The sequence below is a fragment of the Triturus cristatus genome, chromosome 5_2, assembly GCF_964204655.1.
Source record: "Triturus cristatus chromosome 5_2, aTriCri1.1, whole genome shotgun sequence".
Lineage (NCBI taxonomy): Eukaryota > Metazoa > Chordata > Amphibia > Caudata > Salamandridae > Triturus > Triturus cristatus.
Window position 1 is genome coordinate 49,074,319 of NC_140588.1, and position 144,179 is coordinate 49,218,497.

Sequence of the window (144,179 nt, forward strand, 5' to 3'; positions counted from 1 at the left end):
GGGCTGCCGGCCCCGGACCATCCTGCTGCTGTGGGCGCTGGGCGGGAACAGCCGCTGGTCGTGACGCGGTGCTGCGGATCCTGCACCGGCTGGAAATCTCAAGTGAGCGGATGCTCTCTTATGCGCCCTATGGGCCGGCACACCCTTATACCTGTAGGCGGTGTGGAGGACAAGGAGGCAGCCTAGAGCCTCGGGAGACACCACGGCGACAGCCTAAACCACTGAGCGCGGCCTGGGGGAACATGGCCGGCCGCTGACATCCATGTAGCACAATTCGCTCTGCGCACCACAAGGAGGACCTGGGCTGTGCTGTTGGCCCCCCCCCCTTGAAAAACACCTGTGGGGCTCTGCGGGTGTCCGCCATTAACGCGGGAGGCACAATCAGGGGTTGACACCGCCTGTGGGGGAGGGGCTGCGGGTCTCGGGACTCCCGACAAGAATCTCCTACTACTGTGGACGCTGAGCAGGGGCGGCCACTGGTGGCGGCGCTGTGTTTCCACTATTACATTGGACTATCCAAGTGAACAGAGGCCCTCACATACCGCCCCGGGCCTGGTACGCCCCCGTACCCGGGGAAAGATAGATCGCGGAGAGGGGGACTGACTGGGGTCTGTGGCACCCGCGGAGCAGGTGGATAGAGGGCTATATTCCCCTCCCGAGGTGGGGACAGCAGAGCCAGCGATAAGAACTGTGAAAATTATTGGGGCGTGCTGCGGTGACTATACGGACCGTGCCTGAGGTGGTCGTAGATAGAAAGGGTCACTCCCTCCACTGGATTGAGGAGCAAAGGGCTAACGGCTTACTACCTGCCGCGGTGGGTCTTAATCGGTGCCCGCAGGCATGTCAAGCGCTGTGAGGGGTACTTGTTTCCAGAGACTCCTAACCATTTAACCAGACAAAAACATCACCTAGCAAGTAAGCGAGGATACCCCTGGAGACCGCGGGGAGGGTTACTCTTCCTGCCACACATTCTAGTGCGGAGGCCGCGGACGGCGGTCGCAAAAGGACACAGCCCAAGTGGCCTACAGTTTTTTGAGAGGGGGACAGAACCTCGCGAGGAAAGGTGCCATTCTATTGAGGTGTGAACCTGGTCAGTGGAACTACACAATGAAGCCCAAGAGTGCCACAGCAGTGCAATCTAATAAACTAGACAAATACGCTATCCCGAAGTCAACGCCGCAGGATGAAGGGACACAGGGGGACCAGCCTGGTGATAGTGAACCGTCTCTCCAATCCATAATGGCGGCTATCAAGGGCTTGGGGACTACCCTCGAAACAAAAATTGATAAAATGTCCATTGAAATGAACTTGATGAGAGACGATATGAACAAAACAGCGGACAAAGTTAAAACTAATGAAGCTAATGTCTTGGAACTTCAGACCTCTACGAAAAAGCTCGAGGAACGGCTCGACACCCTGATTCACCAACACCGTCAAATGGCCCTGAAACTCGAAGACCAGGAAGGGCGGGCCCGCCAAAGTAACATTAGAGTGGTTGGGGTCCCAGAGGGCTTGGAAGGGCTGAGCATGGACCTCTTCCTTGAAAATCTAATCCTAAATCACCTAAAACCGAAGCGGCTCTCCTCGCTCTTCACTATTGAGAGGGCGCACCGGGCGCCGATCCCCAAGCCCAAACCGGGTGCGGCCCCCAGGACTATTATGGCAAAAATCCTCAACTATAGAGACCGCGACGCGATATTGCAGGCAGCTCGAGTCCAGGGAGACCTACACTACGAAAATTCGGTTATCCGATTCTTCCCGGATTTTACACTCAAAGTCCAGCAGGAAGGGCGCTCCTTCGAGGGGGTGAAGGCAGTTCTCCGGCAACGTGGAATCAAGTATATGATATTCTTCCCAGCGAAGCTTAAAGTAATAGCGGACGGAAAATCGCTCTTTTTCGCCACCCCGCTGGAGGTACAGGACTGGCTGGATGGGAAGGCAGTACAGAAGAAGACATCGGGAACGAGGGACGGCTGGAGGGAGCCTCATGCCCGCTCGTCGGAATCGATGGGAGAACGATCAGACACAGAAAGGCGCAGCTTGCGTTCCTGGAGATCGAGGTAACTCAGAGAGACTGACTAAATCTAGTTTCCTGACCTGGAGTTGAAGGGACTATATCTACAAACCATAATGTATAATTTGACTTGTTGATAAAATGTGGGGTGGGTGGCCCGTGGGACTCGGACTAGTGGAAAAGTGACACCTCCAAATCTTTAACAAATCCTGGCGGCGCTGGGGGTATACCAGACTAATAAACTGACTCTGCATCGCTAATAGTAATGCAGGATCCTGGCAGTAAAAGGGGTGGAAACAGTGTTGTTTACAATGGGGCAGCCACTGTCTTGGGATCTCAAAACCTGGTAAAACTTCGTACAGTAAGGGGGGGGCCTCTGGCGACCGGAGTTGGTTCTAGCTCACTTCCCCACGTCATTGTTGACTAGTTTCTAGGGCGATAGGCACTCTGCTAGTTGGGGATGTGGGTAGTTTCAAACCTACGTGGCAGGGTAGCAGGGAGAGGGGGTGGGAGTAGGGGAGGATTAAGGGTTAAATGTATTGTACATTATTCTTGTTGGTTTTGGAGGGGAGGGAACGGGGGGGTTACACACTGGTCATGCAAGTTACAATATATAGCGAGTCGGTGGTACTGCATGTGTAGCAGGTTGTGCAGAAATGTCCATTGTCACAATCGGTATGCATTGGGATAAAAGTCTGAAACTATTGAGTTGGAACGTCAATGGGTTGGGAGACAAAATAAAAAGGAGTATAGTGCTCCAGCATATTAAGCGCACACCCCCGGATGCCGCACTACTCCAGGAGACACACCTAATCGGAAATACTTGTAAGGCACTTAACAGATGGGGATACACAATGGTGGCACACGCCGGCTTCACATCGGGATCTCGAGGGGTATGTATCTTACTCAGACATACCCTCCCATTAAGTATCCAACACACTTGTGCTGACCCACTGAGGAGCTTTGCAGCGATCTCAGGACAATGGGAGGGACGCACACTTACACTGTTAACAGTTTACATCCCACCAGGTCTCCAAACGCAGTCTTAAAAGGACCTTGGTACGCTCCTGCTCTCCCTACCGGAGGGGCAACTTATAATCGGGGGAGATTTCAATTTGGTTGTCTCAGGACTGATGGACCGGCACCCGCCACCAGACATAAGCGCTGGGCAAACCTGGCTCCCTAATTTTATCGAGGCATTTGGCTTCACAGACCTCTGGAGACGGCGTCACCCGACCCTTCAGGAATACACATTCTTTTCCGGATCGCACCATACCCTCCCGAGGATAGACTACATCCTCATGCCTCTCCACTATAACGTGACCACGCAGGAAATCAAACACCTGGCGCGGGGCATTTTAGATCACTCCCCTCTGTGGGTCCACCTCACCGTTGGGGAGAAAAGGGTGGGCTGTACTGCGCCTATAAATCCCTGGTTTCTTCATAACCGGGAAACCAAAGCTACTCTCATTTGGGCCATTGACCAATACTTCTTAGAAAACAAAGGTACAGTGGAGTCCCCCATCACTCTGCGGAAGCGTTTAAAACGGTAATCAGGGGCATGCCCTCTCAACTATAGCAGGGGTGCGCAAGGAAAAAGAAAAACAAATGGTCGCTATTGAACACGACCTCCTTCGACTTGAAGAGATAGCGATAGATGGTACGGACCAAGCTGCCCTTCACCAATTGCAAATTAAAGCGGCCGAATACAAAGCAATAGCAACTGACGCCGCGAAAACCCTTGCGAGAGATAGGGATGGACGTCTATACGACCAGGGTGACAAAGCGGGCAAAATGATAGCCTGGCTGGACAAAAAAGAGAGGGCGCAGAGAATAGTATTGGAGCTAAAAAGCAGCGCGGGCGCGGTTCTTACTGAATCTCACGACATAGTTCGAGAGTTCGCTGCGCACTTCGAGCGGGTGTACCAGAGGGGCTCGGAACTCTCAGAAGATGACTCTTCTAATTTGCTGGCAGACATCCGACTACCTATCCTCTCTGACCCGGACCGAGAAGCATTAGAGAGCACACTTACCAACGACGAATTGGCTAAGGCGATAAGGGACCTCCGACCGGGCAAGGCATTGGGCCCCAATGGTCTACCTATTGAGCTATACAAACTCAAACCAGACAGAATGGCGCCCTACTTAAAAAGTATGCATGAGGACAGTAGAGAGGTAGGGCTACTACCAAGAGACCAACGTATCGCCACGCTGGTGGCCATTCCTAAAGAAGGGAAACCAAAAGACAACTGTGCTTCATATAGACCGATTTCCCTGTTAAACGCAGAACCCAAAATACTTGCCAAGCTCTTAGCAAATAGACTCCCGACAATAATAGCTAAACTGGTACACCCAGATCAATCGGGTTTCATGCCACACCGCAATACTGCCCTCAACCTGCGACGTCTTCACGGAGTGTTGGGGCGCTGCTCCACTATTCAAGAAGATGCAATAGTAGTTTCTTTGGACGCAACAATGGCATTCAACACACTGGAATGGGCATACCTCATGGCAGTACTAAAAAAGATGGGTTTTGGTCCTAATTTTATCGGATGGGTGCAGCTCCTCTATACGGAACCCTTAGCCCAAGTAGTCGTAAACAACAAAATCTCGGAAGTATTCACACTCAGTAGGGGGACAAGACAAGATTGTCCACTCTCGCCACTGATCTTCGCGCTATCCCTTGAGCCGCTTGCGGCCTGGATACGAAGGTATTCTTCTATCTGGGGACTTAAATAGGCAGAAGGGTGGGAAGACCAGATCTCCTTATACGCAGACGACATCCTTCTTTACCTGGCTTCCCCTCAAAAGTCACTAAGGGTGGATCTGGACATATTCACCAGTTTTGGGAGGAAATCTGGCTATAAAATTAACTGGAGCAAATTGTTGTTATATGTCCTCCATGGGAGTCCCCCTTCCATGCCGAAGGACTGCCCCATTCAGATAGTCATAGAAGGATTTAAATACCTTGGTATACTTATTACCACTGATACCAAGACCCGCTATGAGCGGAACCTCCTCCTGCCCTTGCAGAGGTTCAGACGTGACACTAACACCTGGAAAACACTCCCCCTATCACTCCTTGGACGGACAGCACTTTTTAAAATGATGGCATTGCCACGTTTCCTCTATGCCCTCCAGAACTACCCGGACCCAGTCCCACACGCGTTTTTTAAAGACATTGAAGCTACACAAAGGGACCTATTATGGGACGGGAAACCACGCATAGCCCTCCAAAAATTAACTCTTGGTTGGTACGATGGGGGTATTGCCCTCCCTGACATTAGAAAGTACTACTGGGCAGCACACCTATCGGCCATAAACTAGCTTGGGGTGGGCCAACAGACTCACACTTGCAACTCCACTCTGGGACTCTGAGCGTCTGGGCACATTGGGGCGGACTAAGGGATTCGACAAGTGGGACCTCATAGGTATCTCCCGTATAGGAGACCTCTGGGGACCACATGAAGTGGTGTCCTTTACTTCACTACAGCAGACACACGAGCTGGTGGACTCGGAATACTTTAGTTACGCACAAGTCAGACACTCCCTTCAGGCCAACATCCTGGCTGGGTCATCACTACCAGAATCCTCCCCTCTTGAGGATAGGCTACTTGACGGACACCTGCCTGAAAGAGACATATCCCTTACATATAAAAAACGTATACATCACACTCCAGACCCTTTACTGGCACTGAGGGAGAAATGGGGGAGGGACGGTCTAGAAATAGACGACGAGGAATGGCAATAAGCACTCTCTTCCCCTAAGGAAGTTGCCATCTCAGCGAAACTAAGATTGATCCAATTAAAGATTCTACACCGGGTTTACCTCTCTGGACGGCAACTAGAACTAATGGGCAGGAGTGAAGATGGGATGTGTAGGAGGCAATGTGGCCTGGAGGGGACCTTCCTACACATACTCTGGGAATGTCCACTAATCCAAAACTACTGGAAAAAGTACATGAGTGTATGAGCACGGTTTGGGGGGTTACTCTACGACTTGAGGCCAAAAGCTGTCTCCTAAATATCTGGGAGCACACAGACTTGAATGCAAAGGGCAAAATCTGGGTGACGCTTGGAAAGATGGTAGCCAAGCGAAATATAGCTCGACTCTGGGGAGCAACAGCGCCACCGACATTGAATGCCTGGAGAGAGGACATGGATTGGTGTATGACACAGGAGAAAACAGTGTATGTGGCCCGGGGTTGTCCCCGAAAATGGATAATGCTCTGGACTAAATGGAATGTGTATCGTGGAAATGTGTGTGAGCCCCCGTTTGTTTCCCCCCTTGACGAACCATTAACGCCCTGAAGCCAACGAAATGTGACATCGTAGTAATGTATGCTAATATAATACATAATGCTACTGCCTGTTAAAGACACTGTGCCATGGAATTTGAAAATGATCACTTGTATAACAGGACCTTTTCTTTCTTTGATGTTCAATAAAAAGAATTATTAAAAAAATAAAGATTTCTGAATTTCTTCTAAATGCTGCAAGCTACAGCAACAATGACTCTTGGGTACTACAGACATTCAAAGAAGGATGTTGCATCAAATTCCAGGACTCTCAAGAGAATTATTTAATCCCAACTACCTCTCCTCATTGTCCGCGCTTCTGAAAGGTGGTGCAGTGCCAGAGCCAGAAGCCAAAATGGGATGCGGACATTATTCAATAATGTGCCTAGTTCACAAACACTATGGAGGCTTTCATTAATTTTTGGAGTTGAAAAGGGTACAAACCTTAATTCCATGCCAACAATTCAAGATGGTCACTGTAGGAAATGACCATCTTTTGCACGGTGTAGCCAGAGATATTAGCTCTTTCTGTTTTTGCTGGCTGTAGAACTCTGTGCACTTTACACCTGCTAACCAGTGGAAAAGTGACTATGCTCCTCCTTTCAACATGATGAAATTAGTATACCCCATAACTGACATATTTAACTTACCTGTAAGTCTCTAGTATGTGGTATCAAGTGTATCCAGGACCTGTAATTTAAATGTCACTAGTAGACTGCAGGACCCATTGTGCCATAAACTACAATGACAGTGTAAATCATGGCTTCAGGCCTATCAATGCATCCTCAGCTTTTAAACTGCAATTCATCCTGTCAAAATAAACCTTTTTGACAGGTCTAAGCCTTCCTTTTAAATGTTAATAAGTCGCCCTTAAGTAGGCCATACTGCCATAAGTGCATGTTATTTAAAAGGAGGACATGTAGAAATGTAATATTAAATATCTCCTTCTAGTGAAAAAGCTCCGTAGGCTATTTTCAATGTAGCAAGGTCGTCTGTTCCATAGGAAATCACTGATATGTCATATTACATTTATAAATGCTACCATTGGCTAGGAAACACTTGCAAAATTAATTCTTGGGCTTTTTGTAATATTTACGGAAAGCTCAATTCACTGGTGAAGTTGAATATTTGATAAATAGTAAGGAAAATATACCTTTAGAAAGGTACCTTTTCCTGCCTAAATCTTTTGGAGCCTAATTTGCAGTAGCCCCCAGCTGAAGCCCTCTGAGTGCTTAACCCTGGATGATGCGTGAAAATGAATTATCTTTAAAAGGGCCTCCCCTATCACAGGCAGATGTCAGATGATGTCAGGCACGGCGGGCTTAGGCGCCTGCCACATGAACACAAACTACTCCAAACTACAAATCCCATGATGCTCGGCTGGGCGCATGGGTATTTCTGTTGGGAATTGCACACAATCGGCGTGCGTAATTACTTCCGGTTTCTGTGTCAGTACCCGACTCGGCTGCTACGGACGAGCTGGGTTCTCTTGTTGGATGGTTGAATCCAAGTTCCACCCAGGTATCGTTGCTGTTCCTTTCATCCACGTGTGAGCAGGGCTCTGCTCGCGTGCACCGCGTGAAGACAGGTGTCTTCCCGATTCAATTCTGCCACGATTATCCTCGAGGGATCTTTATTGAGGTAATTGGGAGGCGGGTTCTCTCAGTTTTCCCCCCGGTGGAGTTCCCTACTGTTTGCTCTGGGTCATAACACTGAAAACCCCTTCTTGGTGACGTAACCTGAAGGGAAAGTTCTGATTTATCGTTTGTTGGTTGACTTGCTGACTATTCTTTGCTTTCTTTTGGATTAGCGTTCAGGTGAACGTGAAGAGTGCCTTTTGATCTGGAGTTAAGGTCAAGTGTTCGGGACATTATACTTTCATATAATTTCCTAAAACTAACCCTCTTTAGGACCTTGTTGTACATTGGCCTCCATTTCCTGAATGCGGTATGTTGAATGAAGAAATATCTTTTCCAGTTGGTTGTTGAGGTCTGGGGTATGAACGTACAAGCTATAATACCTTTGTGGTTTCTCTTTACCTTAGCAGAAACATTCAGGAAGATTGGTTATTCAAATGGATGTTGTCCATATGGAATGCAGTTGCACTTTTAAAGGTATATATTGTTTCATTACCCAGCGAGATTATGTGTTCTTTTCTTTCACAGCTTCCAATTCCCTGCAGTTCCCTTCCCTAATCCCTATCCCTCACTTGACCACTTCACTAATCTAAGTATATTTCTATAGTCATAGAGTTGGAGATGTCAGGAGGTGGACCATTTTAAGCATCATTTCCGGTTCTGAGGTGTTCCAATTCGCTGGATGCAGACAGATGATACCTGACTCTGCATAAGTGGAGAAGTGTTCTGCCAAATTTGATTTGGGCAGTGAGGGGCACTGTGGGATTGTTAGATGTAGAGCATACAGGAAATGCTGTTTACCGTGGTGACTTTTACCCTACTGGTTAGAGAACTTGGCAGGAATCACCTACATCAACAAGCTGGTGCCAGGCTTAAATATGGCATTCCCATTAACCTCCAGGGAACAATACTTGACATCTGGAATATTATAAAATGACTGAACCTGCTGTCTGAGATCTGAGAAAAGCCCAGAAGGACTGGGCCTGCTCTCCCTCTTGTACCCAGCACAAATAAGTGAACTCCAATGCTCAAAAAAAGGTTATCTCCAAACTGCAACTAATACAAAATGCCTCAGCCAGAATTCTACTGGGCATTCCCAAATACAGCTCTGTCTCTGGACATCCCGACCAACTGCACTGGCTTCCAGTCAGAAGCCGCACGAAGTTCAAGACCCTCTGTATTGTCTATAAGGCAATAAATAACACGGGACCTAGATTCCTGAGAAGTTCCTTTAAACCTTTGGCAACCCCCAGAACGTTGCGTTCCAACACGGCTCACATGCTTCAGATTCCCAGAACAAAAAAAGTGACCTGGGGAGACAGATGTTTCACCATAGCAGCGGCGAAATTGTGGAACTCCCTTCCCCTTAACATAAAGATTAGTCCATCTTTGATTGTCTTCAGAAAGCAGCTAAAGACTTGGCTGTTTTCCCAATGACATTCCTGTAGATCACTTTATCCACCGTTTCAATGTTTATTATCTGGTTAGTTAGCCTTTAGCTGCTAGCGCCGAGACACCTACGGGTAATTGCAGCGCTTTAAAAATTGCCAAAAATAAATAAATAAATAAATAAATAAGCTTGACCTCCTATTCTAGCTAAAGAATCACAACAAGCTACAAGAGGCCTTTCTTACAACTGCTCAGCTGACCATTTCCAAGTTTACCTACCCTGGACCCTGTTGTTGGGCTCTCCCGGAGCAAGTCTTGACCCCCATGTGCTGTTCCTGAGGTCCTGGAACCCTGAGTTGTGTCACAGTGCACTCATCCCATTCTGAGAAACCTTGAAAACGTTTTTGCTCCTAAGACCTCAGGAGGACCAGGACAATCCCCGCAAGGGGATCTAACAAAGGTGCGTTGCTGCTGGGTGGAAGATTCTGGATTCTCCTGCTTAAAGCTTTTCCACAGCAGCAAATCGGATTTAGCGTGAGCTACTGAAGAAGGTATCCGGCGTCATGGAACCCTCTTTAGCTAAAGCCTACAGTCTTGCCCTGCTGGAGGAATCCAAGCTCTACAAAAGTGACTAAGAGTCTAATTTATATGTTGGTGGAGAGGGAACTCCGTCGCAACGGCGATGGTGTTCCTTGCCCGCCAACTATAGTTTGGCCACAGCTGTGACTACACTGTCACTGCTGGGGCCACCAAAGTTCTCCGATGCCATGATGGAATAGGGGTCATCAGAAAATTGGCTATAAATCTGTCCTCCCAAGTAGGATTGGTGGACATACACCTATTTTATACTGTCTGTCAATGGTAGATAAACTCTGAAGGTTAGGGACAGTAAAAAAACACGAAATGTCCCCTTAGCCATGTGAGGTAACTCCCATGCAGAGGGGGCATTATCTCTTTTCTATAAAAAAAAAAATCCCTCTTCGGGATTTGGTTTTTTCTCTCTATAAATTCAAGTTTAGTTTTCATTTGCAAACAGGAAGAGATATGGGTTGATCCTGCCTTTATGGGAATAGGATGAAGGATGAGGAAGTTCAGCCATATTGCGAGAGGTTTTAAGATATATTTGTTATTTTAGGAATGTGGCAGTATTCGTTTGCAGTAAAGTATTTCTCTTGGCTGCATTGAAGCATGAGAACTAAAATTCTAGCGTGCTTCATCCTCATTATCGAAGGACTGGATGTGCACTCATGTGACTGTAACAGCAAGTGACATGGGCAGCAGGGAGTTATGGGATATTTGATAACAAAAGAATAAAGACTATGGCTTTTGATAAACACAAAGTGATTAGCATTTCTATGTAAACAAAAAATTATGCAATGTGTCTCTCAATGGGAAACACTCATTATGTAAGGGCTGGGACGAGGAAGACTTAAGCTTGAAGTAATGAGCATGGCCAAGTAACATGGCTGACAGGACGCAAGTTCCCGGCCGGACTACGCTGAAATCTTGCATAATCCTCTATGATACTAGCCCAAACTGGCATGAACAGCACACCCCAGGACCGGAGGTCACACCCGGGAGCCAAAACTGTCATTGATCCTTGGCCCCTGCGGTGATTTGGGGCAGATTGGTCTGAGGCAGCATTCGGGGCCCGCAAGGAGGCTGGCCCGCACTGGAGAGGGCCAAAGCTTTTCAACCTCATTGAGCCTTTGTGGGGCATCCTTTTGCCTGCAGTGGCCATGCAGGGCTGCCCACCTGTGCCAGGCCCCTGGAGTGTCCAGAGAGACCCTGGAGCTCCAGAGGCCACCTGGCATTGAGAAGTGGCGGGCCACGGCTGTTGGGCAGCAACAGGGGAGTCCATCACTGAAGGCAGGCCGGGCCACTATCAGAGGCCCTTACCGGGGACCTTATCTGGGACAGGGGGCCCTCAGAGTGAAATTGTTCCTGAGGCTCGCCAGCCCACTGGATGAGTGCGCTGGCTTACAATGCTGCTGCAGATGAAACTGGCTGCCTGAGCCGACACCCAGCTTGGGACTGCAGCCTGACGGGGGATCCTCGCCGGACCACTCTGCCGAGAGGTGGCTAGAAGATCCTGTATGGGCAGCGGCCGGGCATGCAGGGCAAGTGCTGGGGCCAGCGCTGCTTGTTTCTTTCGGATGATTGGGAAGGCCCCCGTGAGCTGACCCCAGGCATTCTGTAGCCAGCAGGACAAACAGCAGCAGTGCACTCCTGGGCCTCTCACTGCTCCTGCCAGATGCTGACCCCATACAGCAGGCCACAACAGATGGGTCTTCTTGAGAGACCCAGACCGTGCCATCTGTGGCGACTGGGACACTGGTGAGGCCGTTTCTAATTAATTGGTCGGGGTCTAGGCACTCACCTTCCTATCCAACAGGCGGCAAACGCAGGCTCCTGCACAGATCGTCTAAGGTATGGGGGTGGCCATGTGAGGCATACATGACAAATTGACCCTTCCAGGGAGCTATAGGATGAGGATAGCCCCCTCTTGGTGCAAGAGAGACCCTCATGTCTAATTTTTTTGGGTGACTGCAAGTGGCCCTTTGGAGGACCTTGGAGAAGGATCCATAGGACCTGAATAGAGGCTGCGTGTGGATGTGGGAGTGGTTGCCAACGAGGACTGTGACTGGAGAAAAAGGTTGGTATGCTTGACACAGATGGGGGTCCAGAAGGACACCGCGGTCAGAAAATAATCCCCGACACATGGATGGCATAGAGGGGGCAACCTATGGTCACTGGATCTGGGTGGTAGGAGCGGGGGCACCCAGTGGCTTGACTGGTGAACCGGGGAGGTCGGTCTATGGGGATCAGTAGATTGAAGCAGCACTGGGAGCTCTGCATGACGACTGGTAGATGTGAGCCTGACAATAAGCAGCCTGTGACCAGATAGGCATAGAGATTCTGGTGGACCTTGCTAGCGCAGACCTGAGCAGGTGAGCACAGGGGTGCATTCACACAACACAAACTTGGGTAAGGACAGTCTGGTGCGTTCACACCCCACTAATACCATCACTAATACCAATACCTCATGACAGCAGCCCCAGCAACTCACAAGGCAGGGTGGGGCAGACACTGTGGCGGGTTCCACCAGAGTGGAACTGCTGGCATCCATACAGGGGTCTCACACTGTTCTCGAACACAAAATAAAAACTGTTTCCATTGACATTAACCTCTTTCGAGCTGACCTACGGAAAGAAGCGGACAAAGTCACAACAGCTGAAGGTAACATCGAGGTGTGGCAGGGGAATGTTGCAGCTCTTAAATGTCAAATGGCCCAGATGTCTATAGTCTCTGGTGAACTTCAACATGGAGTTGAGGACGCTGAAGGGGGCTCCTGATGCTGTAACATCTGTTTGCTGGGGTTCCCTGAGACAGTGGAGGGGACCTCAGCGGAACACTTCCTCAAGATCTGGTTGAAGAGAGAGCTCCTGTCTTAGGGACTGTTGGACTTCTTCGTGGTGGAGCAAGACCATAGAGCCCTGGTGCCCCATGTCACTGGCAGCCCCGTGGAGGACATTTATTGCCAAGATCCTAAATTACTGCAACAGAGACTGCATCCTTAGCGCCTACCGAGAGCAGGTGGTCCCCCTTTACGAGAACTGCAGAATAGTCATTAGTCTGGACTACACTAAAAAGGTGCTGTAGCAACAAAATCCTTTCTGTCCATGAAGCAAAAGTTAAGGGCGCTAAAGAACATACTCCTATACCCATAAAGTATGAAGGTTATATTGCAGAGCAGGGCATACATCTTTGACCATCCCGAGGAAGCATGGGAATGGCTGGAACTATGGGACAAGTCCACGATTCTCTGTCCCAGTGGGGGCACATGGGAGAGCCCGGTGCCCCGGCCCCACGTGGGCCACACATGCAATCAGACTAGAGAAGTCGCTGGAAAGCTAGCCCCCCAAACTCCCAAAGGCGAACAATCCATGAGGATGCCACAATGGAGATACACAGCTCTGGGGCTTCAGAGGCAATGCTGGGCAATGGAACTCAGCAGGCCTAGATACTGGGCAACAGGCACTGTATTGGACTTTGTGCCTGATGTGTTAGTCGCCCCAGAGGTGGGGAATGATGATGGCTGCATTTTGCTCAAAAGACCTCCTTGACAGGTCTTTTGAGCCACATGTAGCACTTGGATCACATTTGAAAGGGAGAGAAGAGGATGCCAAGACAATTCTTGTGGATCCTCTGTCTGGTTGCTGAAGGACCTTGTTTTTATCCTACCAGACTTCTGTCTCTGAGTTTGTTGTGGTTACAGTGTCTGCTTCAAACTGGGGTTTAGTGTTAGATGTCGGAGTTCAATAGCATTACCACAGTATGCTCTCCTCTCACATATCAAGCCTCAGAGCCCAATTTTAATGTAACCTTTGCCATCTTGGATTTTCCCTGACATATTGCATTGTAGGCCTGTTTGCAGTACAGCAAACAGGACTTACTGCAAAACTAGGTAGGTCAGGACCTCTGACCTTTTTCCCACGTTGGTTAGGAAGGGGACAGAGTCACCCACATCCACTAGCTAGTGCCAGGCTTAAGTGTGTTATCCCAAGGCACCCTCTTCATAATACATTTTGGGCCTGCTGAAGATCAGAAGAGGACTGGACTTTCTGTCTGTAACCGTAGAGGAGCCTTGAAGGACTGCACCCTTTCCCTCTTGTACCCAGTACAAATAAGTGTACTCCAAGGGTCATATGATTGACCTCCTGTGTGGCTACAGTGAGGCGACAAGCTGTAAGAGGCCTTTTTTCCTGGAAGTACACAAGCAACCAGTGGCAACTGGGCCATAGGACGTGGACTGGATCCAGCTGTGGCCTCTACCTAACACATTGTGAGTCTCTAAATGCATTCACTGGGGTTCTAGGGGCCTTAGATGTTGTGTACTCCTTTGCTTGGCTGGACTTAAAAGACTACGTTTAGTGTGGCTAAAGACTTTTGCCATCTTGAAGATGCCCAAAGTGGGAATGGCTAGCCCCAGGAAGTTTTACCCCATTGGTTAGGGTGTTCATATGAGTCATTACCGTCAACAAGCTAGTTCCAGTCACAAATGTAGCACCTCCAGGTACCCACTTCAGAATACTTCCTGGACCTGCGGAAGATCAGAAAAGGACTGAACCTGCTGTCTGTAACCTGAGAGGAGCCCTGGAAGGACTGGACCTGCTCCCTCTTGTAAGCAGGAGAAAGAAGTGATCTTTAAGGGTCTTAAGACTGACCTCCTTTTCAAGCGGCATTGATACAACAAGCTACAAGAGGCCTTTTCCTGGAAGTACCCAGCTGACCAATGGCAATTGGACCTGGACTGAACCCTGCTGTTGGCCTCTGCCTGACACCATGTGAGTCTCTAGTGCCTGTCCCTGTGGGGTAATACAAGTGAACTCCTGTGGTGGACTGGAATTTAAAGAAGTAAGGGCCTGATTTAGATCTCGGCGGACGGGTTACTCCGTCCCAACAGTGACGGAAATCCGGTTCGCTAAAAAAGAATATATAATGGGATTTACATTTCGGCAAATGGGATATCCGTCACCTTTGTGATGGAGTGACCCATCTGCCAAGATCTAAATCAGCCCGAACTCAGAAAGTAAAACCTTGGACCAGGATGAATGTGGTTTGTGTATCCAACCTGAGTTCCATTGGGGTCACCCTCAAATTGAGCCTAGGTCCCGATCTACTGCAACCATTGACTATCATAACTGCTTTGTGTTTTCTCCACAACAAATGGAGGTGCACTGAACATAAAATAGAGAGTCCACAGTGTTTTTCTGTTACTTTGTTTGACTTTTATTTCATAGCTGATAAAAACACAACAACAGCCAACGCGTTTCGTTCCTTTAAGGACAAATTTTAACGGAACTTCTTCAGGGCTCAAAATGACAGCAAGTCAAGTATAGGCTTTTTATTTGATGATTGGTAAATAAGAAATAAACAGCAAATCCCACATCGGGACATCCAAAATATCAGAATTAATCTTCGTCGGTCGCAGAAGGTATAAATGTGTCTAGAGAGCCAGTGATTCAATATTAAAGATGACCGGTCGGTGAATCGGAGAGAGAGCAGGAATCACATATCAAGGTGTTTGATCGATATTTTGCTGTTCAAAAATTGAGCGTCTACTTTTGTAAATTAAGACTTTCCACCTTACACAACCATTTGAAGCTATCGTACAGATTTTTTTTTTTTTTGAAACCGTTTATTACAAAATTAAAAAAATATACAAAGATGGGCCTACAACCTTCAGGCCGGCCGCTAGCAAGCAAGAGGAGCATGTGATACAAACAATAGCGCGCATGCCGCGGCAAAGGGAAATGCACAGGAGTTAGAAGCGGTGGTAGCCACACCTTCCGGACCCCACATAACGGTTTCATTTTAATATAAATAACAACAAAAAACAAATCCACAAGGCAACCCACAATCGGAAACAGCAGAATGTGCTCCCCTAGAGGGGGGAACCTACCAATCCATAGGAGTATCAAGGGGGGGAAAAGGTCAAGACGGGGATTAGGTGGACTCAGTGCCCAGAACCGGGGAGATAAACTGGCTAAGGGGACGGGGCAGGTGACGGATCGGGCAATAACGGCGGGGTACAGATTCCCCCGCGGTAGGCGTTCCAGGGGCCCCATACGTTCACCCATGTCCCAGGCTTACCTCTCGCAACATACACCACCTTTTCCCGAAACATGCACCAGTCCATGTTATCCTTCCATGCCGAGACAGTCGGCGACCTCTGGGAACCCCACAGTTGAGCAATGTCGCGTTTGGCCACCATATATCCCAGAGTCACCCACCGCGTCTGCGGCACCGAATAGTCGGTTGGCTCCCACACATTCAGCAGGCATCTCCTCGCTTCGGGCAGCAGCGACACACGCGTAACCACCCGCAGGACCTCATGCACACCACGCCAGAATCGCTCCACCTCCGGGCATTCCCACAAAATATGGAGAAAGGTCCCCAAAGAACCACACCCACGCTTACACAACCCGTCCACAGCATAGCCCATACGCAGTAGCCTTGGCCCCGTAACATAGACCCTATGGAGTATCTTGAGCTGGACGAAGCGAAGACGGGCCGGTATGGCCACCTCTTTCGGGGAGGCCACCGCCGATACCCAGTCCTCGTCATCCAGCTCCAATCCATCGGCCACCCATGCCTCACGAAGGTTAGTCAGCAGTCCCGAGCGGTCATTGATAAGTTTTTTATAGATTAATGAAATCGTGCTGTCCGGTACATGTCCATCTAGCACTCTATCCTCCAGAGGGGAATACTCCGGGATGGAGGCAACGTCCGGGAATACGGAGCATAGCGCATGACGGATCTGCATATACCGAAAGTACTCCCTGTCCTGCAACTGGAATTTTGTCTGTAGCATCTCGAACGTTTTGAATCCCCCCCTCGTCCAGAGATCACCTACCCTGCTGATGCCTATCATGTCCCACTTCTCAAAGCCCTTCGAGGTCCACAGGGAGCCCAACTGCTCAGATGTGTATAGTGGCGACGCCCGGGTCAAACGATCTTTCCACCCCATCGCCACATTAGCCGCGTGCCACACTCGTACCATGACACGCGTGGGGCCCGTCAAACGTGCGCCAAGCGAGCTGGAGTAAAGCGCTCGGTTATAATCACCACCCGGCAGTAACATCTTATCCATTTCAAAGGCCGGGTTTAGAGCGGGCCCGTACAGGCCGTGATTAATCGCCGCCAGCTGGGAGGCCCAATAATACCGTTTGATATCCGGGAGGGCAATCCCCCCGTCATACCACGGGAGCGTCAGCTTCGCCAGGGCGATACGCGGTCTACCTTCCCAGAACAGTCGGCGCTGCAAACTCTCCACCTCGCGAAAGTAGCGCGCCGGGACGACGTCCATTGTGTTCTGCAGAGTGTACAGGAAACGCGGCAGCGACATCATCTTAAACAATGCCGCCCGGCCGAGCGGCAAGAGCGGCAAGCGCCTCCAACGCGCGACATCCTCCTTCAGGCGCTGGAGGGGGGGAAGCAAGTTCTGACTATATCGGGCCTCCGCGTCCAGGGTAATGAAGACACCCAGGTACCGAAATCCCCGCGGGGCGATCTGGATAGGACAGCCCCGCGGAAGGATAGGATCCTCCCCAGAGAGAACATAGACGCACGATTTAGCCCAGTTGATGACAAGGCCGGAGTTAAGACCAAATGAATGCAATACATCAACCAGTACTATCAGTGATTTACGTGGGGAGGCCAGGTACAGGAGAATATCGTCAGCGTATAGAGATACGCGGTCCTCATACTCGGGGGTCCAGCGGAGACCACGAATAGAAGGTTCCCACCGCAGCCACTCCGCCAGGGGCTCCAAGGCGAGCGCGAAAAGGAGCGGCGATAACGGGCGGCCCTGCCGCGTGCCCCTGCCCAGCTCGAACGGAGCCGACACTCTACCGTTCACAACCACCTGCGCCAGCGGGCCAGAGTACAACAATTTTACCCAACCGATGAATCCTGGGCCAAACCCAAACTTCGCGAGTGTCGCCCAAATATAAGGCCATTCAAGTGTGTCAAACGCCATAGTGGCGTCCAAGGACGCCAAAATGGCCGGCTCCCGTATGAACGGGACACGTGCGAGCACCCCATGCAAACGCCGCAGGTTAAGCGCTGTGTTGCGATGAGGGATAAAGCCGGACTGATCCTGGTGAATCAAGTCACACACTACGCCGACCAGCCGATTGGCCAACACCTTGGCGAGGATTTTGGGCTCCGCATTCAATAGCGAAATGGGCCGATAGGATGTGACCCGGTCCCGTGGCCTCCCCTCCTTATGGATAACTACGATAGTAGCTAGACGCTGGTCTAGCGGGAGGGAACCCGCCGAGTGGGCCGCGAGGAACATAGCACGGAGATGCGGCGCCAGCGTATCCGGCCGCAATTTATACAACTCGATGGGAAGACCATTAGGACCCATGGCCTTGCCGGAAGCGACCGAACGTATGGCGAGGGCAATTTCTTCGGAAGTCGGAGCGGCGTCCAACGACACTCTGTCCTCCTCCGAAAGGGAAGGCAGTGCAATATCCCTGAGCAGGGCATGGGAATCCTCTTCAGAGCGGGAGGACACCGGGGAATACACCCCACGGAAATAGTCTGCAAAGCAGGAGACAATTTCTTCTGGGTCAGTGACACACACACCATTCTGTTTCTCAATCAACGGGACAACTCGACTCGCTCTCTCCTTTTTATCCAGCCACGCAATCAATTTACCAGCCTTATCACCCACATCATACAGTCTCCCCTGTTGCTCTCTACTGAGGCCCCTGGCCGCCTCCGTGACGAGGGCCTTATAGGCCGCTTGCTTGAGTCGGAGAACATGTAATTTGTCATCCGTCACCCCACATTCTAGATCACCCTCCAACTCGGTTATCTCAGCTTCAACACGGGTCACCTCCTCCCGCTCGCGCCTCCGGGAATGGGAAATAAGGGACAAGGCCTCTCCCCTGAGTACCGTCTTGAACGCCTCCCACAGTGAGACCGCCGATGACACAGACCCCACATTCTCGTCAAAGTAGCGCTTAAGGGATTTAACCAGCTCTGCGCGAATGGTGGGGTCACGCAGGTACCAGGGATTAATCGGGACCACCCTACCCTCTCCCCTCGGAAGAATATCAAAGTGCAACAAGAGCGGGGAGTGGTCCGAAATACCCCGTGCCAAATGGCGCACCTCCCCTATCCTCCCCACGTGCGCCGCCGGAACCAGGACATAATCTAGCCGTGAGAGACTACCATGAGCCCCTGAATGGAAGGTGTACTGTAGCTGCGTGGGATGTTTCAAACGCCAACAATCCACCAGCCCCAAGGTATCCAAGAGGCCAGACAACCACGCCTGGGCACGGGGGAGATCCCTAGGGGGGTGACGATCCACAGTCCCGGAAACCACAGCATTAAAATCCCCCCCCACCACTAGAATCCCCTCCGGAAGGCCAAGGAGGAGGCGCCCCAGATCCGCAAAGGTGGTCGTCTGCAGCCCCGACGGGACATAAACAGACACGAAAACGATCACTCTGCCCTCCATTCTACCCACCAAAACCGTGTAACGTCCCCTGTCGTCATGGAGCACCTCATCAATCTCCAACGGGAGCGAGTTCTTAACCATAATGCCCACACCCCTTGAACCAGACGTGAAGCCCGAATGGGCCACAAGGCGGTAGCCCCGTCGATTCATAGCACAAAAGGAGTTGCCAATGAGGTGTGTCTCCTGCAGAAAAACTATATCGGGCGAAATTCGCTTCAAGAACTGCAGGACCACACCTCGTTTTATCCTGTCCCCCAATCCATTAACATTCCAGGACAACAGACTCAGTCCCCTACCCCCCATCATAAACAGAAGCCATCACTCGTCCCCCAGAGAGCACTTTAGAAATAACACAACAATACTTTTGCCTTGTGGTAGAAACAAACAACACCCCACCCCAACAAAACTCCCCCCTCCCTGCACCCCTGCATGAGCCCAGACAGCCCCCCCAACTTGCAGTGTGCCTGTCGCCCCTATATAATGAAACTAGCTAGACCCCCTAGAGGAGGAAAGAGTACCCCTTCTAGACCCCACACAACCTCCAAGGGAGGGGAAAGAACAAAGACAGAAGCTTGGTTGAAAGTGGCATCATAGTCGTCCAGAGTGAGGCCCAATATCAACCCCTCAGTCCCGATCCAGTGGGCCGTCCCCTCCCGCCGCCCCCCCCCCCACCACCTCGATCACTACCCCCAGACAGAGTGTCCAGCCAGTCCCCGGCCGCTTCGGGACGATCAAAAAAGTGCGTGCGACCATCCACCTCTACCCGCAGCTTGGCCGGGAAGAGCATGGCGTATTTTAAGTTCATGTCCCGGAGCCGGCGCTTAACACCCAGGAAACTCAGTCTCTGCTTCTGGACCGCTTGAGTAAAATCGGGATAAAAGTTCACCTCCATATTTTCCAGCTTAATCGGCCCTTGCAGTCTGGAGGCTTGCAAGATCGCGTCCCTGTCCCGAAAGTTAAAAATCCGGGCAATGAGAGGCCGCGGAGGGGCTCCGACCTTCGGCCTTCCCCCGGGAACTCTGTGGGCCCTCTCCACGGCGAAGAATTTACTCAGTCCCCGAGGCTGGAGATGGGTAGCGATCAGGTCCCCTACAAAAAGATCCGCCGCCGCCTCCTCCCGTCCCTCGGGTACTCCGATGATGCGGATGTTATTCCTCCGGGCCCGACTCTCGGAATCCTCCAGGCGCCGATCCATAAGCGCACTCGCCTGACGAAGTCGGTGCACCTCCGTTTGGAGGGCCGCCACCTCAGTCGTGAGGCCCGACGCGGTTCGGGCCAGAGAGTCAACCCGGTCGTTGGTCTTGGAGAGATCAGCCCTCACCAGGCCGACATCCACGAGGACCGCGTCGATCTTATGCGCCAAGGTGTCGAACCGCTGGCCCACCGAGGCCTTCATCTCAGCAATGGCGCCCATGACGTCTTGCAGAGTCAGATCCGTGGGCAAATCCGGGGCCTCAGAGGACTTGTGCGGTCCGCCGGGAGATCCCTTCTGGAGGGTATAGCGGTCCATGATGTTGGCCTGATGTACGGCGCCACGCCGGGTCGACTTGGTCTTCGACCGATCTCCGTCTTGTTTCGTGGCCATCACCACGGGTCACACACCCGCACCAGCTACGCCGTAGAGGGCAGGCAATCAAGGCCACGAGCTCCGGGGGGGCCACCCCAGGTCGGCGGGGTGGGTCACAGCCGGCAGGCAGGCAGGGTCTCCCAGCGAGGCCACACCAACACAAAGAGCTCCGCGATCTCACTTGCAGAGACGGCAAGGGGGTGCGAAAGTGAAAGCGAAAGTGTGGGGTACGCGACTCGCCAGGCCCATCCCGCCGTTGTTGTTCACTTTGCCACTGGGTCACCCAACAGCGCAAATCCGGGGTCCGGCGAGAAGTAGGCCGCAAACTTCAATCGGTGCTCACTCCGGTACCCGAAGTCCGATTCGAGAACGGGGAACGGGTACCACCTCGGCTCAGGCTCACCGATACAGTCCCCTCAACCGAGGCAGGATGAAGACAGGATAAACGTAGGAGGTTACGGAGGTCCTCGGGAGCCTCGCACCTACGCGGCCATCTTGGTTGCGCGCTAGGCTCCTCACCTATCGTACAGATTTTTATTAAGAAATCTGATAGCCATCATTATATTGGACCTCCTCATCTTTAATATTGAATCATATCTTTGGTTCTCATCACTGGATTTTTGTCACGTTGCTGTCATTTCATTTGTTACATTTTAATCTATTTTTCTAATTTGGTTTGGGATTTTTTTGTTTTGCATTTTGATTTTATTACTGTTTTGATACTGCATATAATTGTCCTAAGTTAAGCCTGTCTGTTCCGTGCCAAAGCTACCAGGGGGTTGAGCTCAGTTTAATTTAGTGACTTTGAAAGTTCACCCTCACAAGAATTGTGAATATTCATTGAGGTGGCTAGTCAGTCACCCTAAATAATAATCCATTTTCTTACAGAGGGGATCATTTGTTTTGTAAATGATGTATCAAGCCCCCATCCTCAACAATCTAAAAAGGACAAATGCCCATCTTTTGAAACATTGTCTGGCCACTCCTCTGATGCCCCCCTCTTTCTGTACACTTCCTCACATTCAGAATTTATGTGTGCTAAATATATGCCTGTGTTGCTTATATTATACTCATCGCAACAATGCGGAGGGGCAGATTTACTCTCTTTTGGTGCAACGCAGCACAGCAGCCACAGTCACGGCTTATGTTGCATCAAAGAGAGAGAGAAAACGCCAGCACCATATCTGCTAATCTGCTCAAATATGGCGCTGTTTTTCCCACTCTCTATATTGGTGCACTTTTGACTGACTTGCTCTAATGTACACACACTCACACCACAGAGCAAGTTTGTGTCCCTTCTGTCAAGCATAGATTTTATACTGCTAGGGTACCCTACTTTAAAAACTTTTCATAATTTGTATGTGAGATGTACAGTGCAACACAAATGCTAAGTTGGAAAAATGTGTAGAGTTTCAAAACTTACTCCATTGTTATTTCTGCCTCAAGGTGGTTACGTTCTTGGTGAAAAATCCCTGTCTACCAATATGGATATGGATTTGTGTCAAAACCCATGGGTGCTTGGATGGGACAGCCCTTCTACCACAAATAGAAGAATGTATGACGTTACAACGCATACATTTACAACGCATGCCTTTACAACTCAGTTTTTACATCGCAACATCCTTTACAACGCATCATTTTACATCGCATACCATTACAACGCATTTTTTAAAACTACACTTATAACGCTTTCCATTACATCGCATCATACCATTACAACGCATACCATTACAACGCAAGCCATTACATTGCAATTAAGATAAGTGTTGGATAGTGTAGGGGTAAAAATTACTATTCTAACTCCAGTGGGTGCAACAGTAGGGTAAGTGTTGGATAGTGTAGGGGTAAAAATTACTATTCTAACTCCAGTGGGTGCAACAGTAGGGTAAGTGTTAGATAGTGTAGGGGTACTATGCATTGCAATGGTATGCGTTGTAATGAAATGCGATGTAATGCCTGCGTTGTAGTGATATGCGTTGTAATGACATGCGTTGTAGTGACATGCAATGTAATGGCTGCATTGTAGTGACATGCGATGTAAGGATGTTGCGATGTAATGACTGTGTTGTAAATGTAATGCGATGTAATGACTGAGTTTTAAAGGTTGCTTCCCCAAATAGAATGCTCCTTTGACTCAAAATAACGCATAACTCTACTTTGCACTACTTTGGCCAACATTCCAATCCAAATTCTGATTTGCGTTGGAAAGTAAATACAACCTCATCACTTTTCCCTGGGTTTGTGCTGCCAAAGTAACGCAGACCCAGGTCAAAGTGTTAGTAATTCTGGGTTTTAGTCAGGTAAATTCTGCCCTTTAGTCAGGAGATTTAGAGTCAAGCCAAAATTAAAGTGAGATTGTAACTCCCAGTTACCAGAAGTGGCATCCAGAGAGAGGTAATATGCCCAGGGGGGAGTATGTTCGGTTATGTACCAGTCTGTGTTCGAAGAGGATATTGGAAGGGGCAGTTAACAATATTGGGTACAAGGAAGCATTGTTTTTATGCACACTGTGAGTGGCGTTTGGCTGGGGTGAGCTGCCAGTGCTGCCGAAGACGAGGAACAGGTACACTTGTTAAAGACTGGATAGACAGCATTAGCCAAGTCCACAACATGGTAGCCATTTTTTTTATCATGCTGCTGAGGTTCTGGGGTAATGTAGTGTTAGGACTACACACATTGCAGTACTCTCCCCAGTAATTCAATTATCACATTTTGAGTTGAATTAAGCACTATTTGTGTTTTAATGATTGAACTCACTTAGTGATCCTCAGAAATGCACCCCTATCTTTCATCACACAAACAGAACTCACAAATTCCTCAGAATTACTTCCAGCATGGAGAATGTCAGTACCTTTCACCTGCAGGTCATCTCCTTCCTCTTATCTCACACCTTGGAGAGTAATATCTCCAGAGTGCAGCAAGCAGAAGAACTGTGTGTATAACAGGTTCAATATCGCCAGCGGATTCCTCAGATTCTATTTGTCACAATGATAATTATTCTGAATTATGAGCAATAAATAATCTGCAGTCATTTTCTGCTTTAAATCTTACGCACTATTCCAGTCTGTTTATTTAGGGATCTGAAGGAATAGGACACACTGGAACAGAGTATACTGACTGACTATTTCTAATCCAAAACTGTTTAACCTCTTGTAATATACTGTCATTGCTAGCAACTTTAGGCTATGAGTGGTGCATACGTCCTGTAGAGGAAATGAAATGTAAAAGGGTGTTAAAGGATTCAACCCCCCAGGGACATTGTGACCTTAATAGTCATGTTAGGTAGACATTTGGAGTGCCTTTCTTAGTCATTCACTGTGAAGAAATGCATATTTTTGCTGTTAACAGCTGGTATTTGACCTCAGGAGTTGCTGAGACCTGTTAGCCAGATCCCAACTAAAACTGCCTTAAGTGACTTTTCAGTAAGCTAACTGTAATTGTGTGCAAACGTTTTGAGCAGATGCAATTCTTTTAAGCATGCAACAGTGAAGGACATTTTAGGTGGAGAGCTGCCTTTACAAAATGGGCGGGTAGCGAGAGTACGCTTCGGTTGCAGTTAGCGCTGCGAAGCAACGATGACAAGGCGTTAGCCGTGGCACATGCATGGGAGGCACTAGTGGCTGACCTCCGGGGGTGGGGCACAGATGCGGAGGAGGGTGCTGAAGCGCTGGAGCCACAGGCAGCGGCGTAGCGGTGGAGAGGCAGCTGATGGATCACGCTTGAGGGTGGGGGGGCTTCCTTCTCCGCTCTGCTTGGCACCTGACCATGGGGGTGGGGAATGGCCCACGGCCGCGCCAACGGCTAACTACGCGATCGACTTATCCCGGTACCTGTGACTCTGGTACACTGACATGTGGGTGGGGGGAGGGATTGTCTGCATTGGGGAATGTTGGGGACAGTGCGCTGATAGTTGAAAGTGGTCTCTACTGTATTATGCACTGGTGTTTATTACTGGAAGAAGACCGCGGATATGTTGATCACTACATGTGGCAACTGTACCTGTGTTATATAATACAAATTGTTTTTGCAAAAAAAAACAGTGAAGGACATTTTCTCCACTTACACCTAAAAGGATCATTGCTTTACACATCAATGTTCCCTTCAGCAGGCTGGATAGAAAACTACATTTCCTAACACCTATTCAGAAAATGCTACACATTTCAAATTAGTTGTGTATGGCTAATCCAGTGTGAGACATCAAGGCCTGGATTTACTAAGCCTTGCGTCACCCTTGAGTCACACTAGGTGATGCAGGACAACATAACGACTTAATTGGAATCTACAAAGCCAAGCGAGGCCTGATTTGCATGCCCTTGTGTGCCTTGTCAAGAAATGTAATATAATGCAGCCACTTGCGTTGTGTTACGTTACATTTCAAATTGGTAGACATTCCATGGGTGGAGAATGGTTGTTCCCTTGCATCCACCCCCAGATTTTGGCTCATTAGCAGATTTACTAAAGCTAGTAAACATGGGAATGCATCAAAATGCTACGCCTTCCCTAGAGTGGCGTAACATGTCGAAATATTTATTTATTTCTCCTACTTATTTCCTCTTTCCACGTGCGCTGTATTTGCTCACTACGGTGCAAGGGTGTCTGCATTGGTGCTGGCAGCACATAGTGCGCCAGCACAAGGAAAGAACATGTTAGGGCAGTCAATACAGGATTCTGCGACATGGACCATGTTGAAATGCATTGTAGACAAATCCTGTTTTTGAGAGTCACAAAAAGGAGCGCATGTAAATGAGATCATATTTTCTGTAAATTCACATTATCTTCCACATCCATGTGAGAATAAAGTCTGACATAGTGACTAAAACATGTTCTTCCAACAGAAGCAGTAGTCTGTCAGTCGATTCCCCTGTGCTCTACTGCAGCCTGCATAAAGCTCAAGTAACTTGTGCAACAAATAGTGATCAACTGGATAAAAAACATACTGATAGTAACTAGTTGAAAAGCCCTTTGATGCCATTTGAGAACTCCCTTATTTTGTTCATTTCTTAAGGAAATGCTTTAGGTCCATCAAGATCACTTAATGTGTGCCGCACTTTTGTCATAAATACAGAATGTTAGTGCTCTAGTTGTTCATTAGAACACGGACGAGAGGGACCAGAGGAGTTGACTTGGACAAAAGACAGCAAGGGGAGAGTGCAGGGGCAAGGACTTCAAACTGACCACACTGGACAGGTGGGAGGAGCAGTGGCAGAACAACAGACCAAGGACTACAGGGGGAAGAGACAGGGGTAGCAAGCCTGCCGTGCAGACAAGAGAGGCTGTGGCAGCACATCAAGCCATTAAGGACAGGAGAGAGGGGGCAGGGGCATGAACATGGACAATTGAAGGCAGGGGGAGAGAGGAAAAATGGTAACAAGCAGAGAATGTAGGGCAGCAGAAATGGCAGCAGCAGTGCCAGCAAAACAGACCATGGTGGGCAGGTGGGAGGTAGGGGATAGGGGCACAGACTCAGATAATGGAGGGCTGGGGGAAGGCAGGCAGGTGCAACAAGCTAACCTTGCACGGCACGCTGTAAGTGCGGTGGCAGCACAATGGACAATGCAGGGCAAGCAGGAGGGGGAGTGGCAGAGAGAGCGTACCATGCACAGTAGGAGGGAGGTTGTGGCAACGCAATAGACTATGAAGAGCACGAGGGGGGGAGTACAGGCACGGGCTCGGACAGTGAATCACAGGAGATAGGGGACAGGTGCAGCAAGCTGAACACATGTGGGAGGCAGTAGGGGCAGTGTTAGAACAACAGACCATGCAGGGTAAGTGGGAAAGGCAGTGGACAAAGGAGGGCAGTTTGAAGGAAGGCAACAGGGGCAAGCTAAGCACACAGGGTAGTCAGGAGGGGCAGAGGCAGCACAATGGACCATGGAGAGCAAAAGAGAGGGTCAGGGGTCCTCCAATGGACAAAGGAGGGCAGGTGGGAGGGAGTCAGAACCAGCAAGTTGAAAATGCAGGGTTAGCAGGAGGGGCATTGGAAGCAAAATGCATCATGGAGGGCAGGAGAGAGACAGTGGCAACAAACTAACCATTAAGGGAAGGTGGGAGAAGCAGTGGCAGCACAACTGACCACATATGGCAGGAAGGAGGGTTAATGACAGCACAACAAACCATGGTGGGAAAGAGGGAGGGGAAAGTGGTATGCACAAAGACCAAAGAGGGCATACGGGACAGGGCAGTGGCTGGACTTAAACAGCAGAGGGCATACAATAAATATAACATATTATGTGTGACATGAAATCTCATACAGCACAAAAAACCCCATCAATACTGCAAATGCACAAATTTAACGGACTGCATAGGTACTCTGGCAATAATACAAAAATCTTCAAGATTTTCCAATTTCTGCCTACCAAATTTTTAACTAATTAGCTTAATTAGTGTTAATTAGCCCACTTCCCACATTCACCACCAAAAATCTATTGAAATTCTAATTTACTAATTAAGAGGGTCTATGCACAATATTGGGACTGTCAGAGGTTTCATAAGACTCAGTGAGCCTTCGTAGTCTTAGTCCTAGGCTAATAAACAAACCGTACCGGACTCCTGGAAAGGGGCTGAAATAATCCCCGTGTATAAGAAAGGTGATAAATCTGTGCCAGGGAACTATCGTCCCATTAGTTTGATTGACTCACTACAAAAAATATTGGGGAGATTAATTCTTAATAAGATCAATGACTGGGTGGACGAGCACAGCATACTATCACCTCTGCAAGCTGGTTTTCGCGCTTATACAAGCACTATTGATCAGGTGTTTCGTTTTGTTTTATTATACTGGTAGGTGGTGGTCCTGGGCAAAGGCAGCATGTATGCTGCCTTTGTGGACCTAAAATGGGCCTTCGATCTCGTCCCCCGCTGTAGGCTATGGTCGACCCTTCAAGATTTAGGTCTATCTGCTGAACTTTTGACGCTCCTAAAGAGATTGCATGAGGGCAACTATGCAACAATACGCTGGGGCTCATAGGGCCAGGTGACTGATTCTTTCCCGGTTGAGCATGGGGTGCATCAGGGGTGCGTCATGGCCCCGACATTATTTACTGTGTTCATAAATGGGATAGTTGATTGTATGGCTAGAGTCAATACAGATGCTCTGGTTTTGGCAGGGATTAAAATCCCAATTTTAATGTTTGCTGATGACACTCTGATAATGTCGAAGACCCCGAGTGGGCTCCAAAGAGCCCTGAGAGTATTTGAGGAGTTCTGCTCCGCTCGGAGACTCGAAGTCAAAGTGTCAAAAACGAAACTCATGATATTTAATCAACATAAAGTTTTTAAAGGTGGCATTTTAATGTATAGTCGTCCCCTGGAACAAGTTAGGGACTTTACATACCTTGGGGTGAATATTCAGAATGATTTAAAGTGGAACCACCAGATTGACATGGCCACCCTGAAACATCGGCAGTTGTCAGGGACTCTACGCCTTGAGCACAATAGGTCTTTGACGAAACCCATTAAACCAGTGCTCCAAGTTTACGACACTAAAGTGGTAAGCTCTGCATTGTATGGCGTAAAACTTTGGGGGCTAGATAACTTGTCGAAACTAAGCTCATCTAAAAATAAGTTCCTGAGAGGCATTACCAATCTTCCACAAAGTACACCGCTTTGTCCGCTCTTCCATGATCTTGGGAGGAAACCTCTTCAGGATATTGCAAAGCTACGCACCGTGCTATACTGGCGAAGACTGTGGATAACACCGGAATTGAAAGATTATGCTGAAGGTTTCTTGGATATTATAAAAGCTGATACCTTTCATAAAATTAGCTGGTTGTGTGGTGTGAAAAAAATCTTAGTTAAAATTGGAATGTCAACACTCTGGGACAAATCTACTTCGGATTGCTTTCTAACTAAGAAGTTTTTAAAAGAGAAATATTGGGAGATGGTCTCATTAAGTGTCTTTAGTGCCAGTGAAGCATCCTCCTTAACAGGTAAATTCTTGGAATTCAAACCGATCTCGACCTATGAACCATATTGGGATACTGTCACTAAACCTTTAGACAGGAAGCTTTATTTTCAGCTGAGAGTGGGTTCGTTGCCACTAAGGTCTTTCACTTCGAGGTGGACTAAACTTGGTGAGAGTAAGTGTCCTTGCTGTTCGTCCCCCAACAAATCTGTTGCGCACATGTTATTTGCCTGTCCAGCCTACAAGAATCCTCGTAGAGTTTGGCTAAGGCCCATCTGTAAGCTTTTGGGGACAAGATGTAGTCTGGCAGCTGAAAGAATATTGCGTACGAACATTTCATCCCCCCATATTCGTAGCAGTTGCCAAATACTTAGGATGGATGTGGACAATTAGGGCAAAGTCCATTGCTATTTAAAATTGTGCATTGCTAAACTGTGTTAAACTGTGTGAATATATTTTTATCATCATGAGTTTTAAAAATATGTTCTGTCAAACAGTGGTTTTTTTTATATCTACTGGGTTTTAGCCAACTTGTATAATTACATTCTTTTTAACACTGTTTATTATCAATTTTATGAATTTTGTTTACAAATCATATGCTATGAAATGATTGTGTCAAGCTAGACAAACTGTGAATACAGAGTTTTGTTTAGGAAAGTATGATCCATGGGGACACAAAGTGTAATCATTGTCCAATTAGGCTTTTATAAATAATTGAATGACACTTTTATTGTAAATATCATAATTTGTATGTGCTTTTATGACGATGTGTCGAATAAAGCTGGTTTGAAATTGAATTGAATAAACAAACCAGTTCAAGACAAGATTCCAGATTATAACCTCATGGGTTTATTAAAAAATATGATCATTCCAGAAAGTAAAAAGTAATTGGTCAATTAGGAATTAGCATACACAAAATAATCATAGTATAATCCTGCACGAGGACTAACATAAGGCCTGCCTCTAAATAAAACCCAATGAAAGACTAAGTACAAATCAGTAAACAGGTTAACTAGAGTCTGCTCATTTAGAAAACCAACAAAAGTCTAAATCAAATAGATAGACTGGCATAGAGTCTTCTCAATTATAAAGGAAAACATTATCTGGCTTATCTCCGCAATAGCACAGCTATTATAATGTTTGAGGGTACAGAACCCACATGCATTTCATGGTATGATATGACATTCCAGGATTGAACTAGCACTGTAGCAAACATGTCAACCAACCAGTATTTTAGTACACAAGATACTTCCAGAGACACAAACTTCCTAATGCATTTCATTGGTTACTTTGTGCATAACTAATTAAGAAAACAAACTGTTATTTTTATGTAACACAGCAACTTAATGGTTTGTTCAGCTAATGAATGGCATACACAGGACATCAGCAGGCAACCTTGAAACCTTTCAGAAGAATGGAACATCCTGAGCTTTGCTTCCCCGAGAGAACACACATATTACATTCCATGCTCATACAAACATCACATGGACTCTTCATTTTAGATGATTTTCCTGAAATGGAGAAGAATACAAGCACAGAGAAAGAGAGGAAGGGTCACATTCTTCGAATAAACATGCACGATTATTCTACAACATGAATAGCTGTCAATGCAATCTGACTGGGGCCAAATCATGCTAGCTGAAACTTGTTTAAATTAGGAATCATTTTCTGACATATAAAACTTGTTATCAATCAATCAATAATCAATCAATTGATCTTTATTCGGTTGATAAAAACATAAAAGAATACACAGCATTAAAACATCATCTAATCATTCTCCCTTATTTATTAAAACCATAAAGTGACTTGTGCCTAAATCAAACAATCCGTTATGCAAATTGTACGACAGTAAGAGCAGAACATAGATCAAATGTCAAAATTAAAGCATATTCCTGTTATATTGGCCATTAAATACAATCTTAATAACATATTCACATAAAAACTTGTTAATAATTGCATGTACTCTGGTTGCACATGGTAGGTTAACATTTTCTCAGTTTCACTTTCTACATAGACCACAGATTTTTAATTATGGGAGAGACATTTATGACAAGTTTTGTATTTTGATAAAAATGAAGGTGCAACATACTCCTAAGACCTGCCATAAGGTCATCATGGCATTTAAAACGAAGTTCAAATTGCAGAAAAGAACACATTTATTAACGTTGGTGTTAGCTGCACACAAAATTGCCATTATATCTGCCCATGATAGAGGAATGACTTAAACACAATTACAAAAAATTGTGATTAGCCTTAGAAATTAGTTTGAACCTGTTTTCTGAGGATAAAAAAAATCACTGAAGAATTTGATGTAAGCAAAGTCCAGAAAAATTGTTGTTTCACTAAATGACAGGGCATTGTGAATGCGTGATTTTTCACTTAATTTTATTGTTCAGAACTTACTAATACTTTATCTGGCAATTAAAAATGAAAAGGCATGGACAGACTTCAGATTTAAAAGTAGACCTTACTAAGTGATATGCTGAAGGACACTTATGTTGCTGTGACTTTGACTCATGCTACTGCTCATATTGTTCACGCTGCTAGTAAATGTTTTCTGTTTCATATTTGGAGACATAGGCCCCTATTACGATGTTGGTCGGAGTAGTCTCCGACCGATACTGTCTTGGTGTGGGAACCAACCGACTGTAGGTCGGCGGTTCCGAACACTGTTTTTCGATGCCACCGCACATGGTGCGGTCGCAAAATCCCATTTCTCTATGGGAGCTTGTATGGCGGGCGGAAACTGCCCGCAGCACAAGCTCCCATAGAGAAATGGGAGTTTGTGTAAATTCCTGCACCGTGTGGCATTGGGGATTTACAGGGCGGCACCTAGTGCCCCCTCGGCCCCCACCTGGAGGCTGCAGGGAGAATAGGTCCCTGCTGGGTGTCCCCAAAGTCGCTTTCTGACAGGCTTTCCATGTCGGAAAGCCCGACATGGAAAGCCTGTTGGAAACAGACATCATAATCCCAACGGGAGAAACGCCATCTGCACAAGATTATGTTTGGTTTCCAACTGGCCGACGTGCTCCATGAGCCTGTCGGAAGCCAGCCGGAATGACCAGCAGGTTTGAATTTCGACCGCCATAATCCTAATAACAGCGGTTGGAATTCAAACCAAGGAAATCAGTCGGCTTTCCGACCGACATCCTAATGAGGGCCTTAGTTGCAAATTTAATAAAATGTTGCTCCAGGTTTGCATTTCAAAAGCGACACAAACTAGCGCAAAATGTTTACTTTGAATTTACATTTCAGCCGTCTTCAGCCAGGCTGGCTTGAATCCAGTGGCAAAGTGAGCAAGGGACTCACGTCTGAGCATACCCTGCCAACTTATGGCGAACAAAGCAGTACAAAAGGGGGTGGTGATGGACGGAGCATCAGAACCAATCAAACACTCACACCCAGTCAACAGATCCGAGTTTGATCCATCACCGTGCTTTAGCCCACTCTGCCACCCCAGTTCAGACATGGCCATATGCAAATCAGTCTGACCCTGTGCCTCATGGGAACAGTCCAGCCCGAACTGCCAAGCCATGCCTTCCCTGGACCGCAAACAAGCTTCCTAGGACCGGTTTCTGGCATTTCAGCCGTCTTCAGCCAGGCTGGCTTGAATCCAGTGGCAAAGTGAGCAAGGGACTCACGTCTGAGCATACCCTGCCAACTTATGGCGAACAAAGCAGTACAAAAGGGGGTGGTGATGGACGGAGCATCAGAACCAATCAAACACTCACACCCAGTCAACAGATCCGAGTTTGATCCATCACCGTGCTTTAGCCCACTCTGCCACCCCAGTTCAGACATGGCCATATGCAAATCAGTCTGACCCTGTGCCTCATGGGAACAGTCCAGCCCGAACTGCCAAGCCATGCCTTCCCTGGACCGCAAACAAGCTTCCTAGGACCGGTTTCTGGCATTTCAGCCGTCTTCAGCCAGGCTGGCTTGAATCCAGTGGCAAAGTGAGCAAGGGACTCACGTCTGAGCATACCCTGCCAACTTATGGTGAACAAAGCAGTACAAAAGGGGGTGGTGATGGACGGAGCATCAGAACCAATCAAACACTCACACCCAGTCAACAGATCCGAGTTTGATCCATCACCGTGCTTTAGCCCACTCTGCCACCCCAGTTCAGACATGGCCATATGCAAATCAGTCTGACCCTGTGCCTCATGGGAACAGTTCAGCCCGAACTGCCAAGCCATGCCTTCCCTGGACTGCAAACAAGCTTCCTAGGACCGGATTTGTTACATTTTAATCTATTTTTCTAATTTGGTTTGGGATTTTTTTGTTTTGCATTTTGATTTTATTACTGTTTTGATACTGCATATAATTGTCCTAAGTTAAGCCTGTCTGTTCCGTGCCAAAGCTACCAGGGGGTTGAGCTCAGTTTAATTTAGTGACTTTGAAAGTTCACCCTCACAAGAATTGTGAATATTCATTGAGGTGGCTAGTCAGTCACCCTAAATAATAATCCATTTTCTTACAGAGGGGATCATTTGTTTTGTAAATGATGTATCAAGCCCCCATCCTCAACAATCTAAAAAGGACAAATGCCCATCTTTTGAAACATTGTCTGGCCACTCCTCTGATGCCCCCCTCTTTCTGTACACTTCCTCACATTCAGAATTTATGTGTGCTAAATATATGCCTGTGTTGCTTATATTATACTCATCGCAACAATGCGGAGGGGCAGATTTACTCTCTTTTGGTGCACAGCAGCCACAGTCACGGCTTATGTTGCATCAAAGAGAGAGAGAAAACGCCAGCACCATATCTGCTAATCTGCTAAAATATGGCGCTGTTTTTCCCACTCTCTATATTGATGCACTTTTGACTGACTTGCTCTAATGTACACACACTCACACCACAGTGCAAGTGTGTGTCCCTTCTGTCAAGCATAGATTTTATACTGCTAGGGTACCCTTACAATACAAAATCCATACTTTAAAACTTTTCATAATTTGTATGTGAGATGCTAAGTTGGAAAAATGTGTAGAGTTTCAAAACTTACTCCATTGTTATTTCTGCCTCAAGGTGGTTACGTTCTTGGTGAAAAATCCCTGTCTACCAATATGGATATGGATTTGTGTCAAAACCCGTGGGTGCTTGGATGGGACAGCCCTTCTACCACAAATAGAAGAATGTATGACGTTACAACGCATACATTTACAACGCATGCCTTTACAACTCAGTTTTTACATCGCAACATCCTTTACAACGCATCATTTTAACTCGCATGCCATTACAACGCATTTTTTAAAACTACACTTATAACGCTTTCCATTACATCGCATCATACCATTACAACGCATATCATTACAACGCATGCCATTACATTGCAATTAAGGTAAGTGTTGGATAGTGTAGGGGTAAAAATTACTATTCTAACTCCAGTGGGTGCAACAGTAGGGTAAGTGTTAGATAGTGTAGGGGTACTATGCATTGTAATGGTATGCGTTGTAATGAAATGCGAAGTAATGCCTGCGTTGTAGTGATTTGCATTGTAATGACATGCATTGTAGTGACATGCAATGTAATGGCTGCATTGTAGTGACATGCGTTGTAAGGATGTTGCGATGTAATGACTGTGTTGTAAATGTAGTGCGATGTAATGACTGCGTTGTAAAGTTTGTTTCCCCAAATAGAATGCTCCTTTGACTCAAAATAACGCATAACTCTACTTTGCACTACTTTGGCCAACATTCCAATCCAAATTCTGATTTGCGTTGGAAAGTAAATACAACCTCATCACTTTTCCCTAGGTTTGTGCTGCCAAAGTAACGCAGACCCAGGTCAAAGTGTTAGTAATTCTGGGTTTTAGTCAGGTAAATTCTGCCCTTTAATCAGGAGATTTAGAGTCAAGCCAAAATTAAAGTGAGATTGTAACTCCCAGTTACCAGAAGTGGCATCCAGAGAGAGGTAATATGCCCAGGGGGGAGTATGTTCTGTTATGTACCAGTCTGTGATCGAAGAGGATATGGGAAGGGGCAGTTAACAATATTGGGTACAAGGAAGCATTGTTTTTATGCACACTGTGAGTGGCGTTTGGCTGGGGTGAGCTGCCAGTGCTGCCGAAGACGAGGAACAGGTACACTTGTTAAAGACTGGATAGACAGCATTAGCCAAGTCCACAACATGGTAGCCATTTCGTTATCATGCTACTGAGGTTCTGGGGTAATGTAGTGTTAGGACTACACACATTGCAGTACTCTCCCCAGTAATTCAATTACCACATTTTGAGTTGAATTAAGCACTATTTGTGTTTTAATGATTGAACTCACTTAGTGATCCTCAGAAATGCACCCCTATCTTTCATCACACAAACAGAACTCACAAATTCCTCAGAATTACTTCCAGCATGGAGAATATCAGTACCTTTCACCTGCAGGTCATCTCCTTCCTCTTATCTCACACCTTGGAGTGTAATATCTCTAGAGTGCAGCAAGATGAAGAACTGTGTGTATAACAGGTTCAATATCGCCAGCGGATTCCTCAGATTCTATTGGTCACAATGATAATTATTCGGAATTATGAGCAATAAATAATCTGCAGTCATTTTCTGCTTTATTCTATTCTATTCCAGTCTGTTTATTTAGGGATCTGAAGGAATAGGACTCACTGGAACAGAGTATACTGACTGATATTTCTAATCCAAAACTGTTTAACCTCTTGTAATATACTGTCATTGCTAGCAACTTTAGGCTATGAGTGGTGCATACGTCCTGTAGAGGAAATTAAATGTAAAAGGGTGTTAAAGGATTCAAACCCCCAGGGACTTTGGGACCTTAATAGTCATGTTAGGTAGACATTTGGAGTGCCTTTCTTAGTCATTCACTGTGAAGAAATGCATATTTTTGCTGTTAACAGCTGGTATTTGACCTCAGGAGTTGCTGAGACCTGTTAGCCAGATCTCAACTAAAACTGCCATTTTCAGTAAGCTAACTGTAATTGTGTGCAAACGTTTTGAGCAGATGCAATTCTTTTAAGCATGCAACAGTGAAGGACATTTTAGGTGGAGAGCTGCCTTTACAAAATGGGCGGGTAGCGAGAGTACGCTTCGGTTGCAGTTAGCGCTGCGGAGCAACGATGACAAGGCGTTAGCCGTGGCACATGCATGGGAGGCACTAGTGGCTGACCTCCGGGGGTGGGGCACAGATGCGGAGGAGGGTGCTGAAGCACTGGAGCCACAGGCAGCGGCGTAGCGGTGGAGAGGCAGCTGATGGATCACGCTTGAGGGTGGGGGGGCTTCCTTCTCCGCTCTGCTTGGCACCTGACCATGGGGGTGGGGAATGGCCCACGGCCGCGCCAACGGCTAACTACGCGGTCGACTTATCCCGGTACCTGTGACTCTGGTACACTGACATGTGGGTGGGGGGAGGGATTGTCTGCATTGGGGAATGTTGGGGACAGTGCGCTGATAGTTGAAAGTGGTCTCTACTGTAATATGCACTGGTGTTTATTACTGGAAGAAGACCGCGGATATGTTGATCACTACATTTGGCAACTGTACCTGTGTTATATAATACAAATTGTTTTTGCAAAAAAAAACAGTGAAGGACATTTTCTCCACTTACACCTAAAAGGATCATTGCTTTACACATCAATGTTCCCTGCAGCAGGCTGGATAGAAAACTACATTTCCTAACACCTATTCAGAAAATGCTACACATTTCAAATTAGTTGTGTATGGCTAATCCAGTGTGAGACATCAAGGCCTGGATTTACTAAGCCTTGCGTCACCCTTGAGTCACACTAGGTGATGCAGGACAACATAACGACTTAATTGGAATCTACAAAGCCAAGCGAGGCCTGATTTGCATGCCCTTGTGTGCCTTGTCAAGAAATGTAATATAATGCAGCCACTTGCGTTGTGTTACGTTACATTTCAAATTGGTAGACATTCCATGGGTGGAGAATGGTTGTTCCCTTGCATCCACCCCCAGATTTTGGCTCATTAGCAGATTTACTAAAGCTAGTAAACATGGGAATGCATCAAAATGCTACGCCTTCCCTAGAGTGGCGTAACATGTCGAAATATTTATTTATTTCTCCTACTTATTTCCTCTTTCCACGTGCGCTGTATTTGCTCACTACGGTGCAAGGGTGTCTGCATTGGTGCTGGCAGCACATAGTGCGCCAGCACAAGGAAAGAACATGTTAGGGCAGTCAATACAGGATTCTGCGACATGGACCATGTTGAAATGCATTGTAGACAAATCCTGTTTTTGAGAGTCACAAAAAGGAGCGCATGTAAATGAGATCATATTTTCTGTAAATTCACATTATCTTCCACATCCATGTGAGAATAAAGTCTGACATAGTGACTAAAACATGTTCTTCCAACAGAAGCAGTAGTCTGTCAGTCGATTCCCCTGTGCTCTACTGCAGCCTGCATAAAGCTCAAGTAACTTGTGCAACAAATAGTGATCAACTGGATACAAAACATACTGATAGTAACTAGTTGAAAAGCCCTTTGATGCCATTTGAGAACTCCCTTATTTTGTTCATTTCTTAAGGAAATGCTTTAGGTCCATCAAGATCACTTAATGTGTGCCGCACTTTTGTCATAAATACAGAATGTTAGTGCTCTAGTTGTTCATTAGAACACTGATGAGAGGGACCAGAGGAGTTGACTTGGACAAAAGACAGCAAGGGGAGAGTGCAGGGGCAAGGACTTCAAACTGACCACACTGGACAGGTGGGAGGAGCAGTGGCAGAACAACAGACCAAGGACTACAGGGGGAAGAGACAGGGGTAGCAAGCCTGCCGTGCAGACAAGAGAGGCTGTGGCAGCACATTGAGCCATTAAGGACAGGAGAGAGGGGGCAGGGGCATGAACATGGACAATTGAAGGCAGGGGGAGAGAGGAAAAATGGTAACAAGCAGAGAATGTAGGGCAGCAGAAATGGCAGCAGCAGTGCCAGCACAACAGACCATGGTGGGCAGGTGGGAGGTAGGGGATAGGGGCACAGACTCAGATAATGGAGGGCTGGGGGAAGGCAGGCAGGTGCAACAAGCTAACCTTGCACGGCACGCTGTAAGTGCGGTGGCAGCACAATGGACAATGCAGGGCAAGCAGGAGGGGGAGTGGCAGAGAGAGCGTACCATGCACAGTAGGAGGGAGGTTGTGGCAATGCAATAGACTATGAAGAGCACGAGGGGGGGAGTACAGGCACGGGCTCGGACAGTGAATCACAGGAGATAGGGGACAGGTGCAGCAAGCTGAACACATGTGGGAGGCAGTAGGGGCAGTGTTAGAACAACAGACCATGCAGGGTAAGTGGGAAAGGCAGTGGACAAAGGAGGGCAGTTTGAAGGAAGGCAACAGGGGCAAGCTAAGCACACAGGGCAGTCAGGAGGGGCAGAGGCAGCACAATGGACCATGGAGAGCAAAAGAGAGGGTCAGGGGTCCTCCAATGGACAAAGGAGGGCAGGTGGGAGGGAGTCAGAACCAGCAAGTTGAAAATGCAGGGTTAGCAGGAGGGGCATTGGAAGCAAAATGCATCATGGAGGGCAGGAGAGAGACAGTGGCAACAAACTAACCATTAAGGGAAGGTGGGAGAAGCAGTGGCAGCACAACTGACCACATATGGCAGGAAGGAGTGTTAATGACAGCACAACAAACCATGGTGGGAAAGAGGGAGGGGAAAGTGGTATGCACAAAGACCAAAGAGGGCATACGGGACAGGGCAGTGGCTGGACTTAAACAGCAGAGGGCATACAATAAATATAACATATTATGTGTGACATGAAATCTCATACAGCACAAAAAACCCCATCAATACTGCAAATGCACAAATTTAACGGACTGCATAGGTACTCTGGCAATAATACAAAAATCTTCAAGATTTTCCAATTTCTGCCTACCAAATTTTTAACTAATTAGCTTAATTAGTGTTAATTAGCTTAATTAGCCCACTTCCCACATTCACCACCAAAAATCTATTGAAATTCTAATTTACTAATTAAGAGGGTCTATGCACAATATTGGGACTGTCAGAGGTTTCATAAGACTCAGTGAGCCTTCGTAGTCTTAGTCCTAGGCTAATAAACAAACCGTACCGGACTCCTGGAAAGGGGCTGAAATAATCCCCGTGTATAAGAAAGGTGATAAATCTGTGCCAGGGAACTATCGTACCATTAGTTTGATTGACTCACTACAAAAAATATTGGGGAGAATAATTCTTAATAAGATCAATGACTGGGTGGACGAGCACAGCATACTATCACCTCTGCAAGCTGGTTTTCGCGCTTATACAAGCACTATTGATCAGGTGTTTCGTTTTGTTTTATTATACTGGAAGGTGGTGGTACTGGGCAAAGGCAGCATGTATGCTGCCTTTGTGGACCTAAAATCGGCCTTCGATCTCGTCCCCCGCTGTAGGCTATGGTCGACCCTTCAAGATTTAGGTCTATCTGCTGAACTTTTGACGCTCCTAAAGAGATTGCATGAGGGCAACTATGCAACAATACGCTGGGGCTCATAGGGCCAGGTGACTGATTCTTTCCCGGTTGAGCATGGGGTGCATCAGGGGTGCGTCATGGCCCCGACATTATTTACTGTGTTCATAAATGGGATAGTTGATTGTATGGCTAGAGTCAATACAGATGCTCCGGTTTTGGCAGGGATTAAAATCCCAATTTTAATGTTTGCTGATGACACTCTGATAATGTCGAAGACCCCGAGTGGGCTCCAAAGAGCCCTGAGAGTATTTGAGGAGTTCTGCTCCGCTCGGAGACTCGAAGTCAACGTGTCAAAAACGAAACTCATGATATTTAATCAACATAAAGTTTTTAAAGGTGGCATTTTAATGTATAGTCGTCCCCTGGAACAAGTTAGGGACTTTACATACCTTGGGGTGAATATTCAGAATGATTTAAAGTGGAACCACCAGATTGACATGGCCACCCTGAAACATCGGCAGTTGTCAGGGACTCTACGCCTTGAGCACAATAGGTCTTTGACGAAACCCATTAAACCAGTGCTCCAAGTTTACGACACTAAAGTGGTAAGCTCTGCATTGTATGGCGTAAAACTTTGGGGGCTAGATAACTTGTCGAAACTAAGCTCATCTAAAAATAAGTTCCTGAGAGGCATTACCAATCTTCCACAAAGTACACCGCTTTGTCCGCTCTTCCATGATCTTGGGAGGAAACCTCTTCAGGATATTGCAAAGCTACGCACCGTGCTATACTGGCGAAGACTGTGGATAACACCGGAATTGAAAGATTATGCTGAAGGTTTCTTGGATATTATAAAAGCTGATACCTTTCATAAAATTAGCTGGTTGTGTGGTGTGAAAAAAATCTTAGTTAAAATTGGAATGTCAACACTCTGGGACAAATCTACTTCGGATTGCTTTCCAACTAAGAAGTTTTTAAAAGAGAAATATTGGGAGATGGTCTCATTAAGTGTCTTTAGTGCCAGTGAAGCATCCTCCTTAACAGGTAAATTCTTGGAATTCAAACCGATCTCGACCTATGAACCATATTGGGATACTGTCACTAAACCTTTAGACAGGAAGCTATATTTTCAGCTGAGAGTGGGTTCGTTGCCACTAAGGTCTTTCACTTCGAGGTGGACTAAACTTGGTGAGAGTAAGTGTCCTTGCTGTTCGTCCCCCAACAAATCTGTTGCGCACATGTTATTTGCCTGTCCAGCCTACAAGAATCCTCGTAGAGTTTGGCTAAGGCCCATCTGTAAGCTTTTGGGGACAAGATGTAGTCTGGCAGCTGAAAGAATATTGCGTACGAACATTTCATCCCCCCATATTCGTAGCAGTTGCCAAATACTTAGGATGGATGTGGACAATTAGGGCAAAGTCCATTGCTATTTAAAATTGTGCATTGCTAAACTGTGTTAAACTGTGTGAATATATTTTTATCATCATGAGTTTTAAAAATATGTTCTGTCAAACAGTGTTTTTTTTTATATCTACTGGGTTTTAGCCAACTTGTCTAATTACATTCTTTTTAACACTGTTTATTATCAATTTTATGAATTTTGTTTACAAATCATATGCTATGAAATGATTGTGTCAAGCTAGACAAACTGTGAATACAGAGTTTTGTTTAGGAAAGTATGATCCATGGGGACACAAAGTGTAATCATTGTCCAATTAGGCTTTTATAAATAATTGAATGACACTTTTATTGTAAATATCATAATTTGTATGTGCTTTTATGACGATGTGTCGAATAAAGCTGGTTTGAAATTGAATTGAATAAACAAACCAGTTCAAGACAAGATTCCAGATTATAACCTCATGGGTTTATTCAAAAATATGATCATTCCAGAAAGTAAAAAGTAATTGGTCAATTAGGAATTAGCATACACAAAATAATCATAGTATAATCCTGCACGAGGACTAACATAAGGCCTGCCTCTAAATAAAACCCAATGAAAGACTAAGTACAAATCAGTAAACAGGTTAACTAGAGTCTGCTCATTTAGAAAACCAACAAAAGTCTAAATCAAATAGATAGACTGGCATAGAGTCTTCTCAATTATAAAGGAAAACATTATCTGGCTTATCTCCACAATAGCACAGCTATTATAATGTTTGAGGGTACAGAACCCACATGCATTTCATGGTATGATATGACATTCCAGGATTGAACTAGCACTGTAGCAAACATGTCAACCAACCAGTATTTTAGTACACAAGATACTTCCAGAGACACCAACTTCCAAATGCATTTCATTGGTTACTTTGTGCATAACTAATTAAGAAAACAAACTGTTATTTTTATGTAACACAGCAACTTAATGGTTTGTTCAGCTAATGAATGGCATACACAGGACATCAGCAGGCAACCTTGAAACCTTTCAGAAGAATGGAACATCCTGAGCTTTGCTTCCCCGAGAGAACACACATATTACATTCCATGCTCATACAAACATCACATGGACTCTTCATTTTAGATGATTTTCCTGAAATGGAGAAGAATACAAGCACAGAGAAAGAGAGGAAGGGTCACATTCTTCGAATAAACATGCACGATTATTCTACAACATGAATAGCTGTCAATGCAATCTGACTGGGGCCAAATCATGCTAGCTGAAACTTGTTTAAATTAGGAATCATTTTCTGACATATAAAACTTGTTATCAATCAATCAATAATCAATCAATTGATCTTTATTCGGTTGATAAAAACATAAAAGAATACACAGCATTAAAACATCATCTAATCATTCTCCCTTATTTATTAAAACCATAAAGTGACTTGTGCCTAAATCAAACAATCCGTTATGCAAATTGTGCGACAGTAAGAGCAGAACATAGATCAAATGTCAAAATTAAAGCATATTCCTGTTATATTGGCCATTAAATACAATCTTAATAACATATTCACATAAAAACTTGTTAATAATTGCATGTACTCTGGTTGCACATGGTAGGTTAACATTTTCTCAGTTTCACTTTCTACATAGACCACAGATTTTTAATTATGGGAGAGACGTTTATGACAAGTTTTGTATTTTGATAAAAATGAAGGTGCAACATACTCCTAAGACCTGCCATAAGGTCATCATGGCATTTAAAACGAAGTTCAAAATGCAGAAAAGAACACATTTATTAGCGTTGGTGTTAGCTGTACACAACATTGCCATTATATCTGCCCATGATAGAGGAATGACTTAAACAAAATTACAAAAAATTGTGATTAGCCTTAGAAATTTGTTTGAACCTGTTTTCTGAGGATAAAAAAATCACTGAAGAATTTGATGTAAGCAAAGTCCAGAAAAATTGTTGTTTCACTAAATGACAGGGCATTGTGAATGCGTGATTTTTCACTTTATTTTATTGTTCAGAACTTACTAATACTTTATCTGGCAATTAAAAATGCAACAGGCATGGACAGACTTCAGATTTAAAAGTACACCTTACTAAGTGATATGCTGAAGGACACTTATGTTGCTGTGACTTTGACTCATGCTACTGCTCATATTGTTCACGCTGCTAGTAAATGTTTTCTGTTTCATATTTGGAGACATAGGCCCCTATTACGATGTTAGTCGGAGTAGTCTCAGACCGACACTGTCTTAGTGTGGAAACCAACCGACTGTAGGTCGGCGGTTCCGAACACTGCTTTTCGATGCCACCGCACATGGTGCGGTCGCAAAATCCCATTTCTCTATGGGAGCTTGTATGGCGGGCGGAAACTGCCCGCAGCACAAGCTCCCATAGAGAAATGGGAGTTTGTGTAAATTCCTGCCCCGTGTGGCAGTGGGGATTTACAGGGCGGCACCTAGTGCCCCCTCGGCCCCCACCTGGAGGCCGCAGGGAGAATAGGTCCCTGCTGGGGGTCCCCAAAGTCGCTTTCTGAAAGGCTTTCCATGTCGGAAAGCCTGACATGGAAAGCCTGTTGGAAACAGACATCATAATCCCAACGGGAGAAACGCCATCTGCACAGGATTATGTTTGGTTTTCCAACTGGCCGACGTGCTCCATGAGCCTGTCGGAAGCCAGCCGGAATGACCAGCCGGTTTGAATTTCGAGCGCCATAATCCTAATACAGCGGTTGGAATTCAAACCAAGGAAGTCAGTCGGCTTTCCGACCGACATCCTAATGAGGGCCTTAGTTGCAAATTTAATAACATTTTGCTCCAGGTTTGCATTACAAAAGTGACACAAACTAGCGCAAAATGTTTACTTTGAATTTACTTTCCACTGCAAAATGTGTTTTGTGCTGGAAAGCTGCCTGAAAGTAAGCTAAAGCTGCACTTTGCGCTGCTGTGCTTTACTTTGTGTCAGAGGGCGTTCCATAGGTGCAACAGGGATGTTCTCATATAACCACCCATGCTTTTGGACACAAAACCCTATCTTCTTACATTACTAAATAGGATTTTGCACTAAAAAATACAATCTCTATGAGGCAGGTGTATAAAGAAGAAATGCTTTTATTTCTCCAAACATTTCCGATTTTGCTTGAGCTGCATTGTACAGCACACATCCAAAGTGGGAAAAGTTTCAAAGTTTGTCTGGACATGAATGCCCAGACTTTCTAATGCTTTGTGGTGGGTTTGCGTGACTTTTGTAACGCAAACCATACGCAGAGATGGGATTTACTGTCCATTGCAAATCTCAATTTGCAATGAATAGTATTTCAAAGTAACACAAACTTGCGCAAAGCCCTGCCTTGCATGACTTAGTGTCAAGGAGCTGTTTCATGGGTGGTGCCTGGGTGTTCCCCGACGGCCACCCATGGCTTTTGACACATATGCCTGTCTACAAAGAACCGTAGAGAGGGATTGGCACCAAAATCCTACAGCTTGACTAGCCAGATGCAACGAGGAGAAATGCTTTCATTTCTCCTTGTTTTTCCTACTTTGCATGTGTGCTACATTTTACAGCACATATAAAAAGTGGGAAAACCTTAAAATATACTATTTGTACTGCAAGGTGACAGAACGGCACCGTTTTGGTCTCTCCTTTTCCCTAAACATAGTGCAGCAACTTTAGTTGGGCCCACCAGAGAGCTAGTTTAACAAGCATTGGCATAGCCAATAGGTCTCGCCCGTGGGACCTTATAAGTGTTTAGCCATGCAACAGTTGCATAACTAAATACTTATAAGATCCCAAAACCGAGACCTATTGGCTATGCCGTGCGGCCGTTAAAGTGATCGCGATCAAACATCAAAACGGCAGTGCGGCCGTGAAAGTAACCTCGGTCAAGCGCGGCTCGCGTGCCCGCGCACATGCACTGTAGCTCTAGGCTGGCCTGGTAGCACTTTTTGGAGCCCTCACAAAATGTCTCGCCAGATCAGCGCATGCGCTGGGTCAGGCGAGACCTAAAAATGATATATTTGAATATAAGATTGTTTTAATTTGGCAAAACAGAGTCTGTCACAACTTACAAATATCCACCAACTGGAAAGAATCTAAATATCTTGCCCATCTAGACAAGTGAAGGAAAGGGGCACACGTTTGCTTTTTAGACGAGTTGCTTGTGTATCAGAGATAAGAACAATGAATTTATATTATCATATGTAGTTTTTATGTATTCATCTATTGTTTTATGAGCAGGTGCCCGAAATAAACAAATATAAATGTTTACATTTTATCTAACAATCGAAAATGCATTTACTTGTGTCGGTGAGCTAGAGCCACAGGTAAGCACACCCTAAAACCATATAAGTACTGAATGCAGACAGAAACACCTCTACCAGACCTCTAAAACTGTGAAGTCTAAGCATTTGGGATCAATAGTGGCGTACTCACCCTCAAATGAGTCACTGAACACAGACATGGACTTTTTGCGGGGTTATTGGAAAGTATTATTTCTGTCTAGTTATGGCCAATGCTTGCTGCTTTGCTGGTGAGATATATTGGGGAAACATTGCCAGCACATTTCCAAAAGTAATACCACCAAACTATTCTTAGGAATTGATTTGTTTTATCTCTCAATATGTATTCAAATATATTTGTTATTTAAAGTATTTACATAGTGGGACTTTCGAATCAGTAATATGTGCCCCATCAAACTCTCACCCGCACTTGGTGACACAAGTCAAAGCTTGTGAATGCAGCTGCAATATTTTAATGCCTTTTAGTATCCAAATATGTATAGCACATATTTGCTATTTATTTGGAAACCATGTAAACTGTATTCACACGATGGTTCTTCAATTTAGAAAGTTCTCTCCATTGATTGGCCTATGACTTAAAGAGCTGAAATTATAGACTGAGGTAATTACCAAAATGATGATGGACATTTGGAAAAACCCTAAACGCCCCCGTTGTTCCAAAAGCCTTGGTTACTTCTTTAATCGATTTCACTTTAATTGTATAATGGATAAAAATGGGAAGACCTCGCCCATCCACTGTGAGGTCTGCTTTTCTTTCGTGACAGAAACATTTGACTGTTATATTACTGACAGTTTCTTCTAACAACTACGTGCCATATTACAGTGAAATCTAGTTGCAGAGCTGGGTGCATTTGACCACTGTGGGTGGAGGTCATTTATGTGGGAGAAGATCAGGACACATAATCTGGAGCGGTGTGCCCTTTTCTTCATTTCAGGGGCAACTGACTTAAACAAAAAGATGCACGAGAATCTCTCCACGCGACAGGTACTTTGCATGCCTGCCTGCCTCGGAGACATTTTTTGCAGAATATGTTTGGGAACAAGCTGTTCTTTGATAGATCCATCTGTGAGTCTTAATAGACAGCAGCTCACATGCACATGGTGTTCTCTTCTGTAAGGTCTGCTAGGGCTTCCAATATATTTCCCTGCAATGAAAGGATTATGCCATAGAAAATAATGTATTCAAAGGCATAAGCAATGCGGTCTTCTTCAATCAGGCCGTGCGATGGGCATCCAGCGATGTTGCTGGGATCCGTGGACAGTCACATTAATAAACACACAGTAGACAATTGCATTTTCAGAGACATTCATGATCTATGCATTTTTTTGATAATGACATCAGGAACTATCTGTGGGTGTCTTAAACTTAGTGAGGCACACAGAACTAGAAAGTAGACACACAACAAAGGTTTTTTTAAAGCGAGGCAAAGGGACACAATATCTTCGTTAAAACCTTTATGAGCCAACTAGTTAATTTGGTGAGTTGAGGTCTGCTGCAGAGAGTTATGTGCAATAAACAGGCTATAGGATTTGTAGCATCTTCCCTAGCCTGGGTACCCACCAATAAGTACACCACGCACAGAGCTTAATATTACACGTCTTTATTCATCTGCATGCAAACTCAACATTCTTAACCAGCCTTCATTGCATTCTGTTCTACCACTTATGTCACAGCTCTACGGAGTCCTTCAGGATCCAAAAGGGTTTTGTCATTTCTAACTCTTCTAGCAAGACACTATAGGGGCAAGACAAGAAACGTGTGATAACCATCGCAAAATTAGCTTAACGCAACTCTACACATCGCAGTCTATCGAGACAAATTAACACTGTTAACGTTGTAATCCCAACCCGGCGGCACCATGCGATAGTAGCAGGATAACAGTAGCAGGATAACGCGCCAAATGAGCGCCTAAAATTTAACGGGACGGCGAAACAATGCGGAAACACGAACGTGAAAAAACCTGCGTTGCCCCAAATCGCAATACAAAAATCAGCGACAACCAGCGACAGCCCTGCAATTCCTATGCGTCATGTGGGAAAATGCACTATAAAAGCAAAAAAAACCCCACACATAAACCAAATCAAACTGCGCAGCACCATGGATGCATCAGTACCGAGTGCAGAGGACAATCCGAATCCTACAAGCCCCACGGAGGACCAGCCAGGAACCCCGTGTTCGGGGAAGGGCAAGGAGAAGAGGAAAAGGAAGACGGGGTTCAGTCCACAGGAGGACCGGATCATCGTCACGGGGGTGATAGAACACTACCAACAACTGTTCGTCACCTCCACTGCGTCATTGGCAACACAAACGGAAAAATGGCAGTCGGAGTGTCGAGGAGGTCAATGGAGGAGGTCAAGAGGCACTGGCATGAAGTGCACAGCCAAACCAAGGAGAAACTTGCTGCCAACAGGAAGGCAGCAAAGGCGACTGGGGGTGGGAGTCCTGCCCAACGGGAGGAGCTGGATGAGCTGGAGGAAATGGTGGCCACAGTCATCAGTGTGGAGACGGTGCAAGGAGTTGGGGGTCTGGACACAGCTCGATATGACCTGACCCAACAGCAACAGGGTGAGTAATGACCAGGGACTGGGGGGACGGAGGGAGATGGGCACAATGGCACAAATGCACAATCATGTGCAGCACACTGCACACCCACAATGAGTGTGGAACATGTCCCTGAAACTCTTGGCACACTGCAGCACACATAGAAACACCAAGTAGGCCCCTGTCCACAATGTACACAAATGGGCCCCCTCCATATCACCAATGCCACAACCTACCCATGCACATGTGCTGAATCCAGAAAAGCAGCGGCTCTGTGAGCCACACTGACAATGCATGTGACACTGCATGACCGATAGCATGGCTGCAGCCAAAATACAGGACATGGTGCACAACATGACACTGAGGTGGCTCACATCCTCAAAGTAGCAGGTCACACTCTGACACATCCACGTGCACATACAACCCCTAACGTCAACAACATATCTGCAGACAAACAATGCACAAGAGTACAAAATCCGTCCAAGAGCACAAATGACCCAAGTCGTCCACACCTCAGCACCCGAAAAAAGCACACAAGTCAAAGGCACACCGCCTCAAAGGGATAAGGGGCCGCTAAATCAGAGCTGCAGGAGTGACTCTCCCACAATGCAGCACACACACATAGCAAACACAGCACATCAACATTGTCGACAATGTGATACAAAGTGCAACACTTACACCACAGGACGCTTGTGTGTAGAAACTGGCCAATCACATCTGGCATTGCATGAAACTGTGAGATGATAATGTACATGTACAACCGCATATCCGTCATGTAGGTGAAATGTCCACTGTCTCCCATCAAATAGCCAGCTGCTCCAAAATAGTCACAATGTACATTGTCATGCTGTCTGTCTGTCTGGGAATATGTACAATGCGTCTACATACATGGGACACACTGTTTACCTGCATCTCCCATTTACCTTGCAGAAGGACAATCAACACCTCCTGCAGAGCAGACCACACTTCTCTTCAGTGATGATGAAGAGGACACCCTGGACATCTGCACCAACACCCTCCAACGTATCGTAGAGAGCCTCCGCACCCCACCTCCAGGAGCAGGGCAGCCCAGCTGCATCGAGGTGGCCCCACCCCCTGCACAGACCACATAGCAGGAAGCACACACCACCACGGCTGGCTCACAGGACCCCCACGACCAACACATGGCTTACCAACGCCGTGTGTTAGGGTTCCAGGAGAAGATGGCTGATCAGCTGCAGGTGGGGTTCGACCTCATGGCAGCCAAACTATATGCCATACGTGGGTGTCTAAGTACCATCAGGGACCACTTACAGTCCCTAACAGACACCCACTGTCCGCTCCACACCCCTCAACAATCCTTTGCTGACCTCGCTGGAACCATTACTAGCATACAAGAACTGTCTAGTCAGTCAGGCTCCAGCGATGACAGCACAGAGTTGGCACAGATGCAGAGGACAATGGAGACTATGGAGCCGATGCAGGCTGGAAGTATGGCTGCCATGGCTGAACACCAGCGAGATGTAGCTGGGATCTTCCATGCCCTGCAAATCCTCATCTTGCCATTTCTGCCACAGAGCCTGTCCCAGATAACTGCTGCAGGAACTTCAACACACACATCTCCGCCCCCTGATGTGTCATTGGCAAACAGTGATGCAGCCCTACCACCTTCGCCCCCTGATGTGTCAGTGGCACACAGTGATGCAGCCATAACACCACCATGCACACCGGACACAGAAGACGTATCAGAGGAGTAAGATGTGGATGGTGATGATTGTGTGAGGAAGGAGGAAGTAGCATCCATCCCCGCCATATGGCTTGTCCCTCCCTGGTTCAGCTCTCTGCATCATGCCCTGGAACAACACCTCCCACTGTCCCCCGAAACACTCTGCGACATTCACCTGGACCCCGACATGGACTGCCATATCTGCTGTGGTTACCAATGACACAGCAATCCAGCTGCGGACTGAACTCTTCCTCTTCCAATGAACATTACATTCCCCCAAGGACTCTGGTTGGCACACCACTGGGCAACCATGTAATGTGGAACTGGCATGGCCATGTACTGCTCCAGCTCAGACACCCCACAGAATGTCTGCTAATTGCCCCGTGTCAGGGGACACGACTCACAGCCCATGGTATCTGCATAGAGCTGTACCACCGGACTGCGCCCACTATGTGCTCGGCTGACAATGAGCAGGTGAAAAGGACCAACAAGGTCACATCTCGTGCTACATTGCCATGTGTGTAGTCTCCCTCCAGCAATATGTCAGATGTAGGAACGTTGCCAAACGACGCTGTGCAGCTCCGCCCATGGGGCTGCATCACCTTGCACAGGTGTGTAACAACACGTGTAGGTGCACGCACATGCATTCTGAGTCCAGCCGAATGCAGACAAGTCCACTGTTGTTCTGGAATATGTGACCGTTCCTCCACGATGCAACAAGGTGTTGGGACCTGTGCTCTGGGTGTCAATCAGTTGTGGCTGCAGGAACGTAGTTACTCGTCCATGAATGCGAGTGCAGCTTCATGGGCAATCAGTTCCAGTAGTACGTCGTTCTCAAGTTCAAGGAACACAAGGGTGAACCAATCCATTAACTGGTCCGGATAGATGTACTCTGTCCACGCAGTTTCACCAATCCGCAACACAGCCCAATAGGGGAGCGCCTCGATGTGGTCACTTTGATATAAAAATAATACAAAAGAATGAATCGTGGTTTCTTCTGAGTTCCTTTTTGAAATGATGCTCACTACGGTGACTATTTAATTGATTAATATAAATTAAATAAATCCTCAAGGTTTATTATTGTGTTGATATATTATACCCAATCCCTTGGGGTCTAGTGGGTTGCCCTATTGTTGTGTAGATCGATGTGGTCACTGCACACGATGACTTGTGCAATCTCCCATCCACTACTGCCAGCACATTTGCCACATATCAAGGCATCCCATGCACGGGTATCCCGGTTGCACTGTTCTAGGCAAACAGGGGGCACAAACACAAGTCCTAATCCAGTTCAGCTACCATTGTGTTGGATAGGGAGACCTCCATGAGCCACTTGAATGTGCATGATCGACAGTGGAACCAGGGCTGGAAGCAGGTGACGTACGCAAGACGGAAACTCAGATGGTAACTGATTCGCAACACTGCCAGTGATCCCAACAGATGCAGCATTCGAGCATGGTACAGTTCCACGTGACAGGGGTTGTGCATGTGCCCGGGATCGCCAGCCATTGCCTTTGTTGGTCTTGTAGCACCGGTACTCTTCTGACAGGCGGCAGTTATGTGGATGACATGCCACTGCTCGGAGCAATGAGTCGTATTTGTTTGCAACGTTTGGACGTATGGGTTGTTTTTTTACTTATGTGTCAAGGGCATCCCATGCAGGTGTACCTCAAGCAGGGACAAGTGTGTGTGCGGTGTGAACATGTTGGTCTTCCATTCGTGCAGTTCGTGGTGTGGGAGTCGTCAAGATTTGGTATGGTATCTCTCGCAGGGAGGGCCAGCCGCATTCAAGACCAAGGTTGGGGATTCAGATGTCCTTCCACCTTGTGTATTGAGACAAAGGAGCTCTCATCCCTAATGTTAGTGTGACTACTGCTTGCATTTTTGAAATGTGATGTGGCCTTCGTGTTGCAATTGATGCCAGGCCTTTGACTTAGTGTGCACCACTAGCGATACACATGCAACAGTTGGCATGTATGAGCCAAGACCCTGATTGGCCTTGCGCTCCTTGTACAATCTCTCTCTTTCTCTTTCTGTCTCTCTCTTGCTCTTTCTCTCTCCCACTCACTCTATCTCTATCTCTCTCTCTTTCGCTCGCTCTCTCTGTCCTTTGATGAGCGCATGTCACACGTCTTATCTAGGATTTTGTTTTGCAGGCTGTGACTTACAGATTGTCCTGACACGACCTGCCATGACTCTTCAAAATGGTTGTTTTGTGTTTATTCTGAATGAAACAAATTATTTGGAAATTCTAAGATGAATGTATGTTTCTCTTTTTTCTGACCACACATGCATGTTAGGTGTTGTAATTGTGCGACATCAGGCACATTGTTTTGTTCATGATTTCGTAACGTTGATGTGACATATCTTTGTCCGGGGTGGATGGGGGGTGCCCGGAGTCGGGCCCCGGGGGGGAGGGGGTCCTGGGGGTGGTGGCGGTGGGTGTTGTTGCCCTCTTTGGGCTGCGGGATGCATGGTCAGTGGCTCCATGGCATCTGTTGTTCGTCATGTGTGGCTCTGGGCTGGGCTCCCTTTGATGGTGCAGGTTGTCGTCCGACTTTGCACCAGGTCAAAGCAGGTGTTAGATTCCTGCTGCTAACACGCCTTATCGCATGTTTTGAGATCTTATTGCCGATCTGGCTGGTCGTTGAGAATGTTGCGGAGTGGTGTTGTCACGGCTTTTTGCTCGGGAAAGCCTACTCTGCATCTCATTAGTGATAGTTGCTAGGCTCATCTGAGTCGATGTTTTTCGCGGCTGCTATCGTAGGTAAACTGGTGATATCAGCTGTTTGCACTGGCTTGTGAATGGGACGATAAATTTATCGGAACTTTGGCTGCGATAAAGTGCAGATAACTCAGCGATAGATCCTTGAGAATATGCCCCTATATCTCCCCCGTTAAATGAAAATGTATATATATATATATATATGTATATATTACCTACTGGCGGTCGCCAGTAGGTAGTTATAGTTAGGGCCGTGTTTCCATAGGAAATCCGCAACATTCTATTTTGAATAACTTTGGCGCCGGTTGACGAATCCTCACGAAATTTTCAGAATAGGTGGGGCGCTCCGCTCCGCTCCTACCCTGAAAGTCTCGGGGGGATTCGTCAAGCGGGGGCTGAGAAAAAGGGGGTCCCAAAACGTGTTTTCCCCATGCATTTTTCCATAGGATCTTTAGTCCAAGCTACAGCCCGAACGGCTGAACAGAATTACTTGAAATTTGGCAGAGAGGTAGTCCTCAGTTCAGGGATGTGCCTTTTGTAGGTCTGGTGTAAATGTGTTCAGTATTTGCTGAGAAAATAGCATTTAAATCAATATATATATCTATAGGCGCGCTCCGAGCGCGTACGGTAAGCTTACCGTACGCGTACGCTGCCGTGCGCGAGCGCAATTCTGATTGGTGGTTACATGACTGTAAACATTCGAATCGGTCGAAATCAGGAAGTGTCGGCCTCCATTTTGTGTGTCTCACACTGATAAACAAAGGAGGAGAACGTGGAAAGGGGGCAACGAAGAGAGTTGCAGACCCCCTAGCGTTTGTCAGGGGGTCCAAGAAGGTCATAAAAGTATGAAAAATACATTTTTTTTTTTTTTTTAAAATGCGCGTACGGTAAGCTTACCGTACGCGTACGGTAGAAAAAAAACAATAAAAAAAATAGAAGAAAAAAACAAATTTAAGTGTTAAGATATTAGGGGGCTCTAAAAAGAGCCGTTGTGTTTATGAAGTGTTTTTTGGTACCTATAAGTAAGTACTGATGCAGAGTCTAAAGTTCAAGAGGAAGACTCTGTTGCCTTCATCAGTGAAATGTACACCGTCTCCTCTATAAATGTCTTGCATGTTGTAACGCAAGTTGTTGTGGTATATAGAACCCATACCATAGTCTCTGAGGAAAGCAGAAACAGATTTGTTGACGTGCTTTCTTGCTTTGTTAATCTGCGGACAAAATTGGTTGGACCAGTTCCACTTTTGCCTTTGGCATATGTTAGAATATACAAAGGCAGATTGAGGAAAAAGCGACATCAATTGCACAAAGGTGTCCTTAATAAGCATTTCCAGACCTACACCAGTTAAAGTGCCTAGGTCATTTCCACCACAGTGCACAATAATAAGGTTAGGCTGTGGGAGATGTTGAAAGGTTTTCACCAAAGGCAATAATTGGTGCCATTTTAACCCTCTCTGACCAATCCATTTAATGTCTACATTTGGCAAAGCAAGGTCTCTCACCATACCTCTGTTTTATGCATACTTTTCCCTCCAGAAGACATAGCTGTGACCTACAATCCACACTGTGAACATCTTTCAAGGAGATCTGGATGCTCTCAGAAGGTGTCTTTCAGTAGAATGGCAATATGAAATGAAAGACAGTTTGAAAATGGAGGCATACATATTTTTTTTAAATAAAAAGAACTCATTGGCTGATTCAAATCTTTTTACAGTAAAAAGTAGGCTGTATGTGTACATTTTTAGAAGCATGTTTTGTATTGGTTCAGAAAATTGTGTTCCCACAGAAGAATAGTATGGATTTGCTGTTAGGTTGGACAGGTGAAGCAATCTTGGTCTTTTGATTTGAAACATTGTGTGGTGAACTTCTGACCTCTCTCCTCACAGCCGTGTTCCATGAGCTGTTGCTATGGTAGCAGGCAGAAGTCAAGTTGGGGGAAGGGTACATTTGGAAAAGGGTTGAAGTTTTCAACCAATAGAAATGTATGATTTCATTTGAAAAAAAGTGGGAAGCACTGAGATTTGTAATTAACATGTATATGTGTGAAAAAAGAGAGGGAAACATTGCCATTAATTGGTTCTGCTCAGAGGAGAGAGGTGTACAGCTCTGATATTCTGACTCTGATAGTCTGCTGTTTGAGTGCCACATTTCTTTCTCAACTAACTAATTTTAAAGGTGAGTTATAAGTTTGAGAGGGGATGTATGTGGTGATTTTTGCATGAGTCTGTGAGCACAGAGGAATTGCTGTCAGAGATGTATTTTGTGTCTCTCTGGTTCTTTTTGGAAGTAACCATGCATATGTCTCTTGCAACTGAGAATACACAGTCTGCATAAGCAGACTGTTAGCACACACCCAGCATTTTATCCTGTAGAATCATGCTTAGTATTCACAAGTGAGTGGTGTTTCAGGTAGCAGTGAGTAACGCTAATAAATTCAACATCACTAAGGCTGATTTCTTTTGCTGGAGTGTAGTCAGTCACCAAGGTCACACATGTTCATGGTCTCAAAAAGCTGTTTGCACATGTGCTCATTTCTGTTTCTGAAAAGTATAATGAAAATGTATGCGACTGTTAGAGTACTTAACACTTGCAGGAAAAAACAGTAGTAAGTGTGCTTTGAAATTGGCAAGCAAATTTCATTTTCTGCCTAAAATCACAGAAAACAGTAGTAAGTGTGCTTTGAAATTGGCAAGCAAATTTCATTTTCTGCGTAAAATCACAGCATGAGTCTGGGAGCACAGAGGAATTGCTGTCAGAGATGTATTTCGTGTCTCTCTGGTTCTTTTTGGAAGTAACCATGCATATGTCTCTTGCAACTGAAAATACACAGTGTGCATAAGCAGACTGTTAGCACACACCCAGCAGTTTATCCTGTACAATCATGCTGAGTATTCACAAGTGAGTGGTGTTTCAGTTAGCAGCGAGTAACGCTAATACATTCAACATCACTAAGGCTGATTTCTTTTGCTGGAGTGTAATCAGTCACCAAGGTCACACATGTTCATGGTCTCAAAAAGCTGTTTGCACATGTGCTCTTTTCTGTTTCTGAAAACTGTAATGAAAATGTATGCGACTGTTAGAGTACTTAACACTTGCAGGAAAACACAGTAGTAAGTGTGCTTTGAAATTGGCAAGCAAATTTCATTTTCTGCCTAAAATCACAGAAAACTGTAGTAAGTGTGCTTTGAAATTGGCAAGCAAATTTCATTTTCTGCGTAAAATCACAGCATGAGTCTGGGAGCACAGAGGAATTGCTGTCAGAGATGTATTTCGTGTCTCTCTGGTTCTTATTGGAAGTAACCATGCATATGTCTCTTGCAACTGAAAATACACAGTCTGCATAAGCAGACTGTTAGCACACACCCAGCAGTTTATCCTGTAGAATCATGCTTAGTATTCACAAGTGAGTGGTGTTTCAGGTAGCAGTGAGTAACGCTAATACATTCAACATCACTAAGGCTGATTTCTTTTGCTGGAGTGTAGTCAGTCACCAAGGTCACACATGTTCATGGTCTCAAAAAGCTGTTTGCACATGTGCTCTTTTCTGTATCTGAAAACTGTAATGAAAATGTATGCGACTGTTAGAGTACTTAACACTTGGAGGAAAAAACAGTAGTAAGTGTGCTTTGAAATTGGCAAGCAAATTTCATTTTCTGCCTAAAATCACAGAAAACAGTAGTAAGTGTGCTTTGAAATTGGCAAGCAAATTTCATTTTCTGCGTAAAATCACAGCATGAGTCTGTGAGCACAGAGGAATTGCTGTCAGAGATGTATTTCGTGTCTCTCTGGTTCTTTTTGGAAGTAACCATGCATATGTCTCTTGCAACTGAAAATACACAGTCTGCATAAGCAGACTGTTAGCACACACCCAGCAGTTTATCCTGTAGAATCATGCTTAGTATTCACAAGTGAGTGGTGTTTCAGGTAGCAGTGAGTAATGCTAATACATTCAACATCACTAAGGCTGATTTATTTTGCTGGAGTGTAGTCAGTCACCAAGGTCACACATGTTCATGGTCTCAAAAAGCTGTTTGCACATGTGCTCTTTTCTGTATCTGAAAACTGTAATGAAAATGTATGCGACTGTTAGAGTACTTAACACTTGCAGGAAAAAACAGTAGTAAGTGTGCTTTGAAATTGGCAAGCAAATTTCATTTTCTGCGTAAAATCACAGCATGAGGCTGTGAGCACAGAGGAATTGCTGTCAGAGATGTATTTCGTGTCTCTCTGGTTCTTTTTGGAAGTAACCATGCATATGTCTCTTGCAACTGAAAATACACAGTCTGCATAAGCAGACTGTTAGCACACACCCAGCAGTTTATCCTGTACAATCATGCTGAGTATTCACAAGTCAGTGGTGTTTCAGGTAGCAGCGAGTAACGCTAATACATTCAACATCACTAAGGCTGATTTTTTTTGCTGGAGTGTAGTCAGTCACCAAGGTCACACATGTTCATGGTCTCAAAAAGCTGTTTGCACATGTGCTCTTTTCTGTTTCTGAAAACTGTAATGAAAATGTATGCGACTGTTAGAGTACTTAACACTTGCAGGAAAAAACAGTAATAAGTGTGCTTTGAAATTGGCAAGCAAATTTCATTTTCTGCCTAAAATCACAGAAAACAGTAGTAAGTGTGCTTTGAAATTGGCAAGCAAATTTCATTTTCTGCGTAAAATCACAGCATGAGTCTGGGAGTACAGAGGAATTGCTGTCAGAGATGTATTTCGTGTCTCTCTGGTTCTTTTTGGAAGTAACCATGCATATGTCTCTTGCAACTGAAAATACACAGTGTGCATAAGCAGACTGTTAGCACACACCCAGCAGTTTATCCTGTACAATCATGCTGAGTATTCACAAGTGAGTGGTGTTTCAGGTAGCAGTGAGTAACGCTAATACATTCAACATCACTAAGGCTGATTTCTTTTGCTGGAGTGTAATCAGTCACCAAGGTCACACATGTTCATGGTCTCAAAAAGCTGTTTGCACATGTGCTCTTTTCTGTTTCTGAAAACTGTAATGAAAATGTATGCGACTGTTAGAGTACTTAACACTTGCAGGAAAAAACAGTAGTAAGTGTGCTTTGAAATTGGCAAGCAAATTTCTTTTTCTGCGTAAAATCACAGCATGAGTCTGTGAGCACAGAGGAATTGCTGTCAGAGATGTATTTCGTGTCTCTCTGGTTCTTTTTGGAAGTAACCATGCATATGTCTCTTGCAACTGAAAATACACAGTGTGCATAAGCAGACTGTTAGCACACACCCAGCAGTTTATCCTGTACAATCATGCTGAGTATTCACAAGTGAGTGGTGTTTCAGGTAGCAGTGAGTAACGCTAATACATTCAACATCACTAAGGCTGATTTCTTTTGCTGGAGTGTAATCAGTCACCAAGGTCACACATGTTCATGGTCTCAAAAAGCTGTATGCACATGTGCTCTTTTCTGTTTCTGAAAACTGTAATGAAAATGTATGCGACTGTTAGAGTACTTAACACTTGCAGGAAAAAACAGTAGTAAGTGTGCTTTGAAATTGGCAAGCAAATTTCATTTTCTGCCTAAAATCACAGAAAACAGTAGTAAGTGTGCTTTGAAATTGGCAAGCAAATTTCATTTTCTGCGTAAAATCACAGCATGAGTCTGTGAGCACAGAGGAATTGCTGTCAGAGATGTATTTCGTGTGAAAGGGGAAACTTGTTTTCTGGAAATGTGGTGGTTAGCATTCAGCCCAAAACAGTTTCTCAAATAAGAGGCAAATGCTAACATATTTGAAATCAACATGGTAGATTTTTCTTCCACTCTTGCAATGGGTCATGTAGTTGCTACATGCTAAAAACTCATATTAACCCTTACCACACATGTAGTCTTACATACATGTTTACAGTGTTTATGCAGTTATGTAAGGGTCCATTCAAGTCTCTCTTGCACCTGACAGTAGACAGTCTTCAGAACCACACTCTTAGCAGAGAGGTAGCTGTTTTTCCTGTACACTCATGCTCACTAATCAGCACTGTGTGGTATTTTAGGTAGGAGTGAGGAACGCTAATGCATTGAACATCACCAAGGATCATTATCTTTGCTGGAGTGTAGTCAGTCAGCCAGGTTACACATGTACATGCTCTAAAAAAGCTGATTGGACATGTGCTCTTTTCTGCCTCTCTAAACTATAAAGAAAATGTGTCAGACTGTTAGAGTAATTAACAGTTGCAAAAAAAAAAAAAAGTGTGCTTTTGATTTGCAAATGAAATATCGTGTTCTGCCTAGAATCACACCAAGAGTCTGTGTGCACACAGGAATTGTTCTTAGAGATTAAATTCTAGTTGGTTTTCTTGTGTTTTTCACTTGTAGGAAAGGGGTAGATAGTGTTATAAGAAAAGAAAAGATCATAACAAATATAGTAATATATTAAAATTACAAAAAGGTATTTTTTTTTACTTACTTTCAGGTATTGCTGCAGAGCAGTGAAGGAAATATAAGATGCCTATAAAATCAAGAAAAAAAATGTATATTTGAAGACAACTGGAGGACCCAAGTTAGTTGAAGATGCTCATGTTGGGAAAAAGAAAAAGTCTTCTGGTAAGCAGACAAAGGAATTCTTTAAAAATATATTAAAAAAAAGGAAAAATTTAAAAAATGCCCCCATTGGAAAAACTGTTTCAAGTAGAAAACAACAGGAGAATAGTGAGAATTTACTAAATGCTAATGTACAAGCAGAAGCTATAAAAATTAACTTGAAAAGAAAATCAGCATTTAAAGAGATCCGTAGGAAAATGTTTCAGAGAAGAGTGATGTCCAATTTGCTAAAGGATGTGAAAAAATATAAGAAAAGAGCTAAATTTTACAAGAGAAAAAAAGATATTGAAGCCATTGTAGCTAAGGCTTTAGATTTAAAAAGAAAGCTATTCATTTTAATTTTGAACAGGATGCGTACATTAGAAAAAATAGTTAATGTAATGAAGTCACAAAGCAAAACGAAAAGAGTAGTAAAAAGAAATAACTTTTGTAAAGTGTTTTTAGGAGAATGGATGCATAGTTCAAGTACTGAACCATTTTTTAATGAAGAGAGTTATCTTCAAAGTAATATTTTGCTGCATGCAGTTGACACCAGTGGACGAGCATATGAAGTAAAAGATGGTTGTATAATGGAAAAGGAGAAAATGGTTCCAAGAAATGAGGAAGAAGTGATTGCGGATGAGGTTATGGGGAGACGTCGTAAAGCCCCAGTGTATACTTGGAATTGTAGTAGTATTTGTACTTTGCAACAGGAATCTATTGATAAATTACGTGAGTTTTTAAGAGAATATAGTAAAAAGAGTGTTAAACAGAAGATTAAGGTGCTTCAAGGACTAGATCCATGCAGAGTGAGAGAGAATACTGGTTTGCAAGGACACTCTCTGGCTTGTCTATCTAGGAAAGTTTGTCAAAGTGTTTTTCACCATCTTAGGATGCTGGCAGTTCATCATACTGAAATTAGAAAATTTGTGAGAAGATTGTATTTTGCTAAAAGTCCAGCACTAAAGTTAAATGAGTTGAATAAGGCTCTGTTTCGTGGATCTGTATCAGATGTTGAGAAGGTTACTGATGAGATTCAGTTTTGTTACTTTGGTCCAGAACAAGAAAGTGCAGGGAATGACACAGTTATTGAGGAAAATGTGGAAGAGAATGTAGAACCCTCCGTAAATAAGGAATTTGAAGATCAAATAACAAAATTTGCTATCATCTCTAATGAAAGACCAAATATTACTTGTATTTGTTGCCGGAGAAGCCATTATAAAATCCAAACAAGGAATGTTGATCTCTACAAAAAAAGTGAAGAAGAAGATAATTATAAGTGGAAGGATTTTGCAACATATATATTTCTTGAAAATTGTTTTGATTTGGGTGAAGATCATCGTATTTGTAAATACTGTTACAACAAGTTAGAAGAAAATAAAATGCCAGCTAGAGCTGTATATAATAATTTAGAATTGGTTGAAGTTCCTGCAGAACTTTCTGATTTAAATACGTAAGAGTCTATACTCATTCAATGTGTTCATCCGTTCCAGACCATAGTACGTATGGAGCCAAAAACAGGCAAATTACCTCCTTCAGATTTACAGAGAGGTTTAAAAGGAAGAGTTGTCTATTTGCCGTTGGATTTGAAAAAAAATATGGAAACTATTGATACAGATACTTTGGAAACTGAACCATTAGTTATTCTGGTTAATGGTGTACCTACAAAGAGTAAGACAATTTGGCAGGAGCTGGTAGATGTACGAAAAGTACAAAGAGCAAATTTGTATTTGAAAAAAAAAAATAAATGGTATGAATCAATTTATATAGATGAAGATGAAGAAGATGTACTAGGAGACACAGAAACACCAACTGGGCAAATTGAAAAAGTTGACAAGTCAAAAGAAGAAGAAATTTATGAACATTTCAGCATACATCCTCTTCATTCAAAAGAAGTAATGGCAAACACCATTGATCTGTTTCAAATGAAAAAAGCACAAGGAACTCCTGTGAGTGTATGGGAGGAGAGCTTGGAAGCTCGTTGTTTTCCCCAGCTGTTTCCTACAGGAGAAGGTGGACGATACGATGAACGTCCAGTCCAGATTCCTGCTTCTGAGTATCGGACTACAAGATTATATGCAGAAGATCCCAGATTTCGTTAAAGTATTCCTTATTTGTTCCATCTGTTATTTGAAAGTGACTTGTCTGCACTATCTTATGCAGTAAACCACATTTTAAAAAGTGGAACACATCTACATAATGTGTCTGCTAAGGATTTTATGAACAAAGTGCAGCAGCGAGATGATCATTTGGAATCACAATTGATCAATCTAATGGCTTGTCAGCGTGGGACGAATGAATATTGGTACCGACGCCATGGAGAATTGAAATGTATGTTACGGAATTTAGGAACTCCAACATGGTTCCTAACCCTAAGCTGTGGCGAGTACGCTTGGGATGATTTACTGGATTTTCTACGAGAGGCAAATTCAAACATTAAAAACATCGAATACAAGACAGCAGGAGAACTGTGCTCATTGGATCCGGTTACTGTTTGCAGATATTTCATTCATAGATTTGAGGCTATGATGTCCTTCATCTGCAATACAAAAAATCCACCACTTGGAGAAGTTGTGGATTTCTTTTGGAGAAAAGAGTACCAAGCAAGAGGTGCTCCTCACATTCATATGCTGTTGTGGATCAAGGATGCTCCAAAATTTGGAACAGATGCTGATGAAGCAGTGTTATCTTTCATTTAAGAATATGCAACATGTGCGATACCTAAAAGCACAGAAGAGAAAAAGTTAAAAGAGCAAGTTTTACGTTTCCAAAGTCATCGGTGTGGAAAATACTGTCGACGGAAGTACAAGACCAAAGATAAATTCTACACAAAATGTCGATTTGGATTTCCTAGACCTGTTCTTTCAAAAGGAAGAGTCAACAGTTTTATGTCAGCTGTGCGACATACTATTACAAGAAAATCTCCCACAAATACGTACAACCTAAGAAGAAAAGAAGAGTCAAAATATATAAATGACTACAACCCAGTCATTTTATCCATGTGGAATGCTAACATGGATATTCAGTATGTGGCAGACAATTCTATTGCTGTTGCTCGGTATGTCACATCTTACATCACTAAATCTGAGAAAACAGAATTGAAGGAAATGTGGGAAGAGATTTCTCACGAGAAGACTGTCAGTAAGAAGCTGTACAGTTTCAGTTTAAAGATGTTATCACATCGAGAAATTGGATCCTACGAATGTTCAGATAGGTTGGCATCTGCAAGTCTGTACTCGAAATCAAGAAGAATAATTTGGGTCAGTTTAGGCCTTGCAGGAATGCGAAATCGGGTACTGAAATCTGTTGAAGAAATTGAATATTTGGCCGAGAACGACCCAGAAAGTACAGATATTTTGAAAACAAACATGTTGGACACATATTACCCAAAAAGAAGTCATCATCTTGAGAACATGTGTCTCTATGAAGTGCGGCAGAACTACATTTTTTCACGGAAAGCCACAGAAGACATCAACAATGGAAAATATAAAGTCATTGGTGAGGAAGGATGTTTAGTGAAGCAAACAAAAGGAAGTTTGATTAATCACAGGAAGCTGAGTTGTGACACTCCTGACAAAAAGGAATTTTACTACTTGGCACTTTTGCAGCTGTTTAAACCATGGCGTTCAGAGGACGAACTACTTGGAGAATTTCAAAGCTATGAGGATTCATTTAATGCATGTAAAGATACCATTGAATGCAGTATTTTCAGGAATTATGTCCAAATGTTAAACGAAGAAATTGAACAGGAAGCTACAATTGCAGCTGAAGTAGCTAGAGACAGTTCTCAAGACAGCCAAAGTTCTGGAACGCTCAGTCAAGATCCACTAGGACAGCCAATCTTAGAAAATGAAGCTGCAATAGCCATGACTGAAGTGGAAACGGCTATGAATCAAGCTCAGGAAGATTCAATAGACTTACCAGATTTGGAACAACAACTGAATGAAGAACAACAACAAATTTATGAAGAAGTCAGAAAAAAAATTGATCACGGATTACTACATGAAAATAAAGAGTGCACATGCACATCATTTGAACCAATTAGGTTGTATGTGAGTGGACAAGCTGGAACTGGGAAAAGTTTCTTAATTAAAGTCATCAGAAGCTACCTACAGCAAAAAACTGATTCAACTTTATCTTGTGTTGTGACTGCTCCAACTGGGTTAGCAGCATATAATATTAAAGGAATTACTCTCCATCGCTTGCTAATGTTACCAGTGGAGCATGAGAACAAAATAGAATATCACAAGCTAACTGGCGAAGCATGTTTCGAAGTTTCAAGAGTGTTGAAGAAGATGCAAGTTCTCATTTTTTTTTTTTTTTTTTTTTTTTTAAAAAAACCTTTATTTGACACAGCAGTTATGTACAGTCACGGGCCTACAACCTCCGAGGCCGGCCGCTAGTGTGCAAAAAGGAAAATCATTACAATGAGCAAATGAGCAACCTGCACGGGGGGGCAGCTAATCGGCCCACAACTAGACTCCATACAACAAGAAGGTTTTGAATTAACATTTTATAAGAAAAAACAACCAAGCAAAACTAAAACCAGGCATGAAAACTATATAAGCAGGGACTTGCTCTCCCAGGGGGGAGGGGGGGGGGGGCAGCCGCCTCTCAGCGGCACTATAAGGAAAAGCTAGTATTAGGCGAGGCGGGAGGGGGGACAGGGGAGCACACATGCACCGATTACAGGGAGGAACAGGAATATCCGAGCTAAGGGGACAGGGCCACATCGGAGGCGATCACCAGGGGGGGCGTGCATATATCACCACGGTAAGAATTCCACAGACCCCACATCTTATTCCATTTTTTTGGTTTGCCTCTAGCAACATATACGGTTTTCTCCCGGAACATGCACCAGTCCATGTTTTCCCTCCACTTCGACACCGTAGGAGACTTACCCGAGCCCCACAGCTGCGTGATGTCTCTTTTGGCTATCATATTACCCAGAGTCACCCAGCGCTCCTGGGCCGCGTCACAATCAGTCGGTTCCCACACATTCAACACACAGCGCCGCGCCTCCGGGAGTAGGGCCACACCAGTGACCTCCTCCATCACTGCATGCACCCTAGTCCAGAACCGGACAACCACTGGGCATTCCCACAAAATATGCAGAAAAGAACCAAGCAGGCCACAGCCACGCCTACATAAACCATCACTCGAATATCCCAAGCGAAGCAAGCGGGGACCGGTAACATAGACCCTGTGTAGTATCTTTAACTGCACAAATCTGAGGCGAGCGGGTATAGCCACCTCTCTCGGCGAGGCTACAGCCGCGACCCAGTCCTCGTCATCCAGTTCTAGGCCATCAGCGACCCATGCTTCTCGCAGGCGGGTGAGGAGGTCAGCGCGAGTATTAATCATTTTTTTATAGATCAGGGAAATGGTGCTGTCCGGCAAGTAACCATCAAGTATGCGGTCTTCCAAAGGGGAGGCCTCAGGGATATCAGCCGGGTTTGGAAAGGCAGAAAGCAGGCCGTGGCGGATCTGCGCGCAACGAAAGAATTCCCTATCGCTCAGGCTATTTTCGGCCCGAAGGACATCGAACGTTTTAAAAGCGCCCTTCGCCCACAGATCCCCAACGCGGCTAATACCAATCGTGTCCCACTTCTCAAATCCCTTAGTGCGCCACAGCCCGCCCAACTCTTCAGAAGCATACAGCGGAGTCGCCCGAGTCAGGCGACCCTTCCAGCCCGTAGCAGCAGTGGCGCCATGCCACGCGCGTACAGCATTGTTCGTGGGGCCCGTGAGTTTAGCGCATCCCTTCTTGGAATAAAGCATTCGATTGAAATCCCCACCCGGCAACAGTAGCTTATCCATCTCATACGCGGGGTTTAAGGCCGGGCCATACGTCCCATGGTTCACTGCCACCAGCTGGGACGCCCAGTAATACCGTCTGATATCAGGAAGAGCTATGCCACCATCGTACGATGGAAGAGTCAGCTTAGCAAGAGCGATGCGTGGTCTCCCATCCCACACCAGCTGTCGCTGCAGGCTTTCCACCTCCCGAAAATATCGTGCAGGCACCACATCCTGCGTATTCTGTAGGGCATACAAAAAACGTGGCAGAGACATCATTTTAAATAAGGCCGCCCTGCCCAGCGGCGATAACGGAAGCCGCCGCCACCGGACCACGTCCGCCCGAAGCCGCTGAAGCGGCGGCAGCAGGTTCAGAGAGTAACGATCCGCTGAACTCAGGGAGACGTGGATGCCTAAATATTTGAATCCAGCCTGAGCGATTTGAATCGGACAGCCGCGAGGGAGAAGAGGGGGGTCGCCAACCAACACATATACACAGGACTTAGCCCAATTAATAACAAGCCCAGAATTGCGGCCGAAGGAGGTCAAAACGTCAAACATCACCAGCAATGATTTCCGCGGCGAGGTGAGGTAGAGTAAAATGTCATCAGCGTATAGTGACACACGGTCCTCAAACGTCGGAGTCCACCGGATACCCGCCATAGAGGGTTCCCACCTCAGCCATGCCGCCAGGGGTTCGAGCGCAAGAGCAAAAAGAAGCGGGGACAAGGGGCAACCCTGACGGGTGCCCCTCCCGAGCACAAAGAGGGCAGACACCCTACCATTCACCACCACCTGCGCCAGCGGCTCCACATACAACAGTTTCACCCATTTAATGAATCCGGGTCCAAAACCAAACTTAGCCAGTGTTGCCCAAAGATACGACCATTCCAGCGTATCGAACGCCATCGTGGCGTCCAAAGACGCCAAAACGGTGGGCTCCTGGATACAGTCGACTCTTGCGAGAACTCCATGTAAGCGCCGCAGGTTCAGCGCGGTGTTGCGATGCGGAATAAAACCAGACTGATCCGGATGAACCAGGTCGCCAATTACAGTAACCAGTCGATTTGCCAGGACCTTCGCAAGAATTTTGGGTTCGGCATTCAGGAGTGAGATAGGCCTATAAGACGCACAACCGTCTCGCGGCTTCCCCTCTTTGTGGAGAACCACAATCGTTGCAAGCCATTGGTCCAGCGAAAGGGAGCCCACCTTAAGCGATGCATTAAACATCTCACGGAGATGAGGCGCCAGCGTCTCAGGACGAAGCTTGTATAACTCGATCGGCAGACCATTCGGGCCCAAAGCCTTCCCGGAGCGGAGTGTGCGAATCGCCAGTGCTATCTCATCATTCGTCAATGCCGCGTTCATCAAATCTCTGTCGGAGACGGAGAGGCATGGCAACGTAATATCTCGTAACAATTGACGAGAGTCATCCTCCGGCCTATCCGAAACCGACGTATAGATGTCACGCAGATGATCTGCAAAACAAGTCACTATCTCTCCGGGATCCGTGATACTCACACCGTCAGCACGCACAATCACCGGAACCACTCGATTCACTCTTTCGCTCTTTTCCAGCCACGCAATCAATTTTCCAGCCTTGTCACCCACATCATACAAGCGCCCCTGCTGTTCCCGACTAGCAAGCTTCGCAGCATTCGTAACCAGCGCCCTATAGTCCGACTGCTTAAGGCTAAGGGCGTGAAGTTTCTCCCTCGTGACTCCCCGCCCGAGATCCCCTTCCATACTAGTTATGTCAGACTCTAGGTGCACTACCTCTTCGTTTTTGCGCTTTTTAGCAAGGGAGATCAGGGATAGCGCCTGCCCATGGATCACCACCTTAAAGGCCTCCCACAATGTCAAAGCTGACGCGACGGAACCCTGGTTTTCCGCGAAAAACCGGTCCAGGGACTTCACCAATTGGGCACGAACTGTGGGGTCACGGAGATACCAGGGGTTAATCGGTGCCACCCTCCCCCCAGCCCCCAAGGCAATATCCAAGTGGAGCAGCACCGGGGAATGATCCGAGATGCCACGAGCAAGATGTTTAACTTCCCCAATCATTGGGGCTTGGGCGGCCGGCATCAGTACATAATCCAATCTAGACAGGGAGCCGTAGGCCCCAGAGTGAAACGTAAACTGAGCCAGCCCCGGGTGCATCTTTCTCCAACAGTCAACCAGTCCCATAGTGTCAATAAAACCACCTAACCAAGAGTGCGCCCCAGGGAGGTCTCTGGGCGGGTGTCGATCCTCTCTACCAGACACAACAGAGTTAAAATCCCCACCAACCAGCAACAGGCCCTCAGGGAGCCCAAGCAATAGACCTCCCAGATCAGCGAAGGTGGTAGTCTGCAACCCAGGGGGGACGTAAACTGAAACCAAACATAAAGTTCTACCCTCCCACCGGCCAACCAGCCCTACGTAACGCCCCCGGTCATCGTGCTTCACCTCATCAATTTCCAGTGGGAGAGAGGCTCGGATCATAATGCCTACCCCTCTGGACCCAGTGGTAAAGCCGGAATGGGCCACCAAACGGTAGCCCCGTCTATTCAATGCCTGACAGGAGTTGCCCACCAAATGCGTCTCTTGCAAGAAGACGATGTCAGGAGAGAGACGCTTCAGATATTGTAGCACCACCCCTCGCTTCACACGATCCCCCAAGCCATTGACATTCCATGTTAAAATATGCAACCCCCTACCCCCCATCCCAACCACAGCAATCGTCCCACCCACTACGAGAGCAAAAAACAGAACATCGATCACCTGGTGTAAAACTAACCTGAAACAACAACAACACCCCCACCACCACCCCCCCAACTCCCATGACACACCCCCCCACCCTGCACCCCTGCACTAGAACATCTAGCCACCCCAACTCGCAGTGTGCCTGTCGCCCCGACATAAACCTAGTCTACGACAAGAAAGAAAACTCCCCCGGAGGAGGAAGAGTCTCACCAGATACCCCGGCAAGTTCTCATTATTGATGAGGTAAGCATGGTATCAAACTTAATGCTTGCCTTTGTGCATTTAAGAATGCAGCAAATTCTAAAAAGAGACTATGACGTGTTATTTGGTGGAAAACATGTTATAGTTTTTGGGGATCTACTGCAGCTCACTCCAGTTAAAGGACAACCAGTGTTTAATACTGTGACACATGAGGACACGAAGAAGTCATTAGGAAGCATTGGTAATGCGAATATTTGGTCATTCTTTGAGTACAAAGAACTCACTACCAATATGAGGCAAGCAAATGATGAAGAATATGGAAGTATTCTGAAAGATATCAGAATTGGACTACTCACAGAAGTTGGCAGAAAAGCATTACAGAGTCGGTTGCTACATAATTTATTTCCAAGTGAAGAAATAGTTGCAGAGAAAATATACAAGAACATTGCAGAAAAAAATACTGTAATCTGCTTAATGCCAACACTACGCGAATGCTCAATATTCAATGAGGAACTTTTGAAATTGGAAAAGGAAGAGATTAAGAAAATGGAAGCAGTGGACAAAATCCAACATGAAAGAATTACTATTACATTAACAGGCGAACTGAAAAATAAATTGGATTCTCTAGAGAAGAACATTTCGAAAACAGCTGGATTAGAAAAAAATCTATATCTTTGCATGAACTGTCGAGTATTTTTAAGGAGAAATTTGGATGTTGAAAAAGGTTTAGTAAATGGAGCTATGGGTAAAGTTGTGGGTTTTGTTAACTACCAGAAAAAAGAAGGAATTGAGTTTTTAAAAATAAAATTTGATCAGATTGAAGAGGTAAAAGACATTAGTCGTTGTTCAGTCCGTTTTTTGCTTGTGAAAGACTTATATGTACGTAGGAAGCAGTTTCCATTTTCTCTAGCATATGCTGTAACTATTCACAAGTGTCAAGGATTAACTGTTGATAGTGCATTTGTAAACATTGGATCTACTGTGTTCAAAGAAGGTATGGCATATGTTGCTTTGTCACGAGTGAAAACATTATCTGGTTTATTCATGATAGACTTTGATGACTCAAAAGTTAGTGCTGATGCAAATTGTGTTAAGGAGTATAATAGATTAAGAAGAACCTATGCTCCTCATTTAGGTCAGTATCCTGTGTTGGAGAAACGTGTTGTTTGTCGGAAAAGGAGAATTGAGAATATCTGTAATGAGGATGTACAGAAGAGAAAACAAAAAGAGAGTCATGTGATTGAAAGCAAAAAGAAAAAGGACAATGTTGAAGAGGTTGTTGGTTGCCATTTTGAAAATAGCTCTGGTGTCAACTGCTACGCAAATGTAGTGCTGAATGTTGTATTTTATCTTGAAAGTTTGCAAGAGCAGATAATAGAAAATCATGAAAAAAGATTCTGTTCTGTGCTAAGTCTTCTTTATGAAAGCTGAGTGTTGATAAAGCTAAAATAGAAAGTGCGACTGAAATTAGAAATCTATTAGATGTTTGTTCAGGACGAACACAGTTTTCTCAAAATGTCCAGCAAGATGCACAGGAATTCTTGATGTATATCCTTTTGGTACTTGAAGATGAAGGGATAGAAATTGAAAATTTGTTTGGTCTCTGTTATAAATGGGAACATAGTTGTGAAAACTGTTTCTACACATGCAGCTCTAATGTTGATTCAGAAAGGTTTATCTATTTAACATTGCCAGAGACTAAATCAGTGACTTTTAGTAAATGAGTTAAAGATGCCAATCACAACATGGAATGTTCTAAATGTAAATCAGCCATGTTTTCAACGTTATTTTTAAAGAAATATGGACAGTATGTAATTTTAATGATGCAATGTTGTAGAGCTGATGGAACAAAATTGGACACTTTAATAAAGAAATTTACAGGACAGCAATTATCAATTTCTGGAAAAACTTTTGTCACAGTTGCAATAATTTTCCATGATGGACCTATTGTAACTTCTGGTCATTACACAGTTTTTCTTAAATGTGAAAAAGGCTGGACACTGTGTAATGATTCTCAATTGGTTTTCAAGCAACGTTTGCCTTTTGATTTAGCAAATTCCTATTTAATTTTTCTGAAACCAAAATTTTAGACAGAAATTGCAACATCTGTACAAAACATTATTAAAATTTAATTGGATTACCATTGGAAATGTCATCAAAAAATATTTTAAAAATTACCATTTGGCCTAAAGGAAAGGTAATAATTTGCATTGTGGACTTCTTTGACACAAATTATTTTGGTGATTATGCTTATGCAACACAATTTTCAGACGATATTTACTGGAATTAGTTATTGTTCTTAGGTGAGATTTTTATTGCAAATGTTACATTTCTATTACGGTATGTTTTAGTGAGAAGAGATTCTGGGCTTTTTTAAACAATCTTTCAGATTGTTTTTTTTTTTTGCCCGCTGTTAAGTGATGAATGCAATTGCTTTTACGATTTACAGTGAAATGCAATTTATTCTGAAAACAGCAAAAAAAGGGCAAAAAAATGTTTGTTGAAATATGAAAATATGTGCACTGTATTCTAAAATGTATTGTTAAATATTAATACCTTTTTCTTTTTTTACAGATTGAGAAAGGAAAAATATGAAAAATAAACTTCTTTATATAAAGTTAAATAAATCACTTATTTTTAATTAAGTTATTTTCATTGTCAGGTAAGTGTGAAATTTCTGGAATTATCACACATTTACTTTAATGCTCACTTTTTTTCACTACTCTTCGCTATGCTTTTCTCATTTCTGTAGTAGTCTCTCAAGGACCTTGTAGGGTGTTTAAAATTTTTTTGTTTTAAAAAAAAAAAAAAAAAAAAAATGCGCGTACGGTAAAAAAATAAAAATAAAAAAAAGTCATTTAAAAAATTTAAAAAAAAGTTAAGAGGTAAGGTTGGCTCTTAAAAGAACCGTTGTGTTCATAAAGGGAAAGAGGAAAGAAAGAATGGGAATACTAACAAGGACCACAGATGTGCTGGTCTATCCTATTGTTTATGAGGAAAACACTGGTCTCCGCATGAACAATAAGGCCATGACATCTTGTGCACCTCATTGTAACCCTCCCAAAACGAGGGTTTATATCCAGAGGAGCAGAAAAGGGTGATGCTCCCACCGCAGAGGAAGGGCTCAGCTGAGCTGCCGAAGATGTACTCGGCTGAGCTTCTGCAGGTGTGCTCGGGTGACTTACTGGAGATGTTTCTCCAGTATGTCGAGCATAAGTCCTGGGATGTTTATCCTTAATGTGTCTAACCATAGAGTGATTTCCTAAGGAATACTTCTTCCTTGGATTCCCTCTAGATAAGAAACGCTCACAAAGTGAGCAGGTGACTAAAGGAGCATTTACCTTTTTCTGCCCCTCTGGATAGGTAAAATATTCCCATACAAAAGAAGTCTTTTGTTTCCCCCTTCTCTCTCTGATGATGCTGCTACCAGGCTCACTCTCAGAAGAGGACTGCTGTTCTGCCATCGTATCACAAAGACAACTCAGCTCCTTCTCCTAAGGGGTCACAAGCAGTAATGAGGGGAATGGGTGTGGTGTAGGAAGGTTCTAGAACTGAAAGTAGTTTAAACCAATCAAAAGTGTTGTTTCTTGATCACATGACCAACCGTGCGCGTACGTTACGCTTACGGAGCGCTTACGGAGCGCTTACGGTAAAAGTACGCATGCGCATACAAAAGACACGCACACGCGCGCATGTGCATAACAGGCACGCTGGAACACTTCCGCGTAACGTGCGCACGCGTGTAAAGTATGCGCTTACGCGTCGCGTAGGCAGTACGGACATCTACGCAAATTGCGTAACCATACGCAAACAGAGTAGAAATATTACGTACATAAAGCAAAACGTGCGCTTACGGTAAGCTTACCGTACGCGCACGGTAAAAAAAAATAAAAAAATAAAATAACATTTGTAAAAAAGATTCACTAAGTTATACTACTATATCTTACCTGTTTTTTAAAAAAAAGGTGAAAATTTATATATTGCAGAATGCATTACATTTTACCATAGTGTTTAAAGGGAAAAAAAGTTAAAAAAAAAAAAAGATGTAAAAAACCTTGCAAAGATAAAAAAAAAAGAAATGTTTCACACACTTTAAATATAAGAATTAGCATTTAAAAAACCATACAAATTCACTGAAAAAACCATGGGTTTCACACACGTTATAGTTAGGAATTAGCATTTAAAAAACCTTGCAAATTCAGTGAAAAAACCATAGGTTTCACAGACGTTATAGTTAGCTGGACATTTCACTCGTAAAAAACCAATGAAATTCCCCCGTTATAGTTAGTTAAGCTAACTATAACTCGCGCACTCGCGATCCACTGCTGATGACGTCACATATAACATCACTCATGACATGGTCACTGACATCACTCATGACATCACTGATGACATCTCAAATGACATCACTGATGACATCACTGATGACATCATCCTTGTGATAGAGTGGCAGTCCTCCTCTCACCCTAATATAACAATTGATAAACACATTCAAAAATAGAGACTAAAAATTAACAAAATATTGGAAATACCAATACCAGTTACAACAACCTCTTCAGTAATTCTAAGATCCACATACACATCCACTCATTCACCAACAGTCCTATACAGTCACTCATACATGTACTCACTCATATGTACTTATACACCTATACATCCTGTTACACAATGCCACTCATCCATAGAGTTACTCACACACATAGTCACTCATGCTAATAAAGAATCAAACATACATTTACTTGCATATACACTTATACACACACCACCACACTTACTTCTACGGAAACTTACACATACTTAGTCTTTTAAACAATCACTTATAGAAACACATACTTATTCATTCAGGAACAATTTCAATCTCTCACTCTCACATATACTCACTTATATACACCAATAGTCACATATACTAGTTTAAAACATAAGTAGTTACTCATAAAGACACTATTGAGAAAGTCATTCACTCACTAACACACCTTTACACATACTCATCCACCCATACAGTCCTGCACACATGCTGTCTTCAACACATACAGTGAGTCAATCATTCATGCACCTATGCACTACGTAATACCCCCCACCGAACCATGCAGACACTCAGACTGATACTCAAAAAAACAACTAATAACCTATATAGACACCCATGTACCTACTCACTGTAGGAGAGTGGAATCTGACTAATGGTTGCCCCCAACTTTTTGCCTGGTATTTAAGTGGTTTTTGACTAGTCTGGCTGGGATCCTGCTATTCAGGACCCCAGCCTATCTGCTTTCTCCCTAAAACTGTTGTGAGTACTCTAGGTACAAACATAATTGGATGCTGGGCATGCCCTACCAGTCCCTTGTAGATGGTACCCTAGGTACCCAGGGCATGGGTCCCCCAGTAGGCCTACCAGGGCTGCAGCACTTATTGTGCCACCCTGGGACAGCCACCCAAACTGACACCACCAGGCCACTACTGTAGCCTGGGTAAGGTGGTGCTAGCACCCCTTACAGGGATGTAGGTACCCTATGTCCCATACCATACAACACATATACTCTCATAGGTCACCCCTATGGCAGGCCCTGGTAATCCTACAGGGCTGGGTGCTGAGGTATGTGTGAGGGGGGACCCCTACGTGAGTAGGACCTCTCTGCAACCTTCGTAAAATCGTTACTGGGTTGTTTGTAGTGTAGCCATACCATATACTCTTAACCGAATTATAAGTTATTGCGTCATCGCTGTAACTTAGGAATGGCTACACAGAACCATATCGTGTTTGGTGTCAAACATGAAGGAATCATACCCCCAGTCCAGCCATGGGCATGGGGGCACGATTCCCCCTTGCTAGGAGGGTGATATGGGAAAAGCGGTAGAATTTGGACACCAATTTAAAAGTGCACATGTACCACAAAATGGCTACTGTTCGCCACCTACACGACTCTGGCTGGCTGTTGCTGGGGAAAACCCCAGCCTCGCCATCTGGACAATAGGGCTCCTGTGGCAGGGAGGTGCCAGCACCTCCCCAGACAGGATATGTGGATTGGAACAGGGTGGGTGCACCAAATGTCCTTTCAGAGTTGCACGTAGGCAGCTGCAGAGCCCCAATTCTGCATACACCGCCTGGAACCGGTTCAGGGGCGTCCTGCCCCTCGCCCAGGCGGGAAACACACAAAGGGGAGTGGGTGTAGCCACCCTTTCCCGCCTCTACTCTGATTGGTAGGCTCTCTTTTGGACCATCCCCTAATCTTGGGGATATATGGGAATAACTTTGCCCTAGAGCTTTAGATTCGTACAGGACTTCACAGAACTGACCTTCGACGAGCTGCTGCCCAGCTGACTGAAGAAATCTCCCTTGGGATAAAGGAGTTATCCCCCTGCTTGGCAGGCACCTAAAAGACTACAAGATACCCGGTTGGAACTTCGTTGCTCTCACGACCTTCGACGCCTTCCAGCTACCTCGAGGTGGGTCTCCAGTGCATCCCAGCGTCCTGTGAGTGTGCCCAGCAAGTCTGAGCACCCTGGACCACGTGGGTGTCGAGATCCCCGCATACCCCGAGACACCGGCCACCTCTTGTCCAGCACACGACCCCGACCAGTGGGGAAGTTGTGCTTTGGCCCATTCTTGAGCCAACCTTCAAGCAGCATTGGTGCCGACACTCAGCTCCCTGGCCTGCTCCGGTGGCCCGTGGGAGCCCTTTTACGCACTCCATTTTGCTGCCTTCCGCGGCCCCTTGTCTCTCAACTTGTGGGCCCTGACGGAGGACAATCTTCTTTTCCAAGAGTTCCCCTGGTTGCTCCAGGCCTGCTCTACGCTCCCTGCAAAGGAGAGCACCCTCAGACCTCGTGGGTCTGCACCAGCAGCTGCTTTGTTCATCTTGCGTGGGTTGCGGTTGCCAATGCTTAGTGGATCCAATCGGGACACTAACACCGCAGCGACCCTCAGCCGACATGGGACAGTCGCCCTCCAAAAGCTGGCCTTTCCTTGAAGCCTCCCGGAGCCCGTAACTGCAGAGCCCAGCTGTACCTTCCACACCTGAAGCACCCGACATCCACGAGCTCCTTCCTGTGAGCTCCCTGGTCACTGTGCTGTGACCCAGATTCTGTCCCCTCTGCTTTCAGGTTCATCTTTGTCTTCTCTTCAACTTTAATCTTCACGACTTCAACGACACTTCCAGCTAGCAGCAGTTTGGACTCCTTTTCCATAGAAAATCAGCCCGCGACCCGACACCAGAATCGACCTATGCACCCGGCTTCCCTGGGGCAGGTAACAGTGGTACTTCGGTACTTCCGTGGTGGTGGGCTCTCCAAAGCCTTAAGTCTCAAGCCTTAACTTTGTACTGTTGTTAGAAGTGTCCTTAAACCTTAATTATTCAACCGCGACATTCTCCATAGGCTAACATTGCGATCCTGATAGCAACTTCTCGCACTGCACACGCCTCCCGTGGGTCCCCTTCCTCTTAACTGTGGGTGGATTCTTAAGGGGCCAGCGATCCTGAATGCCCTAGGCATTGCCTGTAGAATTGTCGTGGTTCTTATACCACTATTTTAGTATATGGTTTGGTCCCCCCCTGGGGTCCATTGATTTCTGTGCTATTTATTGTGTTTATAAATGCTTGTTTGAAGTGTAACTTTGCCACTAGCCACATAAAGTGACTGTGGGATTCTGTCTAGAATAAATACATATATTTTATATATATACCTGTGTGGGCTACTCTTTCATTTGGTTATTCAAGAGGTTATTATGGTAAAACAATAAGCTTAACACTCCTTCAAGACTTAGCCTGAAGGCTGCTCTCCACAGCTACCACTAGGATAGCTTTCTTTAAAGGTTGTCTTAAACCTATCATCAATAGGAGTCGAATTGGACTGGTGCAAGGTGTCCCTATAACTAGGAACAGCATATGCCAGGCCAACTTCTCACATTGGTGTGCAGCGGTTGGATTCAAGCTTGCCATTGTTTTACCAGATAACAAATTGAATTTCTAAAGTGAAAGCCACAAGGTACCAAAGGTACATATAAATTCAAGCTAGAATACAATAAGTTCTACTGAACTTGGAGTTGTGTGTAGAGGGTTTAGCACACCTTGACTACAACTCAAGAGAGGGTTCAGTAGGCCACACTTAGTGTAGGTAGATACATCACTACACTAAACATGTCTTCAGGTGGCACTAAGGCTATGGAAGGACCCCAGAGGGTCCCAGTAGATAAGTATGATAATTTCACCTTTGCAGAGCTCAGGGAAAGGTGCACCCTTAGAAAACTGAAGACAAACAAAGGTGCCAACACAAAACGTCTCAGGGAAATCCTGCTCATAGCAGACTTTATGGAGTCCATAGGGTCCAGAGGGACGGACAGAGTGGGTGGGCACCCATCAGAAGAGGACACTCCCAGAGTGGACTCTGATGATGACCAGGAAGAGGATGAAAGTCCTGACCTGGAAGAAACAGACCACTCACAACATGGAGGTGATGGCTCAAGAGGCACTCCCTCCACCCTTAAAAGGAGAGTGGTGGATCCAAGAAGGGACAGATCCCCCTCAGTGGGATCCAACCATTCTAGGAGATCCAAAGGGTCCTCTGCCTCTTCTCAGAGAAGAGAATCCTCTCATGAGAGGAAATGCAGACTGATCAAATTTGAGCAGGCTAAGCTTGAGCTTAAAAGAGAACAGTTAGCATTGGACAGGGAAACCCTGGAGCTTCAGAAAGCTTCAAGAAAGTGGGGTCTAGAGATCCCTGGTGGCAGTAATGAAACCCCTAGAGTTAGAGAGAAAGTCCCTGACAATAGGAACCTCCACAAGATTGTGCCCCCCTATCAGAATGGGGATGATATCCACAAATGGATATCTGCTCTTGAAAGGGCCTGTAGAGTACAGAGGGTCCCAGTAGAGCAGTGGGCAGCAATCCTGTGGCTCTCCTTTTCAGATAAAGGTAGAGACAAGCTCCTCTCTGTAAGAGAAGAGGATGCTGATGATTATTATATCTTGAAAGCTGCTTTAATAGATGGGTTTGGCTTAACCACTGATCAATACAGACTTAAGTTCAGAGACACCCAGAAAGCACAGAATCAAGATTGAGTAGACTTTGTGGATTGTGCAACCAAGGCACTGGAAGGTTGGTTAAATGGCAGTAAAGTTAATGATTATCAAGGATTGTATAATCTCATTATGAGGAAGCAGATTCTTAATAATTGTCAGAACCAACTTTTACACCAGCACCTGGTGGACTCTGATCTGACCTCTCCCCAAGAATTGGGAAAGAAGGCAGACAAATGGGTCAGAACCAGGATTAGGCCTAAGAACCAAGTTGGTGACCAGAAGAAGGATTCCACTAAGCCCAAAGAGAAAGGTGGGGATGATAAACAAGAAAAGTCCTCTGAAGGGCCCCAACAACCCAGTGCTGGGGGTGGGTCCCAAAATACTTCCTCTAATAACAAGAAACCATATTGCCATGTGTGTAAGAAACCTGGCCACTGGAAAACTGACTCCAGCTGGCCAAAGAATGGCAATAAAGAGAATGTTCCTCCAAAACCAGCTCCAACACCTCCTGTTGCTACTAGTAGTAATCCCCCAGGTGGTGGGAGTGCACCCAAAAACTTAGTTGGGTTCTCTTTGGGGACACCAGTGGACTCTGGCCTAGCCAGGTCCCCTGCATTAGCAACTATGGTCTGTGATGGTGGCATGGGGTTTGCCAACTTTACCATGAGTCCCAGTATTCTGGGCAGGTACAGACAAGAACCAATAATCAATGGTCAGAAGGGTGTGGCCTATAAGGACACAGGGGCCAGTGTCACCATGGTGACCAAGAGGCTAGTGCCCCTAGACCAGCTTTTACCTGGGTTTAGCTACCAGGTGACCAACATAGATGGAATCAGGACAGATCATCCCATGGCAGTGATAAATCTCAGCTGGGGAGGGGTCACTGGCCCCAAGAAAGTGGCAGTGTCCCCAAACGTGCCTGTAGATTGTCTACTGGGGAATGATCTAGAAATCTCAGCCTGGGCTGAGGTTGACCACAAGGCCCATTTGAAAATGGTAGGAATCCCTGAGAGAGTGGATGAGACCCTGAGGGCCTCACCTCCACCCCAGGAGAAAATAGAAAGAGTGAAGCCTGAAACTATGGATCACTCTACCCAAACAGAGAGCATAGGGGAAGAGGAACAGTCCTCCCCCCACCAGACTACAGGTAAGGGTCAAGTTTCTCAGGGAACTGATCCTGCCCCTTGTGAAGTAACTGCCCCAGAAGTGGACAGGCCTGACCTGCCCACCTCTCTGATGGCAGGGGATCCTTCCAAGGTGGTAACCAGTCTGGAGCAGGTATCCTGCCCCTCTCTACCCTGCCTCAGTCAGCCCAGGGCTGCAGAGGTCAGGGAGGTCAGTGGACCCTTACTGGGCCCCTGTCCAGAGGAACCCCCTCATCAACAGATTAGGGACACCCAGCAGAGTAGTGTCAGCCAGGTGAATATTCCTCTACAAACTGAGGGATCCCCCTTACCCCTAGGTATAGGCACCCCTCAAATGGATGTTGTTGAGCACAGGGAAACCTGGGGCCTAGCTGCACCAAACCTTCCAGTGCCTTCCACTATTCCAGCCAAAGGGATCCAACCCCCAGCTGTAGGCAGCCAGAGGTTGACCCTTAGGGCCAGATATGACACTGTCATGGGCAGAAAGGCTTCCATAGTGGCCAGTGATCTGAGGAGGTTGAGACCAACCCAAGTAGGGTCTCACTTCCAGACTCAGACACCCCACCAGCCCACCTCTGACCCAAAAACCAATACAGGTAATTTCCCTAGACTTTGGAGAAACTCTAGAACCCCTTGGGGTAGGATTTCCCAAGTGGACCATGACACAGGGAGCAACCATGTTAGTACAGGTTCTTCCTTATATGGCCACTCAGGAAATAAAGGCTTATCTGGACAAGGTTAGCCTTATCTCCTTTCGTTTGGGGGGGGGTTATGTAGGAGAGTGGAATCTGACTAATGGTTGCCCCCAACTTTTTGCCTGGTATTTAAGTGGTTTTTGACTAGTCTGGCTGGGATCCTGCTATTCAGGACCCCAGCCTATCTGCTTTCTCCCTAAAACTGTTGTGAGTACTCTAGGTACAAACATAATTGGATGCTGGGCATGCCCTACCAGTCCCTTGTAGATGGTACCCTAGGTACCCAGGGCATGGGTCCCCCAGTAGGCCTACCAGGGCTGCAGCACTTATTGTGCCACCCTGGGACAGCCACCCAAACTGACACCACCAGGCCACTACTGTAGCCTGGGTAAGGTGGTGCTAGCACCCCTTACAGGGATGTAGGTACCCTATGTCCCATACCATACAACACATATACTCTCATAGGTCACCCCTATGGCAGGCCCTGGTAATCCTACAGGGCTGGGTGCTGAGGTATGTGTGAGGGGGGACCCCTACGTGAGTAGGACCTCTCTGCAACCTTCGTAAAATCGTTACTGGGTTGTTTGTAGTGTAGCCATACCATATACTCTTAACCGCATTATAAGTTATTGCGTCATCGCTGTAACTTAGGAATGGCTACACAGAACCATATCGTGTTTGGTGTCAAACATGAAGGAATCATACCCCCAGTCCAGCCATGGGCATGGGGGCACGATTCCCCCTTGCTAGGAGGGTGATATGGGAAAAGCGGTAGAATTTGGACACCAATTTAAAAGTGCACATGTACCACAAAATGGCTACTGTTCGCCACCTACACGACTCTGGCTGGCTGTTGCTGGGGAAAACCCCAGCCTCGCCATCTGGACAATAGGGCTCCTGTGGCAGGGAGGTGCCAGCACCTCCCCAGACAGGATATGTGGATTGGAACAGGGTGGGTGCACCAAATGTCCTTTCAGAGTTGCACGTAGGCAGCTGCAGAGCCCCAATTCTGCATACACCGCCTGGAACCGGTTCAGGGGCGTCCTGCCCCTCGCCCAGGCGGGAAACACACAAAGGGGAGTGGGTGTAGCCACCCTTTCCCGCCTCTACTCTGATTGGTAGGCTCTCTTTTGGACCATCCCCTAATCTTGGGGATATATGGGAATAACTTTGCCCTAGAGCTTTAGATTCGTACAGGACTTCACAGAACTGACCTTCGACGAGCTGCTGCCCAGCTGACTGAAGAAATCTCCCTTGGGATAAAGGAGTTATCCCCCTGCTTGGCAGGCACCTAAAAGACTACAAGATACCCGGTTGGAACTTCGTTGCTCTCACGACCTTCGACGCCTTCCAGCAACCTCGAGGTGGATCTCCAGTGCATCCCAGCGTCCTGTGAGTGTGCCCAGCAAGTCTGAGCACCCTGGACCACGTGGGTGTCGAGATCCCCTTATACCCCGAGACACCGGCCACCTCTTGTCCAGCACACGACCCCGACCAGTGGGGAAGTTGTGCTTTGGCCCATTCTTGAGCCAACCTTCAAGCAGCATTTGTGCCGACACTCAGCTCCCTGGCCCGCTCCGGTGGCCCGTGGGAGCCCTTTTACGAACTCCATTTTGCTGCCTTCCGCGGCCCCTTGTCTCTCGACTTGTGGGCCCTGACGGAGGACAATCTTCTTTTCCAAGAGTTCCCCTGGTTGCTCCAGGCCTGCTCTACGCTCCCTGCAAAGGAGAGCACCCTCAGACCTCGTGGGTCTGCACCAGCAGCTGCTTTGTTCATCTTGCGTGGGTTGCGGTTGCCAATGCTTAGTGGATCCAATGGGGACACTAACACCGCAGCGACCCTCAGCCGACGTGGGACAGTCGCCCTCCAAAAGCTGGCCTTCCTTGAAGCCTCCCAGAGCCCGTAACTGCAGAGCCCAGCTGTACCTTCCACACCTGAAGCACCCGACATCCACGAGCTCCTTCCTGTGAGCTCCCTGGTCACTGTGCTGTGACCCAGATTCTGTCCCCTCTGCTTTCAGGTTCATCTTTGTCTTCTCTTCAACTTTAATCTTCACGACTTCAACGACACTTCCAGCTAGCAGCAGTTTGGACTCCTTTTCCATAGAAAATCAGCCCGCGACCCGACACCAGAATCGACCTATGCACCCGGCTTCCCTGGGGCAGGTAACAGTGGTACTTCGGTACTTCCGTGGTGGTGGGCTCTCCAAAGCCTTAAGTCTCAAGCCTTAACTTTGTACTGTTGTTAGAAGTGTCCTTAAACCTTAATTATTCAACCGCGACATTCTCCATAGGCTAACATTGCGATCCTGATAGCAACTTCTCGCACTGCACACGCCTCCCGTGGGTCCCCTTCCTCTTAACTGTGGGTGGATTCTTAAGGGGCCAGCGATCCTGAATGCCCTAGGCATTGCCTGTAGAATTGTCGTGGTTCTTATACCACTATTTTAGTATATGGTTTGGTCCCCCCCTGGGGTCCATTGATTTCTGTGCTATTTATTGTGTTTATAAATGCTTGTTTGAAGTGTAACTTTGCCACTAGCCACATAAAGTGACTGTGGGATTCTGTCTAGAATAAATACATATATTTTATATATATACCTGTGTGGGCTACTCTTTCATTTGGTTATTCAAGAGGTTATTATGGTAAAACAATAAGCTTAACACTCCTTCAAGACTTAGCCTGAAGGCTGCTCTCCACAGCTACCACTAGGATAGCTTTCTTTAAAGGTTGTCTTAAACCTATCATCAATAGGAGTCGAATTGGACTGGTGCAAGGTGTCCCTATAACTAGGAACAGCATATGCCAGGCCAACTTCTCACACTCACCAACCCATGCAGCCACTTATACACAAAGTGAGAGACTGATACAGATATTTACATATTTAAACATTACTCACTAAGCCATGTATTCACTATGATACACTTTATCAATCAGTTACACAATACATTTTTCCAAAAAAAATCATCCATTTAGACACTTATATACCCATTTATTCTTCCATCGACCTTGAGATATACATATATAAAACCTATTTAATTTTCAGAAAAACACACATTCACTGGATGATGTCATCAGTGATGTCATCAGTGATGTCATTTGAGATGTCATGAGTGATGTCATGAGTGATGTCAGTGACCATGTCATGAGTGATGTTATATGTGACGTCATCAGCAGTGGATTGCGGGTGCGCGAGTTATAGTTAGCTTAACTAACTATAACGGGGGAATTTCATTGGTTTTTTACGAGTGAAATGTCCAGCTAACTATAACGTCTGTGAAACCTATGGTTTTTTCAGTGAATATATGTATATATATATATATATATTATACATCAAAAGTGCCCCAATTCGAAAACGCACTCCACTGTAGACGAATTCAAGGAATTCTTTTTATTCACAGCAACCGGCATTTCACTTTTGGAGTCTTTTTCTTGCCTTACACGTTTCGGAGGCTCGCTCCTTGATCACAGGCTCTTCACGAAGCTCACAGATTCACTGAAAAGACATAACGTTTTGCATTTCATTATTACCACTTTCTTTAGTAGGTTCTCACAGGTATAATACCTGCATTGTCTGCTGGGATTTGTAGTTCCTTTCAGTTTAAGTTTTCTCTTTAGTAGATTCTGTGATGCATCGTGATTAAAACATTTTGTATTACCCTCAGTGGGCCTCTTATCAGTAAAAGTCCGGTTCTCTCTCTCTTTCTCTCTCTCTCTCTCTCTCTCTCTCTCTCTCTCTATATATATATATATATATGTATATATATATATATATCCAAAGTACATGCAAATAAGCCACGCACTCTCAGTAGCAGTAACGAGTTTAATAAACACTGTTACGCGTTTCGGGAGTCGCGCTCCCTTGGTCACACAGTGAAAGTTACGAACACAATCCTCTATAAATGCATACATGATGGTAGACATAGTCATAGGACTCAGGATCTTAGTCATGTGTAAACAAAAGTGTCTTTGGCGGCCATCTTAGAGTGGGTACTTTTTGTAATGCAAAGGGAGACAATCTTGTACTTCAAATTTCTTCATCAATCAATACTCGCACCATAGTGCTGGTTTTTAATGAAAATACTGTTTTGGTAATATTTTTAATACTCTTTTTTTGTCCTTTTCTTACAGGAGGAAAGGAAGGGGCCCATTACATCTTCACGAGCACTTCACGGGCTCCTACCCTTTTCTTCATATCCACAGATAAGAAATCTGAAGATGAGTAGATAAGACATCACTTTTTTCTACACTTATCTTTTTTTCACGAATTTCTGTTCTGTATATGCACAGGTTGGGTAGGGGGACTTATTAGATGGTCTACAGTCAGAAAATTGTATTGGAGGCAAAATGCTTTTTCTTAGGGTACCACCACTATGGTGCGAGTATTGATTGATGAAGAAATTTGAAGTACATGCAATTGTGTCTATACCTCATGGCTAATTGTCACCTTGAAGCATAGAATGTTGGCTATTATTACGCTTGCTGAAATTTGGCCACCGTAAGCTTGTTCTCTGGAACACGTATCTGGTTGTTGTGTTTGTACACGTGTCACTATGACGAGTTCAAACCATAAACTGTTATCATCAAGTGTGCATATGTACTGGCTATAAGTCACTATGACGTGAATAGGATTTATTGAAAGTATAAGTAATATCTGACGTCATCAGCAGAGGATTGCGGTCGCGTGAGTTATAGTTGCCTGCACTAACTATAACGGGGGAATTTCATTGGTTTTTACGAGTGAAATGTCCAGCTAACTATAACATGTGTGAAACCTATGGTTTTTTTAAGTGAATATATATATATATATATATATATATATTTATTCCACAAAACGGAGTTCCATTCGCGCTCGTGGACCAAAAACACACCAAATTTACCAAAGTAAAGTAACCATGAGGGGGTTTATTAACTCCATAAACCCGCCGTGACGCGTTTCACCCGTAGAACGGGCTTGTTCTCCCAGCGTTTGTTAAAACATTAAAGCATTACATACTTTTTCATGCGGTCATGGACAGAGTTGACAGACTGTCAATGCAATGTTAAAGTTCAGTGTTAAGTGCCGCCATCTTGTAGTGTCAAATGCGTATTGACCAGACTGCTTGTATTTATACAAAAGCGCATCATTGATCATTCGTAGTTGAACACAAGTTGATTGTAATGAATCATATGTTAAATCAAATGACAATATAGTGCAAATAGTGCCTGTTATATATTATCAATTTGTCTGTCTGTGTGCTCTGTAAGTAGCAAATTGTGCGAAAAGATCAAATTTACTCGTAATGTTCGTCAGCGATAAGTATCACATGGTAACTCGTACTAACAGACAGAGATATCTATTGAGTCATGGTTGTTGCATTTCCGATTTAGTACATAAAATAACATATGCAATACTGTATCTATATCACAATGCTCTCTTTGTACAATGACAGGCATAGTGCCCGAGAACCCAGTATGACCAGGTTGCTTGTACTTGTACAAAAGCGCCCCATTGACCATATCTCATCATTCGTAATCGAACATAAGTTGATTCTAAAATAAATCATATCAAATGACAATGTAATGCAAAGAGTGCCATTAAGTCATGGTTATAGCTATTCAGAATTGGCACTTAAATGACATATGCAATACGGTATTTTTATCACAATACTCAATAACAGGCCTAGTGCCCCAGAAATCAGTGTGTATTAGTCATGGTTATTGCTATTCAGAATTGGCACTTGTATGACATATGCAATACTGTATTTTTATCACAATACTATCTTTGTACAATAACAGGCATAGTGCCCGAGAATTCAGTGTGTATTTGTCATGATCTGTCTAAATTGTACGTCTTGCTTTCCCCCTGTGTCTCATTGTAAACTGTGTGTCTACCATCCCCAATTAGGGATATACAATACAAATTACAAACACAAGTAAATGTGAAAATAAAAACAACAGAATTGTCGCAGTGAATCAAATAATATCTCAAATTCTTAATTGTATCTTGTAGAATGTCTGGAAGATATATGAAGAAAAGGGTAGGGATAACGTTGTCATAGGATGAGGACATGTTCCCTTCCTTTCCTCCTGTTGAAAAGACAAAAGAGATTCCATAGTCAAAAACCTGTATGTGTTTGTAGATTATACCAATGTTCATCATGCACTCAAAGTGAGGTTAAAACACAGAGTTAAAAACATATGCGATAATACTCAAAATGGGTTACCAAGGTCCTGGGGCTTAGAGGTTTATTCAGTTTGTAAATGAATAGCCATTTCTTCATCCAAATTGTGCCCATTTGGAAATCCTGTGCACATACCTATAATGTGTCTAGATTCTCGTTGTCTGAGTCTTAGGGTGCGGTTACCTCCCCTCTTTTTTGGTATGACCTGTTCTATGCCACAATAGGAGAGTTTAGTGCAGTCTGAGAAATGGTATTTTTCAAAATGTCTGGCGATAGGATATTGTTTATCCTTATTTGTAATCGCCCTCAGATGCTCTAGGATACGTTTTTTCACCATGTGTGTCGTACTGCCCACATATCTTAGTTTGCAAGGACACTCCAATACATAGATGACAAAGGTACTATTACATGTTAAAAATTGATCTATACTGATCATCGTATTGGTGCTGGTATTCCAAAATTCCTTTGTCATCTGGCTATTGGCAAAAGCCTTGCAATGGCCGCATGGAAAAAAGCCTTTTCGATTAATGCCTCTAGTGTTCGTACTGGCTGATACATCACTCTGTACCAACATGTCTCTGAGGTTGCGTCCCCTTCTGTAGGTTATACTGGGTCTGTCTGGTAGTTCCCCTCCTATTATAGGGTCATTTTTTAATATTTTCCAATTTTGTACGATGATTTTGCGTACTTGATCGGAATTGCCATTATAAGTAAGAATCATGCGTGTTGCATTGGATTCTTCCTTTTCCATTGGTTTCTCAGATGTAACTTCCAGTAGTCTACCTCTCTCGGTCATAGATATCCTTTCTGTTGCCCTTTTGAGTACCCAAGAAGGGTAACCTCTCTCTCTGAACCTTTTAATCATCACAGTTTCTTCCTTTTGATAATCATTCAGAGTGCTACAGTTTCTTTTTGCCCTGAGCAGTTCACCGTAGGGTATGCTCCATTTGAGATTGCCCGGGTGACTGCTCAGGGCATGAAGAAGGGTGTTGCCTGCAGTGATTTTGCGGTGAAGAATGGTCTGGATTCTGTTATCAACTACCAGTACTTTGGTGTCTAGATAGTCCACCTCATTTCTGCTGATGGTGCTGGTAAATGTGAGATTCTTGTCATTCTGGTTCAGGGAATCAATGAAGTGACGAAGATCATCTTCTTCTCCCTGCCAGATGACAAAAATATCGTCGATATACCTCAGCCATAACTTCACTTTCATGAGGGTATCATGAAGGTTGGCATTGTGATTGTTATCTTCTTCCCATGCTCCCATGAAAAGATTTGCGAAACTGGGCGCAAAACATGTGCCCATCGCGGTTCCCAGTTCTTGTTTATACATGTTATCATTAAATAGGAAAAAATTGTTATTCAGGCAGAATCTCATCATATCCAGAATCATGTTGGTGTGTCCCAAAAACCTGATATTTCTCCGTTTGAGGAACCGTGCACATGCCTGTATTCCCTGTTCATGATCGATTACTGTATATAGTGAATTTACATCTAAAGTCACCAATATACAGTTCTCCATCCATATGAAATTATCGATTTTACTGAGAAAATCCTTTGTGTCTCTTACATATGAAGGTAACTTGGATATATATATATATGAAAAAACCATAGGTTTCAGGGACGTTATAGTTAGTTGGACATTTGACTCAAAACCAGAGAAATTTGCCCGTTATTGTTAGTTGAGCTAACTGTAACTTGTGCGCCCGCAATGCACTGCTGATGACGTCACATATTACATCACTCATGACATGGTCAGTGTCATCACTGATGACATCACTAATGACATCACTGATGACATCAACCATTGAGTATGTGTTTCTGAACAATTTTAATATGTTTAATATATATAGGGAAAGGCCTGTTGAAGAATAAGTGGGTGTACAAGTGTGTGAATGGATGATTTTCTAGGTGCGTAACTGACTCTATAAGTGAGTCATTAAATGTATCTTACTGCAGACTAGTGACTAAACTGTGTGAATGTCTGTATGTGTCTGTGTGTTGGTGTATAAGTGGCTGCATGGTTTTGCGAATAGCTATATGAGTGTCTATATGGGTTATTGATTGGTTGTCTGAGTATCTGTATGGGTGCCTGAGTGTTTGTGTGGGTAGGGTGTGTGTGACTCTGTGACTAGATGTGTGAGTGGGTGATTCAGTGGGTGCATGGTTTAAAGAGTGCATCTGTGATGGACTGTATGGTTGGGTGACTGTATGTAAGGGTGTGTTAGTGATTGAATGTATATCTCAGTTGTACATGTGTCAGTAACTACATATGTGAAACGCAGTGTATATGTGTGTAAGAGTATATAACTATCTATATGTGAGAGTGTGTGATTTTGGGAGTGGCTGTATGCGCCATAGTGCAAGGATATCTGTGTCATGTGCTGTTTGTTTTTCTGCAGGAAGACACAGAATTTGTTAGTATTTTTATGAGTAAGTGAACGTGAGTGTGTTTAACTGTATAGGTGAGTAAATTGGAATGTGATTAATTATTTGCATGACTGACTAGATGTGTCAGTACCTCAATGGATGATTGGTGGTGTGTGAGTGTCTATATAGGTGTATAAATGCACAGAGTGACTGTAAGTATGAGTGACTGTACAGGTGAGTGATGGACATGTATGTAGACCTAAAAGTCAATGAGTGGGTGTGTAGTACTTGGTATTGGAGTATCTATGGTTGTCAAAATGGCCGTCTGAAATTTTGAGTCGGTGTATCAAGGGCTATATTAGGGTGTGAGAAGGTGCACTAATTTATCACATGGATGACGTCATCAGTGATGTCATCAGTGATGTCATTTGAGATGTCATCAGTGATGTCATCAGTGATGTCACTGACCATGTCATGAGGGATGTAATATGTGAAGTCATCAGCAGTGCATTGCGGGGGCGCGAGTTATAGTTAGCTGAACTAACTATAACAGGGGAATTTCTAGGGTTTTGTACGAGGGAAATGTCCAGCTAACTATAACATCCCTGAAACCTATGGTTTTTTCAGTGAATTTCTAAGGTTTTTTAAATGCCAATTCCTAACTATAACGTGCCTGAAACCTATGGTTTTTTCAGTGAATATATATATATATATATATTTATATATATATATATATATATATATATATATTCACTTAAAAAACCATCGGTTTCACACATGTTATAGTTAGCTGGACATTTCACTCGTAAAAAACCATTGAAATTCCCCCGTTATAGTTAGTTCAGATAACTATAACTCGCGCGCACGCAATCCACTGCTGATGACGTCACATATTACATCACTCATGACATGGTCAGTGGCATCACTCATGACATCACTGATGACATCATCCTTGTGATAGAGTGGCGGTCGCGCAAGTTATAGTTATCTGAACTAACTATAACGGGGGAATTTCAATGGTTTTTTACCAGTGAAATGTCCAGCTAACTATAACGTGTGAAACCTATGGTTTTTTAAGTGAATTTGTAAGGTTTTTTAAATGCTAAGTTATGTATGTATTATTATATTTTTTCTATATTTATTTTACAATAAACTACCTATGTATATAGTTATAGATTGACTGTATCCTGTAATATGGAATGGCTCGTTTAAAATGTTTTTTGTTTTTTTTAAGGTTTTTCACCGTGCGCGCACCGTGCGCGCACCCCGCGATTTTTGGGAAAAAAAATAAAATGTTTTTTTCACCCTTCGGGGTCCTTCAGGGACCCCCTGACAAAGGCTAGGGGGTCAGGAACTCTGTACCCTGCCCCCTTTTCACGTTCTCCACCTTTCTGTTTCACTGACACACACAAAACACACAAAATGGCGGCCGACACTTCCTGATTTCGACCGATTCGAACGCTGACTGACATGTAACCACCAATCAGAATTACGCTCGCGCACGTTAGGGTGCGCGCTTATAGATATTTATGTACATTTAACTGCAATTTTCTGAGGAACTACCGAACAGATTGACACCATATATGCAAAAGGCACATGCCTGACCTGAGGACTACCTCTTTGCCAAATTTCAAGTAATTCTGTTCAGCCGTTCGGGCTGTACCTTAGACTAAAGGTCCTATGGGAAAATGCATGGGGAAAACGCGTTTTGGGACCCCCTTTTTTCTCAGCCCCCGCTTGACGAATCACCCCAAGACTTTAAGGGTAGGAGCGCAGCGGAGCGCCCCACCTATTTTGAAAAATTCGCGAGGATTCGTCAACCAGCGCCAAAGTTATTCAAAATAGAATTTTCAGAATTCCTATGGAAACACGGTCCTAACTATAACTATCTACTGGCAACCGCCAGTTTGGTGCGGAAAATATATTTATTTCAAATTCACTTTGCCGCCATGACGCGTTTCAGCCCGACCTTGGGCCTTGATCACATGACACGGTAACGTAACATGTTATTGATTTATATAGTACAAGTAACAAGCAAGCTGATTGGCATGTGTTGAAACAAATGACACAGATAACAGACTACAAACAGCCAGTTCCTCTATACTTTCGGGTTAACATTATGAGTAAAATACGGGTAAATCCAAATCCCTAAAACCTCATAAAATTTATTTAAAAAAGGTATTGATTTAAATAACATAATTTAGGTTCCTCAAAACCGTTATTGTATGATTGGAACTGATGCTTGTGAATTTGTCTCATTGCGCTTGACTGTACATGTAAACCTAAGGTTAAAATACTAAAGTGCACAGTGCCTGATTTGAAGGGGAACACACAGTTTATTCATGTCTAACAATCCTTTAACACTGTTAAAAGTGCTAAAAGGACCGTTTTTCCATGTGTATATATATATACACATTGAATATATATATAAATATATATATATTTAAATTTCTTCAATTAATCTTTTTGGTGCTTTAACTGTGGTGCCTTAATTGTACAACCTGATGTTGTCATGGGAAACTGGAAACTGGCATTAACAATGTCCAGGATCTGCGTTGATGGTGCAGAGGCAACAGCAGTCCCTGATGCTTCAGAACCAGTCTCTCTTTCAACATGTAGATTTGATGAATGATGAGTTAAATGTCAAAAATGAGAAGAGTCTCTGGTAATAGACTTCGCAGGGTGCTTGGCAGTCACCATGTGTCCCTTGGTAGTCACCACTTGAAAAGGTTCTTCATTAAACGGAGCATCAGATTTTCTTTCCTGAATTTAGTGTGTGAGCACTCGATCTCCTTTCTTAAAGACAATGTTCTTGGCATGTTGTCTTTTGTCAGCATACACTTTCGTCTTTTGTTTATGAACCAAGTCCTTCTCACGAGTTGCATTCTCATCTTTCTCTCTCTGAATGGTCCATTAAGGCAGCTTGGTTTTCATTGCTCTCCCTAACATCAATGTCGTAGGACTGTCACCCGTGGCCATGTGAGGTACTGAATGATAAGCTCTTAAGACAGTTTTTAGATAAAGCTTCTCAGGAGTAGCATGCTGCACTGCTTTCTTTAGCGTACTCGTAAAGCGCTCAACAAGTCTGTTTGCCTGTGGCCACAGAGGTGTGTTCTTCTGATGTTTTATATTTAGATGCTCTAAGAAATCTCGAAACTCTCAACTGCTGAAAGGCGGGCCAGTGTCAGATTTCACTATGGCTGGAACATCCCATGTCGCAAAGATGCCATCTAGTGTCTCAATGACTCGGTCTTGAGTGGTAGATGAGAGATCTTCAAATAATGGAAATGGTATTTGTCCGCAATAACCATCAGGTGATGTCCATTGTCAAGTGGACCGAAAAAGTCAATGGCTACTCTCTCCCATGCATTCTTTGGGGCTTCTTACAAGTGTAAGGTGTGTTGAGTAACTTTTGTAGAAATCAATCAAACAGCATTTGTAAAGTGCAACACTGTCACCCCTAGAGGTATCTGGGCGCTGGGTCTCCATCAAGAGCCTGGTCTTGAGTCTCTTTCTGAAGTCTGCCAATGAGGGGGCTGTACAGAGCAGGAGGAAGAAGGTTGTTCCAATTCTGGTAGCAATTTAGGAGAAGGAGCGGCCATCGCTGCGACACATGCGGAGTGTGTGAGCGAGGGCAAGTGAAGAGGAGCGCAGGTGTCTTGCAGGTGGGTGAAAGTTCAGTCAGTTGGGGTAGTAAGTTCCTAGGTCATGGATGACTTTGTAGGCGTGCATGAGGATTTTGAACTGGCATCTTTTCTGGATGGGGAGTCAGTGGAGGTCTCTCAGTTGGGGGGCGATGTGAGTTTGTTTGGGAAGGTTTAGAATGAGTCTGGCTGCAGCGTTCTGTATGGTCTAGAGTCATGTGAGGAGCTGGGTGGAGATGCTGGCGTAGAGGGTATCGCAGTAGATGAGGTGGCTGGTGACAAGGGCCTCTGTGATGGTCTTTCTGGTTTTGGTTGGGATCCATATGAAGATTCTGCGAATCAGACAATCAGTTCTCTAACAAGGTCTACTGAAAGAAATTTAAATTCAGGGAATGACTGCTTCTTGAGATCACAAGGACAGTTGTTGTACCCGGAAGATAGAGTTGCAGTGATTGATGTGAACTTTTTGAAAATGACTTCCACTTTGTTCAGAAAGAAGGAGACCAGGGAGTCGCAGAAATCCTGATTAATATGTTCTGGAATCGTGGTCACTGGTGAAGAGAGTTTGGAGACAACTTGGAGGAGGGCCTTGGACGAGCAGCTAGCTGCTTCTATCGAGTTAATAAAGTACTCTGATTTTTCCTTCAGGATAAGTTAATTATAATCCACCAGCAGCAATCTATATTTTTCTTTCTCATTGATAAGTAGTTTTCCCTCTATATCTGTTCTTGTTTCCTACAGGTTTTTTTTGCAGCCCGGAGCGAATCCCCAAAACATGGAGAGGTGTTGTTTTTTTCCCATACGGTGTAATTGGAAACCATTTTATCGAGGGAGTCAGATTTTAAGGGTGGAGGATTAGCGAGGACCAAGATGCGATCCTGGGCATTAACCTAATTCTAAGCCTGGTAATAGACAAACTTCCTAAGGGCCCTCTTAGGGGCAGGATTATGATGAACAAGAATTTCCCAGCTAACTACACTGTGGTCAGACCACGTAACTGGGAGGGTGACAAAGTTTGTAAAGAAATTACGGTTGGAAAAAAGCCCATCTAGAGTGTGGCCAGCATAATGGGTAGGCCCAGCCACACATTGATCTAAGCCAAAACCAGACATTAGTTTGAGAAGAGCGGCTGTATCCTTGTCAGAGCTGTTCTCTAAATGAAAATTGAAATCCCCCAATATAGTAAAATCAGTTGTGGAGAAAGAAGATTCCAGCGACTGGTCAATTGCATCAAATAAGTGAGTTTTTTGGCCTACAGGCCCATACAGAAAGAGACCATTAAGCGACTGAGATTTGGAGAGTTCAAATTTGAAAATCAAACCTTCAAACTCAGTGTTGGGAATCGGAGAAAAGATGGCTGCATAGATACCCCGATAAATGATAGTGATGGTGAAGTGTACGATGGTGTGGTCAGTCCATGTGAGTTCTGAGGTGTGGCTTCATTTCATTCCATTGCTAGAAATGAAAGGTGTTGAGAGTGTGTAAAGCTTTTGTGAGTGGGTTCAGTGCCCAGTTGGGTGAGGCTGATGTGGTTCAGGCTCTCCAGGAGGGTGATGAAGTTGGCATAGTTGGGGTCATCGATGTGAAAGTTGAGGTCGCCAAGTAGGACGTAGTGGTTAGAGTCGATTGCTAGGGGGGCGATGAGGTTGGGGACGGCATTGCAGAATTTTGCTCAATGTCCCAAAGGTTTGTAGGGGAGAGTGCCTCTTATTTTTTTTTTTTTTTTTTTAAAACCGTTTTTATTGCAGAATCACAGGATAATCATTGTACATACATAGTGGCCCTGCACCGCTAGTGCCAGTGACGTTTCTTTTCTGTGCCAGAAGGCTTTCAAACACAGCTTGTTAGCCCACATCCCGGAGGCCGGGCAGCGACAACATATGGGCCAGTATACATAACCTATGGCAACCTATAGTATTGTTTGTATCCTCATAGGATGTCTACGTTCCGCTTTGAAGATTTTCCCCCCCCCCCTTCCTCCCCTCCCCGTCATACCCCCTCCCCAGTCCCTATTCCCCAACACCCCCCCTCCCCACCCAACAGTGCTCTCGCCTACGACTGGTCTCGGCCTAAGTATGCTGACTCAGGTACGTATCAGAAATATAGAACTATCTACTGCGTGTGTGTGGCCGGAACTGCTCGGGGGCTATCCTCAAGGTCCGACGGTCCCTCTTCCTCCCCAACCGCACTGCTGCGCAGGGCCTGCACCAACACCTCCCACGCTGTGGCCGCCTCTAGCGCCTTATCATCCTCCCTACGGCTCGCCAGCTGGTATCTAAGTGTACTTTCACTCGCCGCCCATTTCTGCAGCTCCTTAATCCATCTCCTATGCGTAGGACCCACCTTCGACTTCCAAAGTCTCGTCACTTCTCTTTTTGCTAAAAGGAGGCCCATGTCAATGAATCTACTCATGGTCTTGTTCTTGGGCGTGTATGGGAACCAGTGCAGAACGCAGACCGCTTTGCTATATTGCAAATCCCTGTCCGTTACCTCGGTCAGTGTCTCGCCCACTTCCCTCCAATAGTCGCGCAGGTGAGGGCAGTCCCACAGCATATGACCTAGCTCCGCTCCAATCGTGCCGCATCTAGGGCACGCCGCCCCCTCCACTCCGAAATATTTCCTAAGTTTACCTGGTGTGAGGTAGGCCCTGTGGAGGATATAAAAGTGTATCAGTTGGAAGCGTGCGTTGCTTGTGCTCTTTCTGGCCCTTCTAACCAAACCCGCCCACGTAGTGTCAGGTATCTCCGTTTGTAGATCCAATTCCCATTTCGCCTTTAGAGCTGCCATCGGTTGTAAGGTTTCGCTCATCATTCTGGAGTACATACAGGTCACCGCTTTGCGGGTGCCAGCCGACATCATAGCGTATTGACAAGTCGCAGATGTAGTAGGCTCGCGGAGCCCCTCACCCCAGTGCTCTTGTATCGCTCCAGTCACTGCCGCGTGCATCAGGTAATCTCCCCTCGGAAGGTCGAACCGCTCCTGCAGGGTTTGATAAGGGAGCATCGCTCCCTCCTCATACAAATCGCCCAGCATTTGGAGGCCCGCCTTCTCCCACGCCTGTAGTCCCGACCAATCTCCTCCGTGCGGGAGCGCCGTCACCATACCCAATGGTATCTCCGGCGCATATGGGCACCGCACTCCCGCTCGACGCTGCGCTCGGTTCCAGTATTGCCTGAATGTCTGTTCCTCCGTGGACAAGTCCCCGACGACCAAACGCTGCTGCAGTGTAATATACGCCAGCACATGCCGGGGGGTACCCCCTTCTCTGTCTTGCTCCGGGCCTCGATATACCCTGGCTACCTCCTGTGTAAAGATCTGTAACTACGCCGCCAGATAGTAAAACTCAAAGTCCGGGACCGCTAGGCCCCCCTCGTCCTTTGGCCGGGTCAGGGTTGCCAACGTAATCCTGCACCTTCCCGGTCCCCAGAGGAACGACACTAATAATGATCGCAGCTGCCGGAAAACAGACCTCGGTATCCACACCGGTAGTGTGCGGAAGTAGTATAAGAGGCGCGGTAAGGCTATCATTTTCAATAATGAGATGCGTCCTGTCACCGAGAGCGGGAGTGTGGCCCAGAAGGATATGCTACCCTTCAGTGCTCTTATACAGCGTTCCACGTTGCCCTCCAGCATATCTAGAGCGGAGTGGTATTTATGTACCCCTAAATATTTGAGGCAGCTAGGTTCCCAATTGAGCATTAGTCGGACGTCCGGTCTCGGTTCACCCTGGCGTAGCGGAAACAAGCAAGTCTTGGACCAGTTGACTTACAACCCCGACATCTTGCCAAATCTCGCGAGAAGCCTCTCCGCACCATTCAGCGCGTCTGCAGCGTCGTCCAAAAACATAAGCAGATCATCTGCGTATAGTGAGATAAATTGCGGGGTCCCTCTGTAGGCCAGCCCCCTGTAGTAACGACCCGTCCTGGCCTCTACCGCGAGGGGCTCTATCACCAGCGCAAACAGCAGCGGGGAAAGCGAGCACCCCTGTCTGGTGCCTCGCCCCACCGGGTACTGGTCCGAGACAAGGGAGAGTGCCTCTTATCATGGTCTTCGCGTCAGTTTGTAGTAGAGAGTTGAGGTGTTCCATTAGAGCAGTTGCATAGATAACAGGATTCCTTTTCAACCCTCTCATTGAGATAAGGAAACCAGACCTGAGCTCGTTTTGTGGCAATTATTCCACGCAGTCCTTCGTGGCCACTTCAATTATTTTCTGTCACTGACTTTCCGGAATCAGGATTCTCGACTCCTTTCTGAGTTATGGACAGTTCTTGTTTGACAGTTTTTGTATTTTTGATATTCACCATCACTGGTGAGAGATCAAGTTTGTTGGTTCCATGAGTGATGTCTAATTATATCTTTCAACATTAGCATGTCACTACCATGGCAGTAATATTCTGGGCTAATGAAATGGCAGCTGGTGTGTTTGATTTTACATTGAAATTGATATAGGCTTCAGCCGTCTTGGATGGATTACAATGACCTTGGATAGGCACTTTGAAAAAGTAGTCAGCAGGGTTCTGATCCTTCCCTGGACGACGCACAATGGTATAATTGTACTCTTGTAATCATAGTCCCGATCATTCATTGCGGGGAGGCATCTTGGCCTTTGGGTTGCCAAATTAAGTCAGTAAAGCTTGATGATTAGTTACCAGCGTAAAAGGCTTTCCATATAGGAATACATGGAAATGTTCACAAGCCCATACCACGCAAAAATCTTTTTTTTCAGGTTATGAATAAGCATATTTGGTTTGGGAAAAACTCCTACTTGCATATGCCACAATATGCCTTTGAGCATGTGGGTGTCCATTGTGCTGTGCAAGGAAAGAGCCTAACCTGATAGCGCTAGCATCAACAACAACCTCTATATGAAGCTTCAGATTGAAGTATGCCATTTCAGTAGCATTCTCAATAGCTTGTTTAATTTTCTAAAACACTTTTCACATTCATGTGGCCAATGAAATGTAACATTTTGTTTTTGTTAAGTCTCTGAATGGAGCACTTACAGTGGCAAAGTTTTGTAAATATCTAGGACAGTAACTAGCCAAGCCAAGAAGTGAACACACCAGAAAACATCTTGTGGGGGATCAGCATTTGACAGTGCTTGTACTTTAGGAGGATCGGGTGTCATACCCCCATCCGAATATATATGGCCAAAGAATTTCAGCTTTGTCTTATGAACTCACACTTGTCTGCATTCAAAGTCAAACCTGCATCAGCAAGTAAACGACATAGTTGTGTGAGAGCTATATCATGCTGTTTTTGTGTAGCTCCGAAAACCAATATGTCATTGTTATAATTGAATGCATTCATGACTTGCTGTATGATACGACGAATCATGTCTTGAAAATGTTCTGCAGCAAACACAGGCCATGCCGTTATGGAACACGAAAAGATTAGGCACCCTGCGCAACACCACAGGCTTTCGACAGTGGGACCAGATAGGAATATCACGGGTGGGAGATTTATGGAACAAAGGAGAAATGATCACATTTGCTCCATTGCAGGCCACATATGGACTAGCAAAAACAGAAATGTTTCGCTATATGCAAATAAGACGCACTCATGGCACTGATTCCACCGGGGACGCCGCTCGCTGAACATTCCCTGCTGGAAGATAGACTCCTTACAGATCACCTCAACAAGAAAGCCATCTCCCACACTTACCAGAAAATATTGAATAACCAGCCAGACCCTACCGAAGCCCTTAAAACCAAATGGGAATCAGAGGTAGGTGAATTAGATGACACTGCATTGTATGAAGCGCTGGCATCCCCTAAGGAGGAGGCAATATCGTCTAAACTGGTGCAACTAAAAATCTTACACCGCACTTATTACACACGGATGCTTTTACACAAAATTAACCGGATGGACACACCGCTCTGCCTTCGACAGTGTGGCGAAGAGGGCACATTTCTCAATACACTCTGGCTTTGTTCCGAAATTGTAAGTTACTGGAGGGCGGTTATGCGCACACTTTCGCAGGTCACGACAGTCATGCTTCTCCCAGAACCGAAAAGACGTCTCCTTAATAAATGGGAGCCTACAGATCTCAACCACACAGCGCAAGACTGGGTGGCGCTGGGCATGATGCTAGCGAAGAGCAACATTGTAAGACACTGGGGATCCCGACAGACTCCTACTCTTCGTCAATGGTGTAAAGACATGGATAACGTAATGATAGTGGAGAAATCAGTTTATGTTCACAGACGATGCCCCAAAAAATCAGCTTGAGGATTAATTGTCAGAAAGCAGTGACTAACTGGCCCCGAACGAACGCAAGTGGTGTGATAGTATTATATATTTAGGCTGCTCACAAGCTGACGCCAGTGTAGAACTCCTCGTAATGTTAGAGTCCACCACTAGAATACTGTATAACGTTGTAACCCATTATATATGTATCATGCAATCGAATCTCACTGTGATCAATGCTTGTATTATCCAAAATGTCAATAAAATTTTTTTAAAAATGTTCTGCAGCCAATGAGCCACCAAAACGTAGTCTCTTGTATCAAAACAGACCAACATGTGTAGAAAAGGTTGTAATGTACCTGCAATTTTCTTCGAGTTCCAAATGATGATAACCTTTATCCAAATCAAGTTGAAAGAAGACTTTTGCACCATTTATTTGTGTTATCATGTCATCAATTTTTTTTTTTTTAAACTATCTTTATTGGTCTTTTCTTAATTTTTTTTCTTTTCCTTTGTACACTTTGCATGACAGTACAGAATTATCAAGAGCAACATGTAAATCCGCATAAAACAACCTCATTAGATCACTATGAAGATCAACACTGTACGTTACAGAAGCATAATCAGGATGTGCCACAGCGCTCACATATAGCACCAGCAAGCAGTAAACTATGTAACACTATGATTGCCTGCCCACACTGCTGCACCATTGTTGCTAGTTCACAATTGAAATTACTAGCTCTGTACATTAGCCTGATTTATCCTAAAAAATGCGTTAATACACAGCATATATGCCGTTGATAGATGTAATGGAAGTCAATGTACAGTTGCTTCAATACCCTAACAGAGGGGTTTCACAAAAGGAAAAAGAAGAGAAGAAATGGGAATGCACCAATAAGACATATACTATCTAGTGAACGTCTACTTACAACATACTAAGAACAAAAAAAAAAGGGAGGGCTGCCATTGATAAATAAATGTGATATTATTTGCTGGACTGTGTGTGGGACGGTGTATCCTAACCTTCGCAATGGAGTGGTTCGCCAGGGTGGGGCTTGGGCTCACAGGAATGCTGAGGGGAAGTGTTGTGTCGGCAGATAGTCTGGCAGGAAGGGGCAAGGAGTCCTCCAGAACAGATCACAGCTATGCAGTGGCTCCTAACAGTTGGTAATTTCCATCCACTGATATCGTATCCCCCGGGACCACCAATATATATGTATTATGTTTCAACCGGGTGGGTATCATCTTCGTCCTCATTACCCTCGTTGTTGAAGGCTGAGAGTATGGTGTCCCAGTATTGCGCAATGGGGAATTTGCGTAGCCCTGCGGTTTTCTCCCTGTGCAGCGCTGTACTTTCCACCTGAGCCCAGATTGTAAGTGATCTTTTCCAGCTAATCATTTCAGTGGGGGTCTGCATGTTTCCATTGCTTTGTAATTAAGCGCTTTGCAACTATCAACCCTAAGTCTCTAAACCGTGATGTTACTTTGTATTTCTTGGTCCTTACATAAACCCCCAGTAAACAAACCTCCCATGTGGACGGCAGGGATGTGTCAGTGCAGAGCACCAGGGATGCGGTGACTTCGCTCCAGTAGCTTTGGAGAGAAACACAGGACCATGACATATGTAGTAGGTCCGCATCAGGCCGCCGACAGCGCAGGCACTCAGAAGTAGTAATATTGAAGTACCTGTTAATTTTGTCGGGAGAGAGATACGCCCTGTGTAAGATGTAAGTTTGTATTAATTTGAATTTGGAGCTTCTCGGTATATAAATGGGGCTGGCCAGGATGGTGTCCCATTCCCTGTCAGTCCAGGGCTGACCGCGATCCACTTCCCAGTGGGCACGGAGGGACATAATCGGTTTCAGCGTATGTGTAAGTAAGGCCGTCACCAGCCAATGTACTATATGTGACCCTGCCCCCATAACGTGTAGATACTGTATTAATAAATGCATTGGTGGCTCGGTCGTTAGATCGCCCCAAAGAGTCAATAGGGCTCTCGTTAGAGAGGTGTGCAGTAAAAATTGCCCTACAGGCAAGCCAGTGTCGTCTACCAGAGCCTCGAACGTTAATAGTACACCGTCCCTATAGAGGTCGCCCAGGGTGTCCACACCTGCCGTGCGCCAATGTGTGAGGGCCTCCTCAGAAGTGCCCGCTCTCCCTCTTGGTGTTCCCAAAAGTGGTAATATCGGGGCATACGGAAGAGCAGCGGGGGTGAGATACAAGCTCCTCTTGTAACATCTGTATGCTAATCCTAAATGTAAGTGGGACGGACGTGGGGGCTTGGCCGCTGGATGAAACAAGTGATAGATTTGAGCATGAGTCCACGGCTGCTGCGAGGTTACTGTGTCGTCCAAATTGCTACCGCTTAGCCACTTTTTTACCCATTGCAGCTGGGCAGCTATATAGTACAGTTCCATGTTGGGAACTGCTAACCCTCCCTGACTGGTAGGTGCGTGCAATTTCCATAACGCAACTCGGGCCTGCCCTTATTCCATATGAAGTCTCGGGACAAACTCTCCAAGTCGCCGAACACTTTGGTTGGGACATAGACCGGGAGATTTGAGAAGTAATATAACAGCTTGGGAAGGACTATCATTTTCAGCAGGGTAATACGGCTCATAACATTTAATGGGAGTGATTTCCAAACCTGCACCTGGGTCCACACCGCTGAAATCGCCCTCATTAAGTTGCCTTCCAGCAACTCATCAGGCGTCCGATAAATAAATAACCCGAGATATCGGAAGGTGGTGGGGTACCACGGGAGTTGTGAGCCATTGATGAGCACGTCTGTTTCCTCCATGCGTGTATTGAAGGGGTACACTCCGGACTTGGTCCAATTAACCCGGAGGCCTGACATCACTTCAAAGGTCCTCACTACGTCCGTTATGGATGTGGGGATGGCAGCGATGTCACGGACATACAACAAAAAATCATCGGCATACAGGGACACAGTATGGGTCCTTTCCCCCAGCGGTATGCCCCGTTCCTCACCACTGCCACGGAGTAACATCGCCAGCGGTTCCATGGCCAGGGATAAAAGTAGCGGGGACAACGGGCAACCCTGGCGTGTCCCCCCTCTCACTCTGATAGATTCTGATACGGACCCAGACAGTAGGGCGTTGATATGGCAACTGGACCATACTCGGGTAATGATCTCCGAGCTCATATTTATTGAGCACTGCCGCCAGGTAGGGCCATTCCAAAGAATCAAAGGCCTTTTCCAGATCTAGCACCAGGCAACCAGAATGAGGCCATCTATGCATCGCATACTGCTGTATCCGAAAAAAACGGCAGAGGTTTAGTGAGGTATTTTTAGTGGGAACGAAACCGTGCTGATTTTTATACAACACTGTGGTTTAATCATTTAGGAGGTGATATTCTGGTAAAACAAGCTGCTTTACATTCCTTCAAGATTAAGCCTGAAGGCTGCTCTTCACAGCTACCACTAGGATAGCTTTCTAAAGGTTATCTTTGACCTCATACATCATAAGGGTCATGTGGACTGGTACAGGGTGCCACCTTTAATTAGTGAAAGACACACAATTGATGGACGGAATGCAGAACAAATCAAAACATTCACCCCCAGTCAAGAGAGCTGTGTTAAATCCATCATTCTTTGCTCACCATGCCACCCCAGTTTAGACCTGGCCATATGCAAATCAGTCTTGACCCTGTGCCTCATGGGAACAGTTCAGCCCGAACTGCTAAGCCAGGTCCTCCCTGGACCGGAAACATTCTGTCCATCAACTGTTGTTTTTGCATTTGACACCCCGAGTGGGACAGGTATGCCCAGACGTGGGTCCCGTGCTCTCCATGCCACTGGAATCAAGCTATCCTGACTGAAGAGGGGTGAAACCCCGAAACTGGTCCTAGGATGCTTGTTTCCAATCCTGGGAGGACTTGGCTTGGCAGTTCAGGCTGGACTGTTCCCATGAGGCACAGGGTCAAGACTGATTTGCATATGGCTGGGTTCAAACTGGAATGACATGGTGAGCAAAAAAACGATGGATTTAGTCCCAGATCTCTGTACTGCGGTGAATGTATGACATTGTTCTGCATTCTGTCCATCAACTGTTGTTTTAGCACTTTAATTAGTGGACAGCATATACCAGGCCACCTTCTCACAGAAGGCATATATAGGAAACTGTCAACCTTTTCCCTACAGTCATGTTATACATACCAAGCAATTGATATTGTAGTTCATCCATAAAACATAATTCATCAAACAGTTACACATTCCATCTATACATCAAAATCTGTCATAATGTGAACATTATCACGATACGGCAAATATAATCTTTTCTTAGTCCCCAGAAAGTAATGCAATTCATGATTAATGTTAAGCCCCTCATCCATAGCTTTAAGTCTCGTTCTCCAAATGGCTTGCTGTCATCTCAATTGTAATTCTCTATTGCCTACTATGTTGTCTTGCTGCACCATTTCTAAACCATGGAATTGGAAGCCCCTGTGCTGATCTTGCTGTGTACATGTCAATGTGTGTAAGGCAAAAGGGTATTTAGGATCCCCTTGTTTCACTGCTGGAAAATGTTCCATCACCCTTTCTTTAGCCATTCTCACAATACTGCCCACATAAATCTTGCCGCATTTACAAAGCAACACGTAGACTATATAATATATCGTACAATTTGTTACTCTTAATATGGAATGTGGTGCTGTTATTGTATTTGAACATTTTAGTTTCTCTAGCAATTGTGCAACTTGTACATTGTCCACATTATTTAGAAACCAATTGGATGTGGTGTTAACCAGTTCTCTTGTTGTTTGTTATCTGGCTAACTGGGGTTGATAAGGCCTCCAAGTGTTTTCCCTTTCCGGAAGTCAATATTTGGATAGCTGGTGATATGTGGGTCAATCTTAGTATCTTCTTTCAGGAGGTGCTAATTTCTATTGAGTACCCTACTGACAACACATATGGTCTTGCCATATGTGAGAATTGATCTGATAATATCTGGGTAAATGTGACCTCTAGGCCTACACTCTCTTATTGTTGCTTGTCTATCTAGATTCATTGCTCTTTTATAGGCAATTCCAATGGTCTGTGTACCATAGCCTCTAATAAGAAATAGTTGCTTGATATCATCCCGATTCTCAGCATATTTCATATCTGAGCTGCAGTTCCTTCTAGCCTTTACCATTTTCCATATGGTATAGCAGATGGCTGGTGCCTGGGGTGAGCACTTGTTGCATGCAGGATTGCATTACGGGATGTTTCTTTTCTAAACATCCGGCTCATTAGCCGTGAACCACAAGTGTACAGTTCTACATCCAATAACTGTATCGTTTGACATGTTATATACATTAAAGTGAAGGTATGCTTTAAAATCATGGAGATCAGCTATGGACCCTGTCCAGACCATCAGCATGTCATCGATAATTCTGCCCTAGTAATCTATATATTCAATCCAGTCAGACCCATTAGGACCCCAGATCCACTCTTCCTCAAACCACCCCATAAAGAGGTTGGCATAGGAAGGAGCGAATCTGAAACCCATCGCAGTCCTGATCATTTGGTGGTACCATCTACCCTCAAACAGAAAAACATTATTATCCAATATCAGCCGTATCATTGTCAGAATCATTTCTCTATGTAACAGTAGTTCTATCGGTCTTTTGTTAAGAAAGTGTGTAATAGCCAGCATGCCAAACTCTGGCAATATATTGGTCTACAAAGACACCACATCCAGCGTTACTAGTATCATATTGTCCTCCCATGTAATGTTGCATAGCACATTCAGAACATGTTTAGTATCTTTGATAAAAAGATGACAAACTTGACACGAGTGCCTGTATGAATGAATCAACAAATTGGGGACAAGTATTTCTCAAGAGTCAAAAGCTCTTCATCATATCAAATTTTAATCTCCCTAGTTAAGTCGGTAGTGATCCGTGGGATCAGGTTAGTGTCCAAGGCAGTGTAACATGTAGTGTTGTTAAGTTGGGTATATATCTCATTGATGTAGTCTGCTCTATTCTTAACAACCACACTTCCCTAATAATCAGTGTAACATCTTCCTGTAGGGTTTTCATGGCCATTTTCTCTAGGGCCAGGTTGTTCATAGTTGTCCCTACCCTTCCTTGTATTGACTTGCGTGTAAGCGCATCCAAGTCTCTAAACACATTTTTTTTAAATAATGTCACGAACGTTGTCAGTAGGGAGATTTGGGGTCTATTTTGATTTTAGCCCACTATCTCTGCTGTAGCCCATGTCTATACCTAGATCTGTAATTAGACTTCTTACACTGACAACCTCCTCCTCCTCAGTTGTCAGGGAGAGGAGCGTGGTTGTATCAATCACATCCTATATTGAAAGATTACTAAATATAGATGTATTTCTATTAGGTTTCTGAGGGATGTTATGGGTCGCAAAATATTTCTTGAGTTTCAGCCTTCGCATAAATTTGTAAACATCAATTTTAGCCAAGTCAAAACTCTAATTTACAGATGGACAGAGACCAAGGCCTTTCTTCAGGACTTTATTCATTTCTGGAGTAAGTGTTTTATCTGACAAGTTTACAACTTTAACATCAAATGTCAAATTATTCTGATTCCGGGTGTCTATTACTTCCTGGACCAAGACCGTGCTTGCATCCCTGCCCTCTCTCTCTGGCCTGAACGTTTACACTTTTTTCCTCTTCTTGTCTTTCTGTATGTATTGGACGGGCGTTCGTGTTCCGATTGCCTATTCTTATACGTTGGAGTTCTTCTAAAAAATAGTTCTTACTATTGTCTGATGTACCATCTCCTGGGTCTGTGATGCTTTCTCTATCACTAGAGGGTATACTCAGGGAACTACTACTGACAGTATCAGCTGGGGTCTCTGTTCCTCCATCTGTTTTTTTATTTACTAAGTAGTCAACCCTCCTTGTAAAGGTGAACTCTTCGTCCCAGATAGTCATTCTCATCTCTCTTCAACTTTCTTGCGTTACGCATGTTAATCTCATCCTAGTGTCTCTATAATACATTCTTCAGAATATCATAATTCTTTTGTGTCGGTTCCAGTAAATTCATTAACTGAATCTCCCTTTCCATGTAATTTATTTCCTGTTTTAGTTTAGTTAACTTTCTCTCTGCATTCATAATAAGGATCTATATCAGATTAATTGTGTTACTAGTCAGCTCTCTCTCCCATCCTAAAAGGAGATTCTCATTGAGGTAATCATAAATTGGAAATGTCTGTTCCCTTAGTCCCCTCTGTATTCTATTGAGTTTAATGTATTGCTTAAGAGTGACTGCATCCCAACACTTTGATTGCTTATTCATTTTGAGATAATCTCGTTTTTTTAAATGTGTCCTTGAGGCCTTCATTCCGAACTACACTAATGGGTATAGTCATACCCAACACTAAACTCCTCCACCATTTTCTCTCAGTCCCGCAGTTCTGGCATATTTTTACAATACAGTAGTTAATTTAGTACTCAAAAGGTGGTGCTACCCCCCAAATTAGTTTACAAACTATCCAGAGGTGGTGGCAGGCGATACAGGTGCACCCACCACAGTATACAAAGTGTCTAGAATAGTAGTATCTGAATGTCCACAAGTGTCTGGTGCTCAAGGAGGAGGAAGAGCCACCAAGAGGAAGAGCCACTAAGTCTACCCCTGCTGAAAACATTCCAGAAAAGGAAAATAATATCCCAGCACTGAATGAATAAAGGTTGAGTTTGTGGTATCAAGTGTGTAATTTATTTTCAACTCCACCCTCGCCAACACGTTTCGTCTTTGCTGACAATGTTGCAGCAAACTTCACTCATGACTGATAAATTCTGGGCACCGCCAGCCTCCATTTCAGCAGCTTGTCTATCAGCAGCTCTTAATCTCTGACAGGGTTGAACAACGCAGGAAAATACATTGCATGCTTAAGCACGCATTTTTTAACCCCCATTTTTTAACAACGCATGTTTTTACGTGTGCCATTACCATGCATTGTGTGTGTGTGTGTATATATATATATATATATATATATATATATATATATATATATATATATATATATATATATATTATCTACTGGCGGTCGACAGTAGATAGTTATAGTTAGGACCGTGTTCCCATAGGAAATCTGAAAATTCTATTTTGAATAACTTTGGCGCCGGTTGACGAATCTTCGAGAAATTTTCAAAACTAATGGGGTGCTCCGCTCAGCTCCTACCCTGAAAGTCTCGGGGGATTCGTCAAGCAGGGGCCGAGAAAAAAGGGGGGTCCCAAAACGCGTTTTCCCCATGCATTTTCCCATAGGACCTTTAGTCGAAGGTACAGCCCGAACGGCTGAACAGAATTACTTGAAATTTGGCAGTGAGGTAGTCCTCAGGTCAGGGATGTGCCTTTTGCATATATGAAGTCAATCTGTTCAGTAGTTCCAGAGAAAATTGCAGTAAAAAGCACATACATATCTATAGCCGCGCACCGTGCGCGCACTCTAACGTGCGCGAGCGTAATTCTGATTGGTTGTTACATGTCAGTCAACGTTCGAATCGGTCGAAATCAGGAAGTGTCGGCCGCCATTTTGTTTGTTTTCAGTGCGAGAGTGGAAAAGGAAGGTGGCGAACGTGAAAAGGGGGCAGGGTAGAGAGTTCCTGACCCCCTAGCCTTGGTCAGGGGGTCCCTGAAGGAACCCGAAGGCAGAAAAAAATATTAAAATTGGTTTGTGTTTTTTAAATCGCGGGGGTGCACGCCCCGTGCGCTTACGGTGAAAAACCAAAAAAAAAAAAAAAAAGTTTAATACGTAGTTTCATGAAAAATAAATATATAAAACATAATTATAATACATACATAACTTAGCATTTAAAAAACCATACAAATTCACTGAAAAAACCATAGGCTTCACACACGTTATAGTTAGGAATTAGCATTTAAAAACCTTGCAAATTCACTTAAAAAACCATAGGTTTCACACATGTTATAGTTAGGTGGATATTTCACTCGTAAAAAAACCAATGAAATTCCCCCGTTATAGTTAGTTGAGATAACTATAACTCGCGCGACCGCCACTCTATCACAAGGATGATGTTATCAGTGATGCCACTGACCATGTCATGAGTGATGTAATATGTGACATCATGAGCAGAGGATTGCGGGCGCGCGAGTTATAGTTATCTCAACTAACTATAACGGGGGAATTTCATTGGTCATGTCATTTCACTGCGGGAGGATTCCTTGTTGGAACAGAGAAAACACCTCTTAAAACACGGCGCGTGGAGCCAAACAATGCAGCCTTTAACTTACTACGGCGTCCTAAGTCCTGTTATGCGAGATCCTCGATAAAAAAAACTCAACCCCCATTGATGCGATATCTTCAATTTCAGAAACCTACCTGGGATTGCGGTGGTGACTCTCCTCACGTCCTGCTGTGCTGTGCCTGGTTCCCTGCTCGTCCGGTCTCCCGCCGCCACCTTGACATCCTGAGCGGCCACGGAGCGGAGACCGGACCACATCCCCCAGTGACCCTAGCGGCCGGAAGCCGCCGCTGACGCCGTGCAGCGCGCCAGGAGGCGCATAAGAACTCGGGCAGACTCCCGCGTCGCGGGACGCGCGCGGGCGGCGCCGGGAGAAGACCGGGACAAGGGCGGGACCGTCTGTGGCCGTCCGGGGCTGGATAAGGCTGGGCTGGGCCACCCCACTAATCAGCACCACACGTTCTGTGGGATTGTTCGTTTCAACACCTGGCCAGCTTTTGAGGTTTGCCCTGTTAAGGCCTTTCATGTTGTGATAGCTGTTGTAACAATCGCATTAAGGCATCTGTTGCAGATTACGCTATGGCGAAAAACCACAACAAGGGCTCTACAGCGGGGGGGTCAGGGACCCTAGATGCTTATTTAAAAAAAGCTGAAAATGCTGTGTCAAAAGAAATGGAAATTGTGGAAAGAAGGTTGTCATTAGAGCCTTTTACACAGCTTAACTCAGTTGTTTCTACGCAGGCTACTCATTCTATCTCTTCTGGGCCTGCTTTAGAGACCTGTCTTCCCAGTGCTCAATTTTCGTTGAATGTCTCTAGTCCTTCTCTTTCCCCCCCAGCTTCACGCACTAGGCAGTTAAAGATTCCTTCTGTTGCACCTGTTAAAGTACCCAAGGGTAAGAGAAAAGCTACTCTTGCCCCCAAAGGAAACCGTCAACATGCTAAACAACCTAGGAATAAAGATCCTGGCCAAGGGTTGGTTCATCTGGAAGGTAGTTCAGTGGTTGAGGCAACTCCTTTTAAGGGAAATGGGCTTATTGAGCTTGGGGCTCAAGGGGATGTAGCTACTATGAGGGACATTTCAGCTGATTTGATTAAGCTGTTGGACGAGCGATTGAGGGCGATTATATCGCCAGTCTTGGATAGACTCAGTAAGATTGACGAAAGACTTATTCCCATTGAACGTCATATTGCGGGCCAAAGTGCACCGATGTTAAGGCCTACTCCATCTGATCTACATCCCCTAAGTGAAGTCACTTCTAGAGTGTCTGAACTGGTTGACACTATGTCAACTCCTGTTGCTGGCCCTATAATCCCCTTACCACCTGCCCGGGGAATTAATGGTGTTAGCCCAGGGCCGAGGGGTCATACTGAAAGACGAAGTACTCGGGGGGAGCCTACACATAAGGATCGTCCACTAAACTTGCCACCAGAGGCCTGCCCATATACGGTTATTTTGGCCAACGTCCCGAAAATTTGTGATGGCAAGGAAGAGCATTGGTCCTCCCTGAAAAATAAAGCCCTCCACTATTTGGCTGGAAAGACAGTCTTGGGGAGTCACCTCTTTGATTGTTTTAAAATGGTGAGAAGGGTCCCTTGGGTGGGGAAGTCCAATAAGACTCTGAAGGGTGACTGTGTCGTTGTGAATTTTAGTTCCCCCGATATAGTTGACCATATTTTAAGACAAGCAGGGTCTAATAGAATTCAACAGGACTATGTTAATGTTCTCCCATTGGGCTTTTTTTATCCACCACTCTTTTTGGGGCCCGTTAGATTGAGTGAGCCCCCCTTTCAGCACGTCCCTGCAAGTAAATCACTGCTATTAAGTAACAGATATGAAGTCCTTAGTACTTTAGATGTTAATGACTGACTCAGGGTCGATGGAGTTTATACCCTTAATGATGTATCCAGTGCAGTTTCTTCCAATTCTTTTGGGTTTTTATCTCCCAGGACACCTGCCGTGGATAATATTGTTAATTCCAGTGCTCTAATAGTAAAAACTTTACCTTTACAGACAGAGCTTGCTATAAGAGTTACGCAGAGGCGCCCTGAGGTAGTTTCTGTAGTTAGGAGCGGAATAGCTCCTATCATTAATTTCGATAATTTGGGTGTTGAGTTGCTTTCTAACGGTGTAGAAGCTGATCTACTACCTCTTTCACTTAATTTGGAAAATTGTTTAACAAAAGAGCGAGTGTGTGTAGAAGGCACTCCAGCAATAGATATAATTACTGCTTTATCATGGAATATTGCTGGTCTTCGCTCTAAACGAGGTGATCAAAACTGGAGGGCTTTTCTTTCCACTTATCATATAATTGCTTTACAAGAAACATGGGAGGCTACAGATCCTTACTACCTGGATGGGTATCAGTCGTTTACCAAATATGCTGTGCCTTCTGTCATGGGGAGACCACGAGGGGGTCTTTTGTTATTATTTAGTCTAAAGTTATTATATAGCATGGAGCTGTTAGTGACCAATTCTCCTCATATTTTAGCGGTGAAAATGGAATGTGTTAATTTGCCATCATTTTTGGTGGTTAATTTTTATAACTCATTCACTAGGCTGGATGAGTTAGAGCATCTTAAGGCACTGTTCACATTTTTGGACGAGTATGATGCAATTAATGTTAAACCTTATTTGCTTTTACTTTTTGGCGATTTTAATATTCATGTATGTCATCTTAATTGTTTTGCAAATAACCATCATGATTTTTGCCCACAAGAGGCTATCCATTTTGAACACTCTAAAGGTGGGATATATTTAGAGAATATGGTATCGACCTATCATTTATACATGCCTGTTCAAGACTTGCTGGTTCCCGTCCCTACGTTTACGGGTCAAGGCCATTGTAGTACAATTGACTACATCTTCGTATCTCGCATTTTGATGAACTTAGTGGGTACTTTTCGTGTCACGCAAAATGCTTCAAGTGATCACAATCCTCTTACTCTGGAAATCAAAGTTAAGGCATTGAGGAAAGATGTTCCCTTGCCTTTGATCTCCAACACAAATCTAGAGTCTACTAGTCAGGGAAGACGATTGAGATGGGACGTTATTACCCCGGCCGATTTCCTTGAAAACTTATATGAAAGTAAAAAAGAGGATTTTAGTCTGTGTCTCTCGGCAGAGGCACAACCGAGGTTCATTCTGGGTGCCTTTGACAGAATTACTAAACAAGTTGTGGGGAATCTTACCAGTCATGGGAGACCAAGGCCCAAGAAATTTAAAAACTGGTTTGACCATGCTTGTTCTAGTGCTCATTCTGTTCTCTTATCGGCACTGAAAGAATCCGGTAATAACCCTAGTAAGATAGCAGAGGCTAGAAGATGTTATAAAAAAGCAATAAAGGACAGGAAAAACCAGTTAAAAAATAAGGCATGGGATGATTTGTCAGACGCAAGTATCCAGAAAAATAGTAGACAGTTCTGGAAGGTGATTAATAGTCCTCTTTTTAATGAGCTGGAGAATACTAACAAAGAATGTCTCATCCCGCCAGACAGATGGGTGCCCATTTTAGTGGTCTTTACTCGGAGATTCAAGAACGTAATCCAGTAAATTATGCGGATAATACATTAGCTTCAAGAATCCTTTTTAAGGAGGAAGAAGTCCTGGAGGCCATTGAGTCAATGGCAAAAGGTAAAGCCCCAGGACCGGATGGAGTTCCCGCGGACCTTTATAGGGCTGACTCAAGGTTTTGGGCCAAACTTTTAACTCGTATTTTTAATGCTGCATCTGAGGCCGGTGCTCCTAAATCCTGGGGCAAAGCTGTTATTGTCCCCCTTTTTAAAAAAGGTTCAAGAGAAGATCCGGCTTGTTACCGGCCTATTTCTCTCTTGGATTCTGCCATGAAAGTAATGGGTAAAGTTGTCCTTGCTCGCTTAACAGTGTGGTTGGAGGAAAAATCTATAATCTCTGACCTACAATATGGGTTCAGACAAGGAAGGGGTACTGTAGGCCAATGCCTTAATTTACATCTCATTATTGGGAAATACACGGTCGCTAAGCAGGGGGACCTCCACTTAGCTTTTATGGATTTGTCCACTGCTTTCGACCTTGTAAATCGGCAAAAATTATGGGCCTTATTAGCCATTTTGGGGCTTGATCCGGTACTGATTTCCTTTTTGGCTGTTATCCACGAGGACACTACCGCAGTTGTCCGCTATAGTGAAGACGGGAGTCCTGACAGATGCTTGGCAGGTAAAGCGTGGAGTAAGACAGGGGTGCATTCTTGCCCCCCTACTTTTCTCGCTTTACATCAACAATTTGGGCGTGGTTTTAAATTCGGTCAGTAAAGATATTCCCAAAGCCGGCTCTAAAATGATCCCCGCATTACTATATGCGGATGACACTGTTCTGTTGGCTAGAACCGCGAGAGGTTTACAAGCTCTTTTAAATGGATTTTATGATTTTATGGTCTCTTTAGACTTATTAATAAATTTTAAAAAATCACATTCCATGTCAATAGGTACGGGGAGGGCGAAAAGGGTGAATTTTTTCTGTAATGGGCAGGAATTAATAAAAGTGCAGACCTTCCCATATTTAGGGGTCGTATTTGACGACAGAATATCTTGGGTCATGCAACGTGCTCAGAAAAAGAATAACCTTGCTAGAGCTACAGGTGCCCTGTTGGCCTTTGCAAAGCGCTTGGGGTGTAAACCGCTTCCTGCTCTAATAAAAATCTATAGAGCTAAGTGTATTCCCATGGCCCTATATGGTAGTGAGGTCTGGGGTTATAAGGCCTCTCCTGACATCCAAACAGTAGAAAATATTGTTCTTCGGAAACTGTTGTCTCTTCCCCCTTCTGCACCAATTTTTAACATACATGAGGACCTGGGGGTGGGATATCTCACTGAACAAATATCTGTGGCCCCGTTACTAGGTTGGCTGAGGGTTTGGGCTCAGCAGCCACCAAATCTAAACCAACAAATTATTCAAGATTGCTTGTCCCTAGATGAAGCTATGTCTATCCCATGGATCTGCTATATTAAAAACAACTTGAAGTCACTTGGCTGCCTTGAACTGTTTACCAGTCCTTGTGCGCTGAGTAAAGAGCAAATCAAGGCCCTTAAGACCCAATTTTTGACTAGAGCAATGTTGTCAAGAGAAGGTGACGAGTTGGGGAAACCTACAGTTAGGAGGTTTGTTATGTTGAGTTTAGGTGGTGAGATCCAGCCTTACTTAACCTACATTAACAAACCTTTCCATATGTTTTTGCTAATAAGGTTTAAGCATGGTATGCTCCCTTGGCTCTTGGCCTACCCCAAAGGCTTTTTCAAAGAGGGAACTTTGGGGCCTTGTCCTTGTGACAACATCTCTGAACAAAATACGTTGCACATGTTATTTTTTTGTAAATTTTACTCTTCTCAGCGTAAAAAATACATTCTTCCGATTTTCAAGAATCGTCAATTTGAGCAAGTAAGGCCTGCGTTGGCCTATCTACAAATGTTGGAGTCTCCTCTGATTTGTTTTGGGGTTGCGAGCTTCATCGTGGGTGCTTTAAGATCTAGAAATAGGGCTTAGTCTACCTAGTTATTCCCCTCATTTCCCAATGAGTATTGTGCTTAACAAACTGTTGAAGATGGAATTTTGAAGGAGAAATGATTTTATAGATTGTAATATTGCTGAATTAATTGAAAGACATACTTTTATTGTATTTAGTGCCAAATTGTATTGTATTTATTTTTTGTGTTAAAATTTTTTTTGTAATTGCATTTGCCTGTACAATGAATTACTGTTCTGTGCTTTGATGGTTTTAAAATTTTAACCGAATAAAGCAGACTTTGACTTTGACATTGGTTTTGTACGAGTGAAATATCCACCTAACTATAACATGTGTAAAACCTATGGTTTTTTAAGTGAATATATATATATATATATATATATATATATATATATATATATATATATATATATATATATATATATATATATATATATATATATATATATATATATATAACAAAGTATTGGTGAGGGGAGATCCCCCATGCCCCCAACTTACCTTAAATGCGTGTTAAAGGCATGTGTTGTAAAAACATACACTTGGGAAGAACATACGTGCTGAAAAGTGCATGGTTAAGGCACTATGTGGTAAAAACCTTGTTGTAAAGGCTGTTTCCCCTCTGACAGCCATTAGAACTGACTCCAGACTAAAAGCTTCTATCAGCATTTGTCATCTGAACGAATCTGACAAGCATCCATCAATAACTCTAAGAAGCATAGCTTCTTCATCATTAAATTAACTGAACGAATAGTGTTTGATGAGAGTGTCGAGTCTCTTCACAAATTCATCAATGGTTTCACGAACTTTCTGCCGTTCTTGACTGAAAATGTAACTTTCGTAATCAACAATGGGCATTGGATTAAACTTGAGATTCAAGGGTTCTTTAATCTGACAGTATATGATTTCTTCATCAGTTCGCACCATTTTCTTTATGACTTTTTTTTTACACCATCACCAGCAAGATTTTTGATACTTGATAGTCTTTTTGTTATCAGTCTCTTCAAGTGCATCAGTAATATCATCAAATGTCTCTATCCAAGCAGTTCATCTATCACCAATATTTTGATTTTTGGCAGTATCAAAAGGTAGTGGTGGTTTTAGGAAGGCAGTAGCATTGTAACCATTTATGGGAGTGTTAGACATTTAAGGTGGAGCTCTTTCAACTAATGTCCGGTGTCCACTAGGACCTGCATCACTGGAGCCATCTTTGACGCCCTGCAAAGGATCGACCTCCAGATCATCCTGGACAGTCTTTGGGACTGTGACCTCCTTCTTGGTCTGCATGGGAACCCTTCATTTTCTGGAGACATCTGAAGTTGTTCTGAGACGCCACCTGGCAGCTTTGGTGGTATGCTGCTTTAGGTAGTGGACAGGTCAGTAAGCACAACCCATATGTTTCTTCTTGGGTCTCCTTGCCTGGTGCTGAGGTTGTAGCGTTCTGCATATCGAGGCTCCGGTAAGTGCAATGACGGTATGCTTTCTTGCTAATTGTTCTTTCTGCTGATGCTTATATATATTTTAATTTGTATTTGATTACTGCGGTCTTCTTTTCTGTCTCTGGCAGTAACGATCTGTATAATTTATAACTTTATCTTACATAGCAGCGTGGTACCTTTATGTATGGCCACAGATGTGTAGATTTTCAGAAGTGCTTTCCTTATCCTCAACTGCTTCACAGCGGCTGGAGCTGTGCTTTGACTCCAAAAACATTGAGAGTCAATTCTGTTAGTTGACGATGGAACATGTGGCCAGCACAAGCAGTTTGCTTGGACCATGGCAAACTCTCTGGGAGAGCACTGTTGATCTTCAGGTTACTTATCCCTTATCTTGTTGCCAGCTGTAGCATCCTCCCCAGCCTGGGTACCTTCCAATAACAACACCACACACGGAGCTTAGCGTTACATGTCTTTCTTTGTCTGGGTGTAACTGCGAACTGAGCATTCTAAACCAGCCTTCATTGCATTCCCTCTAACACGTAAGTCACAGGTCTATGGAGTCCTTCAGGAGCCAAACGGATCTTGTTATTGCTAACTTGCAAGACACTACTGTTTGGATCCCACCAGGAAAAGCTAAGCTTCTTTGTTCAGGGTCTGATAAAAATGAGAACTATTATGTTTAGTAGCCATAATGCCTTTTACTGAACTATTAACGTTAAATTCTGTTTGTGACATGTGGTACATTTCTCTATTACCAGAAAATTTGGATGTGTTAAAAGGATCACAATGCTGCATTTATAAATAAGGGAAAGATACACTGGACCAATAATCAGGCAACCACATAAAAGACTTACCTTCTCAGAGGTGTAACTAGTTCCGCTGTGGCGAATATATGTCTTTACTACGGATGCTTTACATCGTATGCCATCACAACACCGTCATTACAACGACCACGTTGTTACATCGTGAACCATTACATCGCTAGTCGTTACAACAACTTGCTGTAGGGGGTGCACTGGACTTAGGAATAGTATAATTTACTATTCCTACTCCAGTTTGTGCAACAGCATGGACGGTGTTGGATTGTAAATCCAACACCTTCTCCCCCCTACAGCAAGTCGTTGTAACGACTTGCGATGTAATGGTTCGCGATGTAACAACGCGGTCATTGTAACAACTGCGTTTTAATGGCATGCGATGTAAAGCATGCGTAGTAAACGCTGTTTCCCAGTACTTAAAAGACAGAGAAGTTTTGCAGTCAAACTATGACTCTGCCTAGCCTTTACTATCAGCTCAGTGTTTGCTTGACACTCTGGCCATATCTTCAACAATTTGAAGTACCCTCATTGGTGAGCCTGGTAAGTCATATAAGAGATGAGCAATAGTCTTGACTACTTTTTTCATTCTTCATGGAACTGAAAGTTTTGTCATTAAAAAAGCAGACCAGTTTCCCTCAAAGATTTGTTCCAGTTTTTATGGTGAAGGTGAAATTTTAGAGCCCTACACATAGCAGTTTGATTTGAGCATCAATGCATGCTACTTACTCTTATCCAGAGGGGCCACATTTAATGGAAGTCTGAAACATTAGAGGAAATGAGTCTTGCTGAGAATCAAGCCTGAGACATATTGGTTGCTTGCAGTTCTCGGCATGTTTGTTTAGTCAACCATGATGCCTTACAGGCAACAAATACAGCTGGCAAGTATCTCTATATCAGTTATTAAGTCTTTAGTGTGCGGGCACGGCTTGATGGCACATGAAACTGCCGCCTTGAGCCAGAGCGCCCAGTCATGAGGTGTCTCAGTGGCTGACTAGGCAACCTTGCACAAATTTCTGCTAAACACTGGACTTTAGGAATAAAGACATAGAGACCATCTTGAGAGATGTTTGGTCTCCGGTAAGATCATATTTATTGTCTTATCCACACCTTTGCCTGGCAGTGCTTTGTTTCCTGGATCCTGCGGGCCGCGATGGCCATTTTGTATTCTCAGTTGCCGCCCATTTTTCATGCTGCAATTTCATGAGGTCACTTTTTGTTTTATGTTGTACAATCTTTTCTGCATTATTTGATGGAAAGTGCATTTCTTCTGCTTCGAGTGTCTTGTTATTTCTCTTCAAATTTTGACTATTGGCAGTGTGAGAAAGTGCCCTCATTCTTGCATGGTATGCCCCCACTTTTTGCTGAATTGCTGATGTGCTTTGACTGAGTGTGCCCTGGGCTCCTGCCAATCAGGTGTCCAGGGCCTGTGTTCCTTCCCTAAAACTGCATTGAAGCCTAAACCCAATTGGCATCTCTGGCCACAGGTCAGCCCCTGGTAAACAGGTACCCAGGGCACTGTGACCAGAGAAGGCCCCTAATGGCTGCAGCACTTACTGTGCCACCCTTAGAGGCCCTGTCCCCTGACACTCACACACTGCCATTGCAGACTGAGTGCCTTGGTGCAGAACAAAGTGAAGAGTCGACATGGCACACATCCCTGTGTGCCATGCCCACAAACCACTGCCCTGGCATACATCAGTCACCCCTCTAGCTGGGTGCCCTATGCCAGTGGTGAGTGTACAGAAGCATGAGCCCTGTACCCCTACAGTGCCCAAGCCCATTCCTGGGCACTGTAAGTGCAGTGCTGCCATCAAGAGTATATGGTGCTGGGAGTTTGTCATTACAAACTCCACAGCACCATAATGGCTACACTGAAGACTGGGATGTTTGGTATCAAACTTCTCAGCATAATAAACCTACACTGATGCAAGTGTGGGATTTAATATAAAATGCATGACCCCTGAAACTCAACCAACTTCCAGTGACCTGACCGAGTGGCTGCGCAGGCTGCCACCACCAGACATGTTTCTGGACCCTGGGTCGAGAGCTTGCTGCTCTCGGGGGCCTGAAACAATGCACATTCTGGGACGAGGTGCCAAGCCTTCTCTCCCAGGATGGCAGGGTTCCCGAAGGAGAAGCTTCAAAGGCATGCCACCTTTGTGAGCCTCTCCAGACCATTTGCTGATTTCAGCAACTGGTCCCCACTGGTTCTACCCCCCACTTTGGGTGGGAGAACCGGCGGGAAAAACAAGTGAGGAAGAGAGCTGTGCCCACCTCTGACAACTCCACCCCTAAGGTAGGGGAGGCGAGATGAAACACAACCTCGAGTTCCCGCCATCTTAAGGATGGGGGAACCCAGCCAACCAGGGACAGGCTCCTGTCCCCCCCTCCCACTGGACAGTGGCAGAATAGGAGGTGTACCCACCCCAGGGAAGGGAACCATTGGTCCCTGCCCTTTACCTACCTGTAACGCCCCTAAATTTAGTATTTAGGGGCACCCTGAACCTTCCTTCCTCGGATCCAGCAACCACAAGAAAAAGAACAGAAGAAGGACGAGAAGCCGTGCAGAGCTAACGAGGATGACGCCCACTGACTTGGCCCCAGCCCTACAGGCATGCCTCCCTTCGAACCTGCTTCCGCAAAACCCCGGCGTGTCCAGCGGACAGCAACCTCAAAACCCCCTGAGGACCTGCCTGCCTTCACTTTCCAAGCTGTTTCTCCCGTGAACACCGGACGTGTTTGAACAGCAGCTTCTGGTGCCAGCCAGGAACCGCGAATCTAGCCCACTCTGCACCCGCCGAACCCAGCCTGAGCACGAGTGGAAAAATACCACAAGGAGGTCCCCCCGGCAATCCTAACCCGAGATCTGGTAACCCCTGAGCTGCCTCAAGCCTCCAGACAACGCCTGCAGCCTCAATCCAGACGACCCCCCGTACCGCGACCAGAGCAGGTAAGAAAATCCGACGTCCCAAGGCACCCCTGCACCCGACACGCCATGGCCTTGTGTGCCCAACCCAGCGGTGCCTAACCAACCCTCAACATCCTAACTTACCCCTCAAAGTGGTGGCCACTCCTGGAAGATCCTCGTCCCCGAGCCTGCAGTGTTTCTTTGTCCCAGAGAATCTCCATTGAAATCAACAGGGCACCCGACCTCAAAACAGCACCCGGCCGGCCTAGTGCCGCTGAGGGAGCCCCCTTGGTACTAACGTGGTCTCCAACTTGCCCTGAGCTTAACACTAGGAGCTTTGCTCCCACAACCCCGTGGCCTGCTTGCCAGCAGCCACCAACCGGAGTCCCCCTATCCTCCATAGGATAACATTGGGCCTCAACACTCTGCACCCGGCCGCCCAAGTGCCGCTGAGGGTGCAACAATAGTGCATCCCTGACCCTGGGAGACCCCTGAGTCTAACCCCAGGACCCTAACTCCAAAGACCGATTACCTACCTGGAAACCGATAACCTCTTTTTGGTCATAGAATAACACTGACACTTTTTCTCCCAAAAAGTTTCTGTCGACTTTTGAAAACTGAGGATATTCCTTAAAAATCACTGAGTAACCAAAACGCATTTTCTCAACTGTTTTCAGGATATGTCCCAGTGCTGAATCTAGGTATCCAGCACTGAGTAAGAAAAGTATTGTTAAAGTAACTTACCTGCTAAGTGAATTTTCTCCCATAGAATAACATTGGTGATTCTATGTGAAAACGTTTCTGTCAACTTTTGAAATGCAATAATATTCTTTAGAAATCGTACCTCTAACTAAAATGAATTTACTCAACTGTTTTCAGGAAATGTTCCAGTGCTGAATCTAGGATCCAGCCCTGTGTTAGCAAAAGTAATCTAAAAAGTAATTAATTGCATTTAACTTAAAAAGCCCATTAATTCGAATGTACTATATCTGCTAAGTGTTGCAAACTGCTTACTTAAACTGTAACCAAAATCAGAACACGTTATACTGCAATTTTGACCTGTGTTCATACAAGTAATATACTACTGTAATGTATTTATATGCTTACCTGTACCAGGCATGCTTGGTTCTAGAAATAAAACAACAGTATACTTTTTTATACAAAAACCATTGGCCTAGAGTTCAGTTCTTGAGTGTGTGAATTGATTTGCTGATTGTGTACATCAAATGCTTAACACTGTCCTCTGATACTGCCTTACTGCTCGACCAAGCTACCACTTTAGAGAGTAAGGTTCTATCTAACTTTAACCTCTGCCAAACCTCTGGAGACCCTTGAACTCTATACACACTGTACCTCACTTTGGTACAGGATATATAGAGCCAGTTTCTTACAGGCAGCAATTGTTGTACTACTGTAGCATTATAACTCTTGCTTTTTATGTGGAAAACAAGGCATCTCAAGCTGTCAACTAAGCCATCTTTTCCATAAACTGATAATCAAGACTTCACACAATCTACTAATTTGACTGCTAACATGGAGGATAGTTCTTCTTTGAAACAAGATTCAACTTCTACGATTCCTAAACTTATTTCCTCAGCATATTCTTCAAATTCTATACCTGCAACTAATAGATTGAAACTGGAACCTCCTTCACCTTCTTTTGCCATCTCAGCGTAACTCTGCTAGAAGAAATGTGTGTTCCTCATTGCCATGTACATGAAACAAACAAAACATTAAAAGCCCAGGATGAAAATGGCCCTGTGAGAAGTTGGCCTGGTATATGCTGGTCACTAGTTAAAGTGGCCACCTTGCACTAGTACAATTCGACTCTTATGGTAGATAGGTTTAAGACAACCTTTTAAAGAAAGCTATCCTAGTGGTAGCTGTGGAGAGCAGCCTTCAGGCTAAGTCTTTAGAGGAATGTAAAGCAGCTTGTTTTACCTTATAATCTCTTGAATCACTAAATGAAAGGACACCACACAGGTATATATATAAAATATATATGTATTTATTACTAGACACACTCTACTAATCTCTTTATGAGATTAGAAGTCAAGGATATATGCACAAATCAACATTTCACAACAAGTTAAGCAGAAATATGGCTGGGGCCCTAGGGGCGTACCAGACCATATACTAAAAAAGAGACTTAGGAATATCGACTTGCGAGGGGACAAGGCCTAGGGCCTTCAGAAGCGCTGGGGCCTCACTAATCCACCCAAGGCAGGTAAGTAAAGGACACACGGGAAACGCATGCAGTGTGAGAACACAGCCGCGGATCCCAATTGATTTCAATGGAGCAAGTTGCGATTGGAATTTTAAAGTTTTAGGATACTTCCGGAGAGTCTACAAGCAAGTCACTTACAGGGTAAGTAGTTCTAGAGCCAACACACACAGGAGCACTGTAGCGCTGGAGTTACCTCACCCAGGAAAGCCGGGTGCATAGGCGTCTTTTGGTGTCGGGTTGCAGCGTCGTTTTCAATGAGAGCCAAAGAAGACTTGCTGCATGTGAAGACAGGAGAAGTGTCCGGTGGAATCCAAGGCTGGATTCAGAAGAAAGAAGACCTGAAAGCAGAAGGGACAGTGTTCAAAGTCACTTGGCAGTGACCTGGGGCAAGGAAGCTGGATGCCCACAGTCGTCGGGTGATTTCAGGTGATCACAGGTGTCTTGACTCTTCAGCCACGAGGTCCAGGAGGCGTCGACGACGGCCAGGAGCTGGATTCGGCGTGTCCCACAAAGTCTGCAGCTTACTGCGGTGTCAGCGACCAGATTGGAGCCAACAAGCCTTGGCAACAGCAAGTCTCGTGGAAAGTGTAAAAAGTCAGCGGTGCAGACCAGCAAGGTCTGAGGGACTCACCCAGCGAGGGTAAGTCAGGGCAGGCCTGGAGCAACCAGGGGAGCCCATTGGTTCTGTAGAAAAGCTTCTGGGGACCCACAAGCCTACCGGTAAGGGATCGCGAAGACACTTCGGGAGGATTCACTCACTAGGAGCCCACAGTCACTCGGGACGAGGTAGGCCTCTGATCTTCGGAGGAAATCCTGCTGGAGGCTTTGACCACACGTGGTCCAATGCACAAGTTCGTAGAACGTCGTGAAGGGGTTGCACTCAAAAATAGTGCCCGGTACCCAGGTATTGCAGTTCCTCGTCACTCGTGGGGTCCACTTGCCTCAGCGTCGCTCTGGACTCACAATGGCCTTGGAGAAGTCAGGAAATCCACTTCCGGGGCTGCCGGGACTTCGGACTCCGGCGGGAGCGGGAAAGTCTGCTACCGTTGATTCAAAGTTTTGGTGCCTGCCAAGCAGGGGAGTCACTCCTTGACTGCAAGGGAGATTCTTCAGTCTTCCAGAGGTAGTGGAACATCGAAGGTCCAGGATTCTTCTTCAGAGCGTCGTCCAGGGATATCTAGTTTGCAAGGGTTCCCTAACTTACACTACAAAGAAGGGAGGGACTAGCTCTATGACCCACCTATGGGAGGGTCAGGGGAGTGGGTGGCTACACCCACTTTCCTTTGTCCAGTTTCGCGCCAGAGCAGGGGCTGGTAGCCCCTGAACCGGTTTGAGCTGGCATATGCACAGAGGAGCCTACTGCTCCCCCAGTGCAGGACTTCAAAGCACTCTAGGAGTGCACCCACCCAGCCCCAATACACTAAACCCTGTCTGGGAGGTGACCACACCTCGCTGTGACCGGATGCCTATTGTTGGGCCTCCTCCACTGCGAGTTTCGGTCAGCAACAGGAGGGCAGCCCAGTGTCTGTGACTGGTGGCATCTATTTTGTGATGCCAGGGCTCTTCAGGATTCTACTGTGTTTCCACAGTGGGTACATGTCTATCCCTCTAGAAGGGTGGGATCATACTCCCACACCAGTTACTGGTGTGGGGGTATGATTCCAAAGTGTTTGACACCAAACACGATATGTTTTGATGCAGCCATCCCAAAGTTAGCATTTACCGCTAGGTTATAATGCACTTAAGAGTATATGGTTTAACCGCGTCCACAAACAGCCACAGAGAATAGACTCTGAGAGCTGCAGAGGCACCCCCTCACATGGAAAACAAGCACCCTGCCCTCAGGATTGTTAGGGCCTGCCTTAGGGGTGACTGATAGGTCTATATGTGTGTGCAGGTAGAGATACATTGTACCTATATCTCTGTGAGGAGTGCTAACACTACCTCACCCAGGCTGCAGTAGCAGGCCTGAGGTGTCAGATTTAGTCTGCTTCCCAGGGGTGGCATAATACATGCTTCAGCCCCTTGTAGGCCTGTGAAGTACCTATGCCCTTGGTACCTAAGGTACCATATACTAGGGGCTCATAATGTACCACAGTATCCAATCACTAGTGCATCTAATATGCAATGCACTCCAAGTTGTTTAGAGAGAACAGAGAGGCTGGGGCCCTGATTAGCAGGGTCCCAGCCAGACTATAGCCAGAAACCAGTGTAAACATCAGGAAAAAAGTGGGGCAACATAAGTGCAGATCCTACTCTCCTACACAACCCCCCCCCCCCCCAAACGCAGGGACACTAAACTAACCTTGACCAGTTGAGTCTTCGTGTTCTAAGTGGAAATTCCTTGAGAGTCCATCTGGATTGGCATGTTGGGTCCCAGGTCTATGTTCCACTGTATAGTCCATCCCCTGTAGGGAAATGGACCACCTTAAAAGTTTTGGGTTTTCACCGTTCATCTGTTTGAGCCATAGGAGGGGCTTGTGGTCAGTCTGAACTATGAAGTGAGTGCCAATCAAGTATGGCCTCAGCTTCTTCAGGGCCCACACCACAGCAAAGGCCTCCCTCTCTATAGCTGACCAACGTTTCTCTCTAATAGTCAGCCTTCTGCTTATAAAAGTTACTGGCTGGTCTTGAGCTTCATCATTCAGTTGAGACAGTACAGCTCCCACACCCAGCTCAGAAGCATCTGTTTGGACAATGAACTTGTTGGTGTAGTCTGGACTCTGTAAGATGGGGGCAGTGCACATGGCCTGCTTTAGGTCTTCAAATGCCTTCTGACAGCTAGCTGTCCACTGAACCTTTTTTGGCATTTTCTTTGAGGTAAGATCATTTAAGGGGGTCACTATAGATCCATATCCCTTAACAAACCTCCTATTGTACCCAGTCAGGCCTATAAAGGCCCTCACCTGTGTCTGGGTGGTTGGAGCAACCCATTCCATGATGGTTTGGATTTTGCTCTGTAAAGGCTGAACCTGGCCTCCACCTACAAGGTGGCCCAGGTACACAACCTGACTCTGCCCTATCTGGCACTTAGTGGCCTTGATAGTGAGGCCTGCTTTTTGCAGGGCCTCCAAAACATTTCTGAGGTGGACCAGGTGATCCTGCCAGGAGGAACTAAAGACAGCAATATCATCTAGATAAGCTGAGCAATAATTTTCCATCCCGGCCAGAACTTTGTTCACCAACCTCTGAAAAGTGACAGGTGCATTTTTCAATCCAAAGGGCATCACCACAAAGTGGTAGTGCCCACCAGGGGTTGAAAATGCTCTTTTGGCCTTGGCATCATCAGCTAACTTGATTTGCCAGTAGCCAGCTGTTAGGTCAAATGTACTCAGATATTTGGCTGAGGCCAAAGTATCAATGAGCTCATCTGCCCTGGGAATTGGATAGGCGTCAGTCCTGGTGATTGCATTGAGGCCTCTGTAGTCTACACAAAACCTCATTTCTTTATTACCATCCTGGGTATGAGGTTTAGGCACAAGGACTACTGGACTAGCCCAAGGGCTATCTGAAGGCTCAATTACTCCTAGTTCCAACATTTTCTGGACTTTAGTCCTGCTACAGTCCCTGACATGGTCAGGTTGCCTGTAGATCTTACTCTTGACAGGCAGACTGTCTCCAGTGTCCACCTCATGGGTGCACCAGGAAGTCTGACTAGGGGTCAGGCTAAACATATGTCTGAACTGCTGCAGAACTTGTCTGCATTCAGTTTGCTGAGGGTCAGTGAGGCTGCTTGCCAAAGCAACACCATCTACTGACCCATCATCAGGGTTCTGTGAGAGCAGGTCAGGGAGAGGGTCACTCTCCTCCTCCTGGTCCTCATCAGTTGCCATGAGCAATCCCATGTCAGCCCTGTCAACATATGGTTTCAATCTGTTGACATGGAGCACCCTAAGGGGGCTCCTGGGAGTTCAAAGATTCACCAGATAGGTGAATCTATCTCAACAATGGTATGGGGGCCACTCCACTTGTCTTGGAGAGCTGCTGGGGCCACAGGCTCCAACACCCACACTTTCTGTCCTGGCTGGTACACAGTCAGCACAGCCTTTTGGTCATGCCAAGTTTTTTGTAGTTCTTGGCTGGCCTCCAGGTTTTTAGTTGCCTTGTTCATGGATTCGGCCATCCTGGAGCGGAGACCAAGTACATAGTCCATCACATCCTGTTTGGGAGGTTTTAGAGGTAACTCCCAGCCCTCCTTCACCAAACATAATGGACCTCTTACAGGATGCCCAAACAGAAGTTCAAATGGGCTGTAACCAACCCCCTTCTGTGGAACCTCTCTGTATGCAAACAGAAGGCATTTTCGCCTAAGCTTTTCTGGGAGGCCTTTAATCATTCCCTTTAGGGTTTTGTTGAAGCGTTCAACTAACCCATTGCATTGTGGGTGATAGGGAGTAGTGAATTTATAAGTTACACCACACTCCTTCCACATTGCTTTTAGATACCCTGACATGAAGTTGGTACCTCTGTCAGATATAACCTCTTTTGGGAAACCCACTCTGGAGAAAACTCCAATGAGGGCTCTTGCCACCACAGGGGCTGTGGTGGTCCTCAGGGGAATTGCCTCTGGGTACCTGGTGGCATGATCCACTACCACCAGGATAAATCTGTGCCCAGATGCTGTTGGAGGGTCAAGGGGACCAACAATGTCAATCCCTACCACTTTCAAAGGGTACCCCCACCACTGGTAGTGGTATCAGGGGGGCCTTTGTTGTGCCACCTGACTTGCCACTGGCTTGGCAAGTGACACAGGAGCGACAAAACTCCTTGGTGTCCTCTGACATATGTGGCCAATGAAAATGTGGAACTAGCCTATCCCAGGTTTTGTTTTGGCCCAAGTGTCCTGCTAAAGGGTAGTCACGTGCTAGGGTCAAGAGGAACCCCCTAAACTTCTGCGGTATTACCAACCTCCTGGTGGCTCCAGGGGTTGGATCTCTAGCCTCAGAATATAAGAATCCCTCATCCCAATAAACTTTATGGGACCCACTAGCACTCCCAGCAGCCGCCTGCTGTCTGAGGGGTTCAAGAGAGGGGCAGCACTGTTGCTCCTTACTCAGATCTTCCCTAGAAGGTCCCCCTGCCCCCAAGAACTCAACCTGATCAGACTCAAGTCCCTCGGGGGCAGTTCCTTCTTCAGGATCTGCTTCTCCTCCCTCAAGAGGTGAATCTGTGATCTGAGACAGAGGGGAAGGCACTGCCTTAACCCTACTGCTCCTCTTCTTTGGTAGCACCTGGTCCATAGTTTCAGTATCCAGAGCTGGTTCAGTTTGATGCATTTTGGCCTGTGACCTGGTCACAGCAAATACCTCTGCAGGGATGCGAAACATTTCAGCATGAGTCCATAACTCTACTTCAGACCAGGCTGAAGTCTCTAGATCATTGCCCAATAGACATTCGACAGGGAGGTCTGCACTGACTACTACTATCTTGAGGCAAGTTACTCCTCCCCAGGAGAAATTCACAACTGCCAGACTATGGTTGGTCCTGACATTGCTTGCATTGGTAACCTGGTACATTTCACCCAGGATGATCTGCCCCGGGTCCACAAGATCCTCTGCCACCATGGTGACACTAGCACCTGTGTCCCTGAATGCCAAAACCTGTTTGCCATTTATTACAGGCTGCTGTTTGTATTTGCCCAGATTACTGGGGCTCACTAGGAAGGACATATCAATGTCTCCATCACAAATCAGCAATGCCTGAGTGGGTACTCTGACTAGGCCAGAGTCCACTTCAGAACCCAGGATCAACCCTACTACACCCTTATTCTGATTACCACCTCCACCAGTAGCTGTACTAGGAGGAACAGTTTCCTTAGGGGCAGGAGTGGTTGTGGTTTGGTCTTTGGACTTGGTACAATCAGATGTCCAGTGCCCTTTCTGTTTACAGAATTTGCACCAGGGCTTCTTTTGGCCTTTCCCTTTGTTAGATTGTGAACCCCCACCAGATGCAGATTTTTGGGGCCCTTGTGAAGACTTCTGGTCTTTTGACTTATCCCTACCTTTCGCAGAGCCCTTAGGATCCTGCTTCTTAGTGTCACACCCTTGGTACTGGGTTTTCTGCCTCACCCTGGTTCTGAGCCATTTGTCTGCCTTCTTTCCCAATTCTTGGGGAGAGGTCAGATCAGAGTCCACCAGGTACTGATGCAACAACTGGTTCTGGCAATTATTAAGGATCTGTTCTCTCATTATAAGATTATACAATCCCTTAAAATCAGTAACTCTACTACCAACCAGCAAACCCTCCAGAGCCTTGGTTGCACAATCTACAAAGTCAGTCCAGTCCTGAGTCTGTGCTTTCTGGGTGTCTCTGAACTTCAACCTGTACTGCTCAGTGGTTAAGCCAAACCCATCTATCAATGCACTCTTCAGGACTTCATAATCATCAGCATCCTCTTCTCTAACAGTGGGGAGCTTGTCTCTGCCTTTATCTGAAAGGGAGAGCCACAAGATTGCTGCCCACTGCTTTTGGGGGACCCGTTGTACTCTACAGGCCCTTTCCATAGCTGGTAGGGAGGAACAACCTTGGACAGATTCCTATGGTCTGGAATATATTGTCTAACTCTAGGGACACTGGTCCTGCCACCAGGGGGTTCTAACCCCTCTCTTCTAGAAGCTCTCTGGAGCTCAAAGACTTCTCTGTCTAATGCCAACTGCTTGGCCTTGAGGGCAAATCTTGCTTCCTCATACTGCAGCAGTTTGTACATTCTGTCAGAGGATGTCTCCTTTCTAGGAAGGTAGGAGTTCCTCTGCTGGACAGATTCCCTGCCAGAGTGATAGGAGTGGTCAGATTCCCTAGAAAGGGACCTAGGCCTCTTCTCCACTCTGTCAGTTCTCTTAGGGAGAATTCCTCTGTCCTTTGTGGGTCTGGCCCTTCAACTACAGAGTCCAGGTCATCTTGATTTTCATCATCTGACCCAGACACTGCAATTGACCCACCCCCTGATTCAGACCCCTTAGCTCCTAGAGCTAATCTAAGATCATCTGCTGTCAGTAGATCTATCAGGTGAAGTGTGGAGGGACTCTGTCCTATCCTCAGGTGCCTTGCAGCACACATGGCTTTCAAGTCAAAGAAAGTCATGTCCTTATACTGAGGCTGGGTGGACCCACTGGTTCCAACCCTTAAGGACATTCTATTGTTGTGCAGTGTTCTACTACCTACACTAGTTTGTGGCCTACTGATCCTAGCTTGAGCTGTTGAAAGGGTGTGCTATCCCTTGACACATAGCTCTAAGTTCAGTAGAACGTATTGATACTAAGATTGACTTTATATGTACCTTGAGTACCTATAGTGGTTTTCAGTTAGTAATTCAAATAGAGATTTTCTGGCAAAACAGTGGCAAGCTGTAATCCCACACTCTGCCCACCAATGTGAGAAGTTGGCCTGGTATATGCTGGTCATTAGTTAAAGTGGCCACCTTGCACCAGTACAATTCGACTCTTATGGTAGATAGATTTAAGACAACCTTTTAAAGAAAGCTATCCTAGTGGTTGCTGTGGAAAGCAGCCTTCAGGCTAAGTCTTTAGAGGAATTTAAAGCAGCTTGTTTTACCTTATAATCTCTTGAATCACTATATGAAAGGACACCACACAGGTATATATATCAAATATATATGTATTTATTGCTAGACACACTCTACTAATCTCTTTATGAGATTAGAAGTCAAGGACATATGCACAAATCAACATTTCACAACAAGTTAAGTACAAATATGGCTGGGGCCCTAGGGGCGTACCAGACCATATACTAATAAAGAGACTTAGGAATATCGACTTGCGAGGGGACAAGGCCTAGGGCCTTCAGAAGCACTGGGGCCTCACTAATCCACCCAAGGCAGGTAAGTAAAGGACCCACGGGAAACGCATGCAGTGTGAGAACACAGCCGCGGATCCCAATTGACTTCAATGGAGCAAGTCGCGGTTGGAATTTTAAAGTTTTAGGATACTTCGGAAGAGTCTACAAGCAAGTCACTTACAGGGTAAGTAGTTCTAGAGCCAACACACACAGGAGCACCGTAGTGCTGGAGTTACCTCACCCAGGGAAGCCGGGTGCATAGGTGTCTTTTGGTGTCGGGTCGCGGCGTCGTTTTCAATGGGAGTCAAAGAAGACTTGCTGCTTGTGAAGACAGGAGAAGTGTCCGGTGGAATCCAAGGCTGGATTCAGAAGACGGAAGACCTGAAAGCAGAAGGGACAGTTTTCAAAGTCACTTGGCAGTGACCCGGGGCTGGATGCCCACAGTCGTCGGGTGATTTCAGGTGATCACGGGTGTCTTGACTCTTCAGCCACGAGGTCCAGGAGGCGTCGACAACGACCAGGAGCTGGATTCGGCGTGTACCACGAATTCTGCAGCTTACTGCGGTGTCGGCGACCAGATTGGAGCCAACAAGCCTTGACAACAGCAAGTCTCGTGGAAAGTGTAAAAAGTCAGCGGTGCAGACCAGCAAGGTCTGAGGGACTCACCCAGCGAGGGTAAGTCAGAGCAGGCCTGGAGCAACCAGGGGAGCCCTTTGGTTCTGTAGAAAAGTCTTCTGGGGACCCACAAGCCAACCGGCGAGGGATCGCGAAGACGCCTCGGGAGGATTCACTCACCAGGAGCCCACGGTCACTCTGGACAAGGTAGGCCTCTGATCTGCGGAGGAAATCCTGCTGGAGGCTTTGACCACACGTGGTCCAATGCACAAGTTCGTACTCGAAAATAGTGCCCGGTACCCAAGTATTGTAGTTCCTCATCACTCGTGAGGTCCACTTGCCTCAGCGTTGCTGGGGACTCACAAATGCCTTGGAGAAGTCAGGAAATCCACTTCCGGGGCTGCAGGGACTTTGGTTCCTTGGTACGGGAGAGCACTTACTAATATGGATGTTATGTCATGACTTGTGTGGTGGCCTTTCATCGCTTATGGTGATGCTTTCTGTGACCCAACATCTCCTGTCTGAGGGATTAGCACGCAAGACTGGTGGAACCCATCTGCTGAAAGATCCTGTAAATTCCACGGGATTTAGCATTACTGCATGGGCCTGCAAGATTCATTTAGCTCCGATGTCTACATTGGTTTCTTAGATGGGTGGAAGTTAAACAAATAAACACAAGACTCGGTCGTATTTAGTGATGCTCATCATTTGGCATGGTGGGGTCTTTGCACCTCTTCCCATTACAGGAAAACAAACTGCTCCCTTAGAGATACATGGGTACCTCCAGTTTTGCCCCATAGTCAGATGGTTTCAGTGCTTGAGCAATGGAAGAAAAGGCGTTAGAGATGTTTGAACATGTAGCTTCTGAAGAAGAGGGCGAGGCTTAGAAGCGGAGATGTAATCTGCTGGAACTGGTAGAGAAACCTCAGAGATTACAGTGGGCCCAAAATCTATCTGGTTAGAGGCTGTGCCTCACCCTCCTCTAAGCAATACCATATGGCTTTGTGGTAGAAGCAGGTTCTTCTCTCCCACCTTTTGTTGTTTACTACCTTCTTCCTAATGGTAGTGTACTGGAAGGAGCTGGTTTAAATTCCAGTTGGTAGAGGCGTTCCCAAAACAGTTGTGCCTGTGGATGGGGTAAAACACTTGTTGCATCTGTAACCTTTAACTACATTTACTGGTCAAACCGAGCTCGGAGCACTCGCACCCTCTGTTGATATTGCATAATTACCAAGAGCTTGTATCATAGAACGTATCAATGCATGAGGATATCTAGCTAGGTTTGGATGGAAACCCAGTGTGACATTCACCAGACTAGATGACTCTTGACGTCTGGATTTACTTTAAAAAAATGCTCCTATTCGTGATTACATGCCAGCTGTTCCTTATATGTCCCTCGAGTCCCTGTTCCTTTTTGTGAATTTGCCAAAAATTCTCCAGTTTTGCCCCATAGTCAGATGGTTTCAGTGCTTGAGCAATGGAAGAAAAGGCGTTAGAGATGTTTGAACATGTAGCTTCTGAAGAAGAGGGCGAGGCTTAGAAGCGGAGATGTAATCTGCTGGAACTGGTAGAGAAACCTCAGAGATTACAGTGGGCCCAAAATCTATCTGGTTAGAGGCTGTGCCTCACCCTCCTCTAAGCAATACCATATGGCTTTGTGGTAGAAGCAGGTTCTTCTCTCCCACCTTTTGTTGTTTACTACCTTCTTCCTAATGGTAGTGTACTGGAAGGAGCTGGTTTAAATTCCAGTTGGTAGAGGCGTTCCCAAAACAGTTGTGCCTGTGGATGGGGTAAAACACTTGTTGCATCTGTAACCTTTAACTACATTTACTGGTCAAACCGAGCTCGGAGCACTCGCACCCTCTGTTGATATTGCATAATTACCAAGAGCTTGTATCATAGAACGTATCAATGCATGAGGATATCTAGCTAGGTTTGGATGGAAACCCAGTGTGACATTCACCAGACTAGATGACTCTTGACGTCTGGATTTACTTTAAAAAAATGCTCCTATTCGTGATTACATGCCAGCTGTTCCTTATATGTCCCTCGAGTCCCTGTTCCTTTTTGTGAATTTGCTTCGGACACAGAAGCCTGTCTGTGGAATTTGGAGTTTGTGTTATTGCTTAATCAGACTGCAGCAAACCATCGCATTTTATAGTGTTTTCTAATAACATGCTATTTGAATGCAGGGATGAAAAGAAAACGTATTTTCTAATGTTATCGTTTTGCATTCGAGCAACGCGTTCAAGAACTCTTATTCTCTTTGTTAACTTGTTCTATTTACTATTTCATTTCTGTTGCACTTTTTTTTGTAACATTCATGGTAAACTTCAATTGCTCCATGTGTGTTCCGTATCTGTCTCATCAATTTAACTGTGCAACATTCGAGATCTCCTTGAGGGGAAGAGTCGTTTTCAATCTCATTGAAGTGTTATTGCCTTTTCAGCGCGATATGCATAGCGCTTTTAATAGAGACAGCGGCTCCTCTCTCTTGTAATGTATTCATTCTTTCTCTTTTGCTTTTTACACTTGTGGTTCTTACTGCCCCTTAACCCCTTCCTCAATCTCTAAGCAGTGACTGGTTAAGTTCATTTTTGTTCTTCCCCATCAAATGCATTATGTATCGTGTCCTATGCCTTCGCATACTCCGCCCCCCCCCCCCTTCCTGTACTCCATTTGTAACAATGTACTCTGATGTTCAGACCATTTGGAGACCTCCAGTTTCCATACAGTCAATCTTGGGCTATTTGCAGTTTTCCAGCTTATCCCTAATTTTCACTTTAAAACTATCACCAGCCCTAGGTTCATCTGTTGGAAAGAGGCAATGGAGGCATGTGGTAGGTGGTGCTCTAAGTTTAATATTTTCCCAGTAATATGTCAGCCTGCTAAAGTCCCAAAAAAAGTGAAAGTAAACTGCATCTTCCATTCTGCAACTTGGGCAGGTGGCCTGGGTGTCTAAAAAGTATCAGTTTATCCACTTGGACGTTATGTATATTTAAAGGGTGCCACTTTGAATCTAGTGTTTCTGGAATACGCTTGCTGCTTTTGATAGTATTCATGCCCAGATTTTGTCCCTTGAATGTTTGCGTATTTCCGCCTCCAATGTATCATTTAGTTTTTTAGGTCTCGCCTGACCCGGCGCATGCGCTGGTCTGGCGAGACTTTTAGTAAGGGCTTCAAAAAATTCTACCATGACCAGCCTACAGCTTGCGTGCATGTGCGCGCGCTTACGAGCAGAGGCGCCATATGGCTTTCCTCGTCATGCTCATTAAGCGCATCACTCGCCGCGCTTGATCGCGATCACTTTCATGGCCGCTTTGCTGTTCTCAGTGAGGCAGTATTTTCACGGCCGCGTTACTTTTACGGCCGTGCGCCTTCTCCTCGTGCTATCTGTGCCTCTCCTCCTGTTATCCATGGCGCGAGCGGCACCCCGTTTCTTCTTGTCTTTCTATACTCCGTCCTCTTTGGTTCTCTGTATCTCTCCTAACCTGCGATCTTCCCTCTCACCTTTATCCCACGCCCTGCACTTTTTTCCTGCACACCGTCTTTCATAACATTTTAGTGTCTCTCCGCTGCTTTGTGAACCTTCCCCTGTTCACCACGCCCCTCCCCTTTACCTCCTTTTTGCACTTCTTATGTCACTTTTCTTTCATGGCTCCGTTGTGATCCCTTCGTCCTCCCTCATTTTTGTCCACCTCTCTTCCCCTTCCTCTTGCTACACACCTCTTTCCTATTGATCCCTGTCTTCCCTTCAACCCCGCGCTTCTCTACATCTGTCGTTCTTTCCCCTTCAGCATCAGATTTCCTTGAGCTCCTTTTTATCCCACCTGTTCTCCTTTTCGGCGCTTCCCCTTCAACCTTCTCCCCATTTCACCCACTCACTTAGCCCCTCTCTTTCGCCTCCTCGCATCTCCCCTTCTCTCCTGCTAGTCGGCCTCCCCTTGTCCGCCTCTATATATTCCTGTTCCCCTTCGCCCCCACCTGTTTCCCCGCTGCTGACCCGCTCTCATCTCGCCCTGCACCCCCTTCTCGCGGCCTCTCTGCACACTCGGCCTCTTCCTTCCAGTCACATATGCTCCCTCTGGCCTCTCTTTTTCCTCGTTATCTCTCCAAGGCCTTTCGCTCACCCACTTCCTTCTTCTCTCATACCTCATTTACCCACCTGCTCACTGTCTTACTCCCTGTCTGCATCAGTTTCATTCTCAGTCACTTTCTCTCGCATCTCCCCTTTTCACAAGCCCCATGCCTGTCTCTCTCGCTCCCTAATGCCTTCTCTTTCTAATATATTTACATCTCTCTTACTCACCTCATCTTTACTTCGTTTTGCTACCTCCCTTCCCCACTCCTTTATACCCTTCTCACCTGTATCCCTCCCTGTGCCACCTTCCCATTGTCACACCTGTCTCCTGTTTCTCTTCCTGCTACATTCACCCCTCCCCACCTTGAAACCCTCCTGCTCGCCCCGTTTCACCAGAGCCCCCTTTTGAATCTCTCTGCGCCCTCCCTCCTTTCGTGCCCACTCTCACCTTCTGTCCCTTCTATCCCTCCACACTCACCTGTATCCCTCGCTGTGCACCCCCTCCTCTCGCTACCAGCTGAAGTTGTTGCCCTCATAAGGGCCCCTCTGACTTTAGCCCTGTGCGGCCGCCCCTCGGGCCCCCGCCAGCTCGGGATTGGCTACTTCCCTAGTGAGACCTGCAGAGAATGAATTTGGGACCAGTGGTTACCAAGGACAACACCCTGGCTGTGATGAGAAGCTTCCAGCCCCAGCCGTGTCTGGCCCGCGCGGCTCTGATGAGAACGGGTCCACGCTGTATGCAGAGCATGTTCTCGCTAATACCAAGCAAGCTGCTGTTTAGAGGCCTCAGCACCATCATAATATATTCTGAGGCCCCAGACACCGCCACGCGCGGGAGGAGACAGCTGCTGATTGCGATACCACGTGTAAAGGGAGCACTGATGCAGTCACACGTTGATACAGACACTCAAGGACTGCCAAAGGGACTCTTTTCCTCAGACCCTGCGCTTTGACAGCACCGATGCTTGTGCTATAAAATCTATGCATAGGTTTTGAAGCTAGCATTTTGTGTCTTTTCATGTCAGCTGACGCATTTGAAATCATTAGTTGGTGGCAGAGACTGGAGCAACTGTGTTTTCTCTTTCCCATAACACTTTATTTTTAAACTTCAAAACAGGCGCTTGTGACTTGGGGCCCTGCATAGTTGTTTGTATAGGGGTCCGTAAAATCTGCTGATAGGCCTGGTGCTGCTAGACGCTCCTCATGCTCTGCCTTGCAATTTTCTAACCCTCTGCCTTGCACCCTTCTCCCCCTCTGCCTTGCACCCTTCCACCTTGCACCCTCCTACGCCTGCACCCTTCTCCCCTTCCGCCTTTCACCCTTCTCCGCCTCCAACCTACACACTTCTCCACCTTGCACCCTTCTCCCCCTCCGACTTTTATCGTTCTCCCCTCTGCCTTGCACCCTTCTCGCCCTCCCCCATACACCCTTCTCCCCTCCACCTTGCATTCAAGCATTGGCATAGCCAATAGGTCTCGCTTTTGGGACCTTATAAGTATTTAGTTAAGCAGCACAATATCCTTGGTGCAACAACACAAACTGTTGCATGGCTAAACACTTATAAGGTCCCAAAGGCGAGACCTATTGGCTATGCCAATGCTTGTTTACATTTGATTTTGGGAATTCCTTTTTCTTCTCAATAACCTTATGAACAAGCTCTGTCTCCTTTTTATTCCACCTTTTGTTGACATTTTGTAGGCTGTTTTCTGAGGTTTCTTGCTTGTATAATTCATAGTTATTTCTTGAAATGATAAAGGTTTAAACAATCTTATCAAAAGACGAGAGTCCTAGCACAACTTGCTAAATCTAAGCCTAAACTTGTTGTACTCCAAGAAACATTTCTTTCAGAGGGGAAAGCTCAAAAACTTCAAACATGTTGGGTTTGTAGAGTTCTAGTTTTTCCCTCCTGTAATAAAAACAATGGTGCACAAATCCTATGTAATATTAATTTGGAGGGTACTGTCAAATCACAAACAAAATGGTAATGAAGGTTGCTGGATTATTGCACAGTAACTCATTAATTAATTCCCAATTACTATTTTAATCGTCATGGAGCAACACAGGTTGATTATAAATGTTAGCCTTGTATTAAAAATAAATATTTAAAATTTGACGATCAGTAAACCATCTTGGAGGGGTGACTGTAATCAGAATTGTGCATCTTTTTATAGATAGGAATTTGAAAGTGAAGTTTATGCCCAATAAAATGCATAAGCTGTTTCGAGTCACTATTCAACAGGTGTCTTTAGTAGATTCAGGGAGACTTAGCAACGCTTTATCTAAGGAATACTCATTTTTCTCCTCACTCATTGTTTCCAGTCTAGATGGATCACATTTTCCTTAGCAAGTCCTTAGACCATATTTAATTATTTTCTGGAAAAGGACCCATTCTGCTATCAGACTACACATGTGATTACAGATAATTTATTATTATTATATCAAAGGTAGGGACTAGGGGTGTTGTTGTTTAGAGAGGTCCAGTGTACATACCCCATACGACTAGTAACAAAGAAGGGTACAAAGTTCCTCGTGTACAGTGACGGAGAAGAGCAGGTAAGAGAATTTCTCAGCTGGTTAATGCTAAGAAAGACCAATCAGAAGAAAGCGAGGGAAATTCCCTTAATTTGAACTAGTGCTCTCACACACCCAGCAAGCTAGGTGTCATGCTTCATCATATGAGCACTGCCCCTCGTCAAGTCGGCGCTGCAATCCTTGACGGGCTCCCGAAACCGGGGCTCTTTGTCGGGGATCTTTTGTTCCTGCCGAAGGTGCTTGGGGGTGAGGGGCCTAGTGTGAAGTGATGTAGCAGAAAAGTGGATTTAAAAGGGGTCAGTTGGTCCTACTTCAATTTTATTCCAAAGGTCAACTGCCCTGTTAAAAATGTGTAGAGTGGCTAAATGCTAGGGGTTAGGTATCTAGACATGAGCTCTACTCTATATGATCAACATGTTTCTTGCCACAGAAGTCAGGAGGATCAAGGCAATTCATCAGGATCAAGATAATACTGTCTACAACAAAACAACGTGGTAAGGTGATTTCTACATACCACTTCTTAAGGTTTGTTCCTGTTGGGAAAAAGGAGACTCTTTATAACAAATAAAAGTAACTCTTCATACTGTACATAGCTATGAATATTGTGTCATAAGTGATCACCGTGCTCGGGCGTGCAACACGCAATTTCATTATATAGTGGTGTCTCGAACGCCATTCGGGAGTGTGGGGTGGGGAGGATAAATTAATATCCACAACTTCTACGGAAGGCAAAGGTACTCACCTAAAGGGGTAGCTACTGTTGTTAGCAACGGTGCTGGCGGTTAAAAGGAACCCAATTGGGTCCTAGAGGGGACAAAAAGTTGCCAGAAAACCGTCTTTATTAGTATCTGTGTCTTTTAGAAATATACATGTAAAGATACACCAAATATGGGGTCTACGGGGTAGAAGGCAGCCGGGCAGAGCCGCAGTTACCATACCCCTCACCGATCCATCCGTGTCGGACACCAAGATCGAGTCAGGGAGTGCTGGCCTCGGTACAAGGAGTCCGTTGGAACAGATCAGGAGGGTTCCGGTGGACAGTAGGCAGATGTGGCTCCTCGGGTGTAGGGAGACAAGACAATATTAAAATCAGTACTCACCGACGTGGATTCACATACAGGGGAACGACCTACCCAAACCGCCAGGAACCGGGGTGGTAGGTACCGAGAGGGAGTACGAGAAGATATACAGTGGTTCCCGGTGCGTCATCGAGTGCGTGAAGCACGTCGTGACGACATTCGCTCATTGACTACATTCCTGTGATTGGTCCCAGGCACGGAGGAGCGTTACAGTTGCTAAGCAACCTCGTGACGTAGTCTCTGGGCCAGGTGAAGTGTCTCGCTGTTGGATTACGAAGTGTGAAATAGTACGTGACCCACCATAGTGTGACGTGTTACGCTAATGGAGTCCGGGCAAGTGATTGGTCCCAGGCACAGAGGAGCGTCTCTGTTGCTAAGTGACCTCGTGACGTTGTCTCTAGGACAGATGATGTGTCTCGCTGATGGATTTGCCATGTGTAAAATAGTACGTGGACCAACAAAGGCGTCCAAAGCAATTGACTCATGAATAGGGGGTCAGAGACCAGAGCAATAATTCAAACTTACAGGACTCATAATACGGGAGGGGGCGACACAATTGTGCGTGACGTTGTCGTAGAATATACGATACATCAGATGATGAAGGTATAAATACACCACTCCCGAATGGCGTCGGATGTGTAACATAATTTTTCCACATGTGAAATTCAAAACAGTCGTATATCGATCAGGGAATTGTGGCTCATCATTGGTGATATATAAGCACTGCATAGCTTGGGGGCTATGTCATGAAAATAAGGCAATCTGTATGCCGCCAACATGGCGTGTGATAGGAGTAACAATGTTGTGGTCCCTATATAGTTCAACTTCCTGAGGGCCAGGTGTAGGAAATGGTGTGTCAGTAATCACACAATGCGTAGATTGGCCCATCGGTATACGAATCAAGCTTGAAAGAGGGGTCCTGTGCTTAGTGTGTTCATATAAAGCAATAAGGAAACATGGGGACAAAAGGAGCCTCGTATCCTGCCAAAAAGGAAGTTAATATCATGAGCTATTCAAAAGAATGGGCCAGAATTCAGAGTGGAATAGGATCAGGAGGTTAGGGCATACAGTTCCCAGTTTAAGATAGGGTGCTCCAGGGTATATCATCATTGAGACCCTCGATATGACTTGATAATCTATGTACCCATCTCTGTTCAAGCCTGAATAGGGAGGATTTAGATATCTGGGCATGCGATTCTAATATCACCCAATGTAATGAGTCGGGAGTATGTTGTGTCTCCAAAAAATGTCTGTATAGTCTTGTCGTTGGCAACGTATGTTACTCCTATGTTCAGTTATGCGGATTTTAACTGGACGCATGGTCATCCCTATGTACTGTAGATCACAGGGGCAAGTAATCAGGTAAATACACTGTTTAGTGTTGCAATTAGTGTGTTTTTGTATGTTCCACTTAAAATTGGGTCTTAACGCAATTTCTTTAGTGGCTGTTGTGAATTTGCAAACTGTACATGTACCACAGGGGAAATGTCCTCTGACCGGTGGTAAACCCCACAGGGTGGTTTGTGATGGGGTAGTGTACTTCTTGGGTCTTGTATGGATCAAGATATCTCTCAGGCTACTGGTTCTAGTGTAGGCAAACCTTGGTGCAGGTATCTGTAGGTCGCCTGTGTTTAGAATGCCCCAATGTTTCAAGATAATCTTTTTGGTGGGAGTAGAATTGGGTGTAAACGAAGTCACACATGTGATGATGTCCTCAGGTTGTTTCTGATGTATTTCTAATAGTGCCTCCCTAGGACTATTTAAGGCTCTCTTCATTGAGTTTTTTATCACCTTCTGTGGATAGCCTCTTGTCTTTAGGTTGTTGGCTAAAGAGGAGGCTTCTAGTTTGTAGTCATTCGTGGAGGTACAGTTGCGCCTAATACGTAGGAATTGTCCCACGGGAAGGTTATCTTTTAGTGCTCTGGGGTGATGGCTCTGGTACAGGAGAAGGCTATTGCGATCTGTGGGTTTTTTATAAAGGCCTGTAGAGAGTTGGTCGCCTGATAACTTTATGTTCAGATCGAGGAATGCAATGTTTGTGTCTGAGATAGTATGTGAAAATTTCAGAAATGGGTTTTGTTGATTAATCCACTGCACAAATCTGTTGCAAGTATCAATAGGACCCTGCCAGAAAATCAAAATATCATCAATAAACCTCTTCCAAAGGATAAGATGTTGTTGAAAAGGGTTGTGTACAGTATTGATGACTTCTTTCTCAAATGTTGCCATATATAGGCAGGCCAAGCTCGGCGCAAAAGTGCTCCCCATCGATGTACCCTGGCATTGATGGTATAATTGCCCTTTGTACTCGAAAAAAGTTCTCAGTTAGCACTAGGGAAGCACAGTCCATTATGAATGTAACTGGGGTAGGTGAATCCCACTCTAATGAATTCAAAACTGCTTCTACAACTGTCAGTGTATCTCCTTGAGGAATGTTAGTATATAACGCCTCTACATCAAGTGTGATGAGGAGGTCGATACAGGATGAATCCTCTATGGAGTCAATGATTCTGAGGACGTCAGTCGTATCCCTGATGAAGGACGGGATATCCCTCACCAAAGGCTGTAGGAAATGATCCACGAATTTGGAAAGTGGTTCCAAAATTGAGCCGATCCCCGACACTATTGGGCGCCCAGGGACCGGTGTCGTGCCCTTGTGTATCTTTGGTAGAGTGTAAAAGTAGGGCGTTCTCGGCTCTGTGGCAATCAGGAAATCTGCTTCTTTTTTGTTAATCCACCCATTAGTTAGTGCCTCATTAACTAACATGGAGATAGTGTTAGAAAGGCGAGGGGTGGGGTCAATAGTGATGGGGGCATAGTATTGGTCATTGTTCAGTTGTCGTTTGCATTCCTCATCGTAATCATCAATAGACTGAATGACAGTCGCCCCACCTTTATCGGCTTGTTTAATGATTATGGATTCATCTCTTGCGAGAGTATTCGCTGTTTCTGTCTCAGATTTTGACAAATTGTGGAAAGGTGTAGGGGACGGTAGTGATGCTAGATCTTTCAGAACTGCCTTCTCGAAAGTGAGAACCTCAACCGGGATCATCCCGTTATGAGGAGTGAAGGTGGATGGTTTGCATAGTCCTGAACCATCCACTTGGGTGAGTGGTTTATCCATGAAATAAGAGCGTAGTCTTATCTTGCGGAAGAGTTTTTGGACCTCGCAAACATCCCTGAATTTGTCCACTTTAGGTGTAGGTACAAAACCTAGTCCTTTTTGTAATATTGACATCTCAGGGTCCGTGAGGACACGTGATGATAAATTCACAACTAATTTCTCTTGTTCAATGTTTTGCTCCTCGTGTCCATCCCAGTGGGGGGGTCTTGCCAATGAACTTGTTTCCGTGCGCCCCTTCTGTTTCGACCTCTTCCTCTGCCCCAGCCTCTGTCTAAAAAAGTGGGGGGAGGGCCGTTGTTGAAGAACTGGGGAGGTCCCTGTTGAAATGGTTGGTATTGCCAATAGGGGGGTGGTGGAGGGGGTCCTGGAAACATGGGAGGACCGTGAAAGGTCGGGACATTGTAATTATAGTTGGCGCGTGGGTTGCGGCGACCGCTAAGACTGCCCCAACTCCCCGTGCTAGAATTACTGTCGGCAGAACTTCTTCTGTCGGAGTTATCATCGGAGGAATAACTGTTCTTAACCGATGTGTAGTCTGCCTTCAAATAAGGATATACCTTTTCTTTATCGAATTTATCGATATCTTTCTGCAGTTTTGTGATTTTTTGTTTCATTAGGTATTCTTTATTTTCGGTGATCTCTGCATTAATCTCAGCGAGTTTGTTCTTGTAAGCTGTAATTTGAATGGTGGTTTTTAGTGCGCCTTCCGCAATCTGTATCCTAATGAGGAGAGCATCTGCTAGGCGTTTCGCTGTGTTAATGATGAGGACCAGCAGGTCTCTGGTGCATTTCCATGCGATAAGAGACCATTCCTTTTTGAAGGTAGCATCGTCTAGGAATAACCTGGGAAAGTTATTGACAATCAACCCCGCTGGGGCGATGTTGGCACGTAAATATTCTGTCATAAGGGCGCCATGGAGTGTGATCTTCAACCACTCCCTTTTCAATAATGTCAGTGAAGTCCAGTCATCTGACTGGGAACCTGATGCGGCGTTGCCATCATGACCTAGAAGTGAGGGTGTTCTTTCAAGTATGTCAGACACTACTTCGTCCCCGAAGCTGAGTCCTTGGTTATCCATAGGGAAGGGGGGGGAGAGGGGGAAAAAAGGTCAATAGTTGACACGGGTATGGTCCAGACTGGCTAGAAATTGCTAGACCGCTGGTATCCTTTATAGAAGTCCCACGGGAAACCCCGTGCAGAATCTTATATCAAAGGTAGGGACTAGGGGTGTTGTTGTTTAGAGAGGTCCAGTGTACATACCCCATACGACTAGTAACAAAGAAGGGTACAAAGTTCCTCGTGTACAGTGACGGAGAAGAGCAGGTAAGATAATTTCTCAGCTGGTTAATGCTAAGAAAGACCAATCAGAAGAAAGCGAGGGAAATTCCCTTAATTTGAACTAGTGCTCTCACACACCCAGCAAGCTAGGTGTCATGCTTCATCATATGAGCACTGCCCCTCGTCAAGTCGGCGCTGCAATCCTTGACGGGCTCCCGAAACCGGGGCTCTTTGTCGTGGATCTTTTGTTCCTGCCGAAGGTGCTTGGGGGTGAGGGGCCTAGTGTGAAGTGATGTAGCAGAAAAGTGGATTTAAAAGGGGTCAGTTGGTCCTACTTCAATTTTATTCCAAAGGTCAACTGCCCTGTTAAAAATGTGTAGAGTGGCTAAATGCTAGGGGTTAGGTATCTAGACATGAGCTCTACTCTATATGATCAACATGTTTCTTGCCACAGAAGTCAGGAGGATCAAGGCAATTCATCAGGATCAAGATAATACTGTCTACAACAAAACAACGTGGTAAGGTGATTTCTACATACCACTTCTTAAGGTTTGTTCCTGTTGGGAAAAAGGAGACTCTTTATAACAAATAAAAGTAACTCTTCATACTGTACATAGCTATGAATATTGTGTCATAAGTGATCACCGTGCTCGGGCGTGCAACACGCAATTTCATTATATAGTGGTGTCTCGAACGCCATTCGGGAGTGTGGGGTGGGGAGGATAAATTAATATCCACAACTTCTACGGAAGGCAAAGGGACTCACCTAAAGGGGTAGCTACTGTTGTTAGCAACGGTGCTGGCGGTTAAAAGGAACCCAATTGGGTCCTCGCGGGGACAAAAAGTTGCCAGAAAACCGTCTTTATTAGTATCTGTGTCTTTTAGAAATATACATGTAAAGATACACCAAATATGAGGTCTACGGGGTAGAAGGCAGCCGGGCAGAGCCGCAGTTACCATACCCCTCACCGATCCATCCGTGTCGGACACCAAGATCGAGTCAGGGAGTGCTGGCCTCGGTACAAGGAGTCCGTTGGAACAGATCAGGAGGGTTCCGGTGGACAGTAGGCAGATGTGGCTCCTCGGGTGTAGGGAGACAAGACAATATTAAAATCAGTACTCACCGACGTGGATTCACGTACAGGGGAACGACCTACCCAAACCGCCAGGAACCGGGGTGGTAGGTACCGAGAGGGAGTACGAGAAGATATACAGTGGTTCCCGGTGCGTCATCGAGTGCGTGAAGCACGTCGTGACGACATTCGCTCATTGACTACATTCCTGTGATTGGTCCCAGGCACGGAGGAGCGTTACAGTTGCTAAGCAACCTCGTGACGTAGTCTCTGGGCCAGGTGAAGTGTCTCGCTGTTGGATTACGAAGTGTGAAATAGTACGTGACCCACCATAGTGTGACGTGTTACGCTAATGGAGTCCGGGCAAGTGATTGGTCCCAGGCACAGAGGAGCGTCTCTGTTGCTAAGTGACCTCGTGACGTTGTCTCTAGGACAGATGATGTGTCTCGCTGATGGATTTGCCATGTGTAAAATAGTACGTGGACCAACAAAGGCGTCCAAAGCAATTGACTCATGAATAGGGGGTCAGAGACCAGAGCAATAATTCAAACTTACAGGACTCATAATACGGGAGGGGGCGACACAATTGTGCGTGACGTTGTCGTAGAATATACGATGCATCAGATGATGAAGGTATAAATACACCACTCCCGAATGGCGTCGGATGTGTAACATAATTTTTCCACATGTGAAATTCAAAACAGTCGTATATCGATCAGGGAATTGTGGCTCATCATTGGTGATATATAAGCACTGCATAGCTTGGGGGCTATGTCATGAAAATAAGGCAATCTGTATGCCGCCAACATGGCGTGTGATAGGAGTAACAATGTTGTGGTCCCTATATAGTTCAACTTCCTGAGGGCCAGGTGTAGGAAATGGTGTGTCAGTAATCACACAATGCGTAGATTGGCCCATCGGTATACGAATCAAGCTTGAAAGAGGGGTCCTGTGCTTAGTGTGTTCATATAAAGCAATAAGGAAACATGGGGACAAAAGGAGCCTCGTATCCTGCCAAAAAGGAAGTTAATATCATGAGCTATTCAAAAGAATGGGCCAGAATTCAGAGTGGAATAGGATCAGGAGGTTAGGGCATACAGTTCCCAGTTTAAGATAGGGTGCTCCAGGGTATATCATCATTGAGACCCTCGATATGACTTGATAATCTATGTACCCATCTCTGTTCAAGCCTGAATAGGGAGGATTTAGATATCTGGGCATGCGATTCTAATATCACCCAATGTAATGAGTCGGGAGTATGTTGTGTCTCCAAAAAATGTCTGTATAGTCTTGTCGTTGTTCGTTGGCAACGTATGTTACTCCTATGTTCAGTTATGCGGATTTTAACTGGACGCATGGTCATCCCTATGTACTGTAGATCACAGGGGCAAGTAATCAGGTAAATACACTGTTTAGTGTTGCAATTAGTGTGTTTTTGTATGTTCCACTTAAAATTGGGTCTTAACGCAATTTCTTTAGTGGCTGTTGTGAATTTGCAAACTGTAGATGTACCACAGGGGAAATGTCCTCTGACCGGTGGTAAACCCCACAGGGTGGTTTGTGATGGGGTAGTGTACTTCTTGGGTCTTGTATGGATCAAGATATCTCTCAGGCTACTGGTTCTAGTGTAGGCAAACCTTGGTGCAGGTATCTGTAGGTCGCCTGTGTTTAGAATGCCCCAATGTTTCAAGATAATCTTTTTGGTGGGAGTAGAATTGGGTGTAAACGAAGTCACACATGTGATGATGTCCTCAGGTTGTTTCTGATGTATTTCTAATAGTGCCTCCCTAGGACTATTTAAGGCTCTCTTCATTGAGTTTTTTATCACCTTCTGTGGATAGCCTCTTGTCTTTAGGTTGTTGGCTAAAGAGGAGGCTTCTAGTTTGTAGTCATTCGTGGAGGTACAGTTGCGCCTAATACGTAGGAATTGTCCCACGGGAAGGTTATCTTTTAGTGCTCTGGGGTGATGGCTCTGGTACAGGAGAAGGCTATTGCGATCTGTGGGTTTTTTATAAAGGCCTGTAGAGAGTTGGTCGCCTGATAACTTTATGTTCAGATCGAGGAATGCAATGTTTGTGTCTGAGATAGTATGTGAAAATTTCAGAAATGGGTTTTGTTGATTAATCCACTGCACAAATCTGTTGCAAGTATCAATAGGACCCTGCCAGAAAATCAAAATATCATCAATAAACCTCTTCCAAAGGATAAGATGTTGTTGAAAAGGGTTGTGTACAGTATTGATGACTTCTTTCTCAAATGTTGCCATATATAGGCAGGCCAAGCTCGGCGCAAAAGTGCTCCCCATCGATGTACCCTGGCATTGATGGTATAATTGCCCTTTGTACTCGAAAAAAGTTCTCAGTTAGCACTAGGGAAGCACAGTCCATTATGAATGTAACTGGGGTAGGTGAATCCCACTCTAATGAATTCAAAACTGCTTCTACAACTGTCAGTGTATCTCCTTGAGGAATGTTAGTATATAACGCCTCTACATCAAGTGTGATGAGGAGGTCGATACAGGATGAATCCTCTATGGAGTCAATGATTCTGAGGACGTCAGTCGTATCCCTGATGAAGGACGGGATATCCCTCACCAAAGGCTGTAGGAAATGATCCACGAATTTGGAAAGTGGTTCCAAAATTGAGCCGATCCCCGACACTATTGGGCGCCCAGGGACCGGTGTCGTGCCCTTGTGTATCTTTGGTAGAGTGTAAAAGTAGGGCGTTCTCGGCTCTGTGGCAATCAGGAAATCTGCTTCTGTTTTGTTAATCCACCCATTAGTTAGTGCCTCATTAACTAACATGGAGATAGTGTTAGAAAGGCGAGGGGTGGGGTCAATAGTGATGGGGGCATAGTATTGGTCATTGTTCAGTTGTCGTTTGCATTCCTCATCGTAATCATCAATAGACTGAATGACAGTCGCCCCACCTTTATCGGCTTGTTTAATGATTATGGATTCATCTCTTGCGAGAGTATTCGCTGTTTCTGTCTCAGATTTGACAAATTGTGGAAAGGTGTAGGGGACGGTAGTGATGCTAGATCTTTCAGAACTGCCTTCTCGAAAGTGAGAACCTCAACCGGGATCATCCCGTTATGAGGAGTGAAGGTGGATGGTTTGCATAGTCCTGAACCATCCACTTGGGTGAGTGGTTTATCCATGAAATAAGAGCGTAGTCTTATCTTGCGGAAGAGTTTTTGGACCTCGCAAACATCCCTGAATTTGTCCACTTTAGGTGTAGGTACAAAACCTAGTCCTTTTTGTAATATTGACATCTCAGGGTCCGTGAGGACACGTGATGATAAATTCACAACTAATTTCTCTTGTTCAATGTTTTGCTCCTCGTGTCCATCCCAGTGGGGGGGTCTTGCCAATGAACTTGTTTCCGTGCGCCCCTTCTGTTTCGACCTCTTCCTCTGCCCCAGCCTCTGTCTAAAAAAGTGGGGGGAGGGCCGCTGTTGAAGAACTGGGGAGGTCCCTGTTGAAATGGTTGGTATTGCCAATAGGGGGGTGGTGGAGGGGGTCCTGGAAACATGGGAGGACCGTGAAAGGTCGGGACATTGTAATTATAGTTGGCGCGTGGGTTGCGGCGACCGCTAAGACTGCCCCAACTCCCCGTGCTAGAATTACTGTCGGCAGAACTTCTTCTGTCGGAGTTATCATCGGAGGAATAACTGTTCTTAACCGATGTGTAGTCTGCCTTCAAATAAGGATATACCTTTTCTTTATCGAATTTATCGATATCTTTCTGCAGTTTTGTGATTTTTTGTTTCATTAGGTATTCTTTATTTTCGGTGATCTCTGCATTAATCTCAGCGAGTTTGTTCTTGTAAGCTGTAATTTGAATGGTGGTTTTTAGTGCGCCTTCCGCAATCTGTATCCTAATGAGGAGAGCATCTGCTAGGCGTTTCGCTGTGTTAATGATGAGGACCAGCAGGTCTCTGGTGCATTTCCATGCGATAAGAGACCATTCCTTTTTGAAGGTAGCATCGTCTAGGAATAACCTGGGAAAGTTATTGACAATCAACCCCGCTGGGGCGATGTTGGCACGTAAATATTCTGTCATAAGGGCGCCATGGAGTGTGATCTTCAACCACTCCC